Source organism: Podarcis bocagei (assembly GCF_964188305.1).
Source record: "Podarcis bocagei genome assembly, chromosome: W".
Lineage (NCBI taxonomy): Eukaryota > Metazoa > Chordata > Lepidosauria > Squamata > Lacertidae > Podarcis > Podarcis bocagei.
The window spans coordinates 3,569,920-3,714,098 of NC_138131.1; the positions used below are offsets into that span (position 1 = coordinate 3,569,920).

A 144,179-nucleotide genomic window follows, 5' to 3' on the forward strand; every position below is an offset into this window, starting at 1 on the left:
CCTTGGTGTCAGAGAGCTCCCCCTCTGATTTGCTGCGCCTCCTGGACTTCTCAACTGGACTTGTGGGTGAGGACAGTGCACTCTTTTGCTCTTACTTGATAGCTTTAGGAGATGCCCTTGGCTGTTCCTGCTCTGGGTCTGGACTCTGTGCCTCAGCAGGAGGATAAGTTTCCAGCTCTCCCTCATCAGCAGAGTCAAGCAGACTCTCTGAAAGAACATCAGGGTTCCCAGGTTCCCATGTATGTGTGTCCACCCACTCTGCTCACAGAACTCAGCACTCCTGCTGACTAGAACCCTGGACTGATTGCCTTCTGGATAGGAAAATCTCCACCCCTTGGTTCCTGGCTCATACCCACAGAAGATCATCTTTCAGAACCTGGTTCCACCCTTTCTGCGTTTGGCCTTTGGCACAAGGACCCAAGCCTCACAGCCAAATACAAGGAAGAAGTGCACCTTGGGCTTCTTACTGTGCAGCAGAAAATAGGGTGTGTCCCCTATAACAGAACTGTACAAATGGTTCAGAGTGAACAAAGCGGCCCGCCATGCTTCCCCTCAAAACCTCTGGGGGAGCCCAGCATAAAAAAGCATCGCTTCCGTCATCTCCTGAAGCGTTCTGTTCCTGCGTTCTGCAATTCCGTTCTCCTGGGGACTGTGTGCAACAGTCAGCCTGTGGCATATCCCTTTCTGGCAGAAGAAACTCTGCAGCGCAGACCCGGTGAACTCTCCACCATGATCTGATTGAAAGCTCTTAACACGCAGTGAGAACTCTAACTCAACTGCAGTTATCCAGTCTTTCAATAATGCTGCAGCTTCTTCCTTGTGCTTCAGTGTAAAGACCCAGCCATTCCGTGAAAAATCATCCACAAGCGAAACAATGAATTTGGCCCTACCCAGACTAGTAACTGGCATAGGGCCACACAAATCTGCATGGACTAGCTGAAAAGGTTTGGTGGTTACCCTGTCAGACCTGGGATAACTACACATCTGAACCTTAGCTTTTTTACAAGCCCGGCAATCAAGGTATTTGTCACATACCTTCATTTTGCACCCCTCAGTGCACCCTGGGACCTTCTTCACGTATCTCCAGTTCACGTGTGCCATTCTTCTGTGCCAAAGATGCTGACAGCCATCATGGATTGGAATGTTGGCACTCTGTGCTTGTGCTGACTCAGTGGGACTTTTACCTGCAATAGGCGTTTCTAGCACAAACAGCCTGTCTTTGCATTCAACACTGACCAGTTGACGCCCACCCCTGGAAATGAGACACATGTTATTCTCAAAACACACTCTGAAACCGTCAACAACAAGAGCAAAAACAGATAGCAAACAACAGGACATCTCTGGGATGACGTAAGCTTGAATCTTTGCCTGTAAGAAAGAACAATACAGAGAGCCAGACATGGTGAGAGCACGTTTGGAGCCATCTGCAAGGGAATCAGAGCATCCAGTTTTCACAGCCTTGCAGTTCCGCAGCAAACCACCAGAGGGCACTAGGTGATGCTAAGCTCCATTGTCAATCACCCAGCTCAGCACGTTGCTATGGTTGCAGCTGGTCTCTGTTGCCATGCTAGCCGCCAGATGATGTAAGGACGTGTCTCTGCCGCCAGTTCCCTTGGGACTCTTGCAAGGCTTCCCATGCTTGGTCCCAGCCGATATCTGGTTGCTACAGGAGATGGCCTTGAAGCCTTCCAGAGCTTCCACTGGACAGTCCCTCACTAAGTAGGAACTAGAGCCGCATCTGTAACATTGTCTGGAGGAAAAAGCTTTCACTGTTTCTTTGCTTCTCCCTGCATCCCCACTCCTGGGTGCAGCACAGCCTGGGCCTGCTCGCCCCCCAGCATTCTGCCTCCTCTGCTCCTCATCACAAAGTCGGCCCACAATATAGTCCCGATCAAGCTGCACCATCGGCATTGTTTCCAGGGTTAGAACTAAATTCTCATAGCTCTTGTCCAAAGAACTCAGCAGAATGTAGACCTTAAGCTCCTCAGAGAGAGGTACATTCAGCTGTCGGAGCCTATTGAAAGTGGCCAGCATCTGCGTGATGTGGTCTCTCACAGACCCCCCCAAAGCCAGCCTCATCTCAAAAAGACTCCGCATCACGTGAATTTTGGCTCCAGCCATTGTGCATAGGTGCACACGTTCCAGAGCCTCCCACACTGCTTTGGACATCGTTAATCCATCAACATGAGGCAATTGGGAAGAGTCTAGGGTAAGCACTATATGAGCCATTGCTCTCTGGTCCCTCCTTACTGCGGAAGCAGCCGCCACTCTTGCTGCCTGGTCTGCCCCTGCAGCTACTGGCATGGGCTCATTATGCGTACAGTCCCAAAGCGCCTTGCCTATAAGCCAGTACTTTACTCTTCATGATCAGTCCTCCCAGTTGTGCCCATTAAGTCTCTCAAAAGGGACAGTGAGGGTTTCCTGAGCCTCTGCCATCTTCCCTCGGGGCTAAGCCTTACTCACACTTTCTGCCAGCCGGTTCCTTTGAAGTTGCCTCTTCCAGCAGGCTCTTTCCTTCACCAGCGAGTTCAACCACCTCTGCTCTATGCACACAGCAGCAGGCAGGCTCTCAAAGCTGGACTGCAACTCTGCAGCTCTTCACACACACAGTACAAATGTGGCTGCTTCCATAACCTGTTGTGTCCGGCACACTTCCCTGTGTTCCATTCAGCTTTCTGGACTTGTAGCAGAGCGTGCACAGCACTAGCCGTTTGGTGTGTAAGCTTGCAGAAAACAGAGTCCACACACTGTTGTTCTAAACTAACAGCTTTATTGTATTTACAGCGAAACAGCAAAAATAAACAGACCATCTGACACAGCAAACATCGTGTCTTGCTTGCTCGGCAGCAAAGCGAAAGTCAGACAGACAAAGAAAGATTTCTCCGGAAGTGGAGATAGCTCCACCCAGCAGGCAGGACGATGGATTCTGAGCTGTTAACCCTGTAAGCGCTGATTCCCCATCACAGTATATACCATATTGACCTGAAAATAAGCCACACTTTCCCCCAAAATTTTGGCCGTGAAAAGTTAAAGTGCGGCTTAAATTTGCGACCTTACAAAAATTGGCTTTTACTATATCACTGCTGAAACAGACATATGGTAAAATGGAACAAAAATGTTTTATTGCCAATTTGCAAGCTTGAGACTGTTGTGATGAAGTGAAGGCACGAGACAGGTGTTGATCATCAGGTGAGCTGTGTGGAAGCAAGCTGCCAGCTAAGCCCGCAGAGGCTCCTTTTATTGACACAATATGCAAAACCAGGCAGATACATTTTGGACTGTGACCTTTACACATCTTCCAGTCCCGAGATCGAGGGGTGGTACGGGTTATTTTGGCACCTGTTTCCACCGTGTCACTTTCCCCTTGCGCAATGTTTACTCGAAGGTGACAAAGGTCACAGACAGGGCACGGCAGACTACTAAGACTGCAAAAGGTTAGACATAGGGCAAAATGTTCAGACAGCTGTGGCTTTATCTGTGAGGGGGAGCGTGCTCCGCACCCCAAGGTCACACTTTCAGGAAGCTGAGGCTGCCCACGGGCGGGGAGTGTGCTACCCAACCCAGCGATCATTCCTACATCTCCCCTTTTCTATCTATCTGAGCGTAGGTCCCGAGTCTGCCCGTGTGCTGTGTGTCAAGCTGGGCATACTCCGAATTGGAGGAGTTCATAATGCCAGGAGCAAGGCATCAAAGCCAAATGTGATTGGAAGCAGAGAGGGCTATGACACGGGGACCAGAGCAAACTTTGCAGAGTTGTAAAATGGAGGGAATGCATTGCATACAACAACAACAACAGCAGCAAATTAGGCAGGCTGTAAACATGACGGCATAGGCAAAGATCTGTTTGAGCCATACGAGGTTGGGAAGCCAACTGGTGAGCCAGTTCCACAGTCCATCAAAGCCTTTATCATGGGTAATATGCGCAGTGAGGTTCGCGAATTCTCTCAGGTGTCTGCCAATGGAGTGGCTATTGTCAGTCAGATTGAAACAGCACATGTGTTGGATGGTTTCACAACCTAAGTTTTACTTTAACAGAAGGTAATCAATAGAGGCACGATTATCAAGAATAGCAGAACGCAGTTCCTGTTGTTCAGCATTAAGTAAAGCAATAGCTCAAGAAGTGGCATTAATTGTCTTTGCAGCATAGCAGGCTAAGGCAGATAACATTTGCGCGTTGTACACTGAAAGACCGGGCACTCCTACCAAGGAGGCAGCAAGAGACATATATTCAGCTTTGTTCAACAGGTGTACATTAGCATCACATTGCTCCATCAGACGGACGGCTCTGGGAAAACGCTAGTGTGGTGCTTTGGGTTAAAACAAGAGCAAGATGACTGAGGCAGCATTCAGTGCCATCGCTCATATTTGCTGCTATGTAATTAAAAGTACGGCTCCCACAAGAGAAGAACCAGCCTTGGGGCAGCATGATGTGAGCGTAATTGAAGGTAACATTCACTGTCTTCTTGCAATTCAGCTTTGGCCCTTGCTGGGCTATGCAGCCATGAGGCACCTTATCAATTGAGCAATTAACAAAGGTTACACAGGTGACATTGCAGCACCGGCTGGATAAGGGGTGTAGAGAGAAAAAGCAGAAGCAGGAAGGGTCTTTGCAATTGCTTCCCAGTGTGCCATGGAGGGATAGGCGACTGTCAAATTCTCATAAATGTGTGGACTAGTATCTTTGCCTACCCTCTCTGGGTGATGACACACTGGGATAAGACAAGTTCCTAGAAGCTCTCCAGCCTTAACTGAATTACTGAGGCAGAAGTGAGAGACATTGACTTCCGGTTGGTTGCCCTGTAATGGCAGACGGGAGCTCTTTTGGCTGAAAGAGCCCCAGCACACTGAAGCAAGAGCGACACGGTCCCTCGGGAAAAACCTCAGATCGAGCATTCTGAGGACCTGGTGATCCGGTGGGTGCCTTTTGGTGACTCCCCCACTCCCCGGTAAGCTTGTTTTTTTTTTTAATAATTTTTTTTATTGCTTTTTTTCCAGGGTAAGATACATCTTCAATAGCACAACAAAAGCGGTTTTACAGAAAAAAAAAAGAGTTATAAAAGAAAATTCACTTTTCCAAATTAATGTTCATAATCAACTGGACTTCCCCAAATCTTCCATCCCCTGCTTTCTTTTCAATAAAAATAAACAGCAATTTGATACCTTATTTTATGTGTTTTTGTGTTTTCATTTAGTTGTATAGTCTATGATTTATACTTTTTAACTTCATAACTTAGTTTCTCTTCTTTACCAATCTCAATGCTGAAGCATGTTTTTCCCAAAAATTTAGCAAATTCTCAACATTCATATAACTTATAATGTTTTTGTAAATAGTCCTTAAATTTTTTCCAATCCTCTTCCACTGTCTCTTCTCCCAGATCTCGGATTCTGCCGGTCATTTCGGCTAATTCCATGTAGTCCATCAGCTGCGAATGCCATTCTTCCAGCGTGGGTAACTCCTGTGCCTTCCAATATTTGGCTATAAGAATTCTTGCTGCTGTAGTTGCATATAAAAAGAAAGTTCTATCTTTTTTTGACACTCTCTGGCCCACAATGCCCAGGAGGAAGGCCTCTGGTTTCTTCTGAAAGGTGTACTTAAACACCTTTTTCAACTCATTGTAAATCATTTCCCAAAAAGCCTTCACCCTCGGGCATGTCCACCAGAGGTGAAAAAATGTTCCTTCAGCCTCCTTACATTTCCAACATTTATTGTCAGACAGATGGTATATCTTTGCAAGTTTGACTGGGGTCATGTACCACCTGTATACCATTTTCATAATGTTTTCTTTTAGGGCACTACATGCCGTGAATTTCATACCGGTGGTCCATAACCTTTCCCAGTCTTCAGACATAATGTTGTACCCAATGTCTTGTGCCCATTTTATCATAGCTGATTTAACTGTCTCGTCTTGAGTATTCCATTTCAGCAACAGGTTATACATTCTTGAAAGCACTTTCGTCTTAGGTTCAAGTAATTCTGTCTCTAATTTTGATTTTTCCACCTGGAAACCAATTTTTTTGTCCTTTTTAAAAACCTCTTGGATTTGGGCATAATGTAACCAGTCTCGCACCTTATTTTTTAATTTTTCTAAACTCATCAGTCTCCAATTATCTCCGCATTTTTCTATTATTTCACAGTATTTTGCCCAGCCAACCTCCATGTTAAGTCTTTTTGGGGCCTTTGCCTCCATTGGTGATAGCCACCTCGGAGTCTTGTTTTCGAATAAGTCCTTATATTTAGTCCAGACAATGAATAAAGCTTTCCTGACAATATGGTTTTTAAACAATCTGTGAGACTTTACCTTGTCGTACCACAAATATGCATGCCACCCAAAAGCATTGTTAAACCCTTCCAGATCTAGGACATCAGTGTTTTCTAACAAAAACCAATCCTTCATCCAGCAGAAGGATGCAGCTTCATAATATAATCTTAAGTCCGGCAGGGCAAACCCCCCTCTTTCCTTTGCATCTGTTAGTATCTTAAATTTTATTCGGGGCTTTTTGCCCTGCCAGACAAACTTCGCAATGTCCTTCTGCCACTTTCCAAAACATTCCACTCTGTCCACGATCTGAAGGGTTTGAAACAGAAACAACATTCTTGGCAATACATTCATCTTAACTGCTGCAATTCTTCCCAACAAGGAAAGTTTCAATCTTGACCAAATTTCTAGATCCTTTTTAATTTCTGACCAACATTTTTCGTAGTTATCTTTAAACAAATTCAAATTTCTCCCAGTCAAGTTAACCCCCAGGTATTTCACCTTTGTTACCACATTTAGTTCTGTTTCCTTCTGGAACCCATCTATTTCTGAAGGTGTCAAGTTTTTTGCCAGAACCTTAGTTTTTTGTTTGTTCAACTTGAATCCCGCCACCCGACCAAATTCAGAAACACTCCCCGGTAAGCTTGTAAAGAGCCCTGAGAGCAAGTGGGGTTGGAGACGCGGCACAGCGGAAATGATTGCTTCCTTCACAGTGCAAAGCTCCGAGTCTGGCGATCGTGAGCGGCCAATTCCTAAAAATAAAAAAGGACTAAAAATTCGGAACTGTGAGTAAAGGACAAAGCTTAAATTTTACGAATATTGGGAGAGAAAGGGATTTAAAAATGGAGGTCGATCCCTTTCGCCGAAATAAAGGAGAGTCAGTAACCGAGGACCGAAGCCCTAAGAGAGAGAAGACTGTTTTAAAGTTTGCAAGTTAAGTTTAAAGCCCCCCTTCTGCAGGAGGAAGGGGGGAATTATTTGAAGTTTTAAAAACCCTGCGAGACTGTGTATTAACACTAAGAAGCTCCTTCATTTTGCAGCGGACCTCCCGGTAGGGAAAGACTAGACTCCATTGTGATGTCACAATGGAAGAGAAAACATTCAACTTTTGTTTCCATTGACTATGTTATATTGTATCCTGCTGCTGTCTGGACTTGTTTTAAAGTAGCTAAAAGTATCTGCTACCTCCAGGACTGCCTTTTAAATACCAAAAGGGATTTAGAAACATTTTTCACAGCCTGCCTTTTAGCAATAAGGAGATGGGGGGCTGCTGGCTGCCTGAAACTGACACCTGTGGGGTTGTGGTGGTGGGAATCTGTTTTCCTCTTCTTCTCCGTTTACTGTGGGATTGACCTTGAAATTCCTGAGTAACTATGAGTGCTGATAAACCAGACAAGGGAACTGGAAGACGTGGCTCTAAAAGTGCAGCAGCTTTTGAGGACTCTGTAATGCAACTGTTGTCTGAGATTAAAGACAACACGAATCGTAACTCAGAGGGTATAGAAAAACTAAATAAAAAGCTTGAAGATTTGAGTGTGGAACTGAAAGAGGTTAAGACTGAGGTTGCAACACATGAGACAAGGTTGACACAACTTGAGACAGTTAGAGTTACTGATTTGGAAAGATTACAATATGAAAATTCAAATTCGATTGCATTTCTTCAGATGAAGGAACAAGAATCTCATCTAAGATTGACAGGTGTCCCTCAACAGGAAGAAGAGCGACTCAAGGAGTGGTTGGCAGATCAATTTGTGGCATGGTGGGACTTGAAAAAAGAAGTTGACTTGTGGATAGAAAAGGCTTATAGATTTGGCCCTAAAAAGGATTCAAAAATTACCTACAATTGTATAGTGGTCTTTAAGACCAAAGAACAAAGAGATACCATTCTGGGACTGCATTATAAAAAAGGCCTAAAAATTCAGGATAAACCCACCATTCTTTTTAAAGAGATTCCTAGACACATCTTGAGCCTGAGATCCAACTTCACACATTTGGCAAACATTTTGAAGGGGGAAAATATCTTCTTCAGGTGGGAATTCCCAGAGGGTCTCTCCTTCAAATTTGGAGGAAGAAAGCAAAGAATCAAGACTGTTGGAGAGAAAGAAAGATTTCTGCAAAAGTACTCGGTGGCACTTGGATTGGAAAGCCCACAGGTGCCAGGGGCAGGAGCAGCGACCCCCTAATTTATCATCATGGCTTTGAGAATTTATTCTTGGAATGTTAATGGCTTAAATTCTCCACAGAAAAGGAGGCAGGTTTACCATGTTTTGGGAAAGCAGAATTTGGAAGTAATTTGTTTACAGGAAACACATATTACAAGATTACATAGAAAATTTTTATCAAATAAGAAACTTGGTCAAGAATTTATTTCTTCAGACAAAGTGAAAAAAAGAGGAATGGTTTTCTATGTTAAAGAAAAATGGAATCCAAAATTGATCTTTAAAGATGAGGAGGGAAGATACATTGCAGTGGAAATTACAGCACAAGGAGAAAAAATATTTGTTATTGGGAATCTATGCACCCAATGATGGCAAAGCAGAATTTTTTAAGAAACTGGAAACAAGTCTTCTGGAACATTTGGATTATAAATTAATTTTAATTGTAGATTTGAATGGAGAAGAACTCAGAGACAAAAAATACTGAATGCTGGCAGATTACCTAAGACTTTCTTCGAAATAACTGATAAAATTGATCTGTCAGATATATGGAGAGTTAGAAATCCAACTGAAAAAGCCTTCACATTTTATTCAGATGCAAACCAATCATTGATTGATTATTTATGGATATCCAGGGACTTGGTTCCTAAAGTATTGGAAACGGAAATTTGTCCTAAAACTTGCACAGATCATAACACAGTTTTTATGGAAATGAAAATATTTCTACAGGGATCCTTCAGATGGAGAATGAATGATGATTTACTGAGGAATGACCAAATTGTAAATAAAGCCCAAAAAGCCCTAAAGAACTATTTTGAAATTAATATGAACCAGGGAGTGGTAACAAGGGTTATTTGGGACGCCAGTAAAGAAGTAATGAGGGGATTCCACATTCAACAAAATTCAATCAGGAGAAAGATTCAGAATGAGAAAAAAGCTTAACAGTGGTTAAGAAAGTGAAATACCTGGGGATTAACATGACAGCAAAAAATTGGAATTTATTTAAAGACAACTATGAAAAATGCTGGGCCAAAGTGAAAAGAGATTTAGAAATTTCGTCAAATTTGAAGCTTTCACCGCTGGGTCGTATTGCTGCGATAAAAATGAATGTATTGCATAGAATGTTGTTTTTGTTTCAAACATTGCAAATTGTGGACAAAATGGACTGTTTCAAGAAGTGGCAAAGAGATATTTCTAGATTTGTCTGGCAGGGCAAGAAGCCTAAAATAAAATTTAAAATACTAACAGATGCAAAGGAAAGAGGTAGATTTCCCTGCCAGACTTTAAACTTTACTATGAATCAGCAACTTTCTGCTGGTTGAAAGAATGGCTGCTTCTGGAAAACACAGACATTTTGGATTTAGAAGGTTTTAACAATGTATTTGGATGGCATGCATATCTGTGGTATGATAAGGTTAAAGCACATAAAGCATTTAAGAATCATATTGTCAGGAAAGCATTGTTTAATGTCTGGAAAAGATATAAGGATTTATTGGAAAACAAAACCCCAAGGTGGCTGTCACTGATGGAAGCTAAAGCACAGAAAAAGCTCAATATGGAGGCCAAATGGCCGAAATATTGGGAAATTCTGAAACAAGAGGGAGATAGACTGAAATTGCAGAGTTTTGAGAAACTAAAAAACAAAGTGCGAGATTGGCTTCATTATTATCATATAATGGAGGCATATAATTTGGACAAGAAAATTGGCTTCCAGGTGGAAAAATCAAAATTAGAAACAGAACTGTTAGAACCCAAAACTAAGATTTTGTCTTGGAGTTTTATGATACATAATTTAGAAAGTATTGGGGTGGATCAAGAATTTTTAAATACGATCTATTATTTCCAGATCTATCATGAACAAAAAGCTAAAATTATAGTAAACAATGTGGTATCAGAGGAAATTAGAATTGAGAAGGGTACCAGGCAAGGGTGCCCACTTTCCCCTCTGTTGCTTCTCTCAGTCTTTTGAGGTCTTGTTAAGTATGATAAGGAAAGATGAACAAATTAAAGGTATTGTAATAGGATCCAAACAGTACAAATTAAAAGCCTTTGCAAATGACTTGGTGTTGACACTACAAGACCCAGACTCCAGTGCAGTGAAAGTTCGGACAGGTAGCAGGATTTAAGCTAAATAAGAGCAAAACCAAAGTATTAGAGAAAAATGTGGATAACGAGGAAAGGGAATTATTACAAGAAAAGATGGGCTTACTTTTTGTGAAAAAGGTTAAATACCTTGGGTTAACTTGTCGGTGAAAAATTTGAATTTATATAAAGATAATTATGAGAAATTACGGAAGAAGAAGAAGAGTTTGGATTTGATATCCCGCTTTATCACTACCCTAAGGAGTCTCAAAGTGGCTAACATGCTCCTTTCCCTTCCTCCCCCACAACAAACACTGTGAGGTGAGTGGGGCTGAGAGACTTCAGAGACGTGTGACTGGCCCAAGGTCACCCAGCAACTGCATGTGGAGGAGCGGAGACGCGAACCCGGTTCCCCAGATTGCAAGACTACCACTCTTAACCACTACACCACACTGGCTCTCATTTCATTCACTGGAATGAAATTAAGAGAGACTTAGAGAGTTGGTCGAATTTAAAATTATCATTAATGGGCTGGATTTCTGTGGCTACGATGAATGTATTGCCAAAGATGTTGTTTTTGTTTCAAGCCCTTCCCATTACTGACAATGTGAAATGTTTTAAAGAATGGCAGAAAGTTCTATCTAGATTTATCTGGCAGGGGAAAAACCCCAGAATTAAGGATAAATTAATAATGGATTCAAAAGATAGAGGAGGATTCTCCTTGCCAGATTTGAAGATCTGTTTTGAAGCAGCAGCTCTCTGCTGGATTAAGGAATGGATACAACTAGAGGATGCCGATGTTTTAGATTTGGAGGGATTTGACAATGTGTTTGGATGGCATGCATATTTATGGCATGACAAGGTAAAGGCCCATAACGGTTTTAAAAACCATGTAATTAGGAAATCTCTATATAATGTTTGGATGAAATACAAAGATCTTTTAGATAGGAAAACACCCAGATGGCTTTCGCCAATGGAGGCAAAGGCCCAGAAAAAATCAAATATGGAGACCAAGTGGTTGAGATATGCAGACCTGTTATTGGAAGATAAAGAAGGATTTAAATTAAAACCATTTGATCAAATTAAAGATAAAATAGATTGGCTACATTAACACCAGATTAATGAATTGTATAAATTAGATAAGAAAAATGGTTTTGCTTCAGAAAAAAACTAAGTTGGAAACGGAGTTGTTGGACTCTAAAGTTAAAAATCTGTCTAAAATGTATAATTTATTGTTGGAATGGCATACAAAGGATGAGCAAGTTAAATCAGTGGTGATAGATTGGGCAAGAAATGTGGGACACAACATAATGTTTGAAGACTGGGAAAGGTTGTGGAGGAAGGGGGTCAAGTTCACTGCATGTACGGTGTTAAAGGAAAATATTATGAAAATGTTGTATAGATGGTACTTAACCCCAGTAAAATTGTCAAAGATATAATAACTTCCGCAGGAGCCTTTGCTCCTCTCAGCAAGTCAAACAGTGGCTGCAACTGTGCGGTGGATAATTTATAATATGGTCTGATCCAGTTAATGTGTCCTAGAATCTGCTGTAAGCTTGCCAGCGTTAGTGGCTGAGGAAATTCCAACTGAGGGCGAACAGGGGCAGAGTAGGTAGAGAGGATTTTGTGTCCTAGATTCAAATAAGGATACTGGTGTTGGACTTTTTCGGGTGCAATAACTAATCCACTGTGCCCTAGGATCTGGGAAAGACCCTCTATATGTGATTCTGCCCCAACCTTTCCCCCAATAAGCAAATCATCTGTGAAATGATAGACCAACAGCTCAGGGTATTTGTCCTGGAAAGGTTGCAGGGCTTGATCTACAAAGTACTGGCACAAGGTCGGACTGTTAAACATACCCTGTGGCAGTACCTTCCACTGATATATTTTTGCTGGGCATTCATTGTTTAGCACAGGAATGGTGAAAGCAAACTCTTCCCTGTCAGTGCTGGCTAGCAGTATGGTGAAAAAACAATCTTTTAAATCTACAATGCACAACTGATATGAGGAAGGGATCAAGTTGGGATTAGGCAAGCCAAATTGCAGAGGACCCATAGGTTGTATGCATTGATTGATGCTCCTAAGGTCGTGCAGAACCCTCCAATGGCCAGAGCGTTTTTTAATGACGAAAACTGGAGAATTCCAAGCACTAACGGAGACCTCTATATGCTGGGAAGCAAGTTGCTCCACCACCAGGGCATGCAAAATTTCTAATTTCTCCACTGATAGCGGCCACTGCTCAGCCCAGACAGGTTCAGATGTTAGCCACCTTAAAGGCAGCACTGTGTGTGTGCGTGTGTGCGCGTGTGTGTGTGTGTGTGTGTGTGACATTAATTTCAAGTGTTGCGTCCAATTTTTGCAACAAATCTCTGCCCCAGATGTTCAAATGCACAGGGAGTACAAAAGGACGTATAGTTGCAATTTTGCAACCGTCTTGTGTACGTACTGTGACCCAAGACAAGCTCTGTCACCCTGGCTGGCTTCCCCCCACGCCCCAAAGCTCCTTGTTAAGAGCAGTTGTTGGCCAGGTGGGTGGCCACTCTGCTGCAGAGATCACGTCTGCACCCGTATCCAAAAGCCCTGAAAAGCAATTCCATTCAGGGTCAGCTCTAGCTTGGGCTTTTCTTGCATGATAGGTATTGCCAGAGCAACCAAGGGAGAATCAGGGAGGATGGAGTTAATCTCTCCCTCAGCGCAGCATGTGTTTGCTGCAGCAGACGCAGCAACAGGAAGTAAAACTAGCTGTGCCACAGCCTGTCCTTTAGACAGAAACTGAGGAAGCCGAGTCCAGATTTGCACATTAAGAGCTTCTCTGCACTCAGCTTCAATCAGATCAGGAATCACAAAAAATCCCTGCTTCCCTGCCTGGGACTTTGGGAGAATTAAACCCACTGTCCCTGCAGGTAAGGGTCCTTTGACTTGAGTGGGGACATTATGGACTTCTCCTGGCAAATGGAACACTGTGTCTTTCTGCACAACCAGATCCAGCCCTGCCCTGTCTTTGGAGGCCGCTGTGGGACTGCCTGCACAGGAAACACCCCCTTTTTGTCCTGGGCTTGGGGACAGCCCAATTGGAAGTTTCCCGGGCTTCGGCACTGACTTGCCCAGTGGTACCCCTTGTTGCAAATGGGGCATTTCTTTGAAAGGCGCACAGCTGTGTGCTTTGAGGACCTACATTCTCTCTGGAAATGTCCAAATTTTCTGCATTTGAAACAGGCTTTATTGGTCTTATCTGGGGGGCACAGGGCAGTGGCTAAAACAGTAGCCTTATGGGCCTGTGTGCCGATATATTGACAAGCTCTTAACATGTCAGACAGGTTTAAGTCGTTGGACGCTTGGGCTGCCCACAGGGCTTGTTTGCAATCTGCGTTTGCATGCTCCACTGCCATCTTAAGTAAGATTTCATTGGCAGCGTCAGGGTTGTCAATTTGCATTGAGATGGCCTCCTGTAATCTATTTGTGAAATCCAGAAAGGAGTCAGATGCGCCTTGTCTGATACTAGCAAAGCTCTTTGAGGGCTTGCCAGATTCAGGAACTTTCTTAAAGGCTTGGTATATGACTTGTTGGTGTTGGGAGGGAGAAGGCTGGGGAAAGGGAAACTGTAAGGAAGTTGGGAGGGGAAAATTCCTCACGGTGGGATAGAGCTGTTACTCGCAGGTGTGACCTTGAACAACTTGAACAGTACTGGGAACCAAATGATAAGACATGGAGGGAACAACAACGAGGAGGGGCTGTGGCTGCTGCGGCTGCTAGAAGGGATAGTGGACAAAAAGAGACGGGAGATAAGGAGTAGACAGATCTCATTGCTCTGCAACTTTCTGAATTCAGGAAAGAAAGGATTCAATCAATGCAAGATTTTACTCAACAGATTCGCAGTGATATGGGAAAATCTAATCAAACATTGATTGAACAAGTGCATAAGGACATTGAAAATTCTAATAGAGTTTTGAAAGAGCAATTTGGGATACTGGGAGACAAGGTTAACAAACTGGAAACTAAGGTAGATAAACTGGGAAAAGCCAGAGAGGAGGTAGGAAAATTGAGAAAGGAACAAAAAGAGATGACGGAAACTGTGGAAGGGGTTCAAGGGAAACAGAATGAATTGGAGGATCAGATCCTCTTTCTGCAGTTGAGGGAAAGAGACAGGACACTACGCATAAGGGGATTTCCAGAATCTGACACACAGCCTAACCTGGAAACTCGGAGTGGATGGGAGAAAGCAAAGATTGGTTGGACGGGCTTTCTGAGAGCTGTTTTAGAATTAGGTCATGCAAAAATCAAGAACAAAGGCAGCCAGGAGATATTTTATTAACGTTAAAAAGGTAAAGGTACCCCTGCCCGTACGGGCCAGTCGTGTCCGACTCTGGGGTTGCGCGCCCATCTCGCTTAAGAGGCCGGGGGCCAGCGCTGTCCGAAGACACTTCCGAGTCACGTGGCCAGCGTGACAAGCTGCATCTGGAGAGCCAGCACAGCACACGGAAGCGCCGTTTACCTTCCCGCTAGTAAGCAGTCCCTATTTATCTACTTGCACCCGGGGGTGCTTTCGAACTGCTAGGTTGGCAGGCGCTGGGACCGAGCAACGGGAGTGCACCCCACCGTGGGGATTTGAACCGCCGACCTGACGATCGGCAAGTCCTAGGCGCTGAGGTTTTACCCACAGCGCCACCCGCGTCCCTTTATTAACGTTAGTATGTAAAAAAATGAAGGATGCAATTCTTCAAAACAGTTTTGAAAAAAATCTTGTGGTTGCCGGACAGAAAGTGGATATTTTTAGAGAGATTCCATTGAAATTGAGACTTAGAAGGTCAAATTACAGGTTCTTAACAACAGCACTCAGGAGAGTTGACATCAGGTACAAGTGGGAATGTCCAGAGGGAATCTCCTTCACATTCTTGAAAAAGAGGTTTAGGTTAACATCAGTATCCCAAGCAAGAGTTTTTTGACAAACACAGGGAGACTTAGAACCCAAACATGATGGGGGGGGACCCCCTAGCGGAACAAAAAAAGGCTCTGGAGCGGTTAGCACTGGAAAGTGCAACACCAGAAAAAAACAGATATTGTAACTGACTGACAATGGCCAATCTTAAAATTTTGAGCTGGAACGGGAATGGTTTGAAATGTAAAGCTAAACGTAATCAGATTCAACATGTAATAGCCAAACAAAAGTTAGATATAATTTGCCTTCAAGAGACACATATTGCCAAAAAACATAATAGGGTCCTAATTAACAAAAAATTAGGTTTGGACTTCATCTCATCAGATAAAACAAAAAAGAGAGGAGTAGTCTTTTACATTAATCCTGCACTTGAACCCAAATTGATTCAAAAGGACGAGAAAGGTAGAATCTTAATAATACAGATTAAAATTCAGGGAGAGAAAGTGATTCTGGTTGATATTTATGCACCCAATGATAAAAAAGCAATTAAAAAAAGAAAGAAACAGAACTACTCCAATTTGCAGATCAGAAGTTGATATTGATGGGAGACTTAAATGGAATTCTTTCTTTAGATAAAGACAGAACAGCTAGGAAAAAGGAGACGAAAGAAGACTTTTTTTTACATGACTCAAAATTTAAATATGCTAGATATATGGAAAACAAAGCATATGTTTGATAAAGAGTTCACTTACTACAGTCATGTTCACAACAGCAGTTCAAGAATAGATTCCCTATGGATCTCAAAAGAATTGGAGAGAAGAGTTAAAAAAATTGAAATCAACCCCAGAACTTTCTCAGATAATAATTCCTTGATTATGGAATTACAAAAAGGAAGTCAAATTTCCCTCAGATGGAGACTAAATGACGACTTACTTGATGATCAAAAATTTATGAAAAAAACCAAAAAAGGTCCTGACTGACTATTTTGAAATAAATAGTCAAGGACAGACAAAATTACAGATAATCTGGGATGCAAGTAAGGCAGTAATGAGAGGACTCTTTATACAACAAAACTCATATAAAAGGAAGTTGAGAGAGAAAAAGAGAAAGGATATTCTAGCAGAAATTACAGGAAAGGAGAAACAGCTGCCAAACAAAGCAAATAAAGAGGCAGTGAAACAGGTAATTAAAACTTTACAAACTCAATACTCAATGATAGTCAATGAGGAAATCAGCTGGAAAATAAAAAGAGTGAAGCAAAAATATTTTGAGCATGCAAACAAACAAGGGAAATTGCTAGCCTGGCAGTTAAAAAAAAGCGAACAAAGGAACTCCATAAACAAAATTAATCTAAATGGGAAGATCACAGACAAATTGAAAGAAATAAGAGTAGGATTTGTAAAATATTGTTCAGATCTGTATAGGCAAAAGAAAGAAAAACTTTTAAGATAGAAGAGTGTGAGATATTGCTCAGGGTAAAGGTCCGGCAGGCTTCCAATGCTCATATCTCTGCTTCCTTCGGAACTCTGAGCACAGCAGAGTAAACACAGTGTATTTAGCCTTTTAGCCTTCTGCCCTCTGTGCTTGCCTTTAGTGTGCATAAATCAAGACTCCAGTCAGCTTCTTTAATCTATAAGCTTTTATTTACAGCAGTATAATCATCACCCAGTGTCCGGTAAAAAGCACATCTCCATTCCGTACAAAAACGAAACCAGAATAACAGAACAAAGAAAACAGATTCTGGATGTCTTACATAGGATCTCTCCACCCCCTCAGAAGGCAGGTTGTACAAACTGAGCTGTTTAACCCTGTAAGCTCAGGTTCACCTCACAAACAGTACATCAGAAACAGTAAGTTATCACATATAAAAGATGAACAAATGAAGATACTTAATACTCAGATAAGGCACTGGCCAAGATGCCAGAGGTGGTTGAGGGTTTGAACATCAAACCCTGTAAATTTCACATGAAATGGGTATCTTGTGCAGAGAACAAGGTGAAGGTTGCTCCAAAAGGCAAGGAGTCTAGCAGGCAGGCTTCCAAACCCTACCAGCTAGTGCATGCGGACCTGGTTGGGCCACTTGCGCCCTCTTTAGGAGGAGCAAGGTACTTCATGGTTCTGATTGATTCTTTTTCCAGGTACATTCATGTGTTTTTGCTCGAACAGAAATCGCAAGCGTTTCCGAAGTTTAAGGCATTCTGTGCTTGGTTGGAGAATGTGCACGGTAAACGTATTGCCTGTTTGTTTACTGATCGGGGCGGGGAGTTTACTTCTCAGCAGTTTGAAGCTTTCCTGACTGAGAAGGGAATCCAGCATGACATGTCAACGCCCAGATCGCCATGGATGAATGGGCTTGCGGAGAGAGCAAATCAGACATTGCTGCAAGGAATCAAAACCTTGTTGCATGATGCCAATCTCCCTGATGAGTTTTGGGGGGAAGCTTTGGGGAATTTGGTTTATTCTTTTAATCGCAGATTGTCATCACCCATTGGCTGTACTCCCTATGAGAAGATGTTTGGCAAGAAGCCCAACATCAAGCACATGAAAATCTTTGGTTCTGACATGTGGGTACACTCCCCACAAACCAACAAGCTTGGGAAGCGTGGGGCACATGGTTTGTTCATGGGGTACGAAAAAGGTGCATACAGGGTATGGATGACTAACTCTAAGTCCATTAAGTTCACAAGGAGTGTTGAGTACAATCCCAAGTGGGGGGAAAATGTGGGAATTTTCCAGAGTTACCCAGAGGAGGATGAAGGTGATGTCAAGCAAGCGGCTAAAGCTGAGGAAGCTGCTGAGGAGGAGGATGATGATGATGATGATCAGAGTTCGGATTCCAGTTCAGTGGGCGGCGCTGCTGCTGGTGTCAGTGACAGTGATGACACAGCAGACTACAAGAGCGCAAAGGCTTCGGTCAGACCATCTGATGCGTCTGACAATGAACTGGAAGAACCACTGTTCACCATTGGTCACTTTTCTCCTAAGAAAGAGGAGATGAGTCCAGAAGACTTGCGTCTAGTACGTAGGTCAGAAAGGGCGACCAAGGGCAGACCTCCAAAGAGGTATGCTGATGAGTTTGCTAAGACAGCAACTGCTGTTTTTAGTAGCTCAGAAAAGGTGTGGGAACCTTCAAGCTTCAAAGAGGTTCAGGAGTTGACCTCTAAAGATGCTGAGCCTTGGCTTAATGCCATGAAGGCTGAAGTTGATTCCTTGAACAGGAACCAAACTTGGGAACTGGTACCGGTAGTCCCAGGAATGAGACTGGTTGGCAGCAAATGGTTCTTCAAGGCCAAGACAGACCAGAATGGCAAGGTAGTCAGACACAAAGCCAGATTGGTTGCCAGAGGTTTTTCACAGGTACCAGGACAGGATTACCACGAGACCTACTCTCCCACAGTCAAATATGAGAGCATTCGGCTGATGCTCAAGATTGCTGCGGAGGAAAAACTGCATGTTTCCCATCATTAAGTTAATACAGCTTTTTTGTACGGGATTTTGAACGAGGAGCTGTTCATGCTTCCACCTGATGGGGTGCAGATACAGAAGGGAATGGTCTGTAAACTGCGGAAATCCTTATATGGTCTCAAGCAGAGTGCCAGGTGTTGGAACACAAAACTCACTGAGACATTGCTTTCTCAAGGTTTTCACCAGGGCAAAGCTGATCCATGTGTGTTTGTCAAGGAGGAGGGGCAAAACAAACTGTATTGTTTAAGTTTTGTTGATGATCTTCTGGTGTTTTGGAAGAATCAGGCTTTTTACCAAAGCACCCTAGCTCAGCTGAAGGAGCACTTTGACATGAAGGATCTTGGTGAGGTATCCAACTATCTTTCTCTGCAGGTGGAGAGAGACCAAGCAGGTAATTTTCTGGTACACCAAACACAGAAAATTGGTGATGTGTTAACCAGGTTGAATTTGGTTGATGCAAACCCAGCAGACACACCGATGGTGACAGGTTACCAGGTAGACAGTACTGCTGAAGCGTTTTCTGACACAACGCTGTACAGATGCATTCTAGGCAAGCTGAATTTCATTGCCAGATGTTCAAGACCTGACATAGCTGTAAGCTGTAATCTGCTTAGCAGACATGCCAACAATCCTACGGTTCAGGATTGGAAAGCTCTGAAGCGCATAGCCCGCTATTTGAAAGGGACTATGCACTACAGGCTGAGGTTCACCAGTCAAAAGACTGGAGGTCTTGAAATCTTTGCAGATGCAAGTTTTGGAAGTGACACCACGGATGGTACAAGCACTTCTGGAGTATGCTACATGTACAACCACTGCCTGTTTGACTGGTTGTGCAGGAAGCAGACAACAGTGAGCCTAAGTTCCTGTGAAGCAGAACTCAATGCTCTGTCATTTTCACTCATGGATTGTGAATGGTTGGTGCAACTGTTTAAGGACATCAGAGTGTCTGTGAAATGTCCTGTACAAGTGTATCAAGACAATAGATCTTGTTTGGCTTTGCTGAACTCGGAGAGTTGCAAGCAGAGAACCAAGTACTTGCAGATTAAGCTACATCGTGCAAGAGAGTGTATTCAGAAAGGACTCATTTGGGTGTCCTACATGGCAGGAAATGAAATTCCTGCTGATCTGTTGTCTAAGGTTGTTAACAGAGAACAACTTAAGGTTTATGTACAAAGGTTGCAATTGGGTTGAACCACAGGTACTACAGGTTACACGGAAAGGGGGAGGATGTTAGGATATTTCCGTTCCACCTTAAAAGGGAGCAGGCTTTGTGAGTTACAGAGTCTGCGCATGTCTTATTCACAGGATGTTTATGCTTGCTGTTCCTTTCGATTTCGTCAGCCGGTCAGAGACGCTGACTGAGAACGGTCATGTTTTTTCTTTGTTCTGTTCAACGCTAAATAAAATCTGTAAAATATGCTCTTCTGCGGTGCAAGCTTTCTGGCTGTGTTTTCTGCTGATAAAGAACAGTGTGCACAAGCCCCGGAATGCAGCCAATCTATTTCTGAGGCTTCGTGTCGCTAACTGCTGGATCTGCCTGTCTACGGGAGATCGATGGACGTCCAGCAGCCGGCTTGGGGCCATGATGGACAATATCTCCCTGGCAGTTTCCCAACAACAACAGCCAAGAATTGCTAGAGGCAATAAAAAATTCCAAAAGTGGCAAGTCACCAGGCCCGAATGGACTTATAGCAAAGTTAAATGAACAATTATTGAACCCATTGAAAGATGTCATGAATGAAATACTGAATACAAGCAAAATCCCGGAAACTTGGAGAGAGGCTTACATTACAGTAATTCCAAAACAAGATGCAGACTTACTGCAAATTAAAAACTATAGGCCTATCTCTCTTTTAAACAATTATTATAAATTGTTTGCAAACATACTAGCTAACAGATTAAAAAAATATACTGAACGAGTATAAACACCAAGATCAGGCAGGATTCCTTCCAGGTAGACAAATGAAGGAGAATATAAGGAATATTTTGAATATAATAGAATACCTGGAGGTTAAAAACAAAAAGAAAGTGGCAATGATGTTTATAGACACTGAAAAAGCCTTTGACAATGTCTCTTGGAAATTCATAACAAAGCTGTTAGACGTAATTAAATGTGGACCCAAATTTTTAAAAGGAATATCAGCAATTTATTCAGAGCAAAAAGCAAAATTAATTATAAATCAGGTAATAATGTACGAGTGTAAGATACAAAAGGGAACCAGACAAGGATGTCCATTCTCACCACTGTTGTTCATCTTGGTACTGGAAGTGCTTGCAAAAAAACATAAGAGAAGATAAAGAGATTACAGGTGTAAAAACAGGGAAAGGTGAATTTAAATTAAAAGCATATGCTGATGATTTATTGATAACAGTGGAAGACCCAAAAATCTCACTCCCCAAAGTAATAGAAAAGATTCAGAAATTTGGGGAAGTGGCAGGATTCAAGCTAAACAGGAATAAAACTAAATTATTAGTTAAAAATTTGAAGGAAGAGGAGAGAAAAAAATTACAAGAAGATATTGAGATAGAAGTCCATAAAAAGGTAAAATAGGGATATGGCTAACATCAAAGAATATAAGTTTATATAAAAACAATTATGAAAAAAATTGGCTTGAGGTTAAAAGGAATCTAGAAATTTGGAGTAGAATGAATCTCTCATTGTTAGGGAAAATAGCAGCGATTAAAATGAATGTGCTGCCAAAAATGTTATTCCTGTCCCAGTCAATTCCAGTAATCCTGAAGGATGAATGTTTCAAAAAATGGCAGAATGAGATTTCTAAATTCATCAGGGGGGGGGGGAGGCCAAGGATAAAATACAAAATACTTACAGAAATAAAAGATAGAGGTGGGTTTGCCCTCCCAGACCTTAAACTATACTATGAAGAGACTTCCGGGTTAGCGCGATCGACTAATGGCGGATTCCCTCCGAGCTCCGGAGGGAATCGGCTCCACAGGAGTTGGGTCTTGCTGCTGCGGCGACACGGGGACCCTTAAAAATCACAGGCGGTGAAGCCTGTGAACCTGGTGACTCAGCGGGCACCATTTGCGCCCCCCGACCCGCGAAGGAGCCTTTTTAAAGGCTTTGGAACGGGGGACGGGGTGAGTGGCGCAGTGCTGAGTGTCGACTGCTTCTCCTGCAGAGTGAAGCCGCATGCCATGGTCGGAGAGCGCTGACTTCTTCTTATGAACAATTGGACTCTAAAGCAGCAACCCGTGAGTAGTACAGAAATTGGACTTGTAAAGAATTTTTTATTTTATTTTTTGAATTAGGCACGATCAGGGAAGGCGCAAATAGGAAGTCCGTCTCCCCGTCTTATATATAATCTAAAGCAAGGACCAGCTAACAAAGGTCGAGAGGATTTTATCTTTTTTATTGGGTAAAGACATTAATTTCACGATTTGGCAGTTTAAGTAATCTTACTGGAGGATAAGAGCAAATTTTGCGAGCTGAAGTGCCATCCCCCCAGACCCGGGACTGATCCACGAGAGAGCCTGCTGAAGAGATATTGAAGAGCTTGACAGCTTTCAAATTAACTGTCAAGACGGGAAAAGAGAACTTTGTTTTATACTGTCTCTGCTGGTTATATTCGTTATAATTTGGCTATATTTTGTTGAAAATAAGGAAAAACTGATACAAACTAACTTGATTTTTGGATTTGAACTGGAAGGATACTAAGTAACCAAAATCCCTCTAGAGGGGGTTTTGGGACATTACAAGAATGGCTGAAGGAGGGAAAATTCAAGCTAAATTGGACAGAGTGTTCTTTCTCTTGGGAAAGTTACAAGGCCAAATTGATGTTTTGGCTACCAACGTTGCAACTCTGGACTTAACAGTAAACAAATTCACTGAATTTGATAAGGACTTGATCCAGGAAGTTTATGCAGCTGGACAAGAAGAGAAATTTGAGAATCTTGAGAGTGCGGAGAAAGAGACACATGTTGTTTCTGAGGAAAAGGAAGGAGGAGATGTAATGTTGCAGACGACAAAGGAGAGCCAGAGGCCTGACATGATGGTTACAAAGGAAAATAAGAACTTGATGATGAAAATCTGGTCTGAGCTCGAGATTGAAGAATGGAGAGATCTCCTTATGTGGAGATCTGAAGACCCAAGGATTACAAATTTGATTAAGGTGAAAGTTGGAGCTTTGGGGACATTTGGACTTGAAAGGAACAAGAAACAAGATTTGGGCTCCACTTTTAAGTATGGAGGTCTGGCTGGAAGAAACATTGTCCCTATCGGGCCAGAGCGTCTCCGAGATTTGGTGTTTAATACTAAGGACTATCAAAAAAACCGGCAGAGAGGAACTGAGAGAGAATTGAGAGCCTTGGACGTGAGATCTCCAGGCTGATAGGAGATTAAGACTGATGGACATCTGTTGGGGATTGAAACCGGGAAAGGGGACGGGGTGGGGTTTGGAGATCCAAAGGGTGCATAATTATAATCCATCTTTTTTCTTTTTATTCTGTTTTGTTACTAGTATGAAAAGTGGGGAATTCGTGGAAGGGAATTTGGGCCGACTTTAGAAAAAGGATCTAAGATTTAAGAATGAACATTGATGCTTAAATTTTGATGTTGTAAAAATGGTCTTTTAAATTCAACTAAATATAAAAAGGTTAAAAATTGGGGATAAGAACTTGTTGAATTAACAATTTGAATTGGAATATAAGAAGGGGAGGTGTGGGGAAGTCTGAGAAATATGTTATAGAAAAGAAGGGTTCTAAACTGTATATGTTTTCTTTTTGTTGTTGTTTTTTCTTTTTGGTTTTTTTTTGAAATGGAAAATTCTTAATACAGTGGTACCTCGCAAGACGAATGCCTCGCAAGACAAGAAACTCGCTAGACGAAAGGTTTTTCCGTTTTCGATTTGCCTCGCAAGACGAATCTCCCTATGGGCTTGCTTCGCAAGACGAAAACGTCTCGCGACTTTGTTTCCTTTGTCTAAAAGCCGTTAAAACCAAGGGTGCTTAGCTTGAACAGCTGCAGTTGCGACTTGACTTCGAGGAGCAACTGTTAGCACGTGGTTTGGTAGCCTTTTCTCAGACTTTGCTCACTTTTGAAGCTTTTCCAAAACTTTCCCAGAACTTCTCTTGCATCCATTTGGTAAGTTAAACTTTTAAAACTTTTTTTTGGGGGGGTTGGATTTTGGGTTGGGGTGTTTGGGATTCAAGGACTTGGTGTTGTGTGGGGGGGTTGCGATAATCTGGGGGCTTGTGGGTTTTTTTGGAATTTTTATGATTTTCTGTGACCATTGGGCAAGGTTGGTTTTTTTCAAAAAAAAATTTCTGAGTTTGAATTTCTGAGTGCTGGCTGGCTGGGGGAACAGTTGGGGAGGGGTTTGCAGCAGTTGGGGAGGGGCTGGGGGAGCAGTTGAGGAGGGGTTTGCAATTTCTGTCTTGTGGGTGGGTGGGTGTCTGTGGGAGCAGCTGAGGTTTTTGAAGACATTGGTGATTTTTGAAGCTTTTCCAAAACTTATTTTGCAGCCATTTGAGGTTTCTGAAGACTTCGGTGATTGATTGTTGAAGCTTTTCCAGAACTTCTCTTGCATCCATTTGGTAAGTCGAACTTTTAAAACTTTTTTGGGGGTTTTTGGATTTTGGATTTTGGGTTGGGGTGCTTGGGATTCAAGGCCTTGGTTCTGGGTTTTAATTTCTGTGTGGTGGGTGGCTGGGTGCTTTTGTATTTTTTGGATTTGAAGCACATCACTTATTTTTTTTTCTTTTTCTGAGTTTACGAAGGTAAGAGCTGTGCTGCCATGGGACCCAAGAAGACTGCTGCTGCGGTGGCCGGCGAGAGGAAGAAGGAGAAGGTGACGCTGGAAATGAAGAAGGAGATCATCCGGAAGCACGACGGCGGAATGCGTGTGACAGACCTCGCCAGGGAGTACAGGAGGAATCCATCGACCATCGGGACCATCCTGAAGATGAGGGAGAAGATCCTTGTGACTGATGCAGCCAAGGGAGTCACCAGGATCGTGAAGAACCGCCCAGCTGTTCTGGAGGAGCACGACGACGAGCTGACCACCGTGGAGCTGGTCGAACTGCAGGCAGAGGCTGCGCAGGAGCAGGCCTCACTGGAAGAGGAGGAAGCAACTGAGGAACGGCTGTCCTCCAAAAAACTGAGGGACATTTGCCTGAAGTGGAAGGAGGTGCAGACTTTTGCAGAGCAACACCACCCTGAGAAGCACGTGGCACATGACGTTGGGAACTTTTATGATACGAGGGTCATGTCGCCTTTCAGGAAGCTGCTGAAAAGGCGGATGAAGCAGCAGACTATGGACAGGTTCTTGACCAAGAAGCAAAGAGTGGAAGAGGAGCCTTCTTCGAGTGGTCCCCCAGGGTCTTAGAAAATGTACTGTACACTTTGTTGATTTTTAAATGTTTTTCTGTCATGTTTATAAAGTTAATTTATTTTCCCTTCAATTTTTGAACTGCTCTTTACAGTATGTGTGACTTTAAAGAGCAGTTAATAAACTGTTGTTGTACCAAATTTGGCTTTGTTTGGACTTTTTTTGACCATAGGAACGCATTAATTGATTTTCAATGCATTCCTATGGGATTTCGTGATTCGCAAGACGAAAAATTCGCTAGACGACAAAACTTGCGGAACGGATTAATTTCGTCTTGCGGGGCACCACTGTAAATATCTATTTTAAAAAATGAACTATACTATGAAGCTGCTTGTTTGGTATGGATCAGGGAATAGATGAAACTGGAGAAACAGGAAGCATTAGAATTGGAAGGACATGATAATAGATTTGGGTGGCACACATATTTATGGTATGAGAAAGGGAAGATACACAGAAGTTTTTATAATCATATAATTAGGAAATCATTAGTGAGAGTATGGGAGAGATATAAAGATCTATTAGAACAAAAGACCCCCTTGGTGGCTTTCACCACATGAAGCTTTACTGCTCAAACCACTTGGAAAGAAAGGAAAGTGGCTCACATATGCTGATTTGTTAAAAAACCAAGATGGAAAATGGAAATTAATAGAATATGAAGAAACAAAAGACCATTTTCAGATTTGGTTACATTACCGACAACTACATGAAACATACAAAGAAGACAATAAGAAAGGATTTAGCTATACAACATCCAGATTCCAAAAAGAAGTAGTAGAAGGGAAAGTAAAATTGCTGAAAGGTGCATACAGTATTTTGTTAGAATGGGAGGCAAAAGATGAAGAGGTGAAATCAGTTATGATTAAATGGGCACAAGATATAGGTCATAACATTATGTTGGAAGATTGGGAAAGGTTATGGAAAACTGATCTGAAATTCACAGATTGTTCCTTATTGAAATAAAACTATATGAAAATGATGCATAGATGGTATATAACACCAGTACAATTAGGGAAAATGTACAAAACCAGTTCAAAACTGTGTTGGAAATGTAAAGAAAAAGAGGGGACTTTTTATCATATGTGGTGGGATTGTAGCAATTTTTTTTTAAAAAAAGGGAAATGATATATAATGAGTTGAAGAGAATGTTCCATTTAACATTTGTGGAAAAGCCTGAAGCTTTCTTGTTAGGGATTGTGGGAAAAGACCTGCCAAAGAAACTTAAAAACATTTTCATGTATGCGACAACGGCGGCAAGAGTCTTAATAGCACAAGAATGGAAGAATGAGGAAATCCCGACTAAAGAACTGTGGCAAGAAAAATTGATGGACTATGCGGAATTGGCAAAACTGACACACAAACTTCATGACAATAATAACTGTGACTTTAAAGATGAGTGGGAACCATTTACGAAGTACTTGAAGAAACAACAAAATGAACTGGACTCCTTGGCAGGTTTTGAATAAACATTCACAAACTCTTTATTGATAATATATAGATAGATAAATTGAGGATTTTTACAATTTTACAACATGCAGATAAAATTATGTGTTGAGAAATCAGAGAGAGGAGCTGAGGGAACTCGCGGGGGGTGGGGGGTGGGTTTTCTTTTTTCCTTTTAAGGGGGGAGGGGAGGGGGGAATAATGTGGACGATATATTTTTGCTAAAATTGTTATGTTGGAATTCTTAATAAAAACACTAAAAAGAAAAAGAAAAGAAGCCAGGCTCAGCGGAGTGCTGGTACCCTTGGCAGGACGGAAGGAACAGATGGAGGGTTGATAAGAGAAAGTACAGGCTGAACTTCTGTGGGGGCGAAACACTGAATAGCGTCTCTGCAGAGGTGCCATGTATGAAGCACCTGCACCGAAGCTCGTGGCTCTGAATGCAGGGTCTGCCCTATTTTCTCCCAGTCCCTGAACCGGAGAGACACGCTCTCTGGGTACCAGGGACACTGTGCATCGATTTCTTGCAAGAGAGCATTAAGTGCCTTGCAGGAACAAGGATGCCGTGCTTTTAAAAGGAAATACTGAAGATCTTTATGATGTTGCTGTTACGATATAGAAGCAATGCGGCAGCGAGCTGGTGGCTTGAAAGCAAAACATAAATGGGAATGTTGGGACTGTTCCGTGGGAAAAGGAGGGACAGTCTATTCACAGTGCGAAGCACCGGAATTAGCTCAGAGTGTAATATGAGCTGTACAGGAAGTACAGGAGGAGTTTGTCTCTCGGCTGCTGGAGTTTGAAGAGAGCAGATGTGTTTTTCTGTAACGCTGCAAAGACAGAAATAAAGACATGTAAATACGTTTCTGTCTATCTCTTTCCCCTGCCCACAGGGGGGGGGCAGGAAAGAGTGGTGTGTCCTTCTCACGCTGAGGAGGATCGCCGATCGTGACCTCTGCCTGGGTCCTGCCGGAGAATGCAGACAGGGCGGTCAACCGGTGATTCAAGCCGGGTGCCTGGAGAGTGGCCAGTTTCTCCTGATAATGGCTTGAATCCCAACAGTTGCAACTGTTAGGCAGAAAGGGAACTCTGTTAGGATATAGTTCCCATTCCACCTTAAATGGTCAGGCATGATTGTTGTGTGTCACATGCGTGTTTACTTCCTGCTCACTGGGAGTTTCCGTTTTGTATACAGCTGTTGTTCTGGCTGTTTTCCTGGACACGGATGCAAGCAGTCATGTTTTTCCTTTGTTCTGATCAACGTTGAATAAAGCTGTAAATATGCTCTTCTGTCTGAATCTTCCGTTGCAGAGACTGCTGAAAAGGGTGTGCATGAGTCTTGGAATGTCTCTAAGGCTCGTGTCGCTAACTGATGCTGTTTCCATGGGAGACCGGTGATCGTCCGGAGATGACGATTGGGGCCTGCCTGATGGCCTCTGTCTCCCTGGCAGTATCCCAACAGGTTTCGGGCCCAGATTCACGGTGCTTACAGGAGAGTAAGACTGCTGAAGACTGCGAGAGGTATGTGGGGAAAAGCAAGACTTTTCTGTGCCGCAGCAGAGGCTTTGAAGTCCAGCAGACTAATTAGGCTGGCAGGGAAGAGCCAGCAGGCCTCGTAATTTATGACCTGCCAAAGATAAGCAGCTTTTGAAGAGGAAAAGGCTCACGGCTGAAGTAAAGAGCTGAAATGGAGCTTTTACAAGCCTCAGATGGGGTTCCATACCCAAAGCTTAATGGCCACAACTATCAGACCTGGGCAAGGTCTGCTTGGCAGGGGGTTGGACTCGATGGCCCTTGTGGTCTCTTCCAACTCTATGATTCTATGATTCTATTCTATGATTCTACTGTGAGAGCCTGTTGAGACAGATTGGAGTGTGGCACACTGTGTATGAAGCCCCTCCAGTTCCTCTGACAGATAGATGGAGGGCCGATGAGTCAAGGGCCATAGACGTGATCGTCTTGTCCGTCTCTCTGGAGGAAATTGTAACACTGGCTGGCAACACGAGCCTGCATTTGCTCTATAGGACGCACACACATTTCCCCTTAATTTTTGGAGGGGAAAAAGTGTGTCCTATAGAGCGAAAAATACGGTAGCTTTGACCTTCTGGGACCACGTACTGATGAAAAAGGTTCAGATACCAAAGCACACAGTGAAACAGACTTAGTCAAAGTAAAAAAAGAGACCAGCTTCTTAGCAACATGTTCTTTTTATGATAGTGTCCTACATGTTTGGAAATGGGAGGCTAGCCAGACTGCCACTTTGTCCTGAACATTGTGTCAGTGCTAATTAAAGTTGTGGTATGCCTGCCTTTTTCAGTAGCAGGCCTTTTTAGTACTAGGGTTTGAAAGACAGATATAGATTTTTGGTAGGAAGGCCCTGATGGAGTTCCTATCACCTCTTCTATATCAGATTTCCAGCTTTATTACTGGGAGTCTTTCATTGCTCTGAGAGCTTTGAAGACTCCTCAGACACTTCAGGGATGTGTTCTCTCCCTTCTCCATCCATTTTATTCCTTGCTGCAGAAATAAGATTATTATGTTGAAGCAAATGCTGTAAAAAAGAAGAACATGATAGGAGAATGGATAACATATAATGCTTTATTGTTGGAAGAGGACGGCCAAATTAAATTTAGAAAATATGAGGAGATAAAAGACCAGCTTTCTGGTTGGTTGGAATAACATCAAATATACGAAATATTTAAACAAGATAAAAAGATTGGATTTGATAATCAGCCCTCTAAACTCGAAACAGAATTAATAAATAATAAAATCAGGGTAATTTCGAGAATATATCGACTGCTCCTGGAATGGGAAGTTAAGGAGGAGGAGGTTAAGGCAACAATGATTAGATGGGCACAGGACATTGGACGTCCAATAATGATGGCCGAATGGGAAGAGCTTTGGAGAGCAAATATGAAATTTACGGCGTATTATAACATTAAAGAAAATATGTTAAAGATGCAGCACAGATGGTATCTCACCCCCTCAAGACTATCAAAGATGTATAAAAAATTAGCGAATACTTGTTGGAGGTGTGGTGGGAGTAATGGGGACATGTATCATATGTGGTGGACATGTAGGAAGATCAAAGTGTTCTGGGGCTTAATTTACGAGGAGTTGAAAAAAATGTTTGGAATAACTTTTTTTAAAAGACCAGAGGCATTTCTGTTAAGCATTGTTGGCAGGGACATCCCGAAGGCATTTAGGGAGGTATGCTTATATGCAACGGCCGCAGCTCGGACTTTGGTGGCAAAAGGGTGGAAGGAAAAAGAAGTCCTGACAATAATGGACTGGCATTACAAGCTACAAGAATTTGCTGAAATGGCACAGTTAACAAATACCCTGAGAGGCAATTCAAAACAAAAAATTATGAAAAAGTGGGATAGATATAAAACATATGTTCAAAAATACAGTAAAGTTTCGCTATCTATGCTAGCATTTGATTGACGTTGGAGTGAGACTGAGTTGAGAAATGAGACTAAGAGCACATATTGATATAGGAATGTATTAGATAATATGTAAAGAAATATACAATAATAAGAGTACATTCATTTGTAAAAAAGCAATATACAATAGGAAAGACAGGAAGTCTAGTGTGTTGGTATATATATGATTTTTCGAAAAAATTGTTGTTTTATTTGTTCTTTCTTTGTTCGTTTTTCGTTTTCTTTCTAGGTATATAACATTTGTATATAATTTTTGTATACATGTTGGAAATTATATTATAGTAAGTCCTGTAATGTAATATGACAATGTTTACCGATGTAATATAAGAATGTGTAATGGGAATTGGGGTTGCTCGTGCGTAAAGGATGCTGAAGTTCTAGGCGACGTTGCCTGGCTAAACTTTTCCCTGGCTGGACAGCCCTTTCTCTGTGGCTGTGTCAGTCGCTGGCAGAATCCGTCAGTGGGCGTTTCCTGAATTTCTTCCAACATAAAAATTCCTTGATGCCCAGTCTCCGCCTAGCCTCCCTGCGCGGAAGCTTTCTGCGCTGAGTAGGCGTAGCCAACGGAGGTCCTGGACTCTCCCCGCTGGTCTCTGTGGAAGAGTCTTGGAGCCCTCTCTCCGAAGTCCTTCCCTGGTCCCCTTCCTCCCCGGTGTCACGCTGATAACCTTCCCCAAAGGGAGTGTTCTCTCTCCCTCTGCTGGTCCCTTCTCCTGCATGGTCGGGGAGCCTTACCTCCACTCTTGGCTCCGATGGCAGTTCCCTGACAGAATGTTAATAAATAAAATGCAAAAAAGAAAAAAGATTATTACACTGATGAAGTTCTCTTATTCCACTGTATATTCTACAGACAGCAGTTCCTCTTAGTATGGGGTTAATGTAGGTTTTCCATATTTCAAAAAGTGAGAATCCACACAGAAAAGTTGTTGAGCTTTCTTTGGGCCAAAGTTGTTGAGCTACTTTTAAGGGAAATGACAAAAAACAACACTGCCAACCTGGGTTGCCATACGTCTGATTTTCCAGTGCGTTTAAGCGATTTCCACCTGGACACCGTTTCCGATGGCCAATTACCGTCTATGTCTAGGAAATTCTGGATGTATGGCAACCCTAGTTAAGGTCTCTCTCCCTATGTGATCAAGGAGATCTGAGGATGAGCAAAAAAAGTTATGCTACCAGCTATGCTCTCCTATTTTTCCAGTGAAGTAAACTTGACTTGCTATCTATTATGCAGCAAGGAAAAGCTATTCCATACTACTTTGCCCCTCTTGGGGTAAACACATCCAGGCTACTTTTCTCTCGACACCAGCTGAAAATAAGTGGCAGCATGTGTGTGTCTCTTATTTTGCCTCATTGTTCAGTAGCCATCTAAATGGAGAACTCTTCTCAGTTAAGAACTTGAGGAGGAGGGAGGGGAAATTCTAAAATACAGAGCAGCACTTGTTTCATGCTTCTATTGTCTACCTCCCCCTCACAGGAAAAGCAAAGTATCACTCTGGCTTTATGCTTCATGTTTGGTTGAATATGTTACTGGGAACACCTAAGCTAAGGGGAAAAGGGATGCAAGTTACTCATGCATTTCCATATCACAGAAGTGAACAACACCAGCAACAATCAGTGCTAAGAGTGGGGTACTTGCCTGAAACCCTGATATGGCCCTTGCAAGTTCCTCAATGCCGCATAAATTCATGCTGAAGGAGACTTATAATTTGAGACACTAAAATGTAGGGTATTTATGTATAAATATGCACATCAGTATTGTAAACAAAATTAAAAAAATATTTTTGATCTTTTTAAAATAAAGTGTTATGTCTTTTGTTGGTTACAACCTTCCAATTGTTCATTGTTTTAGTCTTTGGGTGTAGGACCTAAGTTATGTTAGGATATTTCCGTTCCACCTTAAAAGGGAGCAGGCTTTGGGAGTCACAGAGTCTGCGCATGTCCTGTTCACAGGATGTTTATGTTCTGCTGTTCTTTTGCGTTTTCCCAGCCGGTCAGAGACGCTGACTGAGAAAGGTCATGTTTTTCTTTGTTCTGTTCAACGCTAAATAAAACCTGTAAAATATGCTCTTCTGCGGTGCAAGCTTTCTGGCTGTGTTTTCTGCTGATAAAGAACAGTGTGCACAAGCCTAGAATGTGGCAATCTATTTCTGAGGCTTCGTGTCGCTAACTGCTGGATCTGCCTGTCTACGGGAGATCGATGGATGTCCGGCAGCCGGCTTGGGGCCATGATGGACAATATCTCCCTGGCAGTTTCCCAACAACAAGGTTTCAGGCCCAGATTCACAGCACCTACAGGAGAGTAAAGCTGCAACAGACTGCGTTTAAGAGGTACGTGGGAAAAGCGAAAGAAAGAAAGGGAGGCTTTTCTGTTTACCTCGCAAGGAGCCTTTTGATCTCCGGCAGGGCTTAATTGGCCTGGGAGCCAAGCCAGAGAGTTCGCGATTAATGGGCTGCCAAGATAAGGAGTCTTTGAAGGCATAAAGGCTCACGGCTCAAGTAAAAAGCTGGAATGGAGTTTTTCCACGCTTTTGAAGCTTCAGAGGCCACTCAGTGCCCTAAGTTACATGGGCAGAATTATGAAACCTGGGCAAAATGGTGTGAAAGTTTGCTGCGTCAGTTTGGGGTGTGGCATACCGTTTCTGAGCCCCCTCCGGTTCCTCTGACAGAGAAATGGAAAGGCCATAATTCGAAGGCCATAGACGTAATAGTCTTATCCGTTTCTGAGCCCCCTCCGGTTCCTCTGACAGAGAAATGGAAAGGCCATAATTCGAAGGCCATAGACGTAATAGTCTTATCCGTCTTTCTTGAGGAAATTAAGACGCTGGCTGGCAACACCACTGCACGTGGAATGCTTTGAAAGCTGCTCATCTGCCAGTAATCCCAGCCCAGAGTTTGACTGCATCGGAGGTCCTAGCTGTTTCCCAGAATGCAAGTGAATGCAGGGATGCTGAGGGCACCGGGTGCAAGCTGCAGGGGGAGCTGACCGTCACGTCATCCCAGGCAGCATTCCAGCCTCCAGGGGGAGCCAAGGAGTCGGCAGCTGAGAGCTCTGTTTCTCGTGAGAACCAAGGTCATCGCCTTTGCAGAGGCCGGAAAGGCAAAGGTAAACAGAGGCAGACATCTGCAGATGGCCCGAAGCAGAGGGAGGGTGAAGAGCCCGCGCCAGGGAAAAACAAGGCTATGTTTGCTGGCACAGCTTCACCAAAGGCTAAAGGCACGTCTGCTGGCCAGGAGCAGGGGGGCAAGCTGCAAAAGCCCACACTGGTGGAAAACAAGGGTTTGCTTGCTGTAAAGATTGCTCCAACAGCCAAAGGCAGGTTTATTGTTGATTCAGGTGCGAGCCACCACATTTCGAAGGATCGTCACCTGTTTATCTCCTTCAAGCCTCAAGAAGGTGAGATCCACCTGGCTGATGGAAGGACGTTGCAAATTGCAGGAGAAGGGACTGTGAAACTTGCAAGTCTGCACACTACCATCAGTAATGTACTTTTTGTTCCAGGAGCCACCAGCAATTTGCTCAGCGTTCCACAGCTTACTGGGCGTGGTTTTCAGATTTCCTTCAAGAGGAGCGTCTGTGTCATCAGTAAAGGCAAAGAGGACTATTTGCATGCAAAGTTTATGGATGGTTTGTTCCATATAACTTATGATGACACTGCTGTTGTATCTAATGCTGATTCTTGTTGTGCTGCACAAACTAACAAAGTTCTTCATGCAGGTTGCATTCACGATGCGCATCGAAGGTTTTGTCACCTCTCTTGGAAGGCACTGGCCAAGATGCCAGAGGTGGTTGAGGGTTTGAACATCAAACCCTGTAAATTTCACATGAAGTGTGTATCTTGTGCAGAGAACAAGGTGAAGGTTGCTCCAAAAGGCAAGGAGTCTAGCAGGCAGGCTTCCAAACCCTACCAGCTAGTGCATGCGGACCTGGTTGGGCCACTTGCGCCCTCTTTAGGAGGAGCGAGGTACTTCATGGTTCTGATTGATTCTTTTTCCAGGTACATTCATGTGTTTTTGCTTGAACAGAAATCGCAAGCGTTTCCGAAGTTTAAGGCATTCTGTGCTTGGTTGGAGAATGTGCACGGTAAACGTATTGCCTGTTTGTTTACTGATCGGGGCGGGGAGTTTACTTCTCAGCAGTTTGAAGCTTTCCTGACTGAGAAGGGAATCCAGCATGACATGTCAACGCCCAGATCGCCATGGATGAATGGGCTTGCGGAGAGAGCAAATCAGACATTGCTGCAAGGAATCAAAACCTTGTTGCATGATGCCAATCTCCCTGATGAGTTTTGGGGGGAAGCTTTGGGGAATTTGGTTTATTCTTTTAATCGCAGATTGTCATCACCCATTGGCTGTACTCCCTATGAGAAGATGTTTGGCAAGAAGCCCAACATCAAGCACATGAAAATCTTTGGTTCTGACATGTGGGTACACTCCCCACAAACCAACAAGCTTGGGAAGCGTGGGGCACATGGTTTGTTCATGGGTGTAATGGGATGATTAGCTGCTTGTGCGTAAAATCGTGCTCCCTCAGAGTTTGTGCGGCTCCACAAACCTCTGTGTGTGACAGAGCTCCTCAAACATGTCTGCTCTAGTCACTCGTAGAGTCTGACAGTGGCTGTCTGCGGAAGCGCTTCCAGCAAAGAAGCTCCTTAACGGAAACGCGTCTCCTGGACTCACGGCGTGAAAGTTTCCGGCGAGGTGTGGGTCTCCCTATGGGAGACTCAGATACCTCCCCACTGTTCTCGCTGGAAGCGTCTCTGAGCCCTCCCTCCTGCTCGCATTCCCTCAGAGAACCACTCCTCCCCCTGCTGGTTCCTTCTTCAGCTGTTGAGTCTCTTTCTTCCTCCCTGAGCCCCTCCACCACCTGATGCTCCGATGGCAGTTCCCTGACATCCACCTCCCCTCCAGGGCCCCCCTCACCCCCTCCCATTTCCTCTCCCCTGGGAGGTGAAGGGTTAAAACCCCGAAAAGAAACTTCTTCATCTTCAGACGTCTCGAACAATTCCCTCCATCGATCGCCGTCCTGGCTCGCTGAATCCTCCTCCTCTTCGGAATCTGTGAACCCCTCCAACTCCTCTTCTTCGTCGGTGGTGGCAAAGTATTCCCTCCGGAACCTCGCTACAGGCTGAGGTTTACGTGGGAACCTCTGATGAAAAGTTTCTATTAAAACTTCGTCATTGACATCCTCTGCCCTAACCCAGGTGTTTTCCGACTCCGGTTCCCCTTCCCACATTACCAAATACTCTACTTGATCTCCCTTCCACCTGGAATCGAGGATCTCCGCTACATGGTAGCTGTGTTCCTTCTCCTCCATTGCTGGCCCCCTAGTGACCCTCCCTTCTCTGTCCCCTTTATACGGTGACAGCAACGACCTGTGGAAAACTGGGTGCAGCTTCATGTGGTTCGGTAACCGGAGTCTGAAAGCCACTGGGTTGACCTGCTGCATGACTTCAAATGGGCCCAGCCTTTTGGGTCTTAACTTCTTACAACCCCCTTTGAATGGCAACCCTTGGGTTGACAGCCACACCTGGTCCCCCACCCTAATGCTTTCACCTTCCCTTCTGCTTTTGTCTGCCTGCCTCTTATATTCCTCCTTAGCCCTGTTTAAGTTGAGTTGGAGCTGGCGATGGATCGCTTCCATTTCTTCAACGAACTGTTCTGCAGCTGGAACGCTCCAGTTCACCCCTTCCCCCCCTGGGAAGGCTCTGGGATGGCACCCGTAATTAGCCAAAAAGGGGCTCATCCCCGTGGACACGTTCTCTGCATTGTTGTAGGCAAATTCTGCCAACGCCAGCTTCTCCACCCAATCATTCTCTCTGTCATTCACATAACACCTCAAATATTGCTGGAGAACACCATTAGCTCTTTCCGCCTGCCCGTTGGTTTCTGGATGACGGGCCGTTGAGAAATTAACCTCTACATGCAGTAAGCTCATGAGCTTCCTCCAGAACCTGGAAGTAAATTGTTTCCCTCGGTCTGAAACCACCCTCAAGGGGGCGCCATGCAACCTAAACACATTTTCTACAAACAATTTAGCTGTTTCTTCTGCTGTGACCGCATGTGAGCAGGCTATAAAGTGGGCCATTTTAGTTAACAGGTCTACCACAACCATGATGGCTGTTTTCCCTCTAGACCTTGGCAGATCAGTCATGAAATCTATTGCCACTGCTTCCCACGGTCTTTCAGGTGTGGGTAGTGGTTCTAATAAACCTGCCGGTGACCGCCTCTCCCCCTTGGCTCGTTGGCATTGTTCACACCCTCTCACATACTCCCGCACATCTTCCCTGACCTTGGGCCACCAAAATTCCCTGGTAACCAGCCACATGGTTTTGTGTTGCCCAAAATGCCCTGCTGTGGGGCTATCGTGCAGTTGCTTGAGTACCTTCTCCCTCAATTCCCCTTCGGGTATATATAACGCTCCCTTGTAGTACAATGCCCCGTTTCTCTCCTCAAAACCCCCCGGTTTGTCTCCCTCCCTCCTGAGACCCCTGAGTTTGTCCTGGGCGTATTCATCATGCACCGTTCCCTCTACCAATTCCCTTTGCCCCACCAATGCCGCCCCACACACCCAGCGGTCCTCTGGAATGACATGGGTCTCTTCGGGTGCCCCCTCCCCCTCCAAATATTCAGGTTTGCGTGAGAGAGCGTCCGCCCTAACGTTCTCTGGGCCTGGCACGTAACAAATCTCAAAGTTAAATTTGGAGAACTCCTGGGCCCATCTCAACTGCCGTTGGTTGAGCACTCGCGCAGTTCTCCAATACTCTAGATTCTTATGGTCCGTGCACACTTGCACCTTATGTTGTGCACCAATTAGCAGGTGCCTCCATTTCCGGAAAGCCTCATGAATAGCAAGAAGTTCCCGGTCGTACACCGTGTAGTTCCTCTCGGATTTGTTCAGCTTTCGCGAAAAGAAGGCACACGGTCGCCACTCTGACTCCTCCTTCCCCGGCTGCAGAAGAAGCACCGCCCCTATGGCTCTGTCAGATGCGTCTGTTTCGACCCTCAGCTTCTTTTGTAAGTCCACATGCAGAAGTTGTTCTTCAGAGGCGAAGGCCCTTTTCAGTTCCTCAAACGCTCGCTCCGCCTCCGCCGTCCATACAAACTTCTTTTTACTGCTGAGACAGTCCGTAATGGGCGCCGTCAGGTGGGCGAAGTTTCGGATGAACTTACGATAAAAGTTTCCAAACCCTAGGAACCTCTGCACATCCTTCTTGGTTTTGGGTGTTTTCCAGTCCAGCACTGCCTGCACCTTGCCAGGATCCATGGCCAATCCCTTGTCTGACAGGCGGTACCCCAGGAATTCCACCTCCTTGGTATGAAACTGACACTTCTCCAGTTTCACCCACAGCCTGTTGGCTTGCAGCCTGCTCAACACTTCTCTGACGTCTCTCACATGTTGCTCCTCATTCTCCGAATACACCAACACATCATCTAGGAAGGCAACGCAATTCTTGTAGAGCAAAGGACCCAGTACGTGGTTCATAAAAGATTGAAAGCACGCTGAGCCTGCTTGTAATCCAAAAGGCATAACGAGATATTCAAACGCCCCCAAAGGGGTAAACATGGTGGTTTTCCATTCATCCCCTTTCCTTATACGTATCAGGTTGTACGCCCCCCTTAGATCCAGCTTTGTAAAAATCTTTCCCTTCCTCACCCGGGTCAAAATATCATCAATCCTGGGCATAGGGAAAGTCACTGGTTCTGTCACTGCATTTAACCGCCTGAAATCACATACAAGTCTCGGCTTGTCCGTGTGCTTTTTATCCACAAAAAACACTGGGCTACCCCCCGCTGCTTTGGACTCTCTGATGAAGCCTCTCTTCAGGTTCTTGTCAATGAACTCTCGCAACTCCTGCATTTCTCTGTCTGACATGGCATACAACTTGCCCACTGGAAGCTGTGCTCCAGGGAGAAAATTGATCTGGCAATCAAAGGGCCTATGCGGGGGTAGTTGGTCAGCTTCCTTCTCGCTGAACACGTCGCTGAGATCTGCATACTGTGGTGGTACCTTCACCTTCTCCATTACTTCAGTCCCTGCTAGGGTGGCTTGGGCCCCTGCTGAACCCTTTTCCCCTTTGCAGTGTTCTAAGCAATGTGCTGAACCAAAGGAAACCACTCTTTGATGCCAGCCCACCAGCGGATCATGTAGCGCTAGCCAGCTCATTCCCAAAATAATGGGAGCGCCTCCCAAGGTGGCCACATTAAACGCTATCAGTTCTGTGTGCCTTGCCACCCTCATTATCATTGGGACGGTCTGCAAGCTGACTCCTCCTCCCAACAACTCCCTGCCATCGATCGTGGTCACCTGCAGGGGGTTGCTTAAAGGGATCGTCTGTATCTGGTGTTCAGCAGCAAACTCCTTGCTCATAAAATTGCAGGAGCTGCCTGAGTCCAACAGCGCCTTTATTTTTAGGGGGTGTCCATTTTGCAGCTCTAGCGACACTTCAATCACTAGAGCAGGTTGAGGAGCTTCTGGCACGGGCACTTTCACTGCTCTTTGGCCTGGCTGCAGTGCCCCGACTGTGGCAACCAGGCGTTGGCTTTTACCTGCTCCGTTTCTCCCTGCTCTCCTCCCTCAACAGCTCCCACCATCCCTTGCCATTCCTTCCTCTGGGGGCAGACTCTGGCAAAGTGTCCTGGCTGTTGGCAGAGATAGCATTTCCGGGCGCCCTTTCCCTCCTTCTTAGCCCCCTCACTGGGTTTTGAAAATGCGCGCGCGCGCGCTGTTCCGATTTCCATCGGCTCTGCCGGCGGGAAAGCTGGCTCAGGAATGTCTGGAATGCGGAACTCCTTCCAACGTTCCCCTCTCCCTTCCCGCCTCTCCAAGGCTCTTGCCTCCTGACGCGCTCCTATGGTCAGCGCAGATTTGGTCAGCTGATCCATAGACACCGCCCTGGGGCTCCGGGACAGCTCGTCTTTCACAGCCGAAGAAAGACCTTCTTCAAATAGCATCTGAATGGGTGCCGCCGATAAATCCCAACCCAATCTGTGAACCAGCATGGTAAACTCAGTCCAGTACTCACGGACAGATCGGCTTCCCTGCTTGCAAGCCATTAGCTGTCTGCGCACCACCCCTTCCTCAATATCGCTGGAAAACATGATATGCATTGCACGAAAGAACTTCATCGTGTCCTTTAGGACGTCATTGTGCGTTGCCATTAGGGGTCGAACCCAGTCTCGCGCCCCTTTCTCAAGATGCCCAATTACGAAAGCAACTCGCGATTCCTCATCAGGGAACTCATCAAACTGCACATTAATGGCATATTGCATCTCTGTCCTAAAGGCATGGTAATCCTTGGGGTCCCCCCCAAACTTCTGCACCAATCCTGGTACCTTTCTGGGGAATTGGGTGGCTCTCCCCTTCTTGTCTGCATCCTGAGCCCTTCTCTCCTCAAGCCTCGCCGTCTGCAGCGCAAGTTGGACTTCCAACGCTCGGTATCTTTCTTCCAAGCTTGGACCAGCCCCAACCCCTGCTCCTCCGGTTCCGGCTGGTTCGCTCATGATGCTTTCTCCTGCACAGGCAGCGTACAGAGACTGTCAGACTGCTGTAATGGGATGATTAGCTGCTTGTGCGTAAAATCGTGCTCCCTCAGAGTTTGTGCGGCTCCACAAACCTCTGTGTGTGACAGAGCTCCTCAAACATGTCTGCTCTAGTCACTCGTAGAGTCTGACAGTGGCTGTCTGCGGAAGCGCTTCCAGCAAAGAAGCTCCTTAACGGAAACGCGTCTCCTGGACTCACGGCGTGACAGTTTCCGGCGAGGTGTGGGTCTCCCTATGGGAGACTCAGATACCTCCCCACTGTTCTCGCTGGAAGCGTCTCTGAGCCCTCCCTCCTGCTCGCATTCCCTCAGAGAACCACTCCTCCCCCTGCTGGTTCCTTCTTCAGCTGTTGAGTCTCTTTCTTCCTCCCTGAGCCCCTCCACCACCTGATGCTCCGATGGCAGTTCCCTGACAATGGGGTACGAAAAAGGTGCATACAGGGTATGGATGACTAACTCTAAGTCCATTAAGTTCACAAGGAGTGTTGAGTACAATCCCAAGTGGGGGGAAAATGTGGGAATTTTCCAGAGTTACCCAGAGGAGGATGAAGGTGATGTCAAGCAAGCAGCTAAAGCTGAGGAAGCTGCTGAAGATAATGAGGATGAGGATGATGATCAGAGTTCGGATTCCAGTTCAGTGGGCGGCGCTGCTGCTGGTGTCAGTGACAGTGATGACACAGCAGACTACAAGAGCACAAAGGCCTCAGTCAGACCATCTGATGCGTCTGACAATGAACTGGAAGAACCACTGTTCACCATTGGTCATTTTTCTCCTAAGAAAGAGGAGATGAGTCCAGAAGACTTGCGTCTAGTACGTAGGTCTGAAAGGGCGACCAAGGGCAGACCTCCAAAGAGGTATGCTGATGAGTTTGCCAAGACAGCAACTGCTGTTCTTAGTAGCTCAGAGAAGGTGTGGGAACCTTCAAGCTTCAAAGAGGTTCAGGAGTTAACCTCTAAAGATGCTGAGCCTTGGCTTAATGCCATGAAGGCTGAAGTTGATTCCTTGAACAGGAACCAAACTTGGGAACTGGTACCGGTAGTCCCAGGAATGAGACTGGTTGGCAGCAAATGGGTCTTCAAGGCCAAGACAGACCAGAATGGCAAGGTAGTCAGACACAAAGCCAGATTGGTTGCCAGAGGTTTTTCACAGGTACCAGGACAGGATTACCACGAGACCTACTCACCCACAGTCAAATATGAGAGCATTCGGCTGATGCTCAAGATTGCTGCGGAGGAGAAACTGCATGTTTCCCACCACGACATTAATACAGCTTTTTTGTACGGGATTTTGAACGAAGAGCTGTTCATGCTTCCACCTGATGGGGTGCAGATACAGAAGGGAATGGTCTGTAAACTGCGGAAATCCTTATATGGTCTCAAGCAGAGTGCCAGGTGTTGGAACACCAAGCTCACTGAGACATTGCTTTCTCTAGGTTTTCACCAGGGCAAAGCTGATCCATGTGTGTTTGTCAAGGAGGAGGGGCAAAACAAACTGTATTGTTTATGTTTTGTTGATGATCTTCTGATGTTTTGGAAGAAGCAGGCTTTGTACCAAAGCACCCTAGCTCAGCTGAAGGAGCACTTTGACATGAAGGATCTTGGTGAGGTATCCAACTTCTTTCTCTGCAGGTGGAGAAGGACCAAGCAGGTAATTTTCTGGTACACCAAACACAGAAAATTGCTGATGTGTTAACCAGGTTGAATTTGGTTGATGCAAACCCAGCAGACACACCGATGGTGACAGGTTACCAGGTAGACAGTACTGCTGAAGCGTTTTCTGACACAACGCTGTACAGATGCATTCTAGGCAAGCTGAATTTCATTGCCAGATGTTCAAGACCTGACATAGCTGTAAGCTGTAATCTGCTTAGCAGACATGCCAACAATCCTACGGTTCAGGATTGGAAAGCTCTGAAGCGCATAGCCCGCTATTTGAAAGGGACTATGCACTACAGACTGAGGTTCACCAGTCAGAAGACTGGAGGTCTTGAAATCTTTGCAGATGCAAGTTTTGGAAGTGACACCACGGATGGTACAAGCACTTCTGGAGTGTGCTACATGTACAACCACTGCCTGTTTGACTGGTTGTGCAAGAAGCAGACAACAGTGAGCCTAAGTTCCTGTGAAGCAGAACTCAATGCTCTGTCATTTTCACTCATGGATTGTGAATGGTTGGTGCAACTGTTTAAGGACATCAGAGTGTCTGTGAAATGTCCTGTACAAGTGTATCAAGACAATAGATCGTGTTTGGCTTTGCTGAACTCGGAGAGTTGCAAGCAGAGAACCAAGTACTTGCAGATTAAGCTACATCGTGCAAGAGAGTGTATTCAGAAAGGACTCATTCAGGTGTCCTACATGCCAGGAAATGAAATTCCTGCTGATCTGTTGTCTAAGGTTGTTAACAGAGAACAACTTAAAGTTTATGTACAAAGGTTGCAATTGGGTTGAACCACAGGTACTACAGGTTACACGGAAAGGGGGAGGATGTTAGGATATTTCCGTTCCACCTTAAAAGGGAGCAGGCTTTGTGAGTTACAGAGTCTGCGCATGTCTTATTCACAGGATGTTTATGCTTGCTGTTCCTTTCGATTTCGTCAGCCGGTCAGAGACGCTGACTGAGAACGGTCATGTTTTTTCTTTGTTCTGTTCAACGCTAAATAAAACCTGTAAAATATGCTCTTCTGCGGTGCAAGCTTTCTGGCTGTGTTTTCTGCTGATAAAGAACAGTGTGCACAAGCCTAGAATGTGGCAATCTATTTCTGAGGCTTCGTGTCGCTAACTGCTGGATCTGCCTGTCTACGGGAGATCGATGGATGTCCGGCAGCCGGCTTGGGGCCATGATGGACAATATCTCCCTGGCAGTTTCCCAACAAGTTACTGTGAGTGTTGGGGATATGTTTGTATTGTTGCTTGCCACCACATGATGCCTTAAAAGGTAAAGGGACCCCTGACCATTAGGTCCAGTCGCGGACAGCTCTGGGGCTGTGGCGCTCATCTCGCTTTATTGGCAGAGGGAGCTGGCGTACAGCTTCTGGGTCATGTGGCCAGCATGACTAACCCACTTCTGGCAAACCAGAGTCAAATTAATGCTATAATTTTTATTTTATACATTTACATATTGCCTTTATTCCATTATAAAACCCAAAGTGGCATACTTATTTCCACTCCTTCAGGCCCTCACCAAAGTCTTGTGTGCTTTCAGACAATGTCTCATGTGAGGCATTAGCCTGCAAACTAGTTCCTTGCAGACTGGCCCTTTCCTTCCTAATGGAGCATAACAGTAATAATGGACTCCCAAGAATTATTTTCAGGAACACTGCTTCTAGAGCAGGATTATCCCATTGTTAAGTAGATTGTGTCACTTCAATCAATTCAGTGGTCAGGAAGACATACCTTGAAGGGCTTTCCTGAATAGGCAGCTTACCTAGTTGAAAGTTTATTGCCTGCTATGCAGCAAAACAAAGGTTTAGAGCCTATACAGTGGTGCCTCGCAAGACGAAATTAATTCGTTCCGCAAGTCTCTTCGTCTTGCGGTTTTTTCGTCTTGCGATGCACGGTTTCCCATAGGAATGCATTGAAAATCCATTAATGCGTTCCTAGGGAAACCGCCTTCAGACCAGGTCCGGGGACAGACTGTCCCCGGACTTCTTCTGAAGGCTGGGGGGGGGGACAAGGGCTTTTCTTCCCACCCCCAGCATTTTAAAAAACCCTGGGACAGCGGAGGACTTCTCCGCTGTCCGGGGCGATCTTAAAATGCTGGCGGGCGGCATTTTAAAATCGCCCCAGACAGCGGAGGACTTCTCCGCTGTCCGGGGCGATTTAAAAGCCCCTGGGAAGGCAGGCAGGGGGGACAAAGACTTTCGCCCCCTGCCCGCCTTCAGAAGGCGTTCCCGCCCCCCGCCCCAATTCGGAACAGCTTTCCGAAGTGGGGCGGCTGGGGCAGGTGTCCCTGCCCCCCCGCCCCACTTCGGAACAGCTTTCCGAAGTGGGGCGGCTGGGGCAGGTGTCCCCGCCCCCCTCCCCACTTCGGAACAGCTTTCCGAAGTGGGGCGGCTGGGGCAGGTGTCCCCGCCCCCCCGCCCCACTTCGGAACAGCTTTCCGAAGTGGGGCGGCTGGGGCAGGTGTCCCCGCCCCCCGCCCCACTTCGGAACAGCTTTCCGAAGTGGGGCGGCTGGGGCAGGTGTCCCCGCCCCCCGCCCCACTTCGGAACAGCTTTCCGAAGTGGGGCGGCTGGGGCAGGTGTCCCCGCCCCCCCTCCCCACTTCGGAACAGCTTTCCGAAGTGGGGCGGCTGGGGCAGGTGTCCCCGCCCCCCCCCGCCCCACTTCGGAACAGCTTTCCGAAGTGGGGCGGCTGGGGCAGGTGTCCCCGCCCCCCCTTCGGAACAGCGTTTTAAAATGCTGGGGGTCGTGAGCGAAGCGCTGCCGACCCCCAGCATTTTAAAATCTCCCCGTGTCCCGGGAAGATTTTAAAATGCTGGGGGTCGGGCTGCCGACCCCCCGCATTTAAAAACCTTCCCGGGACACGGGGAGATTTTAAAATGCGGGGGGTCGGCAGCGCTTCGCTCACGACCCCCAGCATTTTAAAACCTCCCCGGGACACGGGGAGATTTTAAAATGCGGGGGGTCGGCAGCGCTTCACTCACGACCCCCAGCATTTTAAAACCTCCCCGGGACACGGGGAGATTTTAAAATGCTGGGGGTCGGCAGCGCTTCGCTCCCGACCCCCAGCATTTTAAAACCTTCCCGGGACACGGGGAGATTTTAAAATGCTGGGGGTCGGCAGCGCTTCGCTCCCGACCCCCAGCATTTTAAAACCTTCCCGGGACACGGGGAGATTTTAAAATGCTGGGGGTCGGCAGCGCTTCGCTCCCGACCCCCAGCATTTTAAAACCTCCCCGGGACACGGGGAGATTTTAAAATGCTGGGGGTCGGCAGCGCTTCGCTCCCGACCCCCAGCATTTTAAAACCTTCCCGGGACACGGGGAGATTTTAAAATGCTGGGGGTCGGCAGCGCTTCGCTCCCGACCCCCAGCATTTTAAAACCTTCCCGGGACACGGGGAGATTTTAAAATGCTGGGGGTCGGCAGCGCTTCGCTCCCGACCCCCAGCATTTTAAAATCTCCCCGGGACAGGGGGAGATTTTAAAATGCTGGGGGTTGGCAGCTAACGCTTCGCTCCCGACCCCCAGCATTTTAAAATCTCCCCGGGACAGAGACTTCTCTGCTGTCCCTTGGAGATTTTAAAATGCTGGGGGTCGGCAGCGAACGCTTTCCTCTTCTGAAGGCCGGCTGTGGGCGAAAGTCTTTGCTCCCGATCGCCAGCATTTCCCTATGGGCTTTCGTCTTGCGATGCAAGCCCATAGGGAAATTCGTCTTGCGAAGCGCCTCCAAAACAGAAAACCCTTTCGTCTTGCGGGTTTTCCGTCTTGCGAGGCATTCGTCTTGCGGGGTACCACTGTACAGCCATTTTGTGCAGAGAAAGAGAATGAGCCTCCACATTTTATAAACTAAACAAAAAGATGATCAGTGTTTACTGCCTGCTTCCTCAGCCTCTTTAATATCTATCCATGATAGGAGGCCTAGATTCACCAGCTATACATGCCAACTTCCAAACAATCCAGTAAAATTGTTCCATTGAGGAGCATTTCCAAAAACATAACGCAAACGAAAACCACCAACACTTGGGACTTGCATAAATTCTTCCTGCTCTGCTTGCATGACTGCGTCCACAAGATTTGGTATGTGTGTTGTCAGGGATGATTGGTGAGTGCTAGCAGAGATAAGAGTCCGGGAATCCAGCCATATTTACAAGATTTATTGGTTTCTTCTTGCTATTACAAAGAGCTCTGAGAGTCAGCCTGCATCATGGTGAGTCAGTTGCAGAGTCTGAATCAGCTTTCGATTTCTTCCAGCATATCCACTTCCTGAACCCAACCCCCTTCCTTCCTCTGTTACGAGAGTGGCTGGGCCCCGGAAGTGGCTCCCCCCTCTCTGATTCATTGCTTCCTGACAGCCCTTTGTCACCCTCCTCATCCGAGGAATTACAACTGCTAAGTAACGGAGGCTTAACTCTGCAAGTCCCCATTCTCTCCCCCTTCTCTGCCTCCAATTCCCTGACATCCACCTCCTCCCCAAAGGCCCCCCTCTCCTCCTCAGGAGAGACAGCTGTTCCCGTTTCACCCATATCAGGAGTCACAGGAGGGAAACCCAGGAAAATGTCATCCTCATCTTCTGTATCCTCAAAAACATCCCTCCAGCCCTCCCACAAACCCACAGTTTCCCGGCGATCCTTGAGATGTCCTTTCCCCTGTGTCGTTTCCACTGACTTCTTCTGGGCCACCACCCCCCTCATCGTCCGATGGTGGGAAACCCTCGAAGTCCTCTTCATCATCCGTCAGCCCAAACACCTGTTTAAAGAACTTACCCGGGGGTTTTTTGTTTGTCAGGAAATAAATCGTGGAACTCCTCCACCAGATACTCCTCAGTGATGCAACCTTCCAGAACCCATGTGTTTTCTGAACTGGGCGCCCCTTCCCAAGCCACTAGATATTCTAGTTGCTCCCCGTTCCAACGTGAGTCCAGTATTTCAGTCACCTCATTGCATTGCTCCCTTTCCTCTATTTCAGGTGGTGGAACCTCCCCTTCCCCTCTACCCTGCCGGATGCCCCCTTCCCTGTAGGGTGACAGCAGTGACCTGTGGAAGATGGGATGAATCCTCATGCTCTCAGGCAGCCTTAACTTAAATGCCACTGGATTGATCTGCTGTAGGACCTCAAAAGGCCCCACCCATCTGGGCTTGAGTTTCTTGCACCCCCCTTTCCAGGCCAACCCTTGCGTCGACAACCACACTCTGTCCCCAACCCGGATGACCTCCCCTGGTCTCCTATGCTTGTCTGCCTCCCTTTTGTATACTTCTTTGGCCCTTTCCAAGTTCAACTGGAGCTGTTGGTGAATCGCCTCCATTTCCTCCGCAAACTATTCTGCGGCAGGCACACTCCACGTCTCCTCCCCCCTTCCCGGGAAAGCCCTAGGGTGACACCCGTGATTGGCGAAGAAAGGAGTCATCCCTGTGGATACGTTCTCCGCATTATTGTAAGCAAACTCCACCAGTGCTAATTTGTCCACCCAGTCGTTCTGTCTCTGACTGACATAACACTGCAAATACTGTTGCAAGACAGCATTTGCTCTCTCCGCCTGCCCATTGGTTTCAGGGTGCCTCGCTGTCATGAAGCTCACCTCTACTTGCAGCAAACTCATGAGCTTGCGCCAAAACCGTGAGGTGAATTGGGTCCCCCTGTCCGAAATCACCTTAGAAGGGACCCCATGCAACCTAAACACATGCTCTACGAACACTTGGCTGTTTCCTCCGCCATAACTGCATGTGAGCACGCCACAAAATGACACATCTTGGTTAGGAGATCCACCACCACCATGCCTGCTGTTTTCCCCTTAGACCTGGGCAGGTCAGTGATGAAATCTACCGATACCACCTCCCATGGCCTCCCTGGTGTGGGCAAAGGCTCCAATAACCCTGCTGGAGCAGCCCTCTCCCCTTTGGCCCTCTGGCAGGTGTCACACCCTCTTACATATTCCCTCACGTCCTCCCTCACTTTAGGCCACCAAAATTCCCTAGTAACCAACGACATGGTTTTGTGTTGCCCAAAATGTCTTGCCGTGGAGCTGTTGTGAAGTTGCTTGAGGACTCTGGCCCTAAGGGATTCACCTGGAATATACAATGCCCCCCCCCCGATAGAACAGAAGCCCCCCTTTTCCCTCAAAACCTCCCCCAGCTCCCCCTTTTTCCTTAGCTTGTCCATCTTCCGCCGTGCAAAGGCATCGTCTCTGATCAATTGCATCAGTTCATCGTCCTTCACCAATGCCCCCCCCCCACAAGTCCACCTTTTCTTGGGAAACATGAGCCTGGCTACAGGAGGTCCTTCTTCCGCCAGGTACTCTGGTTTGCGAGATAGCGCATCTGCCCTCACGTTCTGCTCCCCTGGCACATACTGAATCCTAAAGTTGAAGTTGGCAAAAAACTCCGCCCAGCGTATCTGCCTTTGGCACAGCACACGTGGCGTGCGCCAGTACTCCAGGCTCTTGTGATCCATGCACACCTGTATCTGGTGCCTCACACCAATCAAGAAGTGTCTCCATTGCTTGAACACAGCCACAATAGCAAGCAATTCTTTGTCATAAATACCGTGGTTTGGCTCCGACTTCTTCAGCTTCCGGGAGAAAAAGGCACACAGCTGCCAATCCCCCTTGCCATCTTGCTGCATCAGTACCGCTCCGATGGCCCGGTCAGACGCATCAGTTTCTACCCGCAGCGGCAGGTCGGGGTTGACGTGCAGTAGCTGCTCCTCAGATGCAAAAACCTTCTTAAGCCTCTCAAATCCCTCTTGTGCTGCTTCAGTCCACATAAACTTCTTCTTCCCACTAAGGCAGTCCGTTATGGGCACCGTCAACTGCACAAAGTTTTTGATCAACTTCCTGTAGAAGTTGCTGGAACCCAGGAACCGTTGAACATCCTTCCTGGTCTTTGGGCTTTTCCATTCCACCACAGCCTTCACCTTCTCAGGATCCATCGCCAGACCCTTATCCGACAACCTGTAGCCCAGGAACTCGACCTTCTTCGTGTGGAACTGGCACTTCTCCAGCTTCATCCACAGGCGATGCTCCTTTAGCTTGCTCAGGACTTCATGCACGTCCTTCACGTGCTGCCTTTCGTTGTCAGAAAATACCAGAATATCATCCAAAAAACAAACGCAGTTACGATACAGCAGCGGCCCCAGCACGTGGTGCATGAAAGCCTGGAAGCACGGGTTTCCACATTGCAAGCCGAAAGGCATGACGAGATATTCGAATGTCCCCAGCGGGGTAAACATGGTGGTTTTCCACTTGTTGCCCTCTCGCACCCTGATGAGATTCTATGTCCCCCGGAGGTCCAGCTTAGTAAAAAATTTCCCCTTCCGCACTCTCGCCAAAACGTCGTCGATTCTCGGCATGGGGAAGGCCACGGGTTACGTCAAGGAGTTGAGAATTCTGAAATCCACTACAAGTCTCTTCTCGCTCGTAGCTTTCTTGTCCACAAAGAACACCAGGCTGCCACCCACAGCTTTGGATTCCCTGATGAATCCCCTTTTAAAGTTTTTGTCGATAAAGTCTTTCAACTCCCGCATCTCTTGATCAGACATGGAATACAGCTTCCCCACTGGCAGCTTGGCCCCCGGGACCAGGTTAATCTGGCAATCGTATGGCCGGTGTGGTGGTAACGTGTTGGCCTCCCTCTCATTGAACACTTCCTCCAAGTCTCAGTATTGCGGAGGGATTCCGCCTTTCCTTCCCATGCACTTTGCCGCCATCTTGGCCCCCTGACTCAAGGTTCCCCTACTCCCAGGCAATTCTCTAAACAGTGTGCCGACCCGAAAGTCAGGGACCGCTGGTGCCAGGAAACCACCAGATCATGTAAGGCCAACCAACTCATACCCAGAATAATGGGCGGACCAGCCAACGTGGGTACGTGGAAAGCGATGGTCTTGGAGTGCGTGGAAATCCGCATCCTCATGGGAGGAGTCTGATGGGTCAATTCCCCTCCCAAAAGTTCCCTTCCATCAATAGTGGTCACTTGCAGAGGAAAATCCAAAGGCCGAAGGTGCAATTGGTGCTGCGCAGCAAAATGCCTGCTGAAGAAATTGGCACTGGCTCCTGAGTCCACTAGAGCGTGGACCTCCATTGCGTGGCCATTTGGGAGCTCCAGCAACACCCTCACCACTATGCCCGGTTTGGAGTACCCTGGTCGGGGCTCTTCGCTGCTGTTGCCCCGGTTCACCACCAGCCAGGCCCTCCCGTTTCCCTGCACCTGGGGGACTTCCTCTTCTCCCTGTGGCGTAGCCCCCACCATTCCCTGCCAGTTACGATGCTCCGGACACACTCTGGCAAAGAGTCCTGGCTTCTGGCATAAAAAACATTTCTTGGCCGCCTGCCAGTCCTTTCCCTCCTTCTTGCTCGGCAGTTGGGCCTTTGATTCTATGTATAAAATACTGTTGGAATGGCATTTGAAAGATGAGGAAGTGAAATCGGTAATGATACAGTGGGCAAAAGACTTTGGATATAATATACAGCTTGAAGAATGGGAAAGGTTGTGGAATGAAAGGATAAAATTTACAGCCTGTAATGCTTTGAAAGAGAATATGATGAAAATGATGTGTAGATGGTATATTACACCAGTGAAATTAGCTAAAATGTATAAGACAAATAATAAATGTTGGAAATGTAAAGAAAAAGAAGGAACATTTTATCATATGTGGTGGGAATGTAAAAAAGTAAAGAACTTCTGGGAAATGATATATAATGAGATGAAAAAGATGTTGAAATATACATTCTTAAAAAAACCAGAAGCATTTTTACTTGGTATTATAGGTCAGGACATTAATAGGCAAGATGTTAAATTGTTTTTATATGCCACAACTGCGGCAAGAGTATTGTTAGCCCAGAAATGTAAACAAGAAGAAATTCTGACGAAAGAAGAATGGCAGACGAAATTAATGGACTATGCAGAATTGGACAAAATGACAGGAAGGATTCGAACCCTGTGGGACCAGAGATTTACAGAAGATTGGAAGAAGTATATTAATTATTTGAAGAGCAACTGTAATCAACAAATTACGCTAGTAGGACTACAAGAAGTCCTGGTGTGATGGCCACAATGTCTTGCCATCCAGGAAAGTGGAACTCATAACTTTGCTTACTGATGGTTTGCTTACTCATGTTACTCAAACAACTGTACTTGCCCCTTTAGCGCTCTTTGGAATTGTCTTTGAGAATGCCTCTGACTGACCAATCTCTTACCTTTTTCATATTCCTCCTCAAAACCCACTTCTGTGAAGAATTTGGTATTTACCTGCTAGTTTTCATACTATGCCTTATGCCTGCTAAACCTAAGTGCATGTAACTTCAATATTTGCTTATTCTTCCCTTGTACTGTATACATGCAACTGGAATAATTGCCTATTCTTTCCTGGTTCAACGCTGCTTCCATTTTCCCCTCCCCCTGCCTCTGTTGTCTCCTTTGGGTGACTTTACAAATTTGTAAGCCCTTTAATTTAATAAAGTGCCATGCAGAGAGGTGATATTGTATGATAATAAAACATACAAATGGTGTGAGTGTGTTTTCTGAGTGTTATCTTTTAGATCCAACTTACTGCTTGAGGAATATTTGATTTCTAAATAAACATCCTGATAAAATATTGAGGCTTTTCTCCCTCCCCCAACTACTTGCTGTTTGCCATCTTTTAGATGAACTTGAAGCTGTTCACTCTGTTCACTCTATACACATTGAGGGTTAGTGTGTGTATTTATCATGCTAATTTGTACCAAGTCTTTGGGTGGTTCTAAAATAGCTATTTAGATCTTGTCCCAGGTCTCCATGCTGGAAGGGAAGGAGAGAACATCTGAAACTCGCCAACCTCCTTGTTCCAGAATCCAATCACTTCCTCATTTTTGATGAGGCATCCTTGGTATAGAGCATAGAAGAAGAAGAAGAAGAAGAGTTTGGATTTGATATCCCGCCTTTCACTCCCCTTCAGTAGTCTCAAAGCGGCTAACATTCTCCTTTCCCTTCCTCCTCCACAACAAACACTCTGTGAGGTGAGTGGGGCTGAGAGACTTCAGAGAAGTGTGACTGGCCCAAGGTCACCCAGCAGCTGCATGTGGAGGAGTGGAGACACGAACCCGGTTTCCCAGATTACGTGACTACCGCTCTTAACCACTACACCACACTGGCTTACAAATAGCATAATAATAATACCACAGTGACTGTTCTAAACTCCAAGCCAGCTGAGTACCAGCCATCATTATTTTTTTTCATCCTGGCTCCAGCATGAGAGGGGGACAACATCATTTAAGGCAGATGATTCCCTTCTCTCCCTCCCTAACACAACATTAAGGCAACTATGAAAGCATTAGCACAAGGTCTGATTTTCCAACTACAGTCACACCTCATGTTACGTCTGTTTCATTTTACGTTCTTTCAGGATATGTCCTGCGGCGACCCGGAAGTACCGGAAAGGGTTACGTCCGGGTTTCGCCGCTTGTGCATGTGCAGACACGCAAAATGATGTCACGCGCATGCGCAGAAGTGGCGAATCACAGCCCTCATGTGCGCAGACACACCGCTGTGGGTTGCGCTCTTTTCATGTTGCGAACGGGCCTCCGGAACGGATCCCGTTCGCTACCAGAGGTACCACTGTACTTGGATTCTTTTACTCTCAGGGAATGGCTCTAGTTCTCTTTAACTAGAGAGCTCAGCCAACATGTGCTTTGTAAACTCTCATTTAGACACATCTCTGGGGGATGGGGAGCTGTTGCCTTCAATCTGTGTTATACCCTTGGTGTTCTTGTCCTTTAGGTCAACTCCTCAAGTTCAGACCTAAGAATATAAGTTCTTCAGTTCGTACAAGATCAAATGCAGACTACTATGGTAACGTTTAAGCCTGTGTGTTTGTTTAATTTGGATTGAAGGAATGGGTTTCTGTTCGGTCAGTTTGAAACTGACCCAAAATCCCCATTTTTCCTTCTCCAAGGGAGCATTTCTAAAATGCATTAACTTGAGCTCTTGAGTCAATGCATAAACAGAAAGCCAGCTGTATAAACAAGTCCTCAAAGCCCTCTCCCTTATCAGTCCGTGACGGCAATGAGTGGCCATGCCAGTTCCAGTAGAGCAGGGATGGTGCGTCTGGGTCTTATCTTACATCCTGACCACAAAAAACGCACAGACCTTGTCAAGTCTTACAAGAGACCCGGGAACGGTGCCATGAGCGTTCTTAGAGTTGGTGACCTCCTGCCCCAAGATAAGAGTATAGGAAGAGGAACAACCTTTTATGGTCAAGAGTGCCGGAACAGGAATAACTGTTTATGGTCATGGATGTCAACTTACGTGTATAAGCTGACGTGCTTGAATTCCTGGGGTGTCATTTGACCTCGGTGTCATTTGACTTCCTTCCTCCCTCCCGGGAGCAACGCAAACCCCAGCAGTCGGTAAAGTCTAATAAGGCTACAGGATGCTTCTGAAAGGCACCAAAGAGCTTAACTGGGTCTTGATCTGGCTTCAGGTTTCTTTTATGCAGTGTCTTGTACTCCCCATTTTTCGTGCCATCTTACGTATTAAGGTAGCTATGTTGCTTTTGTGTCTCCTCAGTGGTGTAGTGGTGGCTGGTGCCCATTGGTACTGGTAGAGCAGAAGGCAAGGAGCCCAATAGTAGGTGGAGCCAGAGCCAATGAGACACAGAGCCAACCAATTCTAGTTTTGTCCTCCTCCTCCTCCTGAATCGGTTCTAAAATAGGGCAACACTGAGACTTAGGAGGATGAGATAGCTGACAGGCAGTACCATCCCCTGGACTGGTTGTAAGTAAGAAGGCAAGGCACGTGAGGGCTGTCTGGGCAGACTGAGGTTCATGAGGCTGTGCCTCATTTGTGTCGGAACCTGCGTTCAACCGAGCTCCTCCGGAATCGCCCTCCGACGTGATTAACGACCTGAGCCTCTGATAAGGTTCCAAGCACGTTCCCATTCAGCAGAGTTTCAAAATAGCAGAAGTGATGAGATTTATGAGCTACATCGCGAGGTTTTATTTTCTAGCGACGCAGACAGAAAGAAACACATCCCCTCTCTGTGAAAGCAGAGAGCAACTGAACAACAAAGGAACAGGAAACCAGTAACATCACATCTGTCTCCCTTGAGACTTCCAACAGTATGGAATCTCTGGAATGTAAACAGAGTCTTGTGACTCCAAGCACTGCACAGGGGCAACACACAGAAACCAACAATTTGCTCTAATGGACCAGCCTTTACTATGGTGTATCCTATACAGGTGTATCAAGACAACAGGTCCTGTTTGGCTTTTCTAGCCTCAGAGAGTTGCAAGCAAAGAACCAAATACTTGCAGATTAAGTTACATCATGCAAGGGAGTCCAGAAAGGACTCATTCAGGTGTCCTACATGCCAGGAAACAAAATTCCTGCAGATCTGTTGTCTAAGGTTGTTAACAGAGAACAACTTAAGGTTGCAGTTGGGTTGAAATACTGCGACACAGGTGACACAGGTTACACGGAAAGGGGGAGGATGTTAGAATATTCCGTTCTACCTTTAGGAACAGGCATGACTGTTGTGCATCACATGCCTATTTACACTCCAGCACAGCTTGCTGGGAATTTCCGTTTGTGTATAGCTATGGCTTTTAGCTGTTCTTGCTTTGGAAGTGAAGGAGAGAAGATATGTTTCCTTTGTCCTAACATATTCTGAATAAACTGCTTGTAAATGTGCTCACACAGCCTCTCTCTGCCCTTCTGTTGCAAAGCGTTTTACTCTGCTGGCTTGCGTGCTCAGATTCTGAAGGCATCTGAAGCTCGGGTCGCAGTTTCATGCTGATCCAAGGACTGGAGATCGCCTGGCACACCGGCCAGTGGGCTGGGGCCAGCTGGGGGCCTGCCAATTGCCCCTGGTTCCTTGGCTGCATCCCAACAGTGCCATCCCCTGGACTTGTTGTAAGAAGGCAGGACACGTGAGGCCTGTCTGGGCAGACTGAGGTTCATGAGGCTGTGCCTCACTTGCTCTAATGGACCAGCCTTTACTATGGTAACCTAATCAGAAGTTCTTTTGTGGGAAAACTGAGGAGTGTTATAACTTACTCTTTTTTTTTGTGGCCCACATTGTAACTGGGCTTGGTGGCCAACTCAAAATGTTTAAGTCATGACATTCTACCAAGAGGAGGCTTATGTGTGGCCTTCAAGCTGGGGCTTTCAAAATGTAGCACAGGGTCAGGGACAGTCCCCTGAATCACATTCAGAACTAACCTAAGAAAATTGCTGGATCACACCAAAGGCCCATCTAGGTCAGGATTCTATTCTCATGATGTTCAGATGCCTGTGGGAAGCCCGCAAACAGCTTATGGGTAGCAATGCCCTCCTGCTGCAGTGTACCCCAATCATAAATATTTAGAGGCATGCTGCTTCTGATCATGGTGGTGACACACAACCATCATGGCTAGTAGCCATTTCTAGCCTTATTCTTCATAAATATGTCTAATCATAAGAACATTACATGAATCTGCAGCCGGAATAGGCCATTGGTCTGTCTAGTCCAACATCCTGTTCTTCCAGTGGCCAGCCAGATGCCTGTGGGGAATCCCACAAGCAGGACCTGAGGAAAAGAGCAATCTCCCCTTCTGCAGTTTCTAGTAAGTGGTGTCCAGAAGCATACTGCCTCTTACTGTGGAGGCAAAACATACCCATCATGGCTAGTAGCCATTGATAGAATTATCCTCCATGAATTTGTCCAATCCTCTTTTAAAGCCATCCAAGTTTGTGGCCTTTGCCACCTCCAGCAGGAGCACATTTCATAGTTTAATTATACATTGCATGAAGAAGTACTTTCTTGTATCTGCCCTGAATATCCTAACATTCATCTTTATTGAATGTCCACGAGTTATAGTGTTATGAGAGGAGAAAAAATTCTCTGTCCCCTCTTAAAGCTATCTCAAATTGGCATCTTGTGGTTATGAAGGCCATAATTTCACACTGTGTGAAGAAGTGCTTCTTATTTTCTGTCCTGAGTAAACCAACACCCCTGCCCTGCCCTCCAGTTCCAAAGCTGAGGAGGATGGCTGAAACTTGTCACACTCACCAAAGCACAACAGCACAGTCAATTCTGACAGTCAGTTATGATATGGTATTTAGAGGGGAACCACAAAACTCAAGATGACAATACAATAAATATATGGTTGTATCCAATAATGGTCTAAGTGTAGCATGTCACTGGCATTTGACCCCCAGAAGGTTGCCCAAAAGGGAATGCAGCCCTCTGGGTGAAAAATGTTATCCACCATGTTTCAGAAAGACAGATGTGTAAATGACCCTGGCATCTCTCTTGATGAAGGATGGTTTAGAAATCACACTTTAAATAAATGGAACAAATAATAATTAGTTGTTTGGTTGACTTTGCCAGCTGCAACAGATGTTTTCCTCCCCAGAAATGTGTTCCTAGTACGGCTTGAGGAAAGGGTTAGGTGGAGAAGAATGTCAATGCCTAAGACTCCTCTTGTCTCTTCTTCCCACAGTTAACTGGAATAATCATTGGTGCAACAGTTGCCCTGCTGCTCATTGGGATTGTTGTGTATTTTGTTTACAGGAAGGTGAAGCAATCAAGTAAGTCTGATCACTTTGGTTGAGAGCTGACGTGCTGTCATAGAATTTGGAGGGTTCCTTTGCAGTGTGATCCCATATTAATGCTCAAAAGAGCATGTAAATAAAGCACGGAGCTCCACCATCCACTTGTTGAGTTAGTGTGGGATTGAGCCCAGCTTCTCTTCAGGCCAGAGGAGGTTTCAGTACTCCCCTCCAGTGCTTTTTATCTATTCAACTTGTGTAGCTAACAAAAACATGCTGTGAATTCTTACTATAGCGGTAACATAAAAAAGCAAACAGCATACTACTTCTTACTTTCTTGTTTTCTTATCTACTCTCCCTTTAAGATAAAAAATAGAGGTGGGGAACTTGTAGCCCTCCAGATGTTGTTGAACTACATCTCCCATCATCCCTGACCATTAGCCATTCTGGCTGGGGCTGCTGGGATTTGGAGTTCATACCTCTGGAGGTAGCATTAAAAACCATCCTATTAGGAGCATGCCCTGGAAATGTGCTTTCATCATAAACTCTGGAAACATGGTGGTAGGGTCTTGCCTCATTGGGCACCTGGAGCTTGGGTCATGACTCCTCCATGCTGGTCTTCCTTTACCTTGCTGATGGCACCTGTTCACCCGCCCTTCTCTGAGCATGTAGGTGGTGACAAGAGCGAGGAAACAGCACCCTCCATTTGCCTTGGTCTCTCCATCTGGGCAGTTTTATGAATTGGGTCCAGAGGAAACAAGCAAGCAAATGTATGGTAATGACAGTGGTGAGGAGGATGTCTACTGAGGGCATCTTGTCAGAAGCCCCACCACCACCACCCAAATGTTGGAGCCTACAAACATCTCAAAACATGAATGGGCCTCCCAACATTCTGCCCCAGGGGGAGAGGTTAGAGTGTATTGGCCTGATATTTCTCTCCATCCAGGGCAGTGGCTTAGCTGTACAGGGGTAAGTGGGCAAGCTGCGCTTGTGTGTTTTAGACTCTCACTCTTCACAAAGGAGCTACAGGATGATGAGCCTTCTCTCTTTCAGAGCAACCTCAGCCACATGTGCCTCATTACATGTTTTGCAAGAGAGACAAAGTCATGTTCTACAACTCCAAGATCACGCACAAGGTAAGGTTGCTGGTGACCAGCTGGAGGCTAGCAGCAAGCTCAGACTGATGGCACTCTTGTCTTGACATGGGCTGGCCTTGGCTGGGTTAATCATGCATGTTTCTGTCCCTGCCCCATATCTCTTCTAGATGTAAAAAAATGTTGAAAGATTGGCTTTGTGTCTGTGTGCTGTTGTCATGGTACTGCCAGAGAATGCAGGGGAGGAGTAGGAACAGGCAGAGGGAGGTGAGCAGGAAGTGGCGATTGAGGAAAGAGGGGAAAGCCAGGAGGCGGAAAGGCTCTCAGATGTTGAACCAGAGCCTCAACACCGCACAGGAAGTTCTGGCAGAGATAGTGAGACAATGCCTATTCCGTCTGACAGGGAAAGGAGGGAGTTAAAGAGGAGGGGGGAGAGGCATCACATGAAACTTCCCCGCCTTTTCTGTTGGAGGAGAAGCTGGTGTAGGCCACTCCCAGAATCTGAACTGGAGGATTCAGATGCATGATTGTAATGCGCTGTCTGTACATATGTAAAATAAAGACTGTATATATATCTCTGAGTGAGCAGAGGTATTTATTGCAAAGAGCATTCACAAGCCATCACAGCATTCTGGGAGTCTCCATTCTCTTCGCAAAGGCAGAGGGCAGCTGAGCCATGAAAGACCCATCAAAAGCCAAAAAAGGTACGTCCGAACAGCTGAAGGGAGCAGCTGGGGGAGCCGGAGGAGGGTTATTGATGGAGATGGTCTGGCAGCAGAACCTCTTGTTGCAAGCGCAAGTCAAAGAACTTGCAGGCAAGCTGGAGACACAGCTTGCACTATTGGAAGCAGAGAGAGCGAACAATGCTAGCAGGACTATCCCCTTGCACCTCAGTAAATTTGATGGTAACAGCGAGTGATACTCTAGCTTCAGAACTGAGATGATATATGTGCTGGAACTGAGAAGGAAAGACTTTAGATCGGATGAGGAGAATGTTACCTTTATAACCGCTCATTTAGAAGGAAATGCTAAAGAGTGGGTGGTTCCTTTGATGGCTGGAAATCATGCAGCGCTAAGGAATGTGAAGGAGTTCACAGATATTGTGGAGTTTGGAGTTTACAGGGTTAAAACTCCTTGGTGTCCTGTATCTGGGGAGTGGTCTGACGCAGGGTCGTACATCACAGGCTTTGTCTGTCTTTGTCTGTGAGAGTTGGTTTCACTTTAGACTGAGAGACGCTGCAAGAAAGACTGTGTGTGCTTTTAACACGGGAAAGATGCCGGAAAGCTCTGATGGAATGTGACTGATTTATGGCTTGTAAATAGACGCTTTTTAGAGATAGCAATGAAATGTCTCTGGACTTGATTTATCCCTCTATCTCACACAGACGGCAGGACCGCTGCGACTCTGTCTTCCTGCTCAGGTCGGCCTGAAGCCCCTACCAGAGTTGCGCAGGGGAAGCGCTGACTGGACGGCAGGATTTAATTCCCAAAGGTTATGGCTCTTCCGTGTTTCCTGCCAAGTGTGAGGAGGGAAGAAGGCTGCCAGCTTTAAGCTGCTTTGAGCTCCTGCCAGGAAGGGCAGTGGGAGACGCTGGTGGAGAGCGGAGCCAAGAGGCTGCTGCTTCGGAGGACCAGCTAGCTGGCAACTTGTGAGTACGCTTAAGCCCCAGGGGGAGGAAGATGGCTGCTGCTCAGCAACAGCAAGGCCATGAGAGCTACCCCGGTGAAAGACTGCATGGGGCCAATTGGGAAGCCTGGAGTAAGCGCATGTACTACTGGCTGGAAGAAAGGAAGCTATGGGAGTGTACACAAGCCGATCCAGTCCCTGCCCAGCCCGGTGCTGCAGCTGCAGAGGTTGAGAAGTCTGCAGGAGCAGTGGAAGCTTGTGAAGCAGACGTGGATGCTGCTCTGGAAAGAGAGCAAAGGGTGCTAGCCATTTTAAGGGCCAGTGTTGATGCTTGGCTGTTGCCAAAGCTCCAAGGGAAGAAGCCCTGGGTCGCGTGGCAGGCACTGAAGACGGCATGTCAAGCCGCAGTGGGAGCCAGACCAGAGGGGGCTAGAAAATGCCCAGAGAGAGCTCTAAGCCCAGAGGGGGCTGGGACTGTTTTGGGAAGCTGTTTTACGCTTCGACACGTCTGTGTGATGGTCCGGGAGAGAGGCTGAGAGCTGGGAAGAGGAAGGCAGTAGCAGACCGTTCCTCAGGCAGCTGGGCACCCAGTGGGGGTGCAGGCCGTTCCAAGAGCTCTGGGAAAGCCAAAGTCTCCAAGAGTTGTTTGTGCTCTGAGGCGAAGTCCAACAGCGAAGGGCATTGTTCTGCAGAGGCGTTGGAATGCAAGGTCAGCCACCTGCTAAGGCAGATAAGCAACGGTTCTCAGACGGTGAAGCGTGAGAACACCAGCAGAGGCCTTGCATCAACCATGGCAACCAGGAAGGACACTGGCAGAGGCCCCGGTGGGGGTGCGGGCGTCGCCATGGCAACCTTGGAAGACAGCCAGAGAGCCACGTTATCTCTTGTTGTCGATACTGGAGCGACCCACAGTCTTGTGCCATCTGGTGGGCTCCTGAGAAATTGCAAGACAGTTAAATCTGGACGTTTTGCCACGATGGCAGATGGGTATAAGAGACAGCTAACTGAAACTGGTTTCTTATACTATCCCTTTATAGATCATGAGGTGCAAGCTTATGTGGTCCCCGAGCTTGCTCATTCTCTTTTAAGTGTATCAGCTCTTGTTGCCGATGGGTTTGATGTGTTGTTTACTAACAATATGTGTTATTTCTACAGGGATGGGAAGAAGCTCTACAGTGTGGAGGGGAAGGACAGGCACTTTCTGGTGCAGATGCCTGTCACTGATGCTACTGTTGCAGAGTCCCCTGAAGAAGCACAAGTGCAGTGTGCAAATGTACCACCACACCATGATTGTTTACACCTCTGGCACAGACGCTTCGGACATGCAGGGTGGACATATGTTAAAAGAGCCGCAGAGAACACAATTGGGTGTGGGTTCAAGGCATGTGATAAATACTTAGATTGTCAAGCTTGTAAGCAATTGAAGGTCACGACATGCACATATCCCAGGTCAGAAAGGAGGACCAGCAAACCCTTTGAGCTGATTCATGTAGATTTATCTGGTCCGATGCAGGTAGCTTCTTTAAGTGGATCGAAGCATGTTTTGGTTTTGATTGATGATTTTTCGAGACACACCTGGCTGCTTACACTTAAACACAAGTGGGAGGCGGCTGCACTGATCAGGGATTGGATCACAGCGGTGGAGCTGCGTTTCTCCGCCAGGGTGGTTTCCTTTCAATCTGATGGGGGGCGGAGTTCACAGGTTCTGCGCTGCAATCTTTCTTCAGGCAGAAAGGTATCAGTCATCGATTGACTGCCCCCTACAGTCCGCAACAGAACGGGGTTGCGGAGAGAAAACACCGCACCCTACAGGAAGCAGCGAATGCTATGCTGGCAGACTCGGGTCTGCCACAGCGCTTTTGGGCTGAGAGTTATAAGACGGCATGCTTTGTTCAGAACAGGGTGTTCAATTCAAGTGTGGGAGACACACCGTACTTTCTGCTGCATGGGAAAAAACCCAAAGTGGATTTCTTGCGTGTGTTTGGCTGTGAGGCTTGGGTCCTCATTCCAAAGGCCACTCGCAGAAAGGGTGAACCAAGATCTAGGAAAATTATCTTTGTAGGCTATGAGCTGGGCTCAAAGGAGTGGCATTTCACATACCCTACTGGCAACCAGTCTAAGCTGCTTATTAGCGGCAGTGCTGAGTTTTGCGAGCAGAGTGGGTGGAAACGTTTTCACGGGAACCCGGATGTTCTGTTAGACTCAGATGAGGAAGAGGACGATGACGAAGCTGAACCTGTTGCTGAGGTGCACAGTCCACAGCCACAGAGTCCAGAGCCGGGATCTCCAAAGCAGAGGCTCCAAACCTCTCCAAAGGGGAGTCCCAAGACCCCTCCACAGGTCTCTGTCAAGTCTGAGCCAAGGAGTGAGCCATCCTCGCCAGCAGACCCAGCTGTGAGGCCTAAAAGGCACAGCAGGTCAGAGGGGGAAGTTTCTGACACAGGGGATGGTGTGGCTGGTCCAAGTGAATCAGGCGCAGTTCCAGAGTTCACGCTGAGAAGGTCAGCAAGGTCAACCAAGGGAAAGCCACCGGAAAGGTATGAAGCCACTAGTGTCTGGGTAGGTGTGGCTAGATGTGAACCTGAATCCTTTGAGGATGTTCAGAAGTTGCCTCAGGAAGAAGCTAGCAAATAGCGTGAGGCGATGCAGAAGGAGATGAACTCAATGGAGTCTCTTGGTGTGTTCTCACTCACACAGCTGCCGGCTGAAAAGCAGACTGTGAGTTGCAGATGGGTTTACCGTCTTAAACCCACAGAAGCTGGAGAACCACAGTATAAAGCTAGGTTAGTAGCTCGTGGATTCACACAGAAGAAGGGTGTCCACTTCACGGAGGTCTATTCGCCGACCTCGAGGGCCGAGACTCTAAGAACGCTTTTAGCGGTTGCTGCACAGAGAGGTTGGAAGGTGAACCATTTTGATGTGGATGTTGCCTACCTGAACTCAAACCTCCAGGAGGAGTTGTACATGCTTCCTCCTTCAGGGTTTGGAGTCAGTGTGCCAGGCACCGTGTGGCGGTTGCACAAATCCATCTATGGATTACGTCAATCTGCCAGAAATTGGAACATGTGTTTGAATGAAGCCTTAGAAGAGCTAGGTTTCAGGAGAAGTGTTGCGGACAGCTGTCTCTATCTTAAAGGTTCAGGTGAGACACAGCAAGCTGCTCAGGTTTTTGTCGATGATATCTTGATCATGGCACAAACAGGTAAACAAGTGGAGAAGTTTACTAGGGAGCTTGGAAAGCGGTTCAAGCTCAAGCAGCTTGGAGATGTCAAGTAGTATCTAGGTATAGAGATCACGAGAGCAAGAGATGGAAGCTTTTTGCTCAGCCAGAAAGGTAAGATTGAGCAGTTGCTTGAGAAGTTCAGAATGTCTGAGTGTGCAGGTGCCAAAACACCCATGGAGGCTGGTTACATGAAAGAATGTCAGCAAGTAGAACGCGCTGTGTTCGAAAATACTGAACTCTTTCAGTCAGCTCTGGGTAGTCTACTGTATCTGTCACAGTGGAGCAGACCAGACATAGCGTTTGCTGTCAATCTGCTCAGTAAAGAGGCTTCAAGTCCTAGTGTGCAGGCCTGGAATGGTATTAAATGGGTGCTACGTTACCTGCAGGATACCAAAGACTTTTGCCTCAAGGTGTCAGCTGAGGGCGGTGTCAAGCTGACTGCATGGGTGGATTCAGATTTGGCTAACCTTGAGGACCGCAAATCAGTGTCAGGCCTAGTGGTGAAGTTTGGGAACTCAGTAGTTGGGTGGAGGTCCCGGAAGCAAAGTCTCATAGTGCTTTCATCTACCGAAGCTGAGTTCAGTGCGCTATCTGAGGTTTGCAGAGAGTTGGAGTTCTATGTGTGTTTGGTCGAGGAACTCTGTGGAGAGCATTGTCTTCCCGTCGTGGTGCATGAAGACAATCAACCATGCCTGAAATTGGCCAAGACGGCGCAATTCAAGGCCAGGACTAAACATTTGGACATACGTTTTCAGAATGTGTGTCAAAGCGTTCATGAGGGGCTAGTTGCTCTAAAATACTGTCCCTCAACCAAGAACCTCGCTGATGGTTTCACAAAACCGTTAACCTTCCAGAAGCACGAGGAGTTCTGTGAAGGTCTGTGTTTGGGGTGAGCATTGTTGCTTATTTCCCCAGATGCAGGGCAAGAGGGGGTGTGGAGTTTGGAGTTTACAGGGTTAAAACTCCTTGGTGTCCTGTATCTGGGGAGTGGCCTGATGCAGGGCCGTACGTCACAGGCTTTGTCTGTCTTTGTCTGTGAGAGTTGGTTTCACTTTAGACTGAGAGACACTGCAAGAAAGACTGTGTGTGCTTTTAGCACGGGAAAGATGCCGGAAAGCTCTGATGGAATGTGACTGATTTATGGCTTGTAAATAAACGCTTTTTAGAGATAGCAACGAACTGTCTCTGGACTTGATTTATCCCTCTATCTCACATGGATGGCAGGACCGCTGCGACTCTGTCTTCCTGCTCAGGTCGGCCTCAAGCCCCTACCAGAGTTGCGCAGGGGAAGCGCTGACTGGACGGCAGGATTTAATTCCCAAAGATACGATGGACACTGTGTTTCTAAGTGCCTTACATACTAAGGTTACTGTGGGTCCGGTATGTTTCCACAGGAACAGAATTCCCGGACTTGCAGCAGAGCAGCACGGCGAGTGCTTTTTATGTGAGTGAACTTGCAGAAGAGAGAGTCCACACGCTGTTGTTCCTCTAACTTACAGCTTTATTTACATCAGAACAATAAAATAACAAACAGACCATCGGAGACGGCAGGCATGGTGTCTCTCCGTCTCTCTTGGCAGAAAAATGAAAGTAACTCACAAAGAACTCAGCTTTCCCGGATGTAGAGAAAAGCTCCTCCCCAGATGCAGGACACACACAGAGCTGTTAACCCTGTAAGCTCCAAACATCACACCCCCTCTTGTCCTGCACTGGGGGCGTGTAAGTGTGACCACTTACCCCAAACACAGACCTTCACAGAACTCCCCATGATGCTGGAAGGTCAGCAGTTTTGTGAACCCATCTGCCAGGTTCTTCAAACTGGGACAGTACTTCAGTTGCACCAATCCCAACTGAACACTCTGAAACACATTTTGGAAATGGATGTCTAGGTGTTTGGTTCTGGCCTTAAACTGCCCAGACTCTGCCAACTTCAGACAGGGTTGATTGTCCTCCCAAACCGTGACGGGCAAGCAACACTCTCCGCAGATCTCTTGAACCAAGCATACATAGAACTCCAGTTCCCTACAAATCTCAGACAGTGCACTGAACTCAGCCTCAGTAGAGGAGAGCGCTATGAGACTTTGCTTTCGGGACTTCTCCCCAACCAAAGAGTCCCCGAGCTTCTCCACCATACCAGATACAGACTTCCTGTCCTCCAGGTTCGCCCAATTGCTCTCTGCCCAGCATGTCAATTTGACGTCACCTTTGGCTGACAGCTTGAGACAGAAGTCTTTGGTATCTTGCAGGTAACGCAGTACCCGCTTGACACCATTCCAGGCCTGTACACTTGGGTTTGTAGCTTCCTGGCTGAGCAGATTGGTAGCAAAAGCTATGTCAGGTCTGCTCCACTGGGACAGATACAACAGACTACCCAGAGCTGACTGAAAGAGCTCAGTATTTTCGAACACAGCGCGTTCTACTTGCTGACTGTCTTTCATGTAGCTTGTCTCCATGGGTGTCCTGACCTCTGCACATTCAGACATTCTGAACTTCTCAAGCGACTGCTCAATCTTGCCTTTCTGACTGAGCAAGAAACTTCCATCTTCAGTCCTGTCTATCTGCACACCTAGGTAGATCTTTACTGCACCTAGGTTCTTGAGCTGAAAACGTTTTCCAAGCTCTTTGGCAAACGTTTCCACCTGTTTATTTGCCTTTGAGACATATACAATGTCGTCGACAAAAACTAAGATCATTTCCTGTGACTCTCCTGACCCTTTCAGGTACAGGCAGCTGTCAGCAAGACTCCTCTTGAAACCTAGCTTCTCTAAGGCTTCATTCAGACACAAGTTCCAATTCCTGGCAGATTGTTTTAGCTCGTAAATTGACTTGTGCAATTTCCACACAATGCCTTGCCTATTGCCCTCAAACCCTGGAGGAGGAAGCATGTACAACTCCTCCTGGAGGTCTGAGTTCAAGTAGGCTACATCCACATCAAAGTGATGCACCAGCAAACCTCTTCGTGCAGCAATGGCTAAGAGCATGCGCAGAGTTTCACTTCGGGAAGTAGGAGCATACGCCTCTGTCAGGGTTGCTCCCAGATCCTAGCTCACAGAGGATCACGCCAGCCAGCGATCATTAATTAAAAGTCTTTATTGAGTTACAGTTTCCATTCTCAAGCTGCTGCGTGCAACTCTACGTCTTATGCTTAGATCGGCGAAGCTTCGTCTGAATCTCCGCCCCTTGTGCACCAATTTAATATCCTATCCCTGCTCCACCTTTTCCGCCTGACTGTTCTTCTCTGGGTCCCTCTGCCCCCCGGGGTCTCTTCCTTCCGGGATTCCTCTGACGCGGACCCCCCGGACCCTCCTATCTCCTTGCGCCGGGCTTTAGGACCTGGCTCCCTCTCCGGGCTGCCTACTGCGCCACCTTCCTGTGCATTTGAACTTGGCGCGCGCGCCCAACCTTCCACCTTCCGTCTAACCGTCTCTTCGCTCCCCGATGGAGGTGTGGCCACTCCTGACTCATGCCCTCCCCCCTGTTGTGAGCTGCCAGCGCTTGATCCCTGGCTCCCTTCCTCTTCCCTGCTCTCTGGCGGTGACGCTGGTCCCGATTTCCAACTGCTCTCCTCTGAGTCCCCTCTGGCTCTATCTCCCTGGGGTGTCCCCCTAGTCTCCCCCCTTGCCCTGGCCACTGGTGCTCCTTTCTGTGAATCTTCTGATTCACTGGAAAGACTCGGAGATCTCGGGTCGTCGTCATCACTCATCTTTTCTTCTGCCTCCTCCCCCTCGCTCTCTGTTTCCTCCCTTGCCCTTGCCTCTGCTCCTGAACCCCTGACATCCATCCCCCCCTCGAAGCCCCCCGTTCCCCCCTCCCCTCCTTCCGGTGCGGGAGCTGGGTGCTGCTGCGGCAGAGGGACGAACGTCGGATACCGTTCGCTTCCCGTGGTGGGCCTCCATTTGAAGTCTCCCGGTTCTTCCTCCCTGCTCTCGTCGACGACGGTCACCTCCGCGTCTATCTCTGTGCCGCCATGCTCGAAACCAAGGTCGTCCCCGAAAACGTCCATGTCCGTCTCTCCCTCACTGCCTCCTGGCGGCGTTGCTCGTCTGGGACCTTCCAGCCACCTCTTGCGCCACTGCTCCTCTGGTCTATCGTCCCACCAATACGAGGGTTCCGAGGCAGATCCCGAGGGTGACCCCTCCGGGGAACGGGCATCTCGTATCGGGTCCTCGTCCGAGTCGAACCCCCGGAACGTGCTTGCAGAAAGTGTGGGAGTGAAAAGCCAGTCGTCGAAAAGGTCTGCTGGCATTGGTCTATGTGGGAAGAGGGCATGAAACTCGTCCTTGAGCAGAGGTTCGTCCAAGGCGTAGCCCGGCACCCAGCTGTTCGCACTGGCCGGGGTGCCCTCCTTGGCGAGAAGGTATTCTACTCCCTCTTTCCCCCACCTGGAGTCCAAAATCTCCGTGACTTCGTTGATGCGCTCCTCCTGTGCCACTCCCGCGTGCCCGGTTCTTTCTCTGAGCGGACTCGGCGCCGTCCCGGGTTCCTGAAACCTGTGCGGTGCCTTGTAGGGAGTGAGCACCGATCTGTGGAACACCGGATGCATTCTGGAACCCTCCGGAAGCGCCAGCCTGAAAGCCACCGGGTTGACCTGCTCTTCGACTTGGTAGGGCCCCAGTTGCTTATGCCCTAGTTTCTTCTTGGCCAACGACCTGGTCGGTACTGCGTGGTACCAAGACCCAGTCCCCGACATGGATCTCTTCGCCAACCCTTCTGTGTTTGTCCGCCTGCACCTTGTATGCGTGTTTGGCCAGCTCCAGGTGCCGCCGCAGCTGATCGTGGACCTCCTGCAACTCCGACGCGAACGCATCTGCTGTCTGCGGCTCCCCCTCCACCATTCTTTCTAGACCCGGGAAGGTCCTGGGGTGCCTCCCGTTGTTGGCGAAGAACGGCGTGACCCCCGTGGACACGTGCTTCGTGTTGTTGTAGGCGAACTCGGCGAGAGGCAGGTAATCCACCCATGTCGCAGGCTGTTGATTCGCATAACATCTCAGGTACTGCTGCATGACGGCATTGGCCCGCTCCGCTTGCCCGTTGGTCTGCGGGTGTCTCGCCGACGCCAGGTTGATCTTGACGTTCAGGAAGCCCATCAGCTTTTGCCAGAAGTTCGAGATGAACTGTCGCCCTCGATCGGACAGAATAGACCGCGGCAGACCGTGAACCTTGAACACGTGGTCTATGAACAGTTTGGCGGTTTGTTCCGCCGTGGCCACCTTCGCACACGGAATGAAATGTGCCATCTTGGAGAACAAGTCGACCACCACCAGCACAGCCGTCTTGCCCCTCGAGCTGGGCAGATCCGTGACAAAGTCCAGGGCCACTCTCTCCCATGGTTCGCACGGAGTTTGCAGCGGTTCCAGCAGTCCGGCCGGCGGTCTGTGTACTGGTTTGGCCCTCTGGCAGGTGTCGCACCTCGCCACGTAGTCCGCGACTTCCCCTCTCATTCCGGGCCACCAGAAGTCTCTGGCGACTAATTCCACCGTCTTCTCCTTGCCAAAGTGCCCGGCCGTGGGCGCGTCGTGCAGCTGCTGCAGTACCTTGGCGCGAAGTTCGTCTCCCGGCACGTAGATGGCCCCTTTATGGAGGAGCAATCCATCTCGCAGTTGGAATTCGTCGGTCGCCGCCGTGCCCCTGTGCACCTCTGCCATTTTTGCTTGCGCGAAGGAGTCATCCTGCAACGCTCGTCGCACCGCCTCCAGGTCAACTGTCGCCGCAGCGCACGCCCACACTGTCGGTGCGAAGATGTGCATGGCGGCCGCTGGCGTTGCCTCCTCCAGATACTGTGGCTTACGGGAGAGAGCATCCGCCATGATGTTGGTGTCCCCCGGGACATACTCTATTCGGAAGTCGAAGTTCGCAAAGAACTCAGCCCAACGTATTTGCCGCTGGTTCAGGAACTGTGCCGTGCACCAGTGCTCCAGATTCTTGTGGTCTGTGCAGACCTGCACCGTGTGCTTGGCTCCGATCAGGAAGTGCATCCATGCTTTGAATGCTGCATGAATGGCCAGCAACTCCCTGTCCCAGATGGTGTAGTTCTGTTCGGACTTGCTGAGCTTCCTGGAGTAAAACGCTCCCGGCCTCCAAACCCCCTGCGGGTCCTTCTGCAGCAGGACTGCTCCGACGGCTCTGTCTGAGGCGTCTGTTTCAACCCTCATTGGCCTGCTGGGGTTGACATGAAGCAGCTGTTCTTCCGACGCGAAGAGACGCTTGAGTGCCTGAAATGACTGCTCTGCCTGCGCTGTCCAGATGAACTTCTTTTTCTTGGAGCTGAGCGTGTCCGTGATGGCCGCTGTCTGCATAGCAAAGCCTTTGATAAACTTGCGATAGAAGTTCGCGAAGCCGACAAACCGTTGGACCTCCTTCCGGTTGCGTGGGCTTTTCCAATCCAACACCGCTCGAACCTTGGCGCTGTCCATGGCGAGTCCCTTGTCAGACAACTTGTAGCCCAGGAAATCCACCTCTGTTACGTCGAATTGACACTTCTCTAGCTTGGCATAAAGTCTATGTTGCTGTAGCCTGCTCAGCACTTCCCTGACGTGTCCGTCATGCTCCTGCTGCGATTCCGAAAAGATCAGGATGTCATCCAAGAAACAGACGCACGTCTTGTAGAGGAGCCCCGCCAACACGTGATGCATGAAAGCTTGAAAAACGTGGGAGCCATTTTGCAATCCAAAAGGCATAACTCTATATTCGTAGGTGCCCAGGGGCGTGAACATGGCTGTCTTCCACTCATCTCCTTCCCGCATGCGAATGAGATTGTACGCCCCTCGCAGGTCCAACTTGGTGAACACGCTGCCCTTGCGTACCTTTGCGAGGAGGTCGTCGATTCGGGGCATGGGGAAGTCCGATGGCTTGGTCACACTGTTCAAAATGCGGTAGTCCACTACGAGTCTTTTTTGGGGCGTGTCTCGCTTCTTAACAAAGAATACCGGACTGCCCCCCGCTGCCTTGGACTCTCGGATGAAACCGCGCTCCAAATTATGATCTATGAACTCCTTGAGGTCCTGCAGTTCGTCCTCAGACATGGAATACAGCTTCCCTTTGGGCAGCGCCGCCCCCGGCAGCAGGTCAATTTTGCAGTCATATGGTCTGTGGGGGGGTAGCCTGTCTGCCTCCTTCTCGCAGAACACCTCCAAAAATTCTGCGTACTTGTGGGGAACCGCTTGCAGCGTGCCGAGCTGCAGCTGTGACTCCTCCTCCTCCCCGTCCTGCCGGGGCACGATGCAGTGTTCAGCGCAAAAGGAAGAGCCGAAGGTCAGCTGCCTCTGGTACCAAGCCAGCGTCGGGCTGTGTTTGTCCAGCCAACTCATGCCCAATACAATGGGCGTGTCCGACAGTTGAGTGACGTTGAAGCTGATGACTTCCCTGTGATTCCCAAGTCGCATCACCATTGGTGGCGTTTGCTTCACCACTTGCCCCCCCAGCAGCTGCCTGCCATCCACCGTGACAACCTGCAGGGGCAGCGTGGCAGGCAGTAACTGTATAGCGTGCCTGTCGACAAAGTCCTGCCCTATAAAGTCCGCATTGCTTCCTGAGTCGATGGTGATTGGCACGTCTAGGGTGATCCCATTGGGCAGCTGGAGAGATGCGGTGAGTCTTACTACTGGTTTGGGCGGGAGGGGGTCCATGGGCTGTAAAATCTCTGGGGACTGCTTCACTGAGACGTCTGGCTGGGCCCCAGTGCCTCTTCCTCCAGCCAGACTGCGTCGTTTCCCTGCTGTGGTTCTCCTTGCTGCGTTGCTGCAGTTACCATTGCTGAGGCTGCAGTGTGCTTGTGGAGCCTCCGGGGACACTCTTTCGCCATATGCCCTGGCTCCTCGCAGACGTAACACTTCCTGTTCCCTCTAGGAGGCTTCGCTTTCACTGCTGCCGGTGCTAGGGCTCTGGCTGCTGACTGAGCCCTTGCACCTCCCACCTCCATAGGTTCCGCCCCTCCTCCGGGCGGAGGCGTGGATTGCGCACGCGCTGCTTCTCTGGGAAGGAAGGAGGAGCCCCTGGCTGGTTCGCGCCCTCCACGCCCTTCGTCCCTGCTCCACGGACGTTCTTCCAGCCGCACCCCCACCGCCAGCGCCCTCTGAACGATCTGCTGCGTGGTCCGGGGCCTCTCCCCCCTCGCAATTTCATCTTTAACCGAACTGTGCAATCCCTCCCAAAACAGGTCTCTTACCGGGGCCGAATCTCTGTCCCATTCCAGGGCACTGACCAAAGCGAAAAAGCGGGAATGGTACTGCCTTACGCTGGCTCTCCCTTGCCTTAGTCCATGCACCTCCTTCCGGGCAAGATCCACGTCAATGCTTGATAAAAAACACCCATCCATCGCTTTAATAAAGGCATCCGCATTTTGGAGCGCAGGATCCTTATCTCTCCACAAATTGCGCAGCCATGCTTTAGCATCTCCATGCAAATGGGACATGATGAACCCCACCTTCTCTTCTTCATCTCTAAAGTCTTTGTGCAGCAGTTGCAGTGCACACATTACATCTGCTCTAAAGTTGGGGTACTGTTGCAAATTCCCATCAAAGTGAGAGACCAGACCGCCTGTGCGTCTCCCCAACCCAATCCCCTCCGGTTTGGGTGTCTGTTGCCCTTGCTTCGTAAGCACTTCCAACCTGACCTGGAGATCCCTGTAGGCGGCAGCTGCATCCTCCTCTCTCTTCCTGGATGCCAGAGCCTCGGCATTCAGTCGTGATACTGCTTCTCTGAGTTCTGCTATTTGCTGTTCGGCCGTCATCTTGTCTGCCGTTCGTGAGCTCGTTAGTAGGCACCCGCTTTCTCTCCTCTCCGCGAGGCCGTGGATGCCCACAATTTAAGGAGACGAAGCTTACTGTCAGGGTTGCTCCCAGATCCTAGCTCACAGAGGATCACGCCAGCCAGCGATCATTAATTAAAAGTCTTTATTGAGTTACAGTTTCCATTCTCAAGCTGCTGCGTGCAACTCTACGTCTTATGCTTAGATCGGCGAAGCTTCGTCTGAATCTCCGCCCCTTGTGCACCAATTTAATATCCTATCCCTGCTCCACCTTTTCCGCCTGACTGTTCTTCTCTGGGTCCCTCTGCCCCCCGGGGTCTCTTCCTTCCGGGATTCCTCTGACGCGGACCCCCCGGACCCTCCTATCTCCTTGCGCCGGGCTTTAGGACCTGGCTCCCTCTCCGGGCTGCCTACTGCGCCACCTTCCTGTGCATTTGAACTTGGCGCGCGCGCCCAACCTTCCACCTTCCGTCTAACCGTCTCTTCGCTCCCCGATGGAGGTGTGGCCACTCCTGACTCATGCCCTCCCCCCTGTTGTGAGCTGCCAGCGCTTGATCCCTGGCTCCCTTCCTCTTCCCTGCTCTCTGGCGGTGACGCTGGTCCCGATTTCCAACTGCTCTCCTCTGAGTCCCCTCTGGCTCTATCTCCCTGGGGTGTCCCCCTAGTCTCCCCCCTTGCCCTGGCCACTGGTGCTCCTTTCTGTGAATCTTCTGATTCACTGGAAAGACTCGGAGATCTCGGGTCGTCGTCATCACTCATCTTTTCTTCTGCCTCCTCCCCCTCGCTCTCTGTTTCCTCCCTTGCCCTTGCCTCTGCTCCTGAACCCCTGACAGCCTCAATGTAATGCAGCCCCTTCCGCTGCGTGAACCCTGTGGCTACTAACCTAGCCTTGTACTGTGGTTCTCCAGTTGCTGTGGGTTTAAGACAATAAACACACCTGTTGCTCACAGCCTGTTTGCCAGCTGGCAACGTTATGAGGGAGAACACACCTAGAGACTCCATTGAGCTCATCTCCTTCTGCATTGCCTTTTGCCATTTGCTGGCTTCTTCCTGAGGCAGTTTCTGAACATCCTCAAAACTTTTAGGTTCACACTGAGCCACTCCAACCCATACACTTGTGGCCTCAAACTTGTCAGGTGGTTTACCTTTAGTGGCCCCAGTCGAACGCCTCAGCGTGAGCTCAGGTACCCCCTCTGATCCACCAGGCCCAGCTAGATCATCCTTGGCATCAGAGAGCTCCCCCTCTGATTTGCTGCGCCTTTTGAACTTCTCAACTGGACCTGTGGGCCTTTAGATTTTCCCTTACAGGTCCAGACGATTGATGGACGACCCCTAGTGGCAGAGGATGTCTCTCACCAGACCCTGCCCATGAGGATGGAGGTGGATCACCATGCAGAGACGCTGTCTTTCCATGTGACCAAGCTGAGTGGACACCCAGTGGTACTGGGCATGAGTTGGTTGGCCAAACATGTCCCTGCTATAGCTTGGCACCAGAGATCACACACTTTTGTTTCAGCACATTGTGTCCAACATTGTTTTGGGGAGAAGCAAGGCAAACCAGTGGGAGCAAGGGGGGCAAATGTGGAAAGGGAAAGGGTCCACAAGGTGGAAGTAAGCATACCCCATCACTATGCTGCCTATAGCGATGTTTTTAGTGAACAAGAGGCATATAAGTTACCTCCCCCCCACACACACACAGAGTATGGTTGCAAGATAGACCTGGTGCCAGGGGCCAAATTACCCCCTGGAAAGCTTTATTCTATGTCAGAGACAGAGACACAAGCACTGAAGGAGTTCTTGGACAAGAACCTGAAAAAGGGTTTCATTAGGGAATCCACTGCAGCAGGAGGTTCCCCAGTTTTCTTTGTAGGTAAGGAAAACACTGATCAACTTTGCTTGGTTTGTGACTATAGACGTTTAAATTCCGTGACTGTACCTATAGCCTATCCCTAACCAAAGATAGGAGATCTATTGGCGAGGGTTAGGACTGGTAAGATATTCACTAAGTTGGATTTGAGGGGAGCGTATAATCTGATCAGAATCTGAGAGGGAGATGAGTGGAAAACCACCTTTTATACCCTTTTTGGATCATATGAGTTCCTTGTTATGCCCTATGGCTTACAAGCGGGCACACCCACGTTCCAATCCTTCATACAGCACGTGTTGGGGTCATTGTTGTACAAAAATTGCGTGTGTGTTTTGGATGACGTGCTGATCTACTCAGAAACAGAAGAGGAGCATGTGAAGCATGTAAAAGAGGTATTGGAGAGGTTTAAAAAGCATAAGTTGTATGCCAAGTTAGAGAAATGCCAGTTCCATGTACAAGCAGTGGAATTTTTGGGCTACCGCCTCTCAGCAAAAGGTGTACACATGGAAAGAGGGAAGGTGAAAAGTGTGCTAGAGTGGCAGCAGCCCAAAACAAAGAAAGATGTTCAAAGGTTCATAGGCTTCAGTAATTACTATAGAAATTTTATACCCAATTACGCACACATCACTGCCCACAGATTGCTTGAGAGGAAATAAGGCTTTCTGTTGGACTTCTGAGGCACAGGCGGCCTTCAAAAAATTGAAGAAGGTGTTTGTCTCAGAAGAGTATCTGATACATGTAGAGCCACAAAAACCCATAAGGGTTCATACAGATGCATCAGACAGGACCATAGGGGCAGTGTTGCTGCAGCAGGATAGGGAAGGGAAGCTGAGCCGCTCTGAGCAGAATTACACGATCTGGGACAAAGAGCTTTTGGCCATTTATGATGCTTTTAAAAATTGGAAGCATTTCTTAGCAGGGGCACAGCAACAGGTGCAGGTATATACAGACCACAAAAACCTGGAGTACTGGAGGATGGTTAGACTTCTTAATCAAAGACAGATAAGATGGTCACAGTTCTTTTGGGGATTCAACTTCAATATAGGGTATGTGCCAGGAGTGCAGAATGCAAGGGCAGATGCACTGTCTAGGAAGCCAGAATATATGGAAGAGCAACAGGCTCCAATGGAGAGGTATGTGTTTGAACCTGAGCAATGGCAATGCGCAGCCACCGTAGTAAGGGAGCAGGAGCTGCACGCACTCACAGAAAGGGATGAGTATGCACAAAGGAAACTGTCAGAAGTAAGACAGAATGAAGGCAGAGAGGGGGTTTTTGAAGAAAGAGAGGGTTTGCTTTACTACAAGGGGGCGCTTTATGTGCCAGATGGAGACCTGAGAGCAAGAATTCTCAGGCAACATCATGACAATCCGACAGTGGGGCATTTTGGGCATAATAAGACTCTGTACTTGATTACCAAGGAATTCTGGTGGCCCAAAATTAAGGAGGAAGTAGCAGAGTACTTCAGGGGTTGTGCAGTTTGCCAAAGGGCAAAAGGGGAAAGGGCAGCGTCTGCAGTGTTGCTCCAGCCTTTGCCCACACCTAGCAAACCATGGATTTTATCACAGACCTGCCGGTATCTCAGAGGAAAACAGTGATTCTAGTGGTAGTGGACATGCTGACGAAAATGGCGCATTTCATACCCTGCACCAAGATACCTTCTGCGCAGGAAACAGCCAACGTATTCAGGTTGCATGGGATGGCCTCTAGGCTAATTACGGATCAAGGAAGTCAGTTTACTTCACGCTTCTGGAGAAAGTTAATGGAGCTGCTGGAGGTGGAAATAAACTTCACCTCAGCTAGACATCCCCAGACGAATGGGCAATCAGAAAGGGTGAATGCTATCTTGCAGCAATACTTGAGATGTTATGTGAGTCATCAGCAAAACAACTGGGCAGGGAAGTTTGGCTGAATTTGGATATTTCCGTTCCACCTTAAAAGGGAGCAGGCTTTGGGAGTCACAGAGTCTGCGCATGTCCTATTCACAGGATGTTTATGCTTGCTGTTTCCTTTCGATTTCGCCAGTTGGCCAGAGATGCTGACACAGAACGGTCATGTTTTCTTTTGTTCTGTTCTACGCTAAATAAAGTCTGTAAATTATGCTCTTCTGCGGTGCAAGTTTTCTGGCTGTGTGTTTCTGCTGATAAACAGTGTGCACAAGCTCTGGAATGTGGCAATCTATCTCCAGAACGGCTTCGTGTCGCTAACTGCTGGATCTGTCTGTCTACGGGAGATCGATGGACGTCCGACTGCCGGCTTGGGCCATGATGGACACTATCTCCCTGGCAGTTTCCCAACAGTGCACACCTCTACAGGGGTGTCGCCCTTCATGGCAAACTATGGGAGGCATCCAAGGGCCTTCCCTGGGAGGGAAGAAAGATTGTTGGTACCTGCAGCTGAAGAGTTTGTAGAAGAAGTGGAGTTTCTGCATAGGATGCTGATGGAAAACTTGGAAAGGCCAAAGTTAGAATACAAGCGGACGGTGGATGCTCGGAGGAGAGAGGGAAAAAGGAGGGTGGGGAGAGTCTTTTGAGTTTATGTTCAGCCCTTGTAACTTAACTAGGGAAAGCATCAAAGAGAACTCTTAGAATTATGAAGGGGAGGGAGTTTGTAGTTGCTAAGTAACCAGCAACATTATTAATTTGATTGCACACATACAGTGGCACAGGGGAGAATACAGGAGGATCATGCACAGACGTGAATCCCTGGGATTCTCATGAGTTCCCAGGCCCTCTGAATGCAGAATCTGATGGAACTCAAATTGGAAGCTAGAGGGAATGACGGCTGCTTCAACTACTAAATCCCCAAAGTTGTTAAATCTGGGAGCTCAGCAGTCAACCATGAAACGCTTCTGAAATCCACATCAGTGTTTTTATTGGTAATCTTTTTTATTAGGGCAGAATGAGCCTGGGAAAATAGGTTAGTAGATATGCCATGGCAGCCTGCTTTCATTTGCAGTACACATGGCACTCTAATAGATGGTGCTCAACATATTGCCATTGTTGCAGTTCCAAGCAGATGCCCTTGGTTGCGAAAGGACCCCCTTCGCAGGTAACGGTTTGCCAACATGCTGCTGAAATATCATCTATCAATAATGTACACGAAGGAGAAACGTCCTGTAATGCTGGAAACTCAGTTATGCCTCCAAAGCATTGTTTGGGAGGAACATGTCAAAATCAAACACATTGCAAATATAACGCCTTAATCAGCCTTGGTCAGTCTGGTACTCTCCAGAGGTTTGGGATTACAACTCCCAGCAGCCACAGCATTCACCAGGGAGTTATTTCTTGAATTACCACAGCTATAAAACTTTTACCATTCCGTCGCTAGGCTTCTCATTCTTTGGGGAAGGGCTGTACCTCAGTGGTAGAGCATCTACCTTGCATGCATGAGGCCCCAGTTCAATCCTTAGCGGCATCTCCAGCTAGGATTTGGATTAGACTTCCCGCCCGAAACTCTGGGGAGTTGTTGCCAAGTCAGTATAGACAATACTGAGCAAGATCTACTGGTAGTCTGACTGGCAGCTTCCTATGTTCATTCTTCCAGTTTGCTCTACCATCTCTTCATTCTGCAGTTTTCTGCCATCTCCTTTTTCCTCTTTCTGTTATAATTTGGGCCAGGTTGTGCATATCTCAGTTAGGTTCATTCCTTTTCTCAGTTAGGTTCATTCCTGAGTAGAATTGAGTTGGATGCATTTCTCTGTCTGGAACTTTAGATCAAGGAAGTGTCCTGTTTTCCGTTTTTTGCTTACCACCATTGTTTCAGTCCTTTATTTGTACCAGGGACAAGCTGAGGCTCTAATGCCTTAGGGCTTTTTGACAGCAGAATTCTCTAAATTCTGGGGTATAGAAGAAGATACAGATTTTAAAATAACAACTGCATTTAGACTGGGAAGAGTTGCCAAGAAAGACAGGCCTAGAGATTGTTTGATCATCTTAAGGACCAAGCAAGAGAGAGACAAACTACTTGACCTACATTTCAATAAAGCACTTGAGATCCAGGACAGAAGAGCACAAATTTACAAGGACATTCCTAAACAACTACTGGATCTCAGATCTAACTACACTGACCTAGCTGGACTTTTGAGAAGCAACGGAATACCTTACAGGTGGGAGTTTCCACAAGGCCTATCATTTAACTACAAAGGAAAGAAGATTAAAATCAAAACGAAAGAGGATAGCCAGAAGTTTCTACACGATCACGGAGAAGACCTGCAGAAGGGAACAGCAGTTCCTTGGCCTCCACCTGAGTCTGGGAAAGAGCCAGCACCCTCGGATTTAGACAAGAAAGAAGACACCCCATAAAGAGCAACAACAGATTGATACAGGATGTCTCTACAGCTGTATAGCTGGAATATTAATGGCGCAAATTCCCCGGAAAAACGCAAAAGGATTTTTCATATTTTGAAGAAGGAACATTTGGATATAATCTGTCTGCAAGAAACTCACGTGACCAGGCTTCACAGGAAAGTGTTAATAAACAAAAGATTAGGCCAAGAATTTATCTCATCAGACAGAGTTAAAAAGAGAGGAGTGGTGATCTATGCAAAAGAGAATCTATCACCAAAATTTTTGTTTAAAGATGAACAAGGAAGAATCCTGGCAATTGAAATACAAATCCAAGGAGAAAAAGTTTTGATATTAGGAATCTATGCACCAAATGAGGGGAAATCAGAATTCTACAAGAAGCTTCATGAGACATTACTGGACTATCTGGACTATTCTAACATCATTATGATGGGAGACATGAATGGGGTGGTCTCCACTTATATGGACAAGTCACAGAACCAGAACCTGACTAAAGATGGAAGACTACCAAAAACTTTCTTCGAACTAACTGACAATATGGATTTGATTGATTTATGGAGGACGAGAAACCCCCTAGGTAAAGAAGGAACTTTCTTTTCTGAGGCTCATCTGTCATGGACAAGAATCGACCAAATTTGGACAACTAGAGGGCTGGCACCTAAGACCACAAGAGTAGAAATCTGCCCAAAGACATGCTCCGACCACAACGCTCTGAAAATGGAAATGAGATTTACTACTGCCGACTCCTTCAGATGGAAAATGAATGACAACCTGCTAAGAGATCAAGAGATTGTAAAGAAGGCCCAAAAAACTTTAAAGGACTACTTTGAAATTAACCTCAACACCTCAGTGGAAAAAAGAATAATCTGGGACGCAAGTAAAGCTGTTATGAGAGGGTTTCTGATACAACAAAACACGATCAAGAAAAAACTTTGGAATGGGAAAAAGGATAAGATATTAGAGAAGATAAGAGTTGGAGAGAAAAAATTAAGATTGAATCCAAAATCAAAAGAGACTTTAAGAGAAATTAAATTTCACCAGTCACAATATATGAAATTGATCAACCAAGAAGTGGAATGGAAAATCAAACAAATGAACCAAAGATCTTTTGAATCTGCGAATAAATGTGGGAAGCTGCTAGCTTGGCAGTTGAAAAAGAGACAAAAATTAAATTATGTTACCAATCTAGAAGTTGAAGGAAAAAATATCCAGAAACCGGGAGAAATTAGAAAGTGTTTCCAGAAATACTTTAAAAAACTGTACACCCAAGGGCCTGAGGAAGTGACTGAGATAGAACAATTTTTGAAAGATAATGGCCTACCAGAACTATCTCAAGAGAAGAGATCAATCTTGAATTGTAAAATAACACAACAGGAAATCGAGGTTGCCATACAGAACATGCAGCTAGGCAAATCTCCAGGCCCTGACGGACTTACCTCCAAGTATTACAGGATGTTAAAGGACTACTTGACACAACCATTAATGGAGGTTTGTAACCAGATTATGGGGGGAGGGAGGGCACCAGAAACGTGGAAAGAAGCATTCATCACACTGATACCTAAAGTGGAAACTGAAAAGACTCAACTCAAGAATTACCGTCCCATCTCACTCCTAAACGTGGATTACAAAATATTTGCAGATATTTTGGCAAATAGATTTAAAAAGGTTTTAAATGAAGTAATTCATAAGGACCAAGCAGGCTTTCTCCCAGGTAGACATTTGTTTGATAACACTAGGAATATTATCGATATTTTGGAACTTTTACAAACAAATATTAACACTAAAGCAGTGTTAATTTTTATTGATGCGGAGAAGGCCTTTGACAATATTTCTTGGAAATTTATGAAGAAAAACTTGGAAGGGATGGGAGTGGGAAGGGGGTTTGAGAACGGAATAGAAGCAATCTATTCCGAACAAAAAGCTAAGTTGATAGTGAACAATGTGGTGACAGAAGAACTTCAGATTGAAAAAGGAACACGTCAGGGGTGCCCCCTGTCCCCTTTATTGTTTATTTCAGTTCTGGAGGTTTTGCTGAACATGATAAGGAAGGATCGGCAGGTACAAGGAATACGGGTCGGAGTGAAACAATATAAACTGAAAGCATTTGCAGATGACTTGGTTTTAACATTACAGGAGCCAGAATCTAGTACAAAAAGAGTTTTGGAACTGATCCAGAAATTTGGTCGGGTGGCGGGTTTCAAGTTGAACAAACAAAAAACTAAGGTGTTAGGGAAAAAATTGACAGCTACTGAAACAGAAGGGTTTCAGAAGGAAACAGAACTAAATATTGTTAAAAAAGTGAAATACCTGGGGGTCAATCTCTCTTCCAAGAACCTGAATTTATTTAAAGATAATTATGAGAAATGTTGGTCAGAAGTTAAAAAAGATTTAGAAATTTGGTCAAGACTGAAGTTATCCTTGTTAGGCCGAATTGCAGCTATAAAAATGAACGTTTTGCCAAAGATGTTGTTTTTGTTTCAGGCCTTGCAGATTGTGGACAGAGTGGAATGTTTTGGAAAGTGGCAGAAGGATATCTCTAAATTTGTCTGGCAGGGCAAAAAGCCCCGAATAAAGTTTAAAATACTAACTGATGCAAAGGAGAGAGGGGGGTTTGCCCTGCCGGACTTAAGGTTATATTACGAAGCTGCAGCCTTCTGCTGGATGAAAGATTGGATTTTGTTAGAAAACACTGATGTCCTGGATCTGGAAGGCTTCAATAACTCGTTAGGTTGGCATGCGTATTTGTGGTATGACAAGGCAAAAACATATGGAATGTTTAAAAACCATATTGTCAGGAAAGCAATATTTATGGTCTGGAAAAAATACAAAGACTTATTAGAAAGCAAAACTCCGAGGTGGGTATCACCAATAGAGGCCAAGGCTCGGAAAAAACCCAATATGGAGGCCGGTTGGCCGAAATATTGGGAAATAATAGAAAACATTGGAGACAACTGGAGGTTGCAGAGCTTTGAAAGGTTAAAGGGTAAAGTGCAAGACTGGTTTCATTATGCCCAAATTAATGAGGTTTTTAAGCTAGATAAAAAAACAGGATTCCAGGTGGAAAAATCGAAACTTGAGACAGAATTGTTAGAACCAAAGACCAAGCTATTATCGAGAATGTATAACTTGCTGCTTAAATGGAACACTCAGGATGAGACAGTTAAATCAGCCATGATAAAATGGGCTCAGGACATTGGTTATAACATCATGTCTGAGGACTGGGAAAGGTTATGGACCACCGGTATGAAGTTTACGGCATGTAATGCCTTGAAAGAAAACATTATGAAAATGGTATACAGGTGGTACATGACCCCAGTCAAGCTTGCTAAGATTTACCATTTGTCCGATAATAAATGCTGGAAATGTAAGGAGGCTGAAGGGACATTCTTTCACCTCTGGTGGACATGCCCAAGAGTGAAGGCCTTCTGGGAAATGATATATAACGAGTTAAAAAAGGTGTTTAAATACACTTTCCCTAAGAAACCGGAGGCATTCCTCCTGGGCATTGTCGGCCAGAAGGTGTTAAAGAAGGATAGAACTCTTTTCATGTATGCCACTACTGCAGCAAGGATTCTTATTGCCAAGCATTGGAAGACTCAAGATTTGCCCACACTGGAGGACTGGCAGACGCAATTGATGAACTACATGGAACTAGCTGAGATGACTGCCAGGATCCGAGATCTGGGAGAAGAAGCAATGGAAGAGGACTGGAAAAAATTTAAGGATTATTTGCAAAAGTATTATAAGTTATATGAACTTTGAGATGCCGTATGACTTGGAATGTTAGCCCCAGTAATGAGAGTGGATTATATAAGAAATTGGATAATATTTATGAAAAAAAAACCAAAGTTTAAATGTGTAAAAACAATAATATGCTATATTTCTAGAGCAAATGGAGAATAAGGGATTTAAACTTAAATTGCAATTGAAAGTACAAAGAAACACATGAAACAAGGGTATAACTTGCTGATAATTTTTATTGTTAAGAATGCATTGGGCGGGAGATGTGGGGAAGTCCGATAGAAATTTGAAAAAAGTTGTTGAAACGGTCGGGATTTTCTGTTTTTTCTTCTTTTCTATTTTCTATGTTTTCTCTCTTTTCTGTTGTATGTGTAACTGGAAAAAATGTAATAAAAATTATTATAAAAAAAAAAATCTAATGCCTTAGGGTTGACTCCAATTAAGTTCTACTTGTGGTAGACACATTAAAATGAATGGATCTCAGTTAGGCCTACTTAGGGTAGATTTATTGAAACTAACACTGAATAGAACCCATAGTAAAATCCCAGCTTGGTTGCCTTTTTCCTGTATGTTCCTCTGTGAGTTGAGATTTCTTTCCTTCAGGAAACCTTTCTTCCTTTCCAGGTTGCAACTCTACCAAACTCTCTGGTTGGAAACACGGTCCCGCAGCAGCGGATGAGGAAGAATGCCAAAGTATTGTCCTTGGCAAAGAGGCATTGGGGGATGCAGGGACCTGTGGGTTGTCTGAGTTTAAATGGGGAGGAAGAAGATGAAGGGACCACTTTTCCCCGATTGCCATGTTGTGAGGTGAACCAGTTCTGCTTTATTCCCTATAGGATCCTGAACTTCAAGAAGGAGTCCCCCACCCTGCAGCTGAAGGAGCCTCCACCCTCTCTGCTCGAGGCAGATTTAACAGAGTTTGACATGAAGAATTCCCACTTGCCCTCCGAAGTCCTTTACATGCTTAAAAATGTCAGGTAAGGGCAAATGTGATGAGAGAGCTGGGCCGGTGGGGGCTGAAGAGTAGCAACTTCCCTACCATTAAAGAGTTTGCATAAAGATTGGATTTGACATGTCCTCAGTTTGAGGAGAATAAGGATTGACATACTGGGACCATTTGACCAGCTTGTCATGTTTACCAGCGACGAGCAGGCCAGCCCCTCTAAGAAGTTCATTAGTGAGACACAGTGGCAGCAATGTTTGCATCTTAACCCCTTGCATCTGGTTTTCTCCTTCTAAAAATGGGCTTTGGGCTGCTCTCTAACTTAGACTAATCGAGGTTGCCGGTGAATCCTTCTGCTTTTGCCCCTGTTACAGGCAACTCTCTGTTTGCACAGGGGTTGCGATTTGGGTCATCACACATGTTTGCAAAGCTTGTGTAAGCCCGCCCCACCCTTCCCTGCCCTGTACTGCTCCTGCCCCCTCTGGGGTTAAAAATAGTGCATGCATTGGCGGTCACTCGCCAATCAAAACACGTGCAAAATGGTCACCACCTGTACAGCTGCGGCAACCTCCTGTAGCAGTGAGTTTCCCCCTTTCTGGACTCATTGCTGTTTTAGGCCAGGAGCAGGATGCCTGGTGTGCAAGCTCCTTCTCATCTCTTTCCCTGCAGGGTCCTTGGCCACTTTGAGAAGCCTCTCTTCCTGGAGCTCTGCAAGCATATGGTTTTTGTCCAACTGCACGAAGGGGAGTACATCTTCCTCCCGGGGCAGCTGGACAACAGCACCTACGTGGTGCAGGATGGAAAGCTGGAAGTCTGCATCCAAGAAAGTGTAAGGATAGCTGACAGGTCATCAACATCCATGGCCAAACACTGCCAGTTAAAACAGTATCGAGCAGTAAAGCATATAGGATAAGGAGCAAATAATAACAAAGTCCCTCCCCTGTTTGCTTGGCAGAGTCAGAGTAGACACTACTGGGCTGTAGCAGGTGGAGGCATGCTCTGAAACTTCTAATTTTTCTGTTGAGAGGCCTGTTGGCTGTATGCTCAGTAGCTACCTAAGTTCTGCCTGTCTTGGTTTAGAGCTCATATAACCCCTGTTTTAAAACAGCTGCACTGATTTCTAGTTCATTTCTAGGCCCAATTCAAGGTATTTAGGTTAGTGTTTAAAGCCCTAAATGACTCAGGCCCCAAATACCTGAAAGGCCGCCTTCTTCACTACAGACCCTCTCGGGTGATAAGATCAACAGAGATTACTCCCTTAGTTGCTCTTTAGTTGTGGCCTGCAAGAGGGTATTCTCTGTGGCAGCCTTTCTACAGAGATGTGCCTGGCACCTTCATTATATAGCTTTTGACAAAGACTAATAAGAATGAGGGGACGCGGGTGGCGCTGTGGGTTAAACCACACAGCCTAGGACTTGCCGATCAGAAGGTCGGCGGTTCGAATCCCCGCAACGAGCTGAGCTCCCATTGCTCAGTCCCTGCTCCTGCCAACCTAGCAGTTTGAAAGCAAGTCAAAGTGTAAGTAGAGAAATAGGTACCACTCTGGCGGGAAGGTAAACGGCGTTTCTGTGTGCTGCTCTGGTTTGTCAGAAATGGCCACATGACCCGGAAGCTGCACGTCGGCTCCCTCGGCCAATAAAGGGAGATGAGCGCCGCAACCCCAGAGTCAGTCACGACTGGACCTTTACCTTTAATAAGAATGAGGAGTCTTCCCATCCTTGGGGTGGTGGTTATGCCTCCTAGGTCCTGCAGAGTGTGGGTGGTGGGAGCCAGTCTCATAAGCGTATCCCAAGCTGAGCTTTGTGTTGAAAGTTGCCTCAGCCACAGAGTTTGTGTCTGCCTTATTTCTTATGAGGCATCAGGCATAAGCCTGCATTTTATTAATGTTTGATCAGGACTTGTATATTAAAGAGGGCTTAGATTTTCAAAAGTAGATTTTCAAATGTTTCATGCCAGGCAAGAAGGCTAGCTGCTTAAGAAAACACTGGTAATGTTTTCCTAGACAAAGGGGCCCCTTTTGATTGATAGCAGAAAGCAATTCTCAAAGTCGTAAAAGCTGAAATTACAGACTGAGTAATGACACTGACCCTACATGTTACAGAAGATAACAAAGGCAGAGATAAATATAATTAGGAATGGGCAAATAGTAAAATGATACCATGGGCCTCTCTTAAACCTTGAGCTGTATTTTCTAAGGCCAGAGGCAAATGGGGAGAAGCATCTAGCTGACACAGAAAGAGAGGCTTTTTTTGGGAAGTCTTTTTAAAGCTGTATCTTTCTTAAACTGAGAGAGTTTGAGGAAGAGCTAATGGGAAAAGCAGCTTGCTGAAGGGGGGGAGGCTTCTTCTGAAACTGTTTTAAACTGAGTTCTTTTTTCTTTCTCTCTCTACTTTAAAAAGGCCTTATTCCTTTTAAGAGGCTATCTGTGTTGTGTATTAAATATATTGGCTTAAATGTAATTATGCAAAGGATTTAACAAATGCTAGAAGAGTTGTATTTATCCTGGAATTAAGTCAGCCAGCAGTTTAGCCCCCCTGCCAGACAGGAAGACGCCATCAAATGCTATCCTGATATATTAGCTGTCAGACATTTGTTTAGAAACCTTCAAATGAAGGATATCTTTCAATGTTGATGTGAAACTCAAGATCCTTGACATATGTTTAAGATAAAAATTTAAGATTAACCATTTGTTTTAGAAGGCAATAGGGCAGGGAGGGCAAGAGGTGAGCTGGTAATTAAGATTCCTTGTTGAGACACATGTAAGATATATTACTACTTATTTGTCATTTATAGATGTAACAATATATAGCTGTTTGTGTTCCATATAAGGACAGGAGGATGTGGGTGTATCTTTTAGGATTGGATATAGCAATCAGCCAATAGGAAATCCAACTAGGCTGATTGGACAGAGGCAGCCACAGGAGGAGCAAAGGGGGGCTGGATTAAGGGAATATAAGGGCTGGCCATAATGGCAGGAGCCAGGCCAGAGCTTGGTAACCATATACCACTGTGCCTCTCATTTATTTGTCTGACAAATAAATAATTATTTTAATTTCTCTATTGCTGCGTTGAATATTTCATTCCAGCTAAGCGTTAACCACAAGCAGGGTGCTACATTTTATGGTGCTCCTGTGACTCGGATAAGTGGTCTGCTGGAACGCAGCCCCTTCGCTCTACTGAGCAGGGTACAAGAGAGAGGATCTCTAAACTGCTTACCCAAGCGCGCACTGGTAAATTTTTCCAGGGGGAACGCAGAAGTCTCGTCTGTCTGATACCCTGCTCACTGGCGGCGACGGACCGGGGGGGAAACGGAACCAACCAGGGGTAAGTGCACAAAGGGATTTTTGGCCCTCCAATTAATTGGGAGGAAGAGAAGTCTTGATCAAACTTCTGCGTCTCAGTAAGTGGGAACTGAGTACGCTAGGTGGTTGGATACATCAGATGGTGATCTGGTGGGGGAAAAGGGAAGAATGGGAGGTAGTGTGTGGTGAAGTATCTAACGCATTGTATGTGTGAGAAAGTACAGAGCAATCTGTAGCTGACCTGAGTGTGGAGTGGGTAGTACTTCGGTTCCCAGTGAGGCGACTCCATCTGGGCAAGGAAACCCACGAAGCGTGTGTGTGAGTGACTGAGTGGATACTTCACAGGGCCATACAATGGGAGTTGGGGGTTCAAAAGGGGAAAATACACCTCTTGAATGTATGTTAAATAATTTTAAGAAAGCCTTCTCAGGGGCGTATGGAGTCAAAATGACGCCAGAGCGCCTGAGAACGTTATGTGAATTAGAGTGGCCGAAGCAAAATACTGAATGGCCATCTCAAGGAACCTTTGATATAAATTTAGTAAGCAAACTTTGGTCTAACATCGCCAAAGAAATTGGAGGGTGCCCAGAACAATTTTCATATATAGATTCCTGGCTGAGCACATTAAATAAAAATCCTCCATGGATAAGGGAATGCAAAGTCCAACGATGCAAATTATTGGCTGTAAAAGCCGAAGCTAGGAAAGGAATCTTGCCAAATAAACTCAAACCCATTTTTGAGGGACCAGAGGAAGAGCTGCTTCCACCTCCACCTTATGCTCCACATCGAAGGGAGCCCAATCCAAACACTCCACCAGTTGTAACCCCAAGGCAAGAAAGTGGAATGAATAATGGGGCTGGAGTCACAGAACTTGATTCCTTGATAGATTATGATAAATATCTTCAGGAGGCATTGGAGGCCTATAATAAAGCCCAAGCAGAAGTGGTTATTCCATCTGTGAGTCCCAGTAGAACTCCATCTACAGTCTCTTTTAGTGAAACAACTGATTGCCTACCCCAAACCCCTGTACATCCAAGTCCTAGAGAATTATTACAGAAGTTACAGGGAGACCTTAATCGGTCAGCAAGCAATACAGCCAGGCGTATAAAGCTGCTAAAAGAACGCCTTGGGACAAATACCATCCCCTATGATTTGAGGCCCCTAGAGCAAGGCGAAGAGAAAGATCACGTAGTAGCCCCTCTCAGAAGAGTATTTGATGCACTTGAGGAGCCTGTGCTGGTTAACGGGCAACTCGGACCACGGCCACCTCGAACTTCGACCCTGCAATATATTCCATTCACGACTACAGATCTGATGAATTGGAAAACACACACCCCATCTTTTGCAGAAAAACCTCAGGCTATGATGGACTTGGTGACTTCAATAATAAATACTCATAGTCCTACTTGGACAGATTGCCGCCAGCTCCTGAATACTCTGTTCACCACTGAGGAAAGGAGAGACATAATTGAAAAGGCACAGATATATTTGCGTGAGCAGGCCAGAGTGGGAAATATTTATAATATTGACCGTCATCTCCAAGACAACTTTCCCTTGGAAGATCCTAATTGGGATCCAAACAATGTAATTCACCTGGCCAGACTTACCACCTACCGCCAGACGCTTGTGCAAGGTATCCGCAGGGCATGCCAGAAGCCCACTAATATGTCTAAAGTCTCAGAAGTAGAACAGAAACCAAATGAGAGTCCAGGAGACTTTTTAGAGAGGCTGCAAGAAGCCTATCGTATATGGACTCCTTTTGACCCTGAAGCCCCTGAAAACAGCAGAATGATTACTGCTACATTTGTGGCCCAGTGCGCTTCTGACATTCGTAAGAAAATTCAGAAATCCGAAGGATGGGAAGGGATGCTGATGAGCCAAATTATGGCCATTGCACGCCGAGTTTATCGGAATAGGGATGAGGCTGAGAAACAAGAGAAGAAGAAGTGGCAGAAGGAAAAGATGGTAATGCTAGCCACAGCAGTGAAGCAAGACTACCGCCCCTTAAATGGAGGAAGAGGGCGGGGAAGGAATCCACCACTGGGAAGGAATCAATGTGCAAATTGCAAGAAGGAGGGTCATTGGAAGCGGGAGTGTCCTGAACCCCTGAGGTTGGAAGAAGTACGCCCAGGCCCAGGCCCAGGCTCCGGCCCAAGAAACCAGGGACGGGGACGGGGAATGATCCAAGATGGAAGATATCAGAGACCTGGACAAGGACGGAGTAGGGACAATGTCATTGGACTGGCAGAGGAGGATTTTACCCAAGACTAGGAAAGACCGGACTCCATAAAGTTAGGCTTCCAGGAGCCCACGGTCACGATCCAATTAGGAAGCCATTTAATAGACTTTATGATTGATACTGGGGCTGAATACTCAGTACTCCCAGAACTATTGCAGAAAAAGGCATCCAAAAGTGTAGTCATTAAAAGTGCCACTGGTCAGTCAGCTAAGAGGTCTTTCCTCCAACCTTTGGAATGCCAGATTGGGGGACATCGTTTAACCCATCAGTTTTTGTATATACCTGAGTGTCCAATACCTCTCTTAGGTAGAGATATGCTGTCCAAATTGCAGGCCCAAATCACCTTCACTCCTCGAGGTCCAGAAATGAAACTGCCATCAAAGGCAGCAGGAATAATTTCCCTCTCAGTACCTAAGGAACAATCATGGCGCCTAATGTCAGCCCTGCAAGTCCAACCCACATTGGATACAGAGTTAAACAAGCTCCTCCGAACTCTACAGGTGCCACCAGGAGTATGGGCCGAAAATAGCCCACCAGGAATGGCCAAGAATATAGCTCCAATTGTAGTAACCTTAAAACCTATGGCTACCCCTGTATCTGTAAAGCAATATCCTTTACCCCGGCGAGCAGCAGAGGGCATCCAGAAACATTTGGACCGCCTATTAAAATATGGTCTGCTTAAGCCCTGCCAATCAGAATGGAACACACCCCTTTTGCCTGTTCGAAAACCTGGGACAGATGAATACAGGCCAGTGCAGGACTTGAGGCTCGTAAACCAGGCTATCGAGACCTTGCACCCAAATGTACCAAACCCATACACCCTGCTGAGTTTGATCCCACCAGAAGCAACATTTTTTACTGTATTGGACTTGAAAGATGCATTCTTCTGTTGCCGGCTGGCACCACAGAGCCAACCTATATTTGCCTTCCAGTGGGAAGACCCTTTAACAGGAACAAAAGGCCAGCTAACCTGGACGAGATTGCCCCAGGGATTCAAAAATTCCCCAACTTTATTTGGCACTGCCTTGGCGAAGGATCTAACAAGTTACCCCTCAATACCTGGAGAAAAGGTGGTTCTGCAATATGTAGATGACCTTATACTAGCAGCAAAGGATTTTGATACCTGTAAAGAAGGTACAGAGGAACTGCTCCACTTGCTCTGGGAAGCTGGCTACCGAGTTTCCCAGAAAAAGGCACAGTTATGTTTAGAAAAGGTCAAATATTTGGGCTTTGACATCTCACACCAACAACGAGCATTGAGGCCAGAGAGGAAAGAAGCTATTTGCCTTATCAAGGAACCTACCACAAGGAAACAACTCAGAGGATTCCTGGGAACAGCAGGGTTTTGTAGACTATGGATACCTGATTTCAGCAGTCTGGCCAAACCCTTACATGAAAGCACTCGAGGTGCAGAAAAGGACCCATTCGTATGGGGACCTGAGCAGCAACAAGCCTTTTTAGTTATCAAACAACGACTTATGGAGGCCCCAGCCCTTGGACTGCCTAATTCGGAAAAACCCTTTCAGCTGTATGTACATGAACAGAATGGGATTGCAGCGGCAGTCCTGACCCAGAGATTAGGAAGTTGGAACCGTCCAGTAGCTTATTTGTCAAAACAATTGGACTCAGTAGCAAAAGGATGGCCTCCATGCCTAAGGGCAGTAGCGGCCACTGCCAGCCTTGTCAAAGAAGCTGATAAATTTACCTTCGGCCAGACGATGTATGTGAATGTACCTCATGCTGTTCTGACACTCATGGAATATAAGGGTAGTTATTGGCTAACGAACCCAAGGATGGCTAGGTACCAAGGCCTATTGTGTGAAAATCCCAGGATTCATCTACGAGTAGTGAATATGCTCAATCCAGCGACTTTGCTGCCCCTACCAGAGGTAGATGATGAAGAATCACATGATTGTCTCCAAATAATGGATGAAGTTTATTCCAGTAGACCCGATCTGAAAGATGAACCATTGAAAAATCCAGATGTTGTATATTATACTGATGGTAGCAGTTACCTGCATGAAGGTGCCAGACGAGCAGGATATGCTGTGGTCACCAATGAGGAAGTTGTGGAAGCTGAAGCTTTGCCTGCTGGCACCTCGGCACAAAAAGCTGAACTTATAGGTTTAACTAGAGCTCTGCAATTGGCAGCCGGATGTAAGGCAAACATCTATACTGATTCTAAATATGCCTTCTTAACCCTGCATGCACATGGTGCTCTATGGAAAGAAAGAGGTCTAATAGGAGCCCACGGGAAAGCCTTGAAATATGGACCTGAAGTAGAAATCCTGTTAGAAGCAGTATGGGCTCCAGAACAGATTGCTGTAATGCACTGCAAAGGTCATGGACGAGGAAGGGATCCAATAACCAGAGGAAATCATGCTGCTGACAAAGCAGCTCGAGAGGCAGCCCAAAAGCCTGTGGGAGGATTTATCGCAGCCCTCATACCAGAGGTAGTTCCAGAAGAAGTTAAACCTCACTATACCCCAGAAGAGAGGAAGTGGGCTGAACAGGAAGGAGCAGTTGTGAAGGACGGTTGGATGATCCTGCCAGACAATAGGATTTATGTACCTCATCATCTAGCAGGCACAATTGTAAGAAATTATCATGAATCTACTCACCTTGGCGGTACTGCAACCAGAGAGAGTCTCAGTCGGAAGTTGTATATTATTAACCTATCACAATTAGCAACTTGCATTTCACAGAAATGTGTTCTTTGTGCTAAAAACAATCCCAGGCAGGGACCGGTACAACCTCCTGGAATCCAACATGTGGGATATGTCCCCATGGAAAGCCTAATTGTGGACTTCACAGAGCTGGTCCCTTCTAAGGGATTCAAGTATCTCCTTGTGTTTGTAGATACTCTTACCGGATGGGTTGAAGCTTTTCCCACCCGAACTGAAAAGGCACGAGAGGTAACTAAGAGACTCCTCACTGAATTGATCCCGAGGTTTGGATTACCTAGATGCATTGGAAGTGACAATGGGCCAGCGTTCATTGATCAAGTAGTACAAGAAGTATGTCGAGTCCTACAAGTGAAATGGAGACTGCATGCAGCCTATAGGCCTCAGAGTTCAGGGAAAACTGAAAGAATGAATCGGACTCTGAAAACCCAATTGGCAAAATTAACCCAGGAAACGGGATTGGGATGGGTAGATGTGTTACCCATAACACTGTTTCGTGTTCGGTGTGCACCCACAAAAAGACTTAAGTTGTCACCTTTTGAGCTCCTGTATGGGAGACCGCCCTCCTTTGTTCAGGATATTTCAGCTGATCTTAAACAAATAGGAGACCATGTGACACAGGGACAAGTGCAATCTCTCTCCCGTGTTTTTGTTTCTCTTAACAGGTGGGCCCTCGAGCGCACGCCGTGCAGCATTGCCGAGCCGATTCATCAGTTCCAGGCTGGCGATAGCGTATGGGTGAAAGAGTGGAAACGTGATCCACTTGCACCTAAGTGGCGTGGACCTTACACCGTCTTGCTCTCTACTCCAACAGCGGTGAAGGTAGCTGAGGTGACCCCCTGGATTCATCACTCCCGTTTGAAGAAGTCCGAAGGCAGTTGGACGTGCAAAGGTGACCCCTCTAATCCTCTTAAACTGACTCTCTCCAAAAACCCCTGTATCTAGCCCTACCGGGAACGGGCTAGGTCACGGGCAACATTAGACGACCGGCCTGCTGCAGCCACAACCTGGAAGCTGGCTGACCTGCGCACGCCTGAAGCTTGAGGAGCATCTGAACCAGCGATTGTGAAAGGAAAGATTCTCTTATACAATTGATTGACTGCCCCACAATTAATTGACTGCCCACCCCCTTGTGGAACAATTATCAGAGATATTACTCATTGGGGATCCTCGGGATATATGTTTTGGTCTTGGTGGTTCCCCATTCCTGTCACTGGGGGAATTATATTGGGACTAATATTTATTTGCTATCACAATAAGGTAATCTTTTGTGGAAGGAATGCATATGCTAGACATCAACATGATTCTATTATTAATCCTGATCCCTTGGGAAGGGGAAGGGTCCTTGAATCTGGCCAAATTGACTAAATATGGATTCCACCATGACCACAATATGTGGGTAGGTTTAGCTGAAATGGTAGCCAATGTTGCAAATAGGACCAATTGCCTTGTTTGCTCTCTCGGGCCAGATGATTCAGAGGGAGGTATGCCCTTATTACCGATACCATTAGATGCCATTGGTATGGTAAGCGAAATACCACACCAAACAGAAGTACAGAATTTCCCCGGATGGAACTCAACTAAACCATTACGAGTTATACCTGTACAAGGGGAATTCTGTGTACATAGATCATCAGATGCAGCTGATTCTACCATGATAGGCTCTTCTCATTGTCACTATACTTGGGATAATATTAAGAATACCTGGGCACACGATACTACCTATCGAACTCGGGATGCCTTGCCCTGTGCACCTCCTTTTATTCATGCATGGAAAGTGGTATGGAACATAACTGTGACAGAAAAAGGCAATCTAACATACTGCACTGTGAACTCTCTACCTCTTTTGCTATTTCGCCTTCTGTACTCCACGTACCAAAGACCTCAGACACGATGGTTGTGGTGGATATGTGGAGAATGGGCATACAAGAAACTCCCCTCCAAATGGAGTGGGACTTGTTTCCTGGGATGGGTATTACCACCAATGTGGATTATGCCCACTAATTTGGCCAAGCGTACACGAAGAAACGCTGATATTTCTCATATAGCAGGAGGAAGTACCCAAAGTTGGAGCGGTACTGATGATTGGCCACCAGAGCGCATTATAGCCTATTATGATCCTGCCTCCTGGAATCCTGGTGAGCTCATACAAGGGGCACGGGATCCTATTTATAATCTAAACAGAATAATTCGATTGCAAGCAGTAGTGGAACTTGTAACCAATGCAACGGCCAAGAGTTTGAGACTTATTGCACAACAGTTGGATGAAAGTAGAGCCGCCATTTTGCAGCTGAAAATGGGAATGGATTATGTACTTGCCAAGCAGGGAGGCCTATGTGGAGTCTTGAATTTGACAGGGAATGCCTGTTGCTTTAACATTTCAGATAATGGTGAGGCAATCCGTGTGTTGGCCACAAAGATGGAGAATATAGCACATGTCCCAGTACAAACATGGGAAGGATGGGATATGGGATGGCTCACCAATTGGTTACCTAATGTCACAGGACTCAAAGGGATACTATTGTCTTGCTTGTTTTTCTTGACAGTAGTGGTAATGGTTTTATGTATGATGCCATGTATCATTTCATGTTTTAGAAGTACAATTAGCAAGATGGTTTCAAATGAAACTCTACCTCATATCATGGCCCTATACAGAGCTTTACCTCAGGAATATGATGAAGGTCAAGCTATCAAGGACACTTGGGATGAAGGTCCTTGAGCTTGAAAGGGGGGAATGAGGCATCAGGCATAAGCCTGCATTTTATTAATGTTTGATCAGGACTTGTATATTAAAGAGGGCTTAGATTTTCAAAAGTAGATTTTCAAATGTTTCATGCCAGGCAAGAAGGCTAGCTGCTTAAGAAAACACTGGTAATGTTTTCCTAGACAAAGGGGCCCCTTTTGATTGATAGCAGAAAGCAATTCTCAAAGTCGTAAAAGCTGAAATTACAGACTGAGTAATGACACTGACCCTACATGTTACAGAAGATAACAAAGGCAGAGATAAATATAATTAGGAATGGGCAAATAGTAAAATGATACCATGGGCCTCTCTTAAACCTTGAGCTGTATTTTCTAAGGCCAGAGGCAAATGGGGAGAAGCATCTAGCTGACACAGAAAGAGAGGCTTTTTTTGGGAAGTCTTTTTAAAGCTGTATCTTTCTTAAACTGAGAGAGTTTGAGGAAGAGCTAATGGGAAAAGCAGCTTGCTGAAGGGGGGGAGGCTTCTTCTGAAACTGTTTTAAACTGAGTTCTTTTTTCTTTCTCTCTCTACTTTAAAAAGGCCTTATTCCTTTTAAGAGGCTATCTGTGTTGTGTATTAAATATATTGGCTTAAATGTAATTATGCAAAGGATTTAACAAATGCTAGAAGAGTTGTATTTATCCTGGAATTAAGTCAGCCAGCAGTTTAGCCCCCCTGCCAGACAGGAAGACGCCATCAAATGCTATCCTGATATATTAGCTGTCAGACATTTGTTTAGAAACCTTCAAATGAAGGATATCTTTCAATGTTGATGTGAAACTCAAGATCCTTGACATATGTTTAAGATAAAAATTTAAGATTAACCATTTGTTTTAGAAGGCAATAGGGCAGGGAGGGCAAGAGGTGAGCTGGTAATTAAGATTCCTTGTTGAGACACATGTAAGATATATTACTACTTATTTGTCATTTATAGATGTAACAATATATAGCTGTTTGTGTTCCATATAAGGACAGGAGGATGTGGGTGTATCTTTTAGGATTGGATATAGCAATCAGCCAATAGGAAATCCAACTAGGCTGATTGGACAGAGGCAGCCACAGGAGGAGCAAAGGGGGGCTGGATTAAGGGAATATAAGGGCTGGCCATAATGGCAGGAGCCAGGCCAGAGCTTGGTAACCATATACCACTGTGCCTCTCATTTATTTGTCTGACAAATAAATAATTATTTTAATTTCTCTATTGCTGCGTTGAATATTTCATTCCAGCTAAGCGTTAACCACAAGCAGGGTGCTACACTTCTGCTTATTTATTACTTGCTTTTCAAGGCCAGTCACTCCCAGAGACACACACAGAGGTCTTTGAACTTAGCTTGTAATTGCGTAGCTGAAATGTGGTCTCATTATTCTCCCCCCCCCCCCCCATCCACAATAGGATAGCACAGAGGTGGTGGTCAAAGACGTCTTGGCAGGAGACAGTGTCCACAGCCTCCCCAGCATATTGGATGTCATCACGGTAAGCCAAAGCCCATGACTCTGGCTCCTGGATGTCTTTATCCTTTGATACTGTGATAGGAATTTTATGGTCTTAGATATATGGTGATGTTCATAACTGCACATACATAGATCAACACAGGAAGTCCAACCTGGAACCATTTTGATTCCTAAACTGACCAAATCATAGAATCATAGAATCATAGAGTTGGAAGAGACCACAAGGGCCATCGAGTCCAACCCCCTGCCAAGCAGGAAACACCATCAGAGCACTCCTGACATATGGTTGTCAAGCCTCTGCTTAAAGACCTCCAAAGTAGGAGACTCCACCACACTCCTTGGCAGCAAATTCCACTGTCGAACAGCTCTTACTGTCAGGAAGTTCTTCCTAATGTTTAGGTGGAATCTTCTTTCTTGTAGTTTGGATCCATTGCTCTGTGTCCGCTTCTCTGGAGCAGCAGAAAACAACCTTTCTCCCTCCTCTATGTGACATCCTTTTATATATTTGAACATGGCTATCATATCACCCCTTAACCTCCTCTTCTCCAGGCTAAACATGCCCAGCTCCCTTAGCCGTTCCTCATAAGGCATCGTTTCCAGGCCTTTGACCATTTTGGTTGCCCTCCTCTGGACACGTTCCAGTTTGTCAGTGTCCTTCTTGAATTGTGGTGCCCAGAACTGGACACAGTACTCCAGGTGAGGTCTGACCAGAGCAGAATACAGTGGCACTATTACTTCCCTTGATCTAGATGCTATACTCCTATTGATGAGGCCCAGAATTGCATTGGCTTTTTTAGCTGCCGCGTCACACTGTTGGCTCATGTCAAGTTTGTGGTCAACCAAGACTCCTAGATCCTTTTGACATGTACTGCTCTCAAGCCAGGTGTCACCCATCTTGTATTTGTGCCTCTCATTTTTTTTGCCCAAGTGCAATACTTTACATTTCTCCCTGTTAAAATTCATCTTGTTTGTTTTGGCCCAGTTCTCTAATCTGTCAAGGTCGTTTTGAAGTCTGATCCTGTCCTCTGGGGTGTTAGCCACCCCTCCCAGTTTGGTGTCATCTGCAAATTTGATCAGGATGCCCTTGAGTCCATCATCCAAGTCGTTGATAAAGATGTTGAATAAGACCGGGCCCAAGACATAACCCTGTGGCACCCCACTAGTCACTCTTCTCCAGGATGAAGAGGAACCATTGATGAGCACCCTTTGGGTTCGGTCAGTCAGCCAGTTACAAATCCACTGAGTGGTAGCATAGTCAAGACCGCATTTTACCAGCTTCTTTACAAGAATATCATGGGGCACCTTGTCAAATGCCTTACTGAAATCAAGGTGGGCTATATCCACTGATCTACCAGGCTTGTAATTCTGTCAAAAAACGATATCAGGTTAGTCTGACATGACTTATTTTTCAGAAATCCATGCTGACTATTGGTGATCACAGCATTCCTTTCTAGGTGCTCACAGACTGTTTTCTTAATGATCTGCTCCAGAATCTTCCCTGGTATTGATGTCAGACTGACTGGGCGGTAATTATTTGGGTCCTCTCTTTCCCCCTTTTTGAAAATAGGGACAACATTTGCCATCCTCCAGTCTGCCGGAACTTGGCCTGTTCTCCAGGAATTCTCAAAGATGACTGCCAGTGGTTCTGAGATCACATCTGCCAGTTCTTTTAATACTCTTGGATGCAGTTCATCTGGCCCTGGAGACTTGAATACATCTAAACTAGCCAAGTATTCTTGTACTATCTCCTTAGTTATTCTGGGCTGTGTTTCCTTTGCTGAATCATTTGCTCCAAATTCTTCAGGTCGGGCATTGTTTTCTTTATCGGAGAAGACTGAGGCAAAGAAGGCATCGAGGAGTTCAGCCCTTTCTGTGTCCCCTGTTTGCATTTCACCATCTTCTCCTCTGAGTGACCCCACTGTTTCTTTGTTCTTCCTTTTGCTACGAACATACCCATAAAAGCCTTTTTTGTTGCTTTTAACCTCTCTAGCAAGCCTGAGTTCATTCTGTGCTTTAGCTTTTCTGACTTTGTGTCTACACGTGCTGGCTATTTGTTTGAATTCCTCTTTGGTGGTTTCCCCCCTTTTCCATTTTTTGTACACATCCTTTTTTAATCTTAACTCAGTTAAAAGTTCTTTAGATAGCCACTGTCAGGGGTTCAGGAGCAGAGACGCAGAGAAGGGAGGAGACAGAGAGCGAGGGGGAGGAATACGAAGGAAAGATGTGTGGGGATGACGAACCGAGATCGCTGAGGTTATCCAGTGAGTCCGAGGATTCCCAGAAGGGAGCGCCAGCGGTCAGAGCAAGGGGGGAAAGCAGGGGGACACCCCAGGAAGAAGGGTCCAGAGAGGAATCAGAGAGCAGCAGTTGGAGATCGGGACCCACGTACCCAGCCGGGAGCAGCGGGGAGAGAGGGGACCAGATATCGGGTTCCGGAGGCTTTCAGAAGGAGGGAGGGCATGAGTCAGGAGTAGTCACGCCCACCTCGGGGAGCGACGAAACGATCAAGAGGAAGGTTGAGAGTTGGGCGCGCGCGCCAAGTTCAAATATAGCGGAAGCTGGCGCAGTAAGCAGCCCAGAGAGTGAACCAGGTCCCAAAGCCCGCCGCAAGGAGGCGGAAGGGTCAGGGGGGTCCGCGTCAGAAGAGAGTAGGAAAAAGGAGACCCCGGGGGGCAGAAGGACCCAGAGACGGAGGGAAAGGCGCAGGAGGTGGAGCAAGGCTAGGGTATTAAGCTGGTGTGCTAGAGGCGGAGACTCAGACGGGTCTTCGCCGGTCTGACCTAGAAGAAGTAGGGCTGCATATTGCAGTTTGGAAATGGAAGCTGTAATCCAATAAAGACTCTTTTAACCTGAACGCTGGCTAACGTGGTCCTATGTGAGCTGGGACTGAGTGGCAGCCCTGACAGTAAGACCCGTCTCATTTAAGCTTCGGACACCTGATACCTCGCAGCGGAGGCAGAAGCAGCTAGAGGAGGAAATTGGTGTTTGGGAGCGAGCTCACAACGGTTGGCAGAGATGACGGAAGCAGAGAAAATTTCAGCGCTGCAACAGGCAGTGACCCAATTGAACGCGGAGGTACAGGCATCCAAGAAAAGGGAGGAGGATGCGGCAGCCGCCTACAGAGATCTCCACGCCAGGTTTGAAGCATTGGTTAAGCATGGGCAGCCAGGACCCAGACCGGAGGGGGTTGGGTTGGCACGGAGAGCAGGAGGGCTTGTGGCTCACTTCGATGGGAATTTACAACAGTACCCCAATTTTCGAGCAGACGTAATGTGCGCACTGCAACTGCTGGCGAAAGACTTTAGGGATGAGGAAGAGAAAGTGGGGTTTATACTATCCCATTTGCATGGGGATGCTAAAGCGTGGCTACGCAATTTGTGGAGGGATAAAGATCCGGCACTTCAGAATGCAGATGCCTTTATCAAAGCGATGGATGCGTGCTTTTTATCTACCATTGACGTGGATCTTGCCCGACGGGAGATTCATGGACTGAAACAAGGGAGGGCGAGCGTACGCCAGTATCACGCCCGCTTTTTTGCGCTGGTCAGTGCCTTGGAATGGGACCGGGATTCGCCCCCAGTCAGAGACCTATTCTGGGAGGGTTTGAGCAGTGCTGTTAAAGACGAAATTGCGAGGGGGGAGAGGCCCCGGAGCACGCAGGAGGTGGTCCAAAGGGCGCTGACTGTGGGGGTGAGGCTGGAAGAACGTCCATGGTGCAGAGACGAAGGACGTGGAGGGCGCGAAGCAGCGAGAAGTTTCTCTTTCGTTCCCAAGGACGCTACGCGTGCACAATCTACACCTCCGCCAGGAGGGGGAGTGGAACCTATGGAGGTGGGAGGAGCCAGGGCTCAGTCAGCTACCAGAGCCCCTGCACCGGCGGCAGTCAAGACTAAACCTCCTAGAGGGACCAGGAAGTGTTATATATGCGACAGCTCTCAACACTTGGCGAAAGAGTGTCCCCAGAGGAGCTCCAAGCACACTGCAGCCTCCGCAACGGTGAAAGCGGCCACGCAACACAGCGAACACCAGCAGGGAAATGACGATGTCTGGCTGGAGACAGAGGCACTGGGGCCCAGCCAGACGCATCACTGAAGCAGTCCCCAGCGATCTTGCAACCCACAGACCCCCTCCCACCCAAACCAGTAGTGCAACTCACAGCATCTCTCCAGCTGCCCGATGGCGTCACTATCGAAGTCCCGCTTTCTGTGGATTCTGGAAGCAACGCAGACTTTATAGCACAGGATTTTGTGGAGCAGCACGCTATACAGCTATTACCGGCCACTCTGCCCCTGCAAGTCGTCACAGTGGATGGCAGAGAGTTGCTGGGGGGGCAGGTGGTGAAGCAAACGCCGCCAATGGTGATGCGCCTTGGCAACCACAGGGAAGTCATCAGTTTTAACGTCACACGACTGTCGGACACACCAATTGTGTTGGGCATGAGTTGGCTGGACAGGCACAGTCCGACACTGGCTTGGTACCAGCGACAGCTGATCTTCGGCTCCTCTTACTGCGCAGAACACTGCATCCTGCCCGGACAGGAGGGAGAAGAGGAGGAATCACAACTGCAGTTGGGAACGTTGCAAGCAGTCCCCCACAAATACGCAGACTTTCTGGAGGTCTTCTGCGAGAAGGAGGCAGACAAGTTACCACCGCACAGGCAATATGACTGCAAGATTGACCTCCTACCAGGGGCGACGCTACCGAAGGGGAGGCTGTATTCCATGTCTGAGGATGAACTACAGGAACTCAAACAGTTCATAGATCACAATTTGGAGCGCGGTTTCATCCGGGAGTCCAGGGCAGTAGGGGGCAGTCCTGTTTTCTTTGTGAAGAAGAAGGACACGCCCCAAAAGAGGCTGGTGGTGGATTTTCGCCTCTTGAACAAGATGACCAAGCCCTCTGATTTCCCCATGCCCAGGATTGACGACCTACTGGCGACGGTGCGCAAGGGACGCGTGTTTACCAAGTTGGACCTGCGAGGGGCGTACAATCTCATCCGCATGAGGGAGGGCGATGAGTGGAAGACAGCCATGTTCACGCCTCTGGGCACCTACGAGTACAGAGTGATGCCGTTCGGATTGCAAAGTGGTTCTCACTGTTTTCAAGCTTTCATGCATCATGTGTTGGCAGGACTCCTCTACAAGAAGTGCGTCTGCTTTCTGGATGACATCCTGATATTCTCCGAGTCGCAGCAAGCGCATGACCAAGACGTTCGGGAGGTGCTGGAGAGGTTGCAGCAGCATAGACTGTACGCCAAACTGGAGAAGTGCCAGTTCGACACGACGGAGGTGGATTTCTTGGGTTACAAGTTGTCGGACAAGGGGCTAGCCATGGACAGCGCCAAGGTGCGAGCGGTGTTGGATTGGAAGAGCCCGCGCAACTGGAAGGAGGTCCAGCGGTTTGTCGGCTTCGCCAACTTCTATCGCAAGTTTATCAAAGGGTTCGCGATGCAGACGGCGGCTATTACGGACACGCTAAGCTCCAAGAAAAAGAAATTCGTCTGGACGGAGCAGGCAGAGCAGTCCTTTCAGGCACTCAAGCGTCTCTTCGCGTCAGAGGAGCAACTGCTGCATATCGACCCCAGCAGACCGATGCGGGTAGAGACAGACGCGTCCGATAGAGCAGTGGGAGCTGTCCTGCTGCAGAGGGACCCACAGGGGGTCTGGAGACCGGGAGCGTTCTACTCCAGAAAGCTCAGCAAGTCGGAGCAGAACTACACCATCTGGGACAGGGAGTTGCTTGCCATTCATGCAGCCTTCAAGGCGTGGAGGCACTTCCTGATCGGCGCCAAGCACACGGTGCAGGTCTGCACGGACCACAAGAATCTGGAGCACTGGCGCACGGCGAAGTTCCTGAACCAGAGGCAGATACGTTGGGCGGAGTTCTTTGCTGACTTCGATTTCCGAATAGAGTACGTCCCAGGCGACACCAACATCATGGCGGATGCACTGTCCCGAAAACCGCAATACCTCGAAGAGGCGACGCCAGCGGCAGCCATGCACATCTTCGCGCCAACAGCGTGGGCGTGCGCTTCAGCCACAGTTGACCTGGATGCGGTGCGGCGGGCGTTGCAGGACGACTCATTCGCGCAGGCGAAGATGGCCGAGGTGCACAAGGGCACGGCGAAGAGAGACGAGTTCCAGATACGGGACGGCTTGCTCTTACGTAAAGGGGCCATCTACGTGCCGGGAGATGAACTTCGCGCCAAGGTACTGCAGCAGTTGCACGACGCACCCACGGCCGGGCACTTTGGCACGGAAAAAACGGTGGAATTAGTCGCAAGGGACTTTTGGTGGCCCAGACTGAGAGGGGAAGTCGCGGACTACGTCGCGAGGTGCGACACCTGCCAGAGGGCCAAGCCGGTGCACAAACCACCGGCGGGACTGCTCGAACCGCTGCAAACGCCATTTGAACCGTGGGAGAGGGTGGCCCTGGACTTTGTCACGGATCTACCCAGCTCGAGAGGCAAGACGGCTGTACTAGTGGTGGTGGACTTGTTCACCAAGATGGCACACTTCATACCGTGTGCGAAGGTGGCCACGGCAGAACAAACAGCCAAACTGTTCATAGATCACGTGTTCAAAGTGCACGGGCTGCCGCGGTCTATACTGTCCGACCGCGGTCGCCAGTTCATCTCGAATTTCTGGCAGAAGCTGATGGGCTTCCTGAACGTCAAAATCAACCTGACATCAGCGAGACACCCGCAGACCAACGGGCAAGCGGAGAGGGTCAATGCCATCATGCAGCAGTACCTGAGATGCTATGCCAATCAACAGCCTGCGACGTGGGTGGATTACCTGCCGCTCGCCGAGTTCGCCTACAACAACACGAAGCACGTGTCCACGGGGGTGACACCGTTCTTCGCCAACAATGGGAGGAATCCCAGAACCTTCCCGGGACTGGACAGAGTGGGGGAAGGGGAACCGCAGACGGCGGACGCTTTCGCGTCTGAGTTGCAGGAGGTCCACGATCAACTCCGACGGCAGCTGGAGCTAGCGAAGCGCGCATACAAGGTGCAAGCGGACAAGCACAGGCGGGTTGGCGAAGAGATGCGAGTGGGAGACTGGGTCTGGTTGGCAGCCCACGCAGTGCCGACCAGATCGTTAGCCAAAAAGAAGTTGGGGCACAAGCAACTCGGTCCATACCAAGTCGAAGCGCAGATCAACCCAGTAGCTTTCAGGCTGGTGCTCCCGGAGGGTTCCAGGATGCATCCGGTGTTCCACAGGTCGGTGCTCACTCCCTACAGGACACCTCACAGGTTCCAGGAACCAGGAACAGCACCGAGTCCGTCTCAGGAGCGGTCGGAGGCGGGAAGATTGCCACAGCAGGACCCCATCAACGAAGTCACGGAGATTTTGGACTCCAGATGGGGGGAAGACGGAGTGGAATACCTCCTAGCCAGAGAGGGCACCTGGGCTAGTGCTAATAGCTGGGTGCCAGACTACGCTTTGGAGGAACCCCTGCTCAAGGACGAGTTTCATGCCCTTTTCCCACACAGACCCATGCCAGCAGGCTTCTTCGACGACTGGTTGTTCACGCCCACACTTTCCTCCAGCACGTTCCATGGCTTCGACTCGGACGGGGAGCCCGCACAGCGCACACATTCCCCAGAGGGGTCACCGGAGGGTTCGGCGTCCGACACCTCGTATTGGTGGGACGATCGGCCAGAGGAGCAGTGGCGCCGGAGGTGGCTGGAGATGCCAGGTCAAGCGACCGACGCAGAGACTGACATGGACGTGTGCGGGGAGGATCTCGGTTTCGAGCACGGCGGCACTGAAATGGAGGCGGAGCAGCTCACCGTTGACGAACGCGAGGAGGAAGACTCGGAGGTCTTCAGTTGGCGGCCAGCAACGAGGAGCGAACTGTATCCGGCATTCACTCCTGTGATGATGGAGCACCCTGCAACCACCCTTGAAAGTGGGGAGGGGGGAAGGGGGGGCTTCGAGGGGGGGATGGATGTCAGGGGTTCAGGAGCAGAGACGCAGAGAAGGGAGGAGACAGAGAGCGAGGGGGAGGAATACGAAGGAAAGATGAGTGGGGATGACGAACCGAGATCGCCGAGCTTATCCAGTGAGTCCGAGGATTCCCAGAAGGGAGCGCCAGCGGTCAGAGCAAGGGGGGAAAGCAGGGGGACACCCCAGGAAGAAGGGTCCAGAGAGGAATCAGAGAGCAGCAGTTGGAGATCGGGACCCACGTACCCAGCCGGGAGCAGCGGGGAGAAAGGGGACCAGATATCGGGTTCCGGAGGCTTTCAGAAGGAGGGAGGGCATGAGTCAGGAGTAGTCACGCCCACCTCGGGGAGCGACGAAACGATCAAGAGGAAGGTTGAGAGTTGGGCGCGCGCGCCAAGTTCAAATATAGCGGAAGCTGGCGCAGTAAGCAGCCCAGAGAGTGAACCAGGTCCCAAAGCCCGCCGCAAGGAGGCGGAAGGGTCAGGGGGGTCCGCGTCAGAAGAGAGTAGGAAAAAGGAGACCCCGGGGGGCAGAAGGACCCAGAGACGGAGGGAAAGGCGCAGGAGGTGGAGCAAGGCTAGGGTATTAAGCTGGTGTGCTAGAGGCGGAGACTCAGACGGGTCTTCGCCGGTCTGACCTAGAAGAAGTAGGGCTGCATATTGCAGTTTGGAAATGGAAGCTGTAATCCAATAAAGACTCTTTTAACCTGAACGCTGGCTAACGTGGTCCTATGTGAGCTGGGACTGAGTGGCAGCCCTGACAGCCACCCTGGCTTCTTTAGGCACCTTCCATGTTTCCGTCTCATTGGTATTGCCTGACGTTGTGCTTTTACTATCTCCCTCTTAACAAACTCCCAGCCATCATGAACTCCCTTTCCTTTTAGTATTACTGTCCATGGGATCTCACCCAGCACTTCCCTAAGTTTTATGAAGTCGGCTTTCTTAAAGTCAAGAAATTGAGTCCTAGTATGCTTGGCTGCTCCTTTCCGCTGTATAGTAAACTTCAGAAGAGCATGATCACTCGCGCCTAATGATCCTTCCACTTCTACCCCACTAACCAGCTCATCAACATTGGTTAGGACCAGATCTAAAATGGCTGTTCCTCTTGTTGCTTCTCCCACTTTCTGGACAATGAAGTTGTCTGCAAGGCCAGTGAGGAATCTGTTTGACCTTATGCTCTTGGCTGAGTTTGACATCCAACAAATATCCGGGTAATTGAAGTCCCCCATTACTACTATCTCCCTTCCTTTTGCATGCTTGGCCATCTGTTCCAGGAAGGCATCATCTATGTCCTCCGTTTGGCTTGGGGATCTATAGTAAACTCCCACAATGAGGTCTCTGTTATTCTTCTCTCCCTTAATTTTGACCCAAATGCTCTCACTTTGGCTTTGAGGTTCTAAATCTTGGATTTCTTCACAGGTATACACATCCCTGACATATAACGCCACTCCTCCTCCTTTCTTGTCTGGTCTGTTTCTCCGAAATAGATTGTATCCCCCCATTATTACATTCCAATCGTGGGACTTATCCCACCAGGTTTCAGTGATGCCTATTATGTCATATTTAGTTTGCTGTACCAAGAGCTCAAGCTCATCTTGTTTATTTCCCATGCTTTGCGCATTAGTGTACAGACATTGAAGTCCATTAATCATTCCCCCGTGTCTCTTATTTAAGGATTTTTTCCTCCCACCACTAGGTCTGCGTGCTGTTTGCTCCATTTGGTCTATGACATTTGGATGATCATCTTCATCAATTGATAGACTCCTACCTTCAGGAGCACTGTCTCCCTCCCCCACATTAGTCAGTTTAAAGCCCTCCTGATGAGGTTTCTGAGGTTTTTGGCAAAAACATTTCTCCCAACCGTTGTGAGGTGCAGCCCATCACTTGCCAGAAGTCCATCTTCAAGAAACTGCAGTCCGTGATCTAAGAATCCAAACCGTTCCTGTTTACACCATTTGCGAAGCCAGCTGTTCACTTCCACTATTTTCCCCTCTCTCCCTGGGCCACGTCGTTCAACTGGGAGGACAGACGAGATGACAATTTGTGCATTTAGTTGCTTCAATTTCCTGCCGAGAGCCTCGTAGTCTCTTTTGATCTTCTGGAGGCTATTGCTTGCAGTGTCATTGGTTCCCACATGAACCAAGAGGAAGGGGTATTTGTCAGTGGGTTTTATGATTCCTTGCAGTCGTTCAGTTACATCTTGGATCTTAGCCCCAGGGAGACAGCACACTTCCCGAGACATCTTGTCAGGCCCACAGATCACTGCTTCTGTTCCCCTCAGTAGGGAATCCCCTATCACCACTACACACCTCCTCTTGGGTTTGGTCGGGGTTCTTCCGTGAGCTGTCCGTTCCAAGGTCGCCTGCACATTCCCTGAGGACTGACTTTGCTACTCGTCTTCATATACCTGATCGACTGTAATGAGGGAGAGATCCTCAAATGGAGTCTGCTCTTCGTCTTCCATGCTAGGGGAGAGGACCTCAAAGCGATTGTGTATTTCTAAACAATCAGAGTGAACCCTGGGCCTCCTACTTCTTTGAGTCACGTTTCTCCATATATCTGGCTCCTGTGTTGATGAACTAGCCTCCTTCTCAGGGGAGTCCCCTGTCTCCTCCTTGGTGGGGACGGTGTGCTCTGTTGCTTCCAAGAAGAGCTCCAGCTCTCTAATTCTTTGGAGCGTAGCTACACGTTCCTCCAGTTGCTGGACTTTGTCTTTTAAAAGGGCAATCAACATGCAATTGCTGCAGGTAAAGCTGCCTGCAACCTTTGGCAAGATGGCAAACATTGCGCAGGAATCGCAGGCGACTGCAGCTGTTCCCTCCCCTTCCATCTTGAGATCGTGTCGTTGGGGGGTGGCTACAGAGGTCCTCCATCATAAAAAGCTTGAAGACAGGACAAATAACTTCCCCTACACACAAAAAAACCCCTAGGTCTCCCCCAACAAACGTTTGAGACTAGCTCTCCTAAATCTAAAAGATGGGTATAACTGCGCGCTCCTCCCACAGCTAATCCCCTGCCTCAACAGAAACCCTGCCCCCTCTGACCTTTGCACAGGGAAAACAGCTAATCAGCCACAAAGAAACACACACACACAAGAAAACCCTTTTTGCTCCTTCTTCAACTGCTGCCCTGCAAACTCGAAAGGCTTTAAATGACTGGACGTCAGCTTGATCGACTGCCAAAGAGAACAAAGGGCAGATCAGAGGAGGCTGACGGAGAGAGGGAGCTTTGATGCCAAGACTTTCCAGGACGCCCAGTTTGGCTGCGGAGTGAGTATTACAAGCTACTCTTGCAAAAAGCCACAGAAGGGAAAGGGAAAGCATGGCAAAGCCCCAGGGACATGGCTTTGAGTTTAAAATGCCGTGTCAGAAACTGAATAGCCATAATTGGCTGGAATGGTGTTTTGCAATGGAATTCCTGCTGGTAGGAGAGCAGTTCTGAGGCCTGATGCCAAGCTGATTATACTCGCTGGGAATGTTGACTACAGAGCAGGGGGGGGGGGGATGTGTGTATTTTCCTAGACTACCCCATTGCTGAAGACTTAGATACTAAGTCTGTTGCTGTTATAAACAGCAGGTGCACTGAGGTGAGTTCCACTGATACAGTGGAGGAGATCCACCAGGTATGCTCAGGAGTTTGCTAACACAGCTGTTGCAGATTTAGCTGTGGTTAGTGGCTTGACACAGGTCTTGGAACCCGGAGTCTTGAAAGGGGTACAGGGTTTGTTCTCAAGGGATGGGAAACCAAGCCCAAAGGCTGTAAGGGTAGGCAGTGTTTCCTTGGAGAAGGAAGCTGAACCACGTCCAGAGGCCGTGTGTGCCTACAGTGATTCCTCAGAGGGGAACAAGGCTAGGGTTCGAGTCCCAACAAAGCCAGGTGTGAGACTTCCTGATAGTCAGAAGTGTTATGACGCCAAGACTAGTCAGAAGTGCAAGATGGTGTGGCCCAAGGCCAGGCCAGTTGCAGGTAGTTCCAAGGGTGGAACAGGTGATACAGGGGTATACTGTGTGTATGGCATCTGTATGGTTGTTGCAGTTACACTGATGACTGCAACACAGTGCATGAATTGGGGGAGGATGTTAGAATTCCTGATCTGTGATTGCAGTCATGGGATTTTTATCTTTCCCATGACGGTATATGTTTTGACTCCACAGAGTGGGAAGTGACGGAGACAGGATGTTTGTGTTACTGTGTTCCGTGAAGTGGGACTATTGTCCTTTGTCCTTTTTCTCTTTGCTGTCTGATGCTACAAAGAGAGGGAGCCATGTTGCAGAGCTCCCTGTGTGTTTATATGTAAGTAAAGTAGATTAGCCAACATGCTGAGTTGCTGAGGTCTGTCACGCGCATGATGCGCAAACTCTGTGGATCCCTAAGTGAGCCGGTGTCGGTTGGCATCAGTCGCTGTGTTGTTCAGGCTGAAGAAAGCTTATGAAGCTCCCGAACGATCGACCAGGAGGGAGAGAACATGCCAGTCGGGTATGTGTCTCTGCCAGGGTCCTACTGAAGTGTAGGCTGAACTACGCTCTTTCTTTGGGGGTGGAGTGTAGAGAGGAAAGGGGAGAAGGCTGGAAATACATTGGATAGCAGCCTGTGCTGCTTTCTTTGGGGGGGGGGTTGGGGGGGAGGTAAGTGGAGATGGCGGGATCTACCTCAGATAGCAGCCTGTGTAGTTTTCTTTGCAGGTGGAGTGGAAGGAGGGAAGGGGAGAAGGTGGGATCTACATCAGATAGCTGCCTGTGTGGCTTTCTTTCTTTTTTAATTTTTATTGAATAGTTTCAACATAACAAATTATTAATCCATTTAATCAGTTACAATATTTTTCCCCTTCCCCCCATCCCTCCCTCTTCCTCCCACCAAAGACTTCCCTCCGCTCCCCTTTCTGATTTTTTTTGCACATATCACTCTCTGCATCTTATAAAATTGTACATATCGGACTTACGGGTTAGCGCCATCGGCAATGGCGGAGTTCCTCTGACCAAGAGGAACCCACTCTGTGAAAATTGGGTCTTGCCACCGCGGAGAAGGCGGAGACCCCTTAAAAATCCCAGGCGGAGGAAGCCTGGGAATGTGGGATTTGGCTGACACCAGGAGCGCCTCCCCTACTTGTAGGGAAACCCTTTTTCGGGGATCCGAAGCGACGTGGGGTGAGCAGTACGGTGTTTTGAATTGACCGCTACTTTTACGGAGTGAAGCCGCACAGCTGTTGCCGGAGAGCGCTGACTTTTTCCTGTGGACAATTGGACTCTAAACAAGTACCCGTGAGTAGAACGGAAAATTGGATTAAGAAACATTTTAATTTGGCACTGAAGCAGGAAGGCTCCAAACAGGAAGTCCGCCTTCCGTTTTTGTAAATAGACTGAAGCAAAAATTTTGCAAGCTAAAGTCTGGAAAGTCGTATATAAAGGTCTAAATTTCCTTCAGTTATAACCACCAAAACCCCTCCTGGAAGCAGGAGAAAAGGGGGGGAATTTTTGATTGTTCAAGCCTGCAGGAGAGAGAGTAAAGAAAGATAAATTTCCACCGTCTCAATCCTGGGAACGGGGTGTCAGAGACAGAAATTTATGGGGAAGTTCATTGACTGTGAATGGAACGTCTTTTGACAGATAGTTAAAAAAGAGAAACAAATTGATTCCAGTGTTGCCTTTTGCATTCAAAAGAAACAAAATATTTGAAAAATGAAAGTAATCTTCTTTTGTTGGACCTGCTTTCAAAAGATGGATAGAAATACTCCTCTAGAGGGAGCTTGTTAAATTGTTGCTGGAGTCGATCTGGGGATTTCACAGCTGTGGAGATTAGGATCGTGAGACCAGACTCTGACCTTGAATAAAAATGTGTTTAGAAGAAGTTTTGGTGCTTGCTTTTTTCAAGACAAACGCTTTGTTGGAGCAGATGCATGAGAAGATGGATTTGATGACTGTTGCAGTCAAAAAATTTGGACAAACGGTGAATACTCATATTGAAATCATTCAGGAACCAACCCAAGAACCTGTTTTGACAGGGCAAGTGCAAGTGCAGAAGAGAATGGAGGAGGATGCTGTTGAACCTCAAGTAACACAAATGGAGAGACCCGAGGCCCTGCAGGAGCATAAGCCGCTGTTCTTGAAGATTGAATCTGGAGTGGACCGGGGGGGGGTCTGGAGTTGTGAGGGCTCTTAATTTTGGAGGGACTTTGAAACATGCTCTTAAATACTTTCTGGACTATAGTGTTGACTGTGGGGAATGGGACTGGGGGGAATGGGCTGACCTGCTGAGGGGAGATGGAGATATTTTTGGATTGGAGTCCCCTCGAGACCTACTCCCCAATGAGAAAGGAAAGAAATTAAGAAAAAGATCAACAAAAGACAAGGTAAAGTGCAGGTATAAACAAGAAGAAGATCTGCAGAAGGGACATGGAAAAGACTTAAGAGCCTCGGACGTAAGATCACCAGGTTGATGGACTAGATGGAATGGACAGTAAGGACTGACAAAACCCGAGACCAGGAAGAAGAGACATTGGATGAAGATTGGAAGAAAGCTTTTAAAATTTATTTTGAGAATTAGTGTAAAATTAACGAGTATTAGGAAAAATGTTGGAATGAAACTATTTGGCTTTAGTAGAAATGATATAAGGAGTTATGTATAAATAAGTATTAAGTTTTAAGCTTTAAGGTTTTTTGTGGTAAGATAAGGTTAAAATAAATTAAGGTAAATTGAACGACAGAATATAGTGAAAGATGGAAAGGATTCGCTGAGTTAATTAATAGGTTAGACCATTAAGATAAATTACTCAACAAAAATTGAGAAAGATGGAAAGAATTTGCTGAAACAATTAATTAAACTAGAATACAAAAAGGGAGGTGTGAGTAAATGAAACAAGTAAATGAAAGATAAAGATATGGAATATTGGATATGTGTTTTAATGTTATTGTTCTGTATTGTTGTATTGGTTTTTATGTTTTCTTTTTTCTTTTTTTCTTTTTTTAATGTATTGTAATGTATGTCTTGTTAATTTTTTTGTTCTTTTCTTTTCTTTTTTCTGCAATTTTTAAATTTCTAATAAAAAAATAAAATAAAATTGTACATATCTTTATTTTGTCTATCATATGTTCACCTAATAAATTTGTGGATGTTTATTCAAAATCTGCCAAGGAGTCCAGTTCATTTTGTTGTCTTTTTAGATAATTTGTAAAAAGCTCCCATTCTTCATTAAAGTCATAGTTGTCCTTGTCCCGCAATTTGTATGTCAATTTAGCCAGCTCTGCATAGTTCACCAATTTTTCTTGCCATTGTTCTTTCGTTGGGATTTCCTCATTCTTCCATTCTTGTGCAATCAAGACTCTTGCCGCTGTTGTGGCATACATAAATAAATTCTTCGTTTTTCTTTTTTCTTTTCTTTTTTTTTGCCAATAATTTTTTATTGATATTACATATATATACAAATAAACATATACCAAATCCATTACATAGCTTACACATGTTATATCCGTTCCATAAATCATGTGTAAATTACACCGTTAAATTAGGCTCTACTGAGCCTTGAACTTCCCTCCACTCCTTTGGAAAGTGTCAAATAAATTTTATGGTCATGTATTTTATCTCTTTTGCATAGTAATCATTTACTGTTAGAGTTATTCCAACCCCACCAGTGTCGTCTGAAATTTAGTTCCAATATACATCAAATATTTATTCCAATTATCATGAAATTTCTGTTCGTCTTGGTCCCTTAATCTTCCTGTTATTCTAGCCAGCTCGGCATAATTTATCACTTTAACCTGCCAGTCATTTATAGTGGGTATTACCTCCGTTTTCCAGTTTTGTGCTAACATAATTCTTGTGGCTGTTGTGGCATATAAGAATAATATTTTATCCTCTTTTTTAATTTCTTTGCCCATCATTCCTAACAGAAAAGCTTCAGGCTTTTTGGGAAAAGTGTATTTAAAGATTTTTTTAAGCTCGGTATAGATCAATTCCCAAAAGCCTTTCACTTTGCTGCATGACCACCACATATGGTAGAAGTCTCCTTCTACCTCCCCACATTTCCAGCATTTTTTGTTCTTCAATCTATAGATCTTAGCTAGCTTCACTGGTGTGTGATACCACCTGTAGATCATTTTCCATTAATGCCATACATGCCGTGAACTTCATATTGACATTCCACAATTCCAGCCATCTCTCAAAGTCAATGTTATAGCCAATGTCTATCGCCCATTTAGTCATAACCTCCTTCACCTCCTCGTCTTTTGTGTACCACTCCAGTAAAATATCATACATCCTGGACAATGTTTTATTTTTACCTTCTATAATTTCCACATTAAATTTAGATTTTCTATCTTCAAATCCTAGTCTCTTTTTATCTTCTTTTAGCAAATCATTTACCTGGTGGTATTGCAGCCACCCTGTAAATGCGTTCTTTATCTCTTCATAAGGTTTAAGTTTAACGCCTTGTTCAGTTTTCCACGTAAGTTCTTCGTAAGTGGCGTTATTCTCTTCCATATTATTTTTTTTAATAGTTAACACCTCTATTGGTGAAATCCACCAAGGTGTCTTCCTTTCCAATAGATTTTTATTTCTTTCACATATTTGGAATATTGGTCCTCTAAATATATGATTTAGAAAGCCTCTATGTACTTTCATCTTATCATACCACAGGTACGAGTGCCACCCGTACCTGTTATCGAAGCCTTCCAAATCCAAAATGTCCATGTTTTCTAATCTTATCCAATCTTTCAGCTACGTTAAACACGCCGCTTCATAGTATAAGCTTAAATCCGGTAGGGAAAAAACCCCTCTTCCTTTTTTGTCTACTAATATTTTCATTTTTATTTGTGGTCTTTTCCCCTGCCAGATGAATCTCGCCAAGGCTCTTTGCCACTCCTTACACTGCTTTAACCCTTTGAGTACAGGAATAGTTTGAAATAAAAATAACATTCTGGGCAAAACATTCATTTTGATAACCGCTACCCTCCCCAAAAAGGATAGTCTCATTCTCTCCCAGATTTCTAAATCTTTTTTTAATATTCTTCCATGTGACCTCGTAATTGTCCTTATATAAATTAATATTTTTAATCGTGATCCATACTCCAAGATACTTCACCTTCTTTGCTGTCATAATTCCCGTTTTTTGTTCTAATTCTACTATATCTTCTTTGGTTACATTTTTGGTCAGCATTTTAGTCTTATTCTTGTTGATTTTAAGGCCTGACACTACGCCAAATTCTTCAAATTTTTGTAAGGCTTCTTGCACACTATTCTTTGGGTCTTCTAATGTTAGTACAATATCGTCAACAAAGGCTTTGATTTTGTGTTCCTTTTCCCTACCCTGACTCCTTTAACCTCTGTTGTTTCCCTCAATCTCTTAGTAAGTACTTCCAATACTGTTATAAATAATAAAGGAGACAAGGGACAACCTTGTCTAGTCCCTTTGGATATATCAAAAAATTCTGATGTAGTATTATTTATTACAAGTTTCGCTTTTTGCTCATGGTAGATAGCTTCAATACCTCTTCTGAATCTTTCTCCCATCCCCATCATTTTCAAATTTTCTTTCAAGAAACGCCAAGAGACGTTATCAAATGCCTTTTCGGCATCGATAAATATCAAGGCCGCCTGCTTATCTATTCTGCTTTCCAGGTATTCAATAATATCTATCACATTTCTTACGTTGTCCTTTAGTTGTCTCCCCGGTAGGAAGCCCGTTTGATCTTTGTCAATTCTTCCACTTAATACTTTTTAAAATATTTCTGTCATTACATCCGTGAACAGTTTATAGTCGTTATTCAATAACGAAATCGGCCTGTAGTTTTTCACCTCTAGGGCATCCACATCTTTTTTAGGGATTAAAGTAATGTAGGCTTCCTTCCAGGTGTTCGGAATCCTTCCTTCTTTTAGGGTGTTATTCATCACTTCACATAATATTGGACATACAGGGGTGCCTCGCAAGACGAAAAGAATCCGTTCCGCAAGTCTCTTCGTCTTGTGGTTTTTTCGTCTTGCGAAGCAAGCCCATTAGCGGCTTAGCGGATTAGCGCTATTAGTGGCTTAGCGGGCTTAGCGGATCAGCTGATAAGCGGCTTAGCGGCTTAGCGATCAGCTGATAAGCGCCTTAGCAGCTTAGCGGATCAGCTGTTAAGCGGCTTAGCGGATCAGCTGATAAGCAGCTTAGCAGATCAGCTGTTAAGCGGCTTAGCGGCTTAGGATCAGCTGATAAGCGGCTTAGCGGCTTGGGAAAAGGGGGGGAAGGGGGAAAAACCCGCAGGAACTCGCAAAACATTTTCGTCTTGCGAAGCAAGCCCATAGGAAATTCGTTTTGCGAAGCACCTCCAAAACGGAAAACCCTTTCGTCTAGCGGGTTTTCCGTCTTACGAGGCATTCGTCTTGCGGGGCACCACTGTAGTTGATCACTTAATGTTTTATAATATTTGGCCGGTAAGCCATCCGGCCCCGGCACTTTTCCTATTTTCATTTTTTTTATTGCCTTCCTAATCTCTTCCTCTGTAATCATCTGGTTTAATAGCTCTTTTTCTTCCATAGCAATCTGTTGTAAATGATGTTTTTCCAGATAGTGCTCTATCTCATGCTCTGTTTCCTCCTCTCTCTTATATAAGTCCTTATAATATTTCTGAAATATCCTTTTTATTTCTTTTGGATCTTCCACTATCCTTTCTCCGTCCCTTATCATGCAAATCGTATTTTGTTTTTTCCTTTCTCTTATTTGCCATGCCAGATACTTCCCTATTTTATTAGCTGATTCAAAGCTTTTTTGTTTCATCATTTTAATTCTCCACTCAATTTCCTGGTTTACTATCATAGAAAATTGAGCTTGTAATATCTTTATATTTTGTTTTATTGTCTCTTCTCCTGGTTTAATAGCTAATTGTTGTAGTGGTTGGGAGTTACTCGTGCGTAATCCTGCCCCGTTTGAGCATTGGATTGCCTGGTTAAACCCTCCGGACTGCACAGCCCATCTCAGCGTGGCTGCCCTTAGTCACTCGTAGAATCTATCTGTGGGCGTTTCTTAAAGCGCTGCCAACATAAGAGTTGTTTGACGCCCAATCGTCTCCGCCTCTCACTGCGCGGGGGTCTCCTGCGCAGGGTGGGCGTGGGCAGCGGGGTGCTTGGGCTTTCCTCACTAACTTCCAACGAAGAGTCCTGGAGCCCCTGCACCTCCCTGTCCCGTTGCTCTCCTGGATCCCTGGTGTTACACTCATTCTCGTCCCCTTCTTCCCAGCTGAGTCTCCCCCTAGCGCTGGGACCTTCTCCTGCAGAATCAGAGACCCTCTCCTTCTCCCGTGCCTCTGATGTCAGTTCCCTGACATCCACCTCCCTCCCAGGGCCCCCTTCACTCCCCCTCCGACCTGTGGGCTCTATGGTAGCCTCTTCTCTGGTCGGTGAGCCAAGGAAACCCCGGAATGAGCTGTCCTCCTCATCTGTGGGTGCAAAAACCTATTCCTAACTGCTAAGGTTCCCACCCAAGGAATGACCCTCCCAATCCGATTCTTCTTCGGATTCTGAAAACCCTTCAAAACTCTCTTCCTCCTCTGGACTTCCGGAGGCGGCGCGAAACAGCAATGGCGGTCCTCTTCGGGCTCTGAAGAGGGGCTCCGCAGAAAAGGGTCGTGCACTGCAGCACAGTGACGACCCACCAAGAAAAACCACGGGCAGAGCGATCCCGTGGCCGTGGGACTCGGCGGGCACCAGGAGCGACCCCAGAAACGGAGAAGGAACCCCATAAGGGGCTCCGGAACGTGGAAGGGGGAGCGGTGCTGTGAGTTCATCGCTCTTTCTGCGGAAGCGAAGCCGCGCGGCTGCTGCTGATGAGCGCTGACCTTTCTTCTTGAAACATCAGGCTTCAAACTACATACTCGTGAGTAAGGATTAATTTCTTCGAGACTAAAAAGCTTTAAAATTTGGCTGAAAGCGGGAGACAAAAAACAGGAAGTCCGTCTTCCGGCAGTGCTTTAAAGATCCAAAGCAAAGATTTTAACAAGCGGGAAGCGTTTTAAAAAGGATTATAAAATTGGGACTATCGTGTATTGATGAAACTGGCTTTTAAGGGAAAAGAATTTTGGTTTTAAAATGGACTGGATCTTAAATGGGACTTTCCTCCCCTCTGTGGATTACAAAGGCTAAGATACCAATTATCGGACTGCCAGGAGAAAAGAGAGCTGTCATTGCGGTAACTGTATCTAAATACAGAAACTGTTACATTTGAGCGCTACTGGCAAGATACAATTAAGGAAACTGTAACCTGCATCTTTTGTGTGAAACTTTGTCTTAACTTGGGAAGAGCTCTGCGTGTAAAAAAAAAGAGACTGAAGGATTTTTGGGAAACTGCTTGAGTTTGCAGGGGCTTTAATGGCGGATAAAATTCCTTCTTTTCTGTGAACTACAGTATCACTCCCCCTAGTGGATTTTGGATTTACAAATGTCTGGGAACAACACTTTGTTTTGACTCTCTGCTGCTTGGCTATTTACATTTGGGAACTGTCTTTCCCATGGGACAGTACATAAATTTGACCTTGACGCATTGACAGGTGTGGAATGAGTGGCCAACCGAAAACAAGGGCTGCAAAAACTAAAGTAAAATAAGCCCAACTTGTGCAAACAACTTTGACTTCTCAGTCACGTAGATCATCGGTCCCAGCTGTTTTGGAAGTACAAGAAAGGGAAGTTGTGCAGCCAGCATCAGAGGATATGGCATCAGGAGGATCTGACACCTTCTTAAAACAAATGATGGACCAATTTGCAATTTTGAATAAGAAGGTGGATGACCAATCGGCAAAAATTGATCAAGCCACATCCTCTATTAGCAAATTGACCGACCAAGTTGCACAACATACACAAGCAATTGGGAATCTTAAAGAAGCAACTGTTGAAAATCGGAAACTGGCTGAGGCAGCCAATCAAAAAGCAGAACAAGCAAATCAGAAAGTTGAGGCTATAAAAGGAGAGGTAAGGCCACTACACAAACACATCAGTGACCAGCAGGCCTACCTGTCTATGGTGGAACTGAGAAATCGGGAAAATAATTTGAGATTAAGAGCTATCCCAGAGCTTGAACAGGAAGATTTGATTTGTTATTTGACAGCAGAATTTTCCAAGTTCTGGGGTATAGAAGAAGACAAAGATTTTAAAATTACAACTGCGTTCAGACTGGGAAGAGCCGTGAGAAGGGACAGGCCCAGAGACTGTTTGATTATTCTGAGACCCAAGCAGGAGAGGGACAAAATATTAGGACTCCACTTTAAGAAATCACTCGTTATTCAAGATAAAAGAGCAGAAATCTACAGAGATATACCCAAACAACTTTTGGACCTTAGAGCTACATATACAGACCTAGCAAGACTACCGAGAGGTAACGGAATTCTGTATAGGTGGGAGTTTCCCCAAGGTTTATCTTTTAATTTCAAAGGAAAGAAAGTTAAAATTAAAACAGCAGAAGACAACCAGAAGTTCCTGAACGACCACGGAGAAGACCTTCAAAAAGGAGCAATAGTATCTTGGCCACCGCCTCTGCCTGGAATAGTACCGACACCTACACCCTCGGGTTCAGAAGAAAAGGAGGACACCCCACTTTAGGAACAACAGATTGATTCAGGATGTCTCTGCAGCTGCTTAGTTGGAATATAAATGGCGGGAATTCTCCGGAAAAAAAGAAGAAGGATCTTTCATATTTTGAAAAAAGAACAATTGGACATTATTTGCCTGCAGGAAACACATGTGACTAGACTCCACAGGAAAGTGCTAATCAACAAAAGACTAGGCCAAGAATTTATTTCATCAGACAGAGTTAAAAAAAGAGGCGTGGTGATTTATGCAAAGGAGAATCTGTCACCGAAATTTCTATTTAAAGATGAGCAAGGAAGAATTTTGGCAATTGAAATACAATCTCAAGGAGAAAAATTTTTGATATTAGGAATTTATGCACCAAATGAGGGGAAATCGGAATTTTACAAGAAGCTACATGAGACATTGCTGGACTATCTGGATTACACCAACATCATAATGATGGGAGACATGAATGGGGTGGTGTCTACCCATATGGATAAGTCACAAAATCAGAACTTAATTAAAGATGGCAGACTACCTAAGACTTTTTTTGAGCTAACTGACAATATGGATTTGATTGACATTTGGAGGACAAAGAACCCCCTAGGTAAAGAAGGAACATTCTTTTCTGAGGCCCACCTGTCATGGACAAGAATCGACCAAATATGGACAACTAGAGGGCTGGCACCTAAGACTAGAAAGGTGGAAATCTGCCCAAAAACTTGCTCCGACCATAACGCCTTGAAAATGGAATTGAGACTTACTCCAAACGGATCCTTCAGATGGAAAATGAATGACACCCTAATGAGAGACCAGGAGATTGTGAAGAAGGCCCAAAAAGCCTTAAAAGATTATTTTGATATTAATTGGAATACTTCGGTAGAAAAAAGAATAATCTGGGACGCAAGTAAAGCAGTAATGAGAGGGTTTCTGATACAACAGAATACGATCAAGAAAAAACTCTGGAATGGAAAAAAGGACAAGATATTAGAGAAGATAAAAGATGGAGAGAAAAAATTGAGATTAAAGCCAAAATCAAAAGAGGTCCTACGAGAAATTAAATTCCATCAAGCACAATATGCGAAACTGATAAATCAAGAAGTGGAATGGAAAATTAAACAAATGAAACAAAGATCATTTGAATCGGCGAACAAATGTGGAAAGCTGCTAGCATGGCAGTTGAAAAAAAGACAAAAGTTGAACTTTGTTACCTATCTGGAGGTTGAAGGGAGAAATATCCAGAAACCAGAAGAAATTAGAAAGTGTTTCCAGAGATACTTCAAAAAACTCTACACACAAGGGCCACAAGTAGTGACTGAGATAGACCAATTCTTAAAAGTCAATGGACTACCAAAACTATCTCAGGAGAAGAGAACAATCTTGAATTATAGAATAACACAACAGGAAATTGAGGGTGCCATTCAGAACATGCAATTAGGGAAATCTCCAGGCCCAGATGGGCTCACCTCCAAGTATTATAGGACATTAAAAGACTATTTGATACAACCACTAATGGAGGTTTGCAACCAGATCTTGGAGGGGAGGAGGGCACCGGAAACGTGGAAAGAAGCTTTCATCACATTGATACCTAAATTGGAAACTGAAAAGACCCAACTTAAGAACTACCGTCCCATCTCACTCCTAAACGTGGTGTCAGGGAACTGCCATCGGAGGAACAGGTGGTGGAAGGGCTCACGGAGGCTGGGAGAGACTCAGCAGCGGAAGCAGGAACCAGCAGGGGGAGAGGTGGGTCTCTGGTGGAAGGGCTCACGGAGGCTGGGAGAGATTCAGCAGCTGAAGCAGGAACCAGCAGGGGGAGAGGTGGATCTCTGAGGGAAAGCGAGCAAGAGGGAGGGCTCAGGAACACGTCCAGCGAGAACAGTGGGGAGGTATCTGAACCTCCCATAGGGAGACCCACTCCTCGCCGGAAACTGTCACGCCGCGAGTCCAGAAGACGTGTTTCCGTTAAGGAGCTTTTATGCTGGAAGCGATTCCGAAAGCAACCACTGTCGGAATCTGCAAGTGACTAGAGCAGCCATGTCTGAGGGGCTCCGTCACAGACAGAGGTTTGTGGACTTGCACAAACCCTGAGGGACTACGATTTTACGCACAAGCAGCTCATCATCCCATCACACGTGGATTACAAAATTTTTGCAGATATTTTGGCAAGCAGATTGAAAAAAGTGTTAAATGAAGTAATTCATAAGGACCAGGCAGGCTTTCTCCCAGGTAGGCATTTGTCTGATAACACCAGGAACATTATTGACATTTTGGAGCTTTTGCAAACCAACATTAATACTAAAGCAGTGTTAATTTTTATTGACGCGGAGAAGGCCTTCGACAACATCTCCTGGAAGTTTATGAAGAAAAATTTGGAAGGGATGGGAGTGGGACGGGGGTTTGAAAATGGCATAGAAGCAATATATTCAGAGCAAAAAGCTAAATTGATAGTGAACAATGTGGTGACAGAAGAGTTTAAAATTGAAAAAGGAACACGACAGGGGTGCCCCCTTTCCCCTCTTTTGTTTATTTCGGTCCTGGAGGTGCTTTTGAGTATGATTAGGGAGGACCGGTTGGTGCAAGGAATACAGGTCGGAGTGAAACAATATAAACTGAAAGCCTTTGCAGATGACTTGGTTTTAACATTACAGGAGCCAGAACCTAGTACAAAAAGAGTTTTAGAACTGATTCATGACTTTGGTCGGGTGGCGGGATTTAAGTTGAATAAACAAAAAACTAAAGTTTTGGGGAAAAACTTGACACCTTTAGAAACAGATGGGTTTCAGAAGGAAACAGAATTAAGCGTGGCTAAAAAAGTGAAATACCTGGGGATTAATTTGTCCTCCAAAAACTTGAACTTATTTAAAGACAACTATGAAAAATGTTGGTCAGAAGTTAAAAAGGATTTAGAAACTTGGTCAAGACTAAAACTTTCCTTGTTGGGCCGAATTGCAGCTATAAAGATGAATGTATTGCCAAAGGTGTTGTTTTTGTTTCAAACCCTACAGATTGTGGACAGGGTGGAATGTTTTGGTAAATGGCAGAAGGATATTTCTAAGTTTGTTTGGCAGGGCAAAAAGCCCCGAATAAAATTTAAAATATTAACTGATGCTAAGGAAAGAGGGGGGTTTGCCCTGCCAGACTTAAGGTTATATTACGAAGCTGCAACCTTCTGCTGGATGAAGGATTGGTTACTTTTAGAGAACACTGATGTCCTAGATCTGGAAGGGTTTAATAATTCTCTAGGATGGCATTTGTGGTACGACAAGGTGAAAACTCATAAAATGTTCAAAACCCATATTGTCAGAAAAGCATTATTTATGGTCTGGACAAAATACAAAGACTTATTAGAAGGAAAGACCCCGAGGTGGTTATCACCAGCGGAGGCCAAGGCTCGAAAAAAACCCAATATGGAGGCCGGCTGGCCGAAATATGGGGAAATATTAGAAAGAATTGGAGACAATTGGAGGCTGCAGAGCTACGAAAAATTAAAGAATAAGGTGCAGGATTGGTTTCATTATGCTCAAATCCAAGAGGTTTTTAAGCTGGACAAGAAAACAGGCTTCCAGGGGGGGAAATCGAAACTAGAGACAGAACTGTTAGAACCAAAGACTAAGGTACTTTCGAGAATGTATAACTTGCTGCTTAAATGGAACACTCAGGATGAAACAGTCAAATCAGCTATGATTAAATGGGCTCAGGACATTGGGTACAACATTATGTTTGAAGACTGGGAAAGGTTATGGACCACCGGTATGAAATTCACGGCATGTAATGCCTTGAAAGAAAATATTATGAAAATGATATACAGGTGGTACATGACCCCAGTCAAACTTGCTAAGATATATCATTTGTCTGATAATAAATGTTGGAAATGTAAGGAGGCTGAAGGGACATTCTTTCACCTCTGGTGGACTTCCCCAAAAGTGAAGGCCTTCTGGGAAATGATTTACAATGAGCTAAAAAAGGTGTTTAAGTACACCTTCCCTAAGAAACCAGAGGCCTTTCTCCTGGGCATTGTCGGCCAGAAGGTGTTAAAGAAGGACAGAACTTTTTTTATGTATGCAACTACAGCAGCAAGGATTCTCATCGCAAAATATTGGAAGACACAAGATCTACCCACACTGGAAGAATGGCAGACGCAATTGATGGACTATATGGAACTGGCTGAAATGACTGGCAGAATCCGAGATTTGGGAGAAGAAACAATCGAGGAGGATTGGAAAAAATTTAAGGACTATTTACAAAAATTTTACAAGTTATATGAATGTTAAGAATTTGCATGATTTGGAAAATCCAGCTTCAGCAATAAGAAACGATGCTATGGGAATTTAAGTTATATTAATGAAAGGACTAATGTTTAAAATATTATTATATTTGTTTTTTAGAATAAATTGATAATAAGTATTTTAAACCCAAAATATAATCATTTGAAAGAACAAAAGAATACATGAAACAAGGTTATAATTTGCTGATATCTTTATTGTTAAGAATGCATGGTGAGGGAGATGTGGGGAAGTCCGGTTGGTTATGGAAAAATGTTTTGAAAAGATGATTTCTTTCTCTTTTTCTTTTTTCCCCCCTGTAATTTCTTTGTATATCTGACCCAGTTGTATCTGGAAAAATGCAATAAAAAATATTTTTTTAAAAAAAACCTCTCTTCCTCCTCTGTGGTACCGAATTGTTCCTCCCAGAATCGCTCTAAGGGCTGGGGCTTATCTGGAAACCGTCGGTGGAACACTTCAACCATATGCTCGTTGCCAACTGCCTCTGCGGGCACCCACATGTTTTCCGACCAGGGCTCTCCTTCCCACGCAACCAAGTACTCCACTTGCCGACCTCGCCACCTTACATCAACTATCTCTGCGGCCGAACTTTGGTGTTCCCTTTCTTCTACCTGTAGTGGTGGCGTGACTTCTACCTCCCGCCCCTCGAATTCCCGCCCCTCTCTGTGTGGTGAGAGTAAGGACCTGTGGAACACGGGATGTATTTTCATGTTGTCGGGCAATCTGAGTTTGAACGCTACGCAAATTCTGCCAACGCTAGTTTCTCTACCCAATCATTCTGCCTCTCGCTTACGTAACAGCGTAAGTATTGCTGGAGTACGCTGTTTGCCCTTTCCGCTTGCCCATTGGTTTCTGGGTGCCTCGCTGTCGAGAAGCTGACTTCGACTTGCAGTAGGCTCATGAGCTTCCTCCAGAACCGGGAAGTAAATTGTTTTCCGCGGTCTGAGAGAACCCTCAAGGGGGCGCCATGCAGCCTGAAAACGTGTTCTACAAACAACCGTGCCGTTTCTTCCGCCGTCACCGCATGTGAGCAGGCGATGAAATGGCACATTTTGGTTAGCAAGTCGACTACTACCATCACTGCTGTTTTCCCCCTCGATTTGGGCAAATCCGTCATGAAATCAATTGACACCACCTCCCAGGGTTTGTTGGGTGTGGGTGTGGGTTCCAGCAAACCCGCTGGTACCGTGCGTTCCCCTTTTGCCCTCTGGCAGCAGTCACACCCTCTTACATATTCGTGTACATCTTCCCTCACCCGTGGCCACCAAAATTGTCGAGTCACCAGCATCATGGTTTTGTGTTGCCCAAAGTGCCCCGCTGTGGGGGTGTCATGTAGTTGCTTGAGTACCCTTCTTCTTAGAGCCTCCCCCGGTACGTACATCGCCCCCCTGTAGTACAACACCCCTTCCTTCTCTTCGAACCCCTCTGGTGCTCCCCTTCCCTCTTGGAGTTCCCTGATTTTTGTTCGTGCAAATTCATTGTCCCTAGTGAGTCCTGCCAGTTCTCTCGTGCCCACTAGAGTACGCCCACACACCCATCGGTCCTCAGGTATGACGTGGCGGGTCTCCGGCGGCCCCTCTCCTTCGAAGTACTCTGGTTTCCGCGAGAGAGCGTCTGCTCTCACGTTTTGCTCGCCTGGCACATACTGGATTTCAAAGGAAAACTTGGAAAACTCCTGCACCCAGTGAATCTGTCTCTGGTTGAGCACCCGTGCTGTCCGCCAATATTCCAAGTTCTTGTGATCTGTGCAGACCTGGATCTCGTGCTGCGCCCCTATCAGCAAATGGCGCCACCGACGAAAGGTGGCGTAAATTGCTAGCAGTTCTCGGTTGTACACGGTGTAGTTTTGTTCCGACTTGCTCAGCTTCCTCGAGAAAAAGGCACACGGTTTCCATTCTTGCTTGTTCAGTCCTGGCTGCAACAGAACCGTCCCGATGGCTCTGTCTGACGCGTCCGTCTCCAACCTCAGTGGTTTCTCCAAATCCACATGTAGTAATTGCTCTTCCGATGCAAACGCCTTCTTCAATCTTTCAAAGGATTGCTGGGCTTCCTCCGTCCACACAAACTTTCTTTTACTACTGAGACAGTCCGTGATTGGGGCTGTCAAGTGTGCAAAGTTCTTGATGAACTTCCTGTAGAAATTGCCAAAACCTAGGAACCTCTGCACATCCTTTCGTGTCTTTGGGGTTTTCCACTCCAATACTGCTTGCACCTTGCTTGGGTCCATCGCTAAGCCTTTGTCAGATAACTTGTACCCCAGGAACTCCACCTCTCAGGCATGGAACTGACATTTCTCTAGCTTGACCCACAACTGGTGTTTCTGCAAGCGTTGTAGCACTTCCCGGACGTCTCTCACATGTTGCTCCTCGTTTTCTGAATATATCAAGACGTCGTCCAGGAATGCTACAGAGTTCTTGTAAAGCAGAGACCCCAACACGTGGTGCATGAACGCTTGAAAACAGGCGGAGCCTGACTGTAATCCGAAAGGCATAACGAGATATTCAAAGGCCCCCAGGGGTGTGAACATGGTGGTCTTCCATTCATCTCCCTCTCTCATTCGGATTAAGTTGTAAGCCCCCCTAAGGTCTAGCTTGGTGAAAATCTTTCCCTTCCTCACTCTCGTCAGAATGTCGTCAATTCTGGGCATAGGGAAAGTCACAGGTTCTGACACCAAATTTACCGCCCTGAAGTCCACCACCAGCCTCGGTTTATCAGTGTCCTTTTTGTCCACAAAAAAATACTGGACTGCCCCCCGCTGCCTTTGACTCTCTTATAAACCCTCTCTTTAGGTTCTTGTCGATAAAGTCCCATAACTCCTTCATCTCTCTGTCTGACATGGCATACAGCTTACCCACAGGCAGCTGCGCCCCAGGGAGCAAGTTGATCTGGCAATCGAATGGCCTGTGGGGTGGCAGTCTATCTGCCTCCTTTTCACTAAAAACCTCCTTCAGATCAGCATATTGTGGTGGCACCTTCCCTTTACCCTCCACTGCGGTGCTTGCCACTCTGGCTACGCTCATCCTTGGGGTTTCCCCGCCTAGGCAGTGCTGCAGGCAGTAGTCAGACCCAAAGCTGACAGTCCTCTGATGCCACGCCACCACCGGATCATGTTGCACTAGCCAGCTCATCCCTAATATTATTGGGGGACCCGCTAATGGGGCAACGTGGAAGGCGATTGTCTCTGAGTGCCTAGACACTCTCATTCTCATCGGTGGGGTCTGGTGGGTAACTTCCCCCCCAATCAGTTCCCTCCCATCAATGGTGGTGACTTGCAGAGGTGCATCCAAAGGTAGCAGGTGAAGCTGATGCTCTAAGGCAAAGTCCCTGCTAAAAAAGTTGCATGAGCTTCCTGAGTCCAGCATACCCTGAACCTTCACTGGGTGCCCATTTGGGAGTTCAAGCACCACCTCAATGGCAATTGCTGCTCTTGGAGAATCTGGTTTGGGCACATTCATTGGTTGTTGGCTCGGCTGCTGTGCCCGCTGATTGGCAGCCAAGCGTTTCTGTTTCCCTGCTCCGGAGTCTGGGGTTCCTCCTCCTCGCCCCCCACGGCCCCCACCATTCCTTGCCAGGCCTTTCTTTGTGGGCAGACTCTGGCAAAATGTCCTGGCCGTTGGCAAAGGAAACATTTCTTGGTCGTTTTTACATCCTTTCCCTCCTTTTTTCGACTCTCGTTGGCGTTTGAAACCTCCTGGGCGCACGCACCGCCTATTTCCATTGGCTCCGCCGGCGGGGAAGGCTGCCTAGGCATCCTAGGAATGCGGTAGTCATGACAACGCTGCTCTCTCCCTTCCCGCCTCTCTTGAGCCCGCGATTCCTGTCTTACGCCAATCGCAAGGACTGCCTTGGTCAGCTCATCCATAGACTGTGGGCGGGGTGCGCGCGAAAGCTCGTCTTTGACCGTTGGTGACAATCCCTCCTCAAATAGCATTTGTATGGGTTCCGAGTCCAGCTGCCACCCCAGGCGATGAACGATCATGGCAAAACGTGACCAATAGTCTCTAACTGACCCTTCTCCCTGCTTACAGTTCAGCAGTTCCCGTTTGGTCACACTCTGTTGCACATCGCTACTGAACATCGCGTCCATCGCTTGAAAGAATTTCGGTAGATCCTCCATGGCGTCATTCTGCGTCGCCATAAGCGGTCGAATCCACTCTCTCGGCCCGTCCTGCAAGTGCCCCACAATATAAGCAACTTTGGCTGTGTCATTTTCAAAATTGTTTTGCTGCAGCTTCAAGGCATATTCTATTTCTGTTCTAAACACCCCATACTCTTGAGGCTTCCCCCCAAACCTGTGCACCAGTCCCGGTACCTTCCTCGCTATGGGGGTGGGTTTCCCCTGAGCATCCAGAGACCGTCGTTCGTCCAGCCTCGCCGTCAGGATGGCTATGTGCTCTTCCAAGTCGCGGTTTCTCTCCTCCAGCAATTGGCCTCCAGCCGCCCCTCTCGTGGCTCCGACTTCTCCGGTCTTACTCATGATGCCCCCTTCTGCTTGTTGCGCACGAGCAACTTTCAGTGACAGACAGATTGCTGTAGTGGTTGGGAGTTACTCGTGTGTAATCCTGCCCCGTTTGAGCATTGGATTGCCTGGTTAAACCCTCCGGACTGTTGGGAAAAAGCACCAATGCAAAAGCCAGCTGCAAGTGGCTGGAAAGCAAAACAGGATGTTGTTGTCTCCAACTGTACTGTTGGAAAAAAGGGGGAGTCTATTCTCTGTACTGAGCACCGGATGTTAGCTCAGAGTGTCATCTGACCTGTACTGGAAGTGCAGGGGAGGAGTTGTGACTCTTCTGATGGAGTCTGAAGGGTGTAGTCACGTTTCTATGTACTGCTGAATGACAGGAATAAAAGACATGTAAATAGGACTCCTGTCTGTCTCATTTCCCCTCCCTGGGGGGGGGGGGAGACTGGGAGAGTGAAGCAGAGGGTGTGTTCTTCTCACATCTGAGGAGAATCGCCGAGTTACGACCTTGTCTGCCGGGAAGACGCAGACGGAAGGTAAACAAGTATCTCACTCAGTTTGCCCCAGGGGAGGCCAGTTACCTCTGACTGTGAGCTGAGATACTAACATATGGTAGCAGAGGATGGTTTCGATCCATCGACCTCTGCATGAGAGGCTGGTGAATTGTCCTCCTCTGCTCCAAGGGAGAAGATAACCGTCTGAGAGCAGCCAGAAGCTGAACAGACGGCTGGACCCAGAGGAAAGTGTTTTCCAAGCTACGGAGCCAAAGGTATGCTGCATTTCGGGCTAAAAGTGTGAACGCAGATTGATTTGTTCTCTGGTTCGCGGGAGCTGCGTTTCGAAAAAACAACAGCTCTTAGAGGAGAGGCCTGCAGCTAAGAGGCTCAGCCTGCATTCCACGAATTCTTGTGGTTGAGATAAGCTTTCCTGTATGCACAGTTGCTAAGCGACGCCCGTCAGAGACGTGGAAATTTACTGGCTGCGCAGATGGCTCTGAGAGAGGGCCTGGGAAGCGAAAGTTTTGTTTTGACTATGTCTTCGATGCTGTGCAAGGTCTGAGAAACAGCTTGCAGTTTGCCTGGAAAGGCAGTAAACAAATCCAGCAAAGGCTATTGGAGTTTTAGCAAGGCTGGAAAGTGAGAGAGAGGCTTGGCTTCAAGATGGATGCCAAGAAGGGGGGAGCCCTGCCTTATTCATCTCCCCTGACCAGTGGCAGTTATTCATCATGGTCTGGAAAGACGACTACCCCAGAAGGGGTGAGCAAGGATGATGCTGGCCAAGTTCCTAAGAGCTCATCGAAAGCTGAGGAGAGCTTTGACCCTAGATGGGGGAGTGAAGGAACTGTTCAAGCTGCACTGGAAGTGAAGGACAGGGGGAGGGAAGAACAGAGTTCAAATCTCCCCGCTGCTGGTGCTACTGGAGAGCATGCTACAGCATTGAACGCTGTCCGATGTTACAATTGTGGACAGACTGGGCATCTACAGCGAAACTGTAGAAAGCCACACCAGTCAAAAGGTGCAAAGAGCAGCTCTACGAAGCCTGAGGCGTCAGGCAAAAGCCGTACCAAGTGCCAGGTGAAACCTGCAAAGGTTTTGATGGCGAAAGGAACCACACCAGAGGTGGGGAACTCGTTTGTAATCGACACTGGAGCCACGGTTCATATGTGCCCGCACAGAGAACTGTTTTCAACGTTAAAGAAGCAAAGCTTCGCTGTGAAACAGGCCAACGGTCAAGAGCTGGAAGCGACCGGAATTGGGACTGTGTATCTTGAGAGTCTGAACTTGACTATAAGCAATGTTTACCTGGTTCCAGAACTGAAGTTTAATCTGCTGAGTGTGTCGCAGATTGCAAAGAAAGGACTGAAACTGACCTATGATGCTAAGAGATGCAAGATCTACAAAGATGGAGAACTGTATCTTATTGCCAGAGAGAAAGATGGACTGTATTTGTTGGCTTTTGATCAAAGTGATTACATGAAATGTAATTCTTCTGATTCTAACAAAGTCTCTCTTGCAGGTGTGACCAACAAGGACACCAGGAAGGTGACCAAGAAGGTCGACAGAGCATTTCAGCGGGTGTATGCTGATGTGATTGGTCCTCTAGAACCATCTAGAGGCGGTGCAAGATTTTACCTTGTGTGTGTGGATTGTTTTGCTAATTATTCTTGGGTTTTTGTGATGCAGAAACCACAAGAGACCTTAGAAAGGTTTCAGGAGTTTTGTGACAAGGTTAAGAATATGCATGATGCTAACATTGATTGTCTCTTCACAGATGACAAACAAGTATTTCTGTTACAGAAGTTTCAGAAGTGTCTGGATGGAAAAGGGATAGACCACAAAGTTGCTGTTTCAGCCGAAGCGTGGAACAGGGGGGTCTGTGTGAGGGTGAACAAAGAATTGCAAAAGGGGATGAATGCGCAATTGCTGAGTTCACATTTGCCACATGAATATTGGGCGGAGTCTCTAGCGTCCTATCTTCATGTGTGGGTGAGAAAGGTCTCAACAGAGTTGGGATGTTCTCCTTTTGAGAAGCTGTTCCATAGAAAACCTTCTGTTGCCTATTTCAAGGTTTTCGGGTCTCATGTGAGAACAGAAGCTCCAGGTGGAGTAAAGAATGCCAGAGGCATTTTTGTGGGATATGAAAAGGGTCTCTACAGAGTAATTTTGTCTGAATATGGTCAGGTGATTCTCACAAAGTTTCTAGAGAGTGCTCCAGAACAAGAGCTGGTAGTAGTACACACATTTCCCACAGGTGACAATTCAGATGATGATTTTTCTGATTACACAGATTACAGTGGTGCTGATGATGACAGTGATAGCTCAGAGAGCTCAGTTGTAACAGTCATCGAGAGAAAATCTCACACAATGGATAGACCTTCACAAGTGAAGGAAGAACCACTGTTTGCCATTGCTACTGGTTCTCAACAAAGTCCAGAGGTTGAACCAGTGAGCACAGAGGATCAGCACCTCATACGCAGGTCTGAGAGAGTCACAAAGGGTGTACCACCAAAGAGGTACTCAAAAGAGTTTGCTAACTTAGCTGTTGCATGTGTTGCTATTGTTAACAACTCAAAGCAGGTTAAAGCAGTGTCTAAGTCAGAGACAAAGACACAACAGAGAGTAGCAAGCCAAGGTAATGCAGAAGCACTCATTCCTTGGAAGCCAGACAACCAGAGAGGTACACTGGTGGAACCAGTGGTGGGGAGTTCCAAGGGTGGAACTGAAACAACAGGGGACTGTTATATGTATAAAAACTGTTTGTTCTCTTCTCTGGATCATGTTTTGCCTATTGTTGCTTTTGGGGGAGGTTGTTGGGAAAAAGCACCAATGCAAAAGCCAGCTGCAAGTGGCTGGAAAGCAAAACAGGATGTTGTTGTCTCCAACTGTACTGTTGGGGAAAAGGGCGAGTCTATTCTCTGTACTGAGCACCGGATGTTAGCTCAGAGTGTCATCTGACCTGTACTGGAAGTGCAGGGGAGGAGTTGTGACTCTTCTGATGGAGTCTGAAGGGTGCAGTCACGTTTCTATGTACTGCTGAATGACAGGAATAAAAGACATGTAAATAGGACTCCTGTCTGTCTCATTTCCCCTCCCTGGGGGGGGGGGGACTGGGAGAGTGAAGCAGAGGGTGTGTTCTTCTCACATCTGAGGAGAATCACCGAGTTACGACCTTGTCTGCCGGGAAGACGCAGACGGAAGGTAAACAAGTATCTCACTCAGTTTGTCCCGGGGGAGGCCAGTTACCTCTGACTGTGAGCTGAATCTGTCTGTGGGCGTTTCTTAAAGCGCTGCCAACATAAGAGTTGTTTGACGCCCAATCGTCTCTGCCTCTCACTGCGCGGGAGTCTCCTGCGCAGGGTGGGCGTGGGCAACGGGGTGCTTGGGCTTTCCTCAGTAACTTCCAACGAAGAGTCCTGGAGCCCCTGCACCTCCATGTCCCATTGCTCTCCTGGATCCCTGGTTTTACACTCATTCTCGTCCCCTTCTTCCCAGCTGAGTCTCCCCCTAGCGCTGGGACCTTCTCCTGCAGAATCAGAGACCCTCTCCTTCTCCCGTGCCTCTGATGGCAGTTCCCTGACAATTGTGTTTCCTTCTCCATAAACTGTGTTAGAATCTCCTCTTTCTTTTTCTCTTTTCCTTTTCTTAAGTGGCTATTTTTCTGAATTAGGAAGCCCCTCATAACAGCCTTTCCTGCATCCCAAACCATTTCTATAGCCGTCCCTTTGTTTAAGTTCCACTTAAAGTATTCTTCAATTGTTTCTTTTGCCTTGCTTACTATCTTTTGATCATTAAATAGATACTCATTCATTCTCCATCTGACTGCTCTGACGTCTTTACCCTTTATCTCTATAAATACTGGATTATGATCGGATATAGTTTGTGGGAGAATTTCAGATTTGCTTAGACTCTGTGTCAATTCCTTCAATATCCAAATATTCTCCCCCAACTCAGATTTGGGTTTGAGAAGAAAGTATACTGTTTTGTAGTAGGATTTTTAAATCTCCAAGCATCAATTAATCCCATGTTATCGACCAAATCGAAAAATGTTCGGGGTAACTTGCCATCCTTCATCTCTTGCTTTTTTGTTGATCTATCTAAATTTGGCAACACCACTCCATTAAAGTCCCCCATCAATATCACTTTTTGGTCCGTCCACTCTAGTAACTTATTGCCTAATTCAGAGAAGAAAGCCGATTTTTTATCATTAGGCGCATATATTCCGGCGACAATTAATTTTTACTCCTTGGAACTTAATCTGTACTACTATCATTCTCCCTTGTTCCTCTTTATATAATAATTTTGTGTCGAATTTTTCTTTTATGTATAATACCACTCCTCTTTTCTTCACCTTATCTGACGCCACAAAGTCCAACCCTAATCTCTTATTACTCAAGATTCTCTTGTGTTTTCTTGTTACATGAGTCTCTTGTAAGCAGATTAAATCAAGGTTCTTTTTCAATAATATATGAGCAATCTGATTCCTTTTATTTTTATTGTTAAGCCCATTCACGTTCCAAGACAGTATTTTTAAGGCCATAAATTATATGCGGTTAGTGAGTTGTCGAGTCTGGGTTAGGTCTACTGTTCTTTGTCGTCTGTCTCTTCCTCTTCCCTTTCTTCTCCTGAATTTGTCTCCCTCTCTCCCTCTCCACTCCCTCCCCCAACCGTTCCCCTACCTCCTCCCACCCATCCATCTTTCCAAGTTCCTTCTCGTATCTTCTTGCAAATTTTTTCATTTCTGAGGGACTGGACAGTTTAAATCTTTTTTCCTTAAAATAGAATGAAATTCCTTCCGGGAATTCCCATCTATATAAGATCCCATATTTTTTTTCCAACTGGTTAGTTAATTTTTTATAAACATCCCTCTTTCGAAGAAATCTCGAAGGGATCTCTTTAAATATAATAATAGATTTTCCTTCAATACATAACTTTTTGTTATAGTTCTGTTTCAGTACTTCGTTCCTAATATCCAACGAATTAAACATAACTAATACATCTCCTGGCAGTTTCCCCCCCCCCTAGCTTTAGCCGATTTTGTCTTTATCCGAAAGATGTTTGCTAGTGAGTATCTTAACTCTTCTTCCTTCATATCTAACCAGGTTGCCAGTTCTTTAACCATTTTAGAACTTATATTTTCATTTGGGTCCTCTGGAATCCCCCTGAACTTCAGGTTTGATTGATTCTGTCTCATCTGAGTCATTGCCATGCTGTCCAGCAATTCTTTGTTTTTCTTGGCATTTCTTGTCCTACAATCCCTAACAAAAAATGCTTTTTTACAAATGTCATTTTGAACTTTTTTTCAATACATTGAATATCATTTCCCATTTTTGAAAAAATTCTCTGCATTCCCACCACATATGATTGAAAACAAACTGTGTGGGAATAATAAGATAAAGGTTTTACTCTGTAAAGGGCTTGGAAAGAAGAAGGGCTCTCTTTTGTGATGCAGTTAAAATGGAGATTTGATACGAGACCTGTGTTGCAGGAAGGTTTGGTCTTGGGGAAGGGCGAGCCGAAGATTTATTTATTATTTTCGACGAGATTGCGATCTGGAAGGGGCAGCCCTCCTGGAAAAAGACTAATTTACGATGCAGCAGGTCGGGAAAGCTAAAGAGCAAGCTTTTGGACTGTATTTCATCGGAAGACAAGATGGCGATGGCTTGCTCGAGTGGAACTGTTCGGACTATTGGGATTTACGAGAGAGCAGTATAAAGTCCACACAGAAATACAAACAAGACTGTTTTGTTTCAACCCACTTGCAGAGCAATTCGGAGGTGAAAGGAAAGGAAAATGAGGAATGACAAGCACTGAGAAAAGGGGTCTGGAAATATCATTCTTAATATGAAAGCAGCAGAAAACAGTTGAGGATTGGACTCCTGCCGATCGAAAAGCATGGGTACCCCCCACAAAAAAAATATAATTTGGAAAATAATTGGACTACATGATATGTATTGTTATAACTTGGACTAATTGATTTTATGTGTTTAATTTGGTAATATGAAACTTAATAAAAATTATTTATAGCTCATGACCGATTTAACCTCTTCATCTTTTGTTTCCCATTCTAGCAAAATACTATATGCTTTCTTCAACAGCTTTCCTTCCTCTTCTATAACTTTCTTTTGAAATCTAGAAGTTGTGTAGCTAAACCCTTTCTTATTGTCTTCTTTGTACATCTCATGTAGTTGTCTGTAATGTAACCAACTCTGAAAATGATCTTTAATGTCCTCATATTCTTTTAATTGCCATTTCCCTTCTTGATCTATTAGATCTTTATATCTCTCCCACACCCTCATTAGTGATCTCCTGATTATATGGTTGTAAAATCCTTAATGCACTTTTCCTTTCCCATACCATAAGTATGCATGCTATCCAAATGTGTTATCATGACCTTCCAAATCTAATGCGTCTTCCTTTTCCAGTTTTATCCAGTCCCTAATCCACACCAAACATGCAGCCTCATAGTACAATTTAAGGTCTGGGAGAGCAAAACCACCTCTTTCTTTTGTATCTGTAAGTATTTTATGTTTAATCCTTGGCCTTTTGCCTCCCCAGACAAACTTCGAAATGTCCTTCTGCCATTTTTTGAGGCAGTCATCTTTCACCATTACTGGGACTGTCTGAAAGAGAAAGAGCATTTTTGGCAATACGTTCATTTTTATCGCTGCTGTTTTTCCTAGTAGGGAGAGGTACATTCTGCTCCATATTTCTAAATTCCTTTTTCATAATTGTCTTTGTAGACATTTATGTTTTTTGCTGTTAGCCAAATCCCTAAATATTTCACTTTTTTATGAACTTCTATCTCAATACTTTGCATCAACTCTTTTTTCTCTTCTTCCTTCAATTTTTTTACTAATACTTTAGTTTTGTTTCTATTTAATTTAAATCCTGCCACTCCCCCAAATTCTTGAATCTTTTCTATCACTCTTGGAAGAGATTTTTTTGGATCCTCCACCGTAATTACTAACTCATCAGCATATGCTTTCAATTTAAATTCCAGTTTTTATCCCTACAATCTCTTTATCTACTCTTATGTTTCTTGCAAGTACTTCCAGGACCAGAATAAACAACAGCAGTGATAGTGGGCATCCTTGTCTAGTTCCTTTTTGAATCTTACATTCTTCCATTCTCACCTGGTTTACAGTTAATTTGGCATTTTGTTCTGCGTATATTGCTTGTATTCCTTTTAAAAGATTAGGTCCACAATTAATTTCTTCAAGCATTTTTTTCATGAAATCCCAAGAAACATTGTCAAAAGCCTTTTCAGCATCTATAAACATCATTGCTGCTTTCTTTTCATTTTTTTACCTCCGGGTATTCTATTACATTCAGAATATGTTGCAAGTAAGGAAGGAATACCTGTGGCCCACTCAAATTGTGTCCAAGAATCGACAGACGCAGCAGTGGAGAAAAAGAAGGCAAAGTTTATTGATGAGCAATAAAGACCCAGTGGAATAGTTTCAAGAGCCTGGGCCCTGAAGCCCCTGTGCATTGGGGTTTTATACCTGAGTACAAACAGCATAAAACATGACATATTCGTATGTTGCAGCAAAAATCAAACCAATGAGCGCGCACAAGCTCTTCCTCTGCCCATGTAAAGAATACTTCTGCTTTTCTTAGATGGTGCGTCAATTTGCCCTCTACCCTAATTTTCGGCAATAAAGAGGAAAAGAAACCTATTTGGCCGTTGAAACCTGAATAACCCCCACCATCTGTTATCAACTTAGAACATTGCATTGTGGCTGACTGCTTTTCCTGTTCTCCAACTGAGCCCCCTCTCGTGAGCCTGAGAAGCTGTCTGGAGTCGGTTCCCTATAGAAAAATGCCAACACATCAGATTTATTGTTTCCTTTCAGCACAATAGCAGGGCAGGGAGAGAAATAGGGCAGAGGGCAATTTTTGGATTTTAAGATTTAAGCACTTTTAGCTCTGCTGAAGCTTTAGCGATTCAAACATCATTAGGATACATGGATATATAAAAATCATCACTAGGATATATGGTTATATATGGATATATGATTATATCAAGATCATGAAGGTAAAATTCTTCCAGGTGGTCTTGCCACAAATATTTCTTATATTCTCTTTCATTTATCTACCTGGAAGGAATCCTACCTGATCTTGATGTATATACTAACTTAATATCTTTCAATGGGTTTACCAATTGTTCACTTAATTTTTTATAATATTTTGCTGTTAATCTAACTGGTCCCAGGGACTTGCCACTTTTTGTCCAATTTATTGCCTCAAGCACTTCTTGAGTTGTTATTTGAGTATTCAAGACTGCCATTTGTTCCTCTTTTATTTTTGGCAGATTACTGTTTTTAATATATTCCTCTATTTTATAGATTTTTTCCTTTCCTTTCTTATAAAGTTTTGAAAAATATTTTACAAATGCTGCTCTTATTTCCTTCATCTTATCTGTGATCTTTACATTTATATTAATTTTGTTTATGGAGTTTCTTTGTTCACTTTTCTTCAACTGCCACGCTAGCAGTTTTCCTGATTTATTGGCATATTCAAAATATTTTTGTTTCATTCTTTTTCTCTTCCAGCTAATTTCTTCATTAACTCATAGAATATTGGGTTTCTAATGTTCTGATTGCCTGCTTAACTGACGCTTTATTCGCTTTTTTGGCAATTGTTTCTCCTTTTCCATAATTTCATCTAAAATCTCTTTTTTCTTTTCAATTTTCTTTTAAATGAGTTCTGTTGTACTGTATAAACAGTCCCCTCTTTACCGCCTTACTAGCATCCCAGTCCGTCTGTAATTTAGTCTGTCTGTGAATGTTTATTTCAAAATAATCACCCAAGGTCTTTTTAGCTTTTTCCATAAATTTTTGATCATCTAATAAATTTTCATTCAGTCTCCATCTAAATGCTGTGTGACTTTCCTTTTGTATTTCCGTTATCAAGGAATTATGATCGGAAAATGTCCTGGGATTGATTTCTATTTTTTTTACTTGAGGTTCCAGCTCTTTGGAAAGTCTATTCTCGAGCTGCTATCATAAACATGTGAAGAATAAGTTAACTGTTTATCAAACAAATGTCTTACTCTCCATATATCTATCAAAATTTAAAGTTTGAGCCAATTCAAAAAAAAGTCTTTGGTAGTCTGCCTTCTTTCGTACTTTTTTTTTGGGGGGGGGTGATCTGTCTTTTTCTAATGTTGGAGCTCCATTTAAGTCTCCCATTAAAATCATCTTTTGGTCTGCAAATTCAACTAATTCTGTTTCCAGTTTTGTAGAAAAAATAAATGCTTTTTTCTCATTAGGGACATAAATTCCCACCAACATCACCTTCTCTCCCTGAATTTTTATTTGTATTGTTAAAATTCTGCCTTTCTCATCTTTCCGAATCAATTTGGGTTCTAGTGCAGGATTGATATAAAAAACAACCCCCCTCTTTTTGGCATTGTCTGCTGAGATGAAATCCAATCCTAATTTTTTATTAATTAATATTCTTTTGTGCTTTTTTGCAATGTGTGTTTCCTGAAGACAAATTATATCCAACTTTGTTTTAAAATTACTTGTTGAATCCTGTTATGTTTAGCTTTTTTATTCAAACTGTTAACATTCCAACTTAATATTTTAAGATTGGCCATTTTCAGAGTCACTTACAATATCTGCTTTTTCACCTGTTGCTCCTTCCAGTGATAGCTGCTCCAAAGCAGCTCTTGGTTCTGCTAGTGGGTCGTCATGTCCAGTGTTTAGGTCTCTTCTGTGTTTTTCAAATAATTCTTTGGCCTGGTATTCTGTTGCCAGTCTGTATCTCTTTTCATAAATGTAAACGAGATCCCCTCTGGGTATTCCCATTTATATTTAATGTCTACTCTTCTCAACGCTATTGTCAAAAAACGGTATTTTTGTGTTGTAAGTTTAAATGGAATCTCCCGAAAAATGACGACTTTCTGTCCAGCAACCATGAGATTGTCCTCAAAGCTTTTCTGGAGAATTGCATGTCTCATTTTTTTGTGGTAAATGTTACTAGGACATCTCCTGGCTTCCTTTTCTGCCGACTTTCTCTTGTTTGTACTCTAAAACAGCTCTCAGTCAATTCTGCCACCCACTCTTGCCTCTCCCCCATCCATTCTGCAATTGTCTCTGTAACATATGTGTCACGGGAAATGGGGGTTGCTTGTGTGTAAACCTCCAGCGGTTCCAAACTGCTTAGAAGTTGGTGGTGTCTTTCCCTGACAGAGCAGCCTAGGTGCTGCTGCCACTCAGTTGCTGGATGAATCCGTGAGTGGGTATTTCCTAAATTTCCTCCAACATAAAAGCTCCTTGACTGACACCCTTCGCCTCGCCTCTCTGCGCGTAACCCTTCTGCGCAGAGTAGGCGTGCCCAGAGGTGCCCCTCCACTCTCTTCACTACCTTCAGTGCCAGCATCCCGGAGCCTCTCCTCCGAGGTGCTTCCTCCCTCTTCCTTCTTCCTGGTGTCACCGGAACATTCTTCCCCAGATGACCTTCTCTCTCTACCCTTACTCATCCCTTCTTCCGCAGAATCGGGAAGCCCCGCCTCTCCCCTCTGCTCCGATGTCAGTTCCCTGACATCCACCTCCCTCCCAGGGCCCTCCTCTCCCCCGTCCTTTCCTCTGACGGGGACGCAGGAAACCCTCAGAAAGAACTCTCCTCTCCATCTGACGATTCAAACACCCCTCTCCATTTGCTGCTGTCTCTCCCCTCTTCCCAATCGGATTCTTCTTCTGGCCAACCCCCTACCTCCTCTTCGGAAGCTGGAAAACCCCCAAAACCTTCCTCCTCATCGGTGGTGCCAAATTGCTCCCTCCAAAATCTCTCTGGTGGTTTGGGCTTCCTCGGATACCTACTATGAAACTCCTCCTGCAGATACTCATCCCTCATTTCTTCTGCTGGGAACCATGCGTTTTCCTCATCTGGCTCCCCCTCCCATGCCACCAAATACTCCCCCCTCCCCCCTTTCCACCTGGAATCGAGAATCTCAGCTGCATGTCCACTGAGTTCCCTTTCCTCCATCTGTGGATGCAGGGGTGTTTCATTTTGCTGACCCAGACACTCCCTCCCTTCCCTGAAAGGTGAAAGTAAGGACCTGTGAAACACAGGGAGCCGCTTCATGTGAGATGGCAATTTGAGCCTAAAGGTCACCGGATTGACTTGCTGAACTACTTGGAATGGTCCCAGTCTCTTTGGCCGTAGCTTCTTGCACCCTCCTTTGAACGGTAACCCTTTGGTGGACAACCACACCTGGTCCCCCACTCCTATGTTTTCCCCCTCCCTGCGGTGCCGGTCTGCCTGCCTCTTATACACTTCTTTGGCTCTCTCCAAGTTTAACTTAAGCTGTTGGTGTAAAGCCTGCATCTCCTCCACAAACTCCTCCGCTGCGGGAACACTCCAACTTCCCTCCCCTTCCCCTGGAAAAGCCCTGGGGTGACACCCGTAATTTGCCATAAACGAGCTCATCCCTGTGGACACATGCTCGGCGTTATTGTATGCAAACTCAGCCAGCGCTAGTTTGTCCACCCAGTCCTTCTCCCTCTCGTTGATGTAGCAGCGTAGATATTGTTGCAGCACGCTGTTTGCTCTCTCTGCCTGTCCATTGGTCTCCGGATGCCTGGCCGTTGTGAACACCACCTCCACGTCCAGCAGGCTCATAAGTTTTCTCCAGAATCAGGACGTGAATTGCCGGCCTCTATCGGATAAAATCCTCAAAGGGGGCGCCATGCAACCTGAACACATGCTCTACAAACAATTTGGCCGTTTCTTCTGCAGTCACCGCATGCGAGCACGCAATAAAATGGCACATCTTTGTCATTAAATCAACTACCACCATAACTGCTGTTTTCCCCCTGGCTTTCGGTAAATCAGTCATAAAGTCAATTGATACCGCCTCCCATGGTCTCTCTGGTGTGGGTAAGGGTTCCAGTAGCCCCGCAGTTGCTGACCTCTCCCCCTTCGCTCTCTGGCAAATCTGGCACCCTCGTGCATACTGCTTCACATCCTCTCTCACCCGGGGCCACCAAAACTGCCTGGTGACCAGTAAAATAGTTTTATGTTGTCCAAAATGTCCTGCCGTGGGGTTGTCATGCATCTGTTTGAGTATTCTGTTTCTCAATTCCCCTTCAGGTATGTACAAGGCCCCCCTATAGTACAATGCTCCGTCCTTAACTTCAAACCCCCCGGGAGTTTCCCCGGCGATATCAATTTCTCGCATTTTGGTTTGTGTATATTGATCATCCCTCGTCAACCCGGCTAGCTCTTGCCTCCTGACGAACACTCCCCCACACACCCATTTGTCCTCGGGAATGACATGTCGTGCTTCAGGTCCTCCCTCCCCTTCCTCGTATTCGGGCTTGCGGGAGAGGGCGTCTGCTCTGACATTTTCCTTCCCAGGCACGTACCTAATCTCAAAATTAAACTTGGAAAACTCTTGAGCCCACCGCACCTGTCGTTGGTTGAGCACTCTTGCCGTTCTCCAATACTCCAGGTTCTTGTGGTCAGTACACACCTGGACCTTGTGCTGTGCGCCTATGAGAAAATGTCGCCACTGTCGAAAAGCCTCGTGAATTGCCAGCAGTTCTCGATCGTACACTGTGTAGTTTTGCTCCGACTTGTTAAGCTTCCTGGAAAAGAAGGCACACGGTTTCCACTCCCCATTTGCCTGCTGAAGCAATATCCCCCCTACAGCTCTGTCTGATGCGTCCGTCTCTAGCCTTATCGGCTTCCGCAGATCCATGTGCAGGAGCTGCTCTTCTGACTCAAACGCCTTCTTAAGCTTTTCAAAGGAACTTTGGGCCTCCTCCGTCCATACGAACTTCTTCTTGCTGCTGAGACAATCTGTTATAGGTGCTGTTAAATGAGCGAAGTTCTGGATAAACTTCCGGTAAAAATTTGCAAACCCCAAAACCCTCTGTACATCCTTCCGGTTCTTGGGAGGCTGCCATTCTATTACTGCCTGCACCTTGCCTGGGTCCATGGCCAGACCCTTCGCTGACAACCTGTAGCCCAGGAACTCCACCTCACGTGCATGGAATTGGCATTTCTCCAGTTTGACCCACAGCTGATGCTCCTGCAGCCTTTTCAGCACTTCCCTGACATCTTTCACATGCTGCTCCTCATTCTCTGAATAGATGAGTACGTCGTCCAGAAAAGCCACACAATTCTTGTACAGCAAAGACCCCAGCACGTGGTGCATGAAAGCTTGAAAGGTGCTCGATCCCGATTGTAATCCGAAGGGCATAACTAAGTACTCAAAGGCTCCCAGAGGGGTGAACATGGTGGTTTTCCATTCATCCCCCTCCCTCATCCTTATCAAATTGTACGCCCCCCGAAGGTCCAGCTTAGTAAAAATCTTCCCCTTCCTCACCCTGGCCAAAATGTCATCAATCCTGGGCATAGGGAAGGTCACAGGTTCCGAGACCCGGTTTACGGACCTGTAATCTACGACCAAGCGTAATTCTTTGGAGTCTCTTTTGTCCTCAAAGAACACTGGACTGCCCCCCACCGCTCTTGATTCACGTATAAAGCCCCTCTTCAGATTCTTGTCAATGAACTTCCGCAACTCCTGCATCTCCCTGTCTGACATGGCATACAGCTTACCCATGGGTAACTGAGCCCCTGGGAGTAGGTTGATTTGACAGTCAAAGGGCCGGTGAGGGGGTAGTCTATCCGCCTCTCTCTCGCTGAAGACTTCTTCCAGGTCTGCATACTGAGGTGGTACTCTCCCCTTTTCCCCCACCACCATCCCTGCCACCCTGGCTACTGCCATCCTCGAGGTTTCCCCTCTGTGGCAATGCTATACGCAGTGAGCTGACCCAAAGGTGACTGTCCGCTGGTGCCACCCTACTATTGGGTCGTGCAGTGCCAGCCAACTCATTCCCAGTATGATGGGTGGTCCTGCCAGGGTGGCTACTTGAAAGGCAATGGTCTCAGTGTGTCTGGAAACCGTCATTTTCATGGGAGGGGTCTGGTGGGTTACATCCCCTCCCAAAAGTTCTCTCCCATCTATTGTGGTTACTTGCAAGGGGTGTTCTAAAGGCACCACCTGTAGCTGGTGTTCTAGCACAAAATCCTTGCTAAAGAAGTTGCAAGAGCTGCCTGAATCCAGCAGCGCCTTCACTTTGATGGGGTGTCCGTTTGGGAGTTCTAGCACCACCTCAATTGCGATGGCTGCTCGGGGTGGGTCTGGTTTGGGCACTACTACTGGTTGCTCGCCTTGCTGCTGTGCCCTCCTTCCTGCAGCCAAGCCTTGCCATTTCCCGGCTCCTCCTCCTTTTCCTCCTCACTCCCCACAGCCCCCCACCATTCCTTGCCACGCCTTCTTCTGAGGGCATGCTCTGGCAAAATGTCCCGGCTGCTGGCATAGGAAACACCTTTTATTGGTTTTCCTCTCCTTCTTACGCACCTCGCTGGAGTTTGAAAATCCGTGCTCGCTCCTCCAATCTCCATTGGTTCCTCGGGCGGCACTGCCGGCGCTGGCATGTCTGGAATCCAGTTCTCCTGCCAACGCTCAGCTCTCCCTTCCCGCCTTTCCAGCGTGCGCGTCTCTTCTCGGACTCCCACAGTGAGCGCCAACTTGGTCAGCTGGTCCATCGATTGAGGGCGGGGCGAGCGGGAAAATTCGTCTCTCACCCAAGGGGATAAGCCCTCCTCAAACAACATTTGAATAGGTTCCGAACTCAGATCCCACCCAAGTTTATGGATCAGCATAGCAAATCTCGACCAGTACTCTCTCACTGACTGGTTCCCCTGTTTGCACCCCATCAGTTCTTTGCGTATCACACTCAATTCCACATCGCTCGAAAACATGTGATCCATCGCTGAGAAGAACTTTCTCAGGTCCTTTAAGGCAGCGTTCTCCGCTGCCATTAAGGGCCGAACCCAATCTCTGGCTCGCCCCTCCAGGTGCCCCACCACGAAAGCAACTCGTCCCCCATCGTCGGCAAAGTCATTGTACTGCAGGTCCAACACATACTGCACTTCTGTTTTAAAAGCATTGTAATCCCTGGGGTTGCCCTCAAACTTCTGCACAAGTCCCGGTACCTTTCTTGCGATGGGGGTAATCTTCCCCTGGGCGTCATGCGCCCTCCTTTCATCCAGCCGCGCCGCTAGTAGAGCCAGTTGCCTCTCCAGATCTCGGTTTCTCTCCTCAAGACTCTGTCCGCCTCTGGCTCCCTCTCCTGCGCCTGCTCCTTCTGTTTGACTCATGACTGTTCCCCAGGGCTCTTACACACAAGCAACGTAAGGGACTCACGGATTGGTGTCACGGGATATGGGGGTTGCTTGTGTGTAAACCTCCAGCGGTTCCAAACTGCTTAGAAGTTGGTGGTGTCTTTCCCTGACTGAGCAGCCTAGGTGCTGCTGCCGCTCAGTCGCTGGACGAATCCGTGAGTGGGTGTTTCCTAAATTTCCTCCAACATAAAAGCTCCTTGACTGACACCCTTCGCCTCGCCCCTCTGCGCGTAACCCTTCTGCGCAGAGTAGGCGTGCCCAGAGGTGCCCCTCCACTCTCTTCACTACCTTCAGTGCCAGCATCCCGGAGCCTCTCCTCCGAGGTGCTTCCTCCCTCTTCCTTCTTCCTGGTGTCACTGGAACATTCTTCCCCAGATGACCTTCTCTCTCTACCCTTACTCGTCCCATTAAACTTTAATTAGTTTAATACTTATCAAATGTCCAGTGCGCTTCCGATGCGACAACGTTCCATTACAGCAGAGCATTTCGCACAGCGGCTCAAGAAGGGCTGGAGAGTCAGCATCTTTTCAATAAAGGAATCTTGGAGCAAGCGGTTTGGAACTCAAATAAAAGGTTTATTTGCACAAAAACAAAAAACCCTGGTGAAGAATCACACATTTCAGCAAACACGCCCCAAAAGAAAAGGAAGGGGGAAGGGGCAAACACAGGAGTGAGTTGACTATTTATACAAACTCACATTCCTGGAAGCCTAACGACCTTCAGCTGCTCAGTGATTAGAGCGTCTTGATTAGAGCTTCTTAACCCTTTAATACCAACACCTTCTTCCGCAGAATCGGGAAGCACCTCCTCTCCCCTCTGCTCTGATGTCAGTTCCCTGACAATATGTTTCTAAGTTCTGTTCTGCTTCTGGCTCTGGTAGGCCTCTTATTCTCACTGTTTTCCCCCTCTCTCAACTGCAAGAGGAGGATTTGCTCTTCCAAGTAATTTTGTTTCTCTTGTAGACCTCCCACCATCCCCATGACAGCTTTTTGCTCTTCCTTCAAATGTCCTAGCTCCTCATTTGTTTTTTTCTAACTTATCAACTTTAGTTTCTAAATTATTGACCTTCTCACCTAATTTTCCAAATTGTTCTGTTAGTAATTTATTAGATTTTTCCATATCCAAGTGCATTTGTTGAGTCAAGTTTTTCATTGACTGCAGCATCTCCTGTCTAAATTCCGTAAGTTGCTGTATGAGAAGGTCAGTGTATTCTGTTTTCCCTGTTCTTTCCATTGTCTCTTCCTGTACACTTGCATGTCTCCTGTCAGTAGCAGATTTCCTTGTCACCGCTCCTGTGTCCTGTTTACCAGCCATTTCTAAGTCAGAAAGTTTTTTCACAGCTGAATGCTTTTATTTTGGTCTATTCAAGGTCACACCTGCTTTCCTTAGTTCAGCCCAGAAGTGAAAGTATTTTCCCACTCCCAAGCTGAACCGGGGAATTTTCCCTTTATCCTTGGAGCATTCCCTCCCCTCCTACCAATCCTTCCAAAACATTAACAGAAAAAGAACAGACGAAAGAAAAAGCATAAAAACCTATTAAAAACAGGAAATGTCTATTTTCACTCTCAGGCCCCTGGCCTCTCAACCAGATCCAAATTACATGTCATATATCAAACAGGACAGTTCCCCAAAACCAACCGGCACCAACTGTTAATATAAAACAAATATAAAGCTGTATGCTTCTCTTCAATAGTTCTTTTAAAAGGTGGTGGCAAATGAAAATTAATCCAACTTTTTATCTGTAATCCAAAATGTAAATCCAAAATGTAAATCCAAAATGTAAATCCAAGTGGACTGTTCTTCAGTATATTGTAATCCAAATGTTTCAACCCTTAAGGCTTCCAATATATGCATCCAAAATGTCCAAAGATATTAAGGTTATTTATTGGCAGGCAGTGTTGTATAAATCCCCTGGTCTTCAGTAAGCACTAAATGTTAATTCCAAAACTATTCCAGGTTCTCCTTCCTTCTTGGGGAATTTCTCCCCCAATGTAATGGAGAGTTCTGCTTAGCTTTGGCTTTGTGCCACCAAGTTCCAGGGTTTAAAGTAAAGGCTTGTATTTCCACAGCACTTTTATCCAAGTCTTTTTACTTTCTACTCTGCCAAAATATCAGCCTGTCAAATTCTGTCCAACTGTCAGTTTGTATCCTTCTTTTATCCAGAGGACAACTTGACACAGCTGAAACCAATATGCATCCAAAGAAATAGAGTCTCTAAAAAGCCCAAAGTCAAACTGTTACTAAATCTCCATAGCTGCAAATGTCACTCTGCTCCCCATTCACAAAAAAGCCCCTTGCAGAGCCTGTCCACAGAAATCGGAAGCTGACTTCCTTTTTTGGTTCCGTTTCACCAAATCAGTCAATTTATGCCAAATTATTTTCTTTTAAATGCTTTATTTGGCTTTTACCTCTAATTGGAAAATCCGCTGCTTACGGTGGCGGTTAGTGGCTTTGGCAGTAGAGTGCGTTGGAGCCGTGAGTGGACTCAAGCCTCTTCCTTTCCCTGGTGCAAAGACAGCAATCGGGGGGTACAGGAGAGCGAGTACCCACACTCTGCTGGACCGCCTAAGACCCCCACTCCTCCATGGGGTTTTCTTCGGGGGGTGCCTAGCCCTGGCGCTCACCCCCAAGGCTCTAACAGCCAGAACCGTGCCGTCCCTTAAACGGACGACACGGAGCACGCCACCATTACCTCCACAACAAACCGGAAGTCTCGCGCGCGGCTTTCTTTTAAGGAGGGGTGGAGAGAGGAAAGGGAAGAAGGTGGGATCTACATTGGATAGCAGCCTGTATAGCATTCTTAGGGCATGGGGTGGGGAGAAGGTGGGATCTACATTGGATAGCAGCCTGTATAGCTTTTTGGGGGGTGATGGAGGGAGGAAAGGGGAGAAGGTGGGATGCACATTGGATAGCAGCATGTGTAGCTTTCTTGGGGGGGTGGAGGGAGGAAAGCGGAGAAGGCGGGATCTACATTGGATAACTGCCTTTGCAGTTTTATTTGGGGGGTGTGTGGAAGGAGGAAAGGGGAGAAGGTTGAATCTTCATTGGATAGTTGCCTGCGATGCTTTCTTTGAGGGGGGGATGGAGGGAGGAAAGGGGAGAAAGTGGGATGTACATCGGATAGCATCCTGCATAGCTTCCTTTGGGGGTGGGGTGGAGTGAGGAAAGATAATAAGGCGGGATCTACATTGGATAGCAGCCTGCATAGCATTCTTAGGGCATGGGGTGGGGAGAAGGTGGGATCTACATTGGATAGCAGCCTGTATAGCTTTTTGGGGGGGTGATGGAGGGAGGAAAGGGGAGAAGGTGGGATGCACATTGGATAGCAGCATGTGTAGCTTTCTTGGGGGGTGGAGGGAGGAAAGGGGAGAAGGTGGGATCTACATTGGATAGCTGCCTGTGTAGCTTTTGGGGGAGGGAGGAGAGATGAAATGGGAAAAGGTGGGATCTACATCGGATAGCAGCCTGCGTAGGTTTTTTTGAGGGGTGGGATGGAGGGAGGAAAGGGGAGAAGGTGGGATGTACATTGGATAGCAGCATGTGTAGCTTTCTTGGGGGGGTGGAGGGAGGAAAGCGGAGAAGGCGGGATCTACATTGGATAACTGCCTTTGCAGTTTTATTTGGGGGGTGTGGTGGAAGGAGGAAAGGGGAGAAGGTTGAATCTTCATTGGATAGTTGCCTGCGATGCTTTCTTTGAGGGGGGGATGGAGGGAGGAAAGGGGAGAAAGTGGGATGTACATCGGATAGCATCCTGCATAGCTTCCTTTGGGGGTGGGGTGGAGCGAGGAAAGATAATAAGGCGGGATCTACATTGGATAGCAGCCTGCATAGCATTCTTAGGGCATGGGGTGGGGAGAAGGTGGGATCTACATTGGATAGCAGCCTGTATAGCTTTTTGGGGGGGTGATGGAGGGAGGAAAGGGGAGAAGGTGGGATGCACATTGGATAGCAGCATGTGTAGCTTTCTTGGGGGGTGGAGGGAGGAAAGGGGAGAAGGTGGGATCTACATTGGATAGCTGCCTGTGTAGCTTTTGGGGGAGGGAGGAGAGATGAAATGGGAAAAGGTGGGATCTACATCGGATAGCAGCCTGCGTAGGTTTTTTTGAGGGGTGGGATGTACATTGGATAGCAGCATGTGTAGCTTTCTTGGGGGGGTGGAGGGAGGAAAGCGGAGAAGGCGGGATCTACATTGGATAACTGCCTTTGCAGTTTTATTTGGGGGGTGTGGTGGAAGGAGGAAAGGGGAGAAGGTTGAATCTTCATTGGATAGTTGCCTGCGATGCTTTCTTTGAGGGGGGGATGGAGGGAGGAAAGGGGAGAAAGTGGGATGTACATCGGATAGCATCCTGCATAGCTTCCTTTGGGGGTGGGGTGGAGCGAGGAAAGATAATAAGGCGGGATCTACATTGGATAGCAGCCTGCCTAGCATTCTTAGGGCATGGGATAGAGAGAGGAAAGGGGAGAAGGTGGGATCTACATTGGATAGCTGCCTGCGTAGCTTTTGGGGGAGGGAGG

At 46.4% G+C, this 144,179-nt stretch overlaps 1 protein-coding gene and 1 pseudogene across 2 annotated transcripts; both read left to right on the forward strand.

Moving 5' to 3' along the window:
- The first annotated feature begins 23,699 nt into the window (after window positions 1–23,699).
- On the forward strand, window positions 23,700–107,283 carry LOC308577846 (uncharacterized protein). The gene is made up of 4 exons (XM_081178243.1): window positions 23,700–23,937; window positions 24,318–24,389; window positions 24,564–25,163; window positions 106,792–107,283. The coding sequence occupies exons 3-4, from the start codon at window positions 24,590–24,592 to the stop codon at window positions 106,845–106,847; spliced, it is 630 nt and encodes a 209-aa protein (XP_081034369.1). The 5' UTR covers window positions 23,700–23,937; window positions 24,318–24,389; window positions 24,564–24,589; the 3' UTR covers window positions 106,848–107,283.
- On the forward strand, window positions 81,092–93,771 carry LOC308578044 (patatin-like phospholipase domain-containing protein 7 pseudogene; annotated as a pseudogene). The gene is made up of 3 exons (XR_014013524.1): window positions 81,092–81,345; window positions 81,981–82,140; window positions 93,673–93,771. The product of XR_014013524.1 is annotated as a patatin-like phospholipase domain-containing protein 7 pseudogene (transcript).
- Window positions 107,284–144,179: the final 36,896 nt, after the last annotated feature.

Excerpts from the sequence above, each read along its gene's own strand:
- LOC308577846 (XM_081178243.1), top strand. The coding sequence starts at position 24,590 with ATGGGACCCAAGAAGACTGCTGCTGCGGTGGCCGGCGAGAGGAAGAAG. Across the intron at positions 25,164-106,791 it reads AGAGGAGCCTTCTTCGAGTG|GGAAACCCTTTTTCGGGGAT; the intron begins GTCCCCCAGGGT and ends CCCTACTTGTAG.